Source organism: Hordeum vulgare, chromosome 1H, assembly GCF_904849725.1.
Source record: "Hordeum vulgare subsp. vulgare chromosome 1H, MorexV3_pseudomolecules_assembly, whole genome shotgun sequence".
NCBI lineage: Eukaryota > Viridiplantae > Streptophyta > Magnoliopsida > Poales > Poaceae > Hordeum > Hordeum vulgare.
The window spans coordinates 228,869,290-229,013,468 of NC_058518.1; the positions used below are offsets into that span (position 1 = coordinate 228,869,290).

Genomic DNA, 144,179 nt, shown 5'->3' on the forward strand with positions numbered 1-144,179 from the left:
CCTTGTGATGATGTGTAGATGCAAACATGTGTAGGTGCTAGTTTATGTATGCTTGATGTGTGTGTGATGGTGTGGTGGTGTGCTAAGGAACATGAACATGAGGTCTACCCCTCATGTGCACCAATGGAGTGATGAGAGTGTGCAAGTGCATGTGTAGGTGATGATCTAGTGAGGTACACATGTGATAAGGCACTATTTGCATCTATGTGATTCCATGTAGTTTTCATCTTAGCTTTGTGCCCATTTGTTCTATGCAAATACCTAGGTATTATATATGTTTTTGGGGTACAATCATCCCAGGAATCCAATGGTGGAATCACATTTCCCTTTGGAACACTTTCTGGGAATGTCATTTTATGTTCTGTTCTAAGTTTAGAGCTTGCACTAGTAGAAAACAGGGCTACCTTTCGGCCCTGGCCAGCCCATTAGTCCTGGTTCTTCAAGAACCGGGACCAATGGGGGGTATTAGACCTGGTTCGTAAGCCCAGGGGGCCGGCCGGGGCCTCGTGGGCATTGGTCCCGGTTCGTGTGGAACCATTTGTCCCGGTTCGAGCCACGAACTGGGACCAATGGCCCTCGCTGCTGGCCCACAACCTTTAGTTCCGGTTCATGCCACGAACCGGGACAAATAACTTGCTGACATATATACCCACCGCCGCGGCAGAGCACTCCACAATGCTCTGTTTTTGTCGGGCCGGCGAGGGGAGGGCATTTGGGTGCTCTAGTTTACCTCCTATGCACATGAGGTGTTCGATGAAATGCCCGAGCCACACTAGTTAAGCTTTCTCCTCTTGAAACTCGACCTCCGAGCTCCATTTTCAACAAGACTTGTCTAGATTTAGCGGTCCGTCACGCCCCGTCCCCGCCCCGTCTTCACCGTCGTTGATCGCCCGCGTCGATCTAGTCGCCGGCACCACCGTGGTGAGCCTCTTGTTCTTATCTTCTTTCTGAAAGAAAAAAGTTCTGGCTTCTGATAGATGCTTGTCTAATTTTCCTACTTTTATTATTCCTTGTCATTATATAGTGCGATGGTTTTTGTATCCGCCCCTGTCGGCCCTCGTCCTGTCTATGATTCAGATGTGGTATATATTATCTTTTCATAACTATTTGGTTCATTTATTGTTTATGACAATTATGATGACCAACGTGACATATATTTTTAATCTAGGAGGTATGTGAACCGGAAATTCCAACCCACCTAGAAATGCTTCTCGAGAAGTTAACTTTGGTTGAAAAAGAAAACAAATACTTGAAGGAAAAAATGAAAATAATTGAGGATAAGAATATGGAAATGGAGTTGCATGTTGCCGAGGTCATTGACGATCGCAAGATGAAGATTGATGCGATGCGGTTGAAGATGGATGCAATGGGCTTGAAGATGGATGAAATGCGCTTGAAGATTAGGAATATTAGAAAATATGCTATTGATAAAGAGGCTTGGTATCATTATGTTGTTGGGTCAATTGTTACCTTACTTGCGATTTTGATCGCGTTTGTTGTTGCATTTAAATGTTTTACATAGTTGTATGTTGTTTTATGAGAGAACTTTATGTATTTATTTTTCAATAATAACATTTGATCACTATTGTGCTTTTGTTTTAATGTGATGATGAACTTGTATTAATTTGGTCAGTTCTCTATTCATTTTGTTCTGCAATGGTTTTTTGATATATACTTAATTTCATAATAGAGATGAACCGCTAATGGATGTACGGTGACCGACGCACTTTGGAGTACATTACGAACCGGGACTAATGCCTGAGTCAAAAAGGGTTGTAAATTGATGATGTGGCTTTGAATGGTGCATTTTGAACAAAGAAAAACTATGGAGTTCAAATAAGTTCACAAAAATGAAATCCCTTTGTAACAAATGAGTTTCCGTATGAAACTCTGATACTTCGAAAGAGATTGTCCGTTTTCTACACGAAGTGCATCCAGTTTTTGCCATAACCCTCTCAACTTTCTCGCACATACTATGTGGGTGAAATGATGATACCATGCCAACTTGGAACCTTTTCATAGTTCATTTCAAATGCTTTTCAATTTCATGGTCTTATAGCTCATAATAATCAGTAAATGCATGAAAAATAACAAATGAAATCAGAAAGGGTTGTAAATTGATGATGTGGCTTTGAATGGTGCATTTTTAACACAGAAAAACTATGGAGTTCAAATAAGTTCAAAAAAATGAAATCCCTTTCTAACAGAGGAGTTTCCGTATGAAACCGTGATACTTCGAAAGAGATTGTCCATTTTGTACACGAAGTGCATCCAGTTTTTGCCGTAACCCTCTCAACTTTCTCGCACATGCTATGTGGGTGAAATGATGATACCATGCCAACTTGGAACCTTTTCAGAGTTCATTTGAAATGCTTTTCAATTTCATGATCTTATAGCTCAAAATAATCTGTAAATGCATGAAAAATAACAAATGAAGTCAGAAAGGGTTGTAAATTGATGATGTGGCTTTGAATGGTGCAGTTTGAACACAGAAAAACTATGGAGTTCAAATAAGTTCAAAAAATGAAATCCCTTTGTAACAGACGAGTTTCCGTATGAAACCGTGATGCTTCGAAAGAGATTGTCCGTTTTGTACGAGAAGTTCATCCAGTTTTTGTTGTAACCCTCTCAACTTTCTCGCACATGCTATGTGGGTGAAATGATGATACCATGACAACTTGGAACCTTTTCAGAGTTCATTTCAAATGCTTTTCAATTTCATGGTGTTATAGGTCAAAATAATCAGTAAATGCATGAAAAATAACAAATGAAGTTGGAAAGGGTTGTAAATTGATGATGTGGCTTTGAATGGTGCATTTTGAACACAAAAAAACTATGGAGTTCAAATAAGTTCAAAAAAATGAAATCCCTTTGTAACAGACGAGTTTCCGTATGAAACCCTCATACTTCGAAAGAGATTGTCCGTTTTATACAGGAAGTGCATCCATTTTTTGCCGTAACCCTCTCAACTTTCTCGCACATGCTATGTGGGTGAAATGATGATACCATGCCAACTTGGAACCTTTTTCAGAGTTCATTTCAAATGCTTTCCAATTTCATGGTCTTATAGCTCAAAATAATCATTAAATGCATGAAAAATAACAAATGATGTGAGAAAGGGTTGTAAATTGATGATGTGGCTTTGAATGGTGCATTTTGAACACAGAAAAACTATGGAGTTCAAATAAGTTCAAAAAAATGAAATCCCTTTGTAACAGACGAGTTTCCGACTAAAGATCCAGCGAAACCACGTGGCGTGACGCGCGAACACGTGGCGTGCCGCATATGTTATTAGTCCCGGTTCAGGACAAAAACCGGGACTAAAGATCCAGCAAAACCACGTGGCGTGCCGCGCAAACACGTGGCATGCCGCATATGTTATTAGTTCCGGTTTTAGATACGAACCGGGACCAAAGGATTGTCTATATAAACCCTCCCCCCTCCCACCCCTCTCCTGTGTTTTTGGGCGTTGAGGTGTGAGCATGCATGCCATGCTCTTGCCACTCTAGCTCATGCATATGAGAGAAGAAGAATGCCGGCTATTGTTATGGGGGTCGCTCTTCCTTCTTCTCCTTGTGCTAGATATTTGTTATGAATTAGGGGAAGAAGGAATAGCGGCCATCATCGACGGTCAAAAAATCAGGTGAGGGAGTGTCCACCATATATGAGCGAAACTTTAATAGCAAAAAGAATTATCATACAATAAAATTAATAAGTAATTATAAATAAAATAAAATAAAATAAAATAAATAAGTATTTTGTTGTAAGTAGAAACAAAACAAAATAAGCTAACTAGCACTTTGAATATAAGTAGAAACAAAACAAAATAAACAAAACAAAAAAATAATCAGTAAATGCAACTAAAATTATTAAATTATTTTCTGTTAAAAATCATTAAAAGCAAAAAGAATTTTCATAAAGAACTTTTTTGTTAGAAACTTTAATGTCAAAAAGAATTATCATAAAATAAAATAAATAAGTAATTCAAAACAAAAAAAAATAAAAAAATAAGTATTTTGTTGTAAGGAGGAACAAAACAAAATAAGCTAACTAAAAAAAATAAACAAAACAAAAATAAAGCAAAAAACAAAACAAAAATAATGGAATTTTTTTTACAAATAGATGCGAATTTATAGAGAAAATTCAACCTAAATTCAAAGTATTAGTTAGGGCTAACTAATAATTTGAATTTAGGTTGAATTTTCTCTATAAAGTCGTTCCTCTCCACGTTGCAGCCACGGCAGAGCTTATAAACAGGCTCGGAAGCCCTTCGCTTGGCGAGGTGGGACTAAACATTCAACCGCACCACGGATGTGGCAGGCAACCGGTACCAATGAAAAAAAAGCAAAAACTAAAACTGGGAAAAAAATCCACCAACTGGGCCACCACGGCCTGAATACGACTAGAAACCCATCCATGGGCCAGGATTCAGGCCCGCAGTAGGCCCAGAAGGCCCATCAGGCAAAGCATTAGCAAGTAGGCCCGTAAGCCTGAAGTGGAGAGGAGCTCGAGAGGGGTGCGGCAGTGGGGCTTATAAACCACCGCTCGCCCCTCTCAACTAGCGAGGTGGGACTAAACTTTGGCCGCGACGCGGGCAGCACAGGGGCCTTTGGTACCGGTTCGTGGCACCAACCGGTACCAATGCCCCCCTTTAGTCCCGGTTGGTTCCACCAACTGGGACCAAAGGTCACTTTTCAGCAGCCCACCGGTACCAATGCCCACCCTTTAGTCCCGCTTGGTGCCACCAACCGGGACCAAAGGCCGCCGTTTCCCGCCCTTTGGGCTGCTGAAAAGTGCCCTTTGGTCCCGGTTGGTGGAACCAACCGGGACTAAAGGGGGGCATTGGTACCGGTTGGTGCCACGAACCGGTACCAATGGCTTTGATATATAAGCCCACGCTTCTAAAATTTTCATCAGTTTCTTCGTCACGCTGCCCAAGATCCCGACCACGCCTGTGCCCCCCGACCACGCCACCGTTGCCCCCTCCCCGATCACGTCGTCGTCGCCGCTATCGCCGTGCCTCTGCCCCCCGACCACGCCGACGTCGTCGTCGTCGCCGTGCCTGTGCCCCCCGACCACGCCGTCGTCGTGCTTCTGCTGCGCCCCGACCCGCCACGTCGACGTCGTCGCCGCCCTCAGCCCCGTCGACGCCGTCGTCGCCCTCTGCCCCGTCGACGCCGTCGTCGCCGTCCTCTACACCGACGTCGACGCCGTTCCTCTGCCCCTGCCCCGACCAACCTCTCCCTTCTTGGTCAGGCCGGCGGCGCCGCCCCCCTGTCCTCTCCTCTGTGTTTTTCATTATATGATGTTTTTTCCACATTATGTGTATATGTGTGAGTATAAGTTAGATTTTTCCTCTCCTCTGTGTATATGTTCTTTTCATTATTAGATTTTTTGTTCATATATATGATGATTTGTTTTTTGCATTTTTATAAAAATTGATATATGTATATGTTCTCTCTGCATATATAAGTTAGATTTTTAGTATATTTGGGTACATTTTAGGTTAGTTTTATCTATATTTGTTCACTCATTTAGAACATTTTAGGTTAGTTTTATCTATATATATTTAGGAAGAAGGAAGAAGAAGAAAAAGTTTTATATATGCAAAAGTTACATTTTTCGAAAAGTATTATATATCTAGCTAGGAAGATAAGGAAGAAGAAGAAAATGAATGAGAGGAAAAAGGAAAATAAGAAGAGGAAGAAAGGAGAAGAAGAGGAGAGCAAGAAGAGGAGAAATAAATAAGAAGAGGAAAAAGAAGAAAAAGAAGAGGAGAAGAAGAAAGGAATAGAGGAGAAAGAAGAAAAAAATAGAAAATTTCTATTTTTTTTCTTCTTTCTCCTCTATTCCTTTCTTCTTCTCCTTTTTTATTCTTTTTTTCTTCGATTGCTTCTCTTCTATTCCTTTATTCTTCTCCTCTTTTTATTTCTTGTTTTGTCTTCTTATTTTTTATTGGGTATGTCATTGTCGATATATACCCCCTCCCAAATTTACCAAGTTAAAAGAGCGTTGTCATCGAGGCCACCACAAACCCTTAAAGCGTTGTGTCCAGACCACCCCAAACCCTTGAAGCGTTGTCTAGGCCACCCCAAACCCTAGAGAAGCAGCGTCGAGGCCACTAACATGATTCCTTATTGTGATTAGCTAGCTAGTCGACGTTTGCCACTAATATATATCCATCTGTACCAAGTTTGAATAATAATTGACATGTTGTAAATATTTGCAGAAACTATGGATCACTCCCAAGACGAAGAGGAAGAAGCGATGTTGGGGGAGATAATCGCACAAGGAAGTGATGTCGTTGCGTTGTTTCTCAGAGACACTGATGGTCTGGAAGGACCGGGTGAAGAAGAGGGCTATGTTCATGATGATCTAGAAGGATCGGGTGAAGAAGAGGGTGTTCATGATGATCTGGAAGGACCGGGTGAAGAAGACGGCGTTCATGACGGCTCCGTTGACCGAACCGAGTCCGGCGAGGTATATATATTAGTTAAGCCCGTCCTGACTAGTTAATTGATGCATTCATTGTTTTCATATGTACACATATTAATTAACTCTCGTCTTTTTTCTTTTTTCTCTAGCCCTCCGGATCGACCTCAACTTCGGTAAAGAAACGAGGCCTGAAGAAAAACTTGCGCTCGGATGAAAGGTTTGAGATCACAGCAATCGCGCGCGATGGCAAGCCGATTGAACCCATCCGAACAAGGGATGCATTTCGTGCTTAGTGCGCGGTTCTTGTTAGGGACAAGATCCCGATAGGTATCCAGCAATGGTTAAATCCAAAGAAGGAAGACCCTGAGGTGCCAACGTCTTATGTCTCCGATAAACAGAAAGAAGATCTTTGGACAACGCTTAAGGAAAATTTCACCCTACCGCCAGAGGAGGATCCAGAGAAGTCAGTTAAAGAGGAATTGATCAAGTCTCATGCTCTTAAGAAGATGGCAGAACTATTCAGGAGGTGGAAGAATGAGCTGAAAACGTTTGTCGACAAAGAAGAGACACCAGAATTCACCGACCGGTTTGAGAAGATCATAGATCAATGGTGGAATTCACATACCAGCAGATCGTATGCGAGGAATTCAAGAGGAATTGGCGGCATTCTTTCTTGACCACGTGATCGCTAAAGACAGAGAATACCATGTGAACCCTAATGAGTTGAATTTTAATTAGGAGATTATATTGTAAGAGATAATTATATTGTATATATGTAGCCAGTAGCGTCGGATAGATATACGAGAACTTGTTGTTCGAGCAATCTCTCAGAGAAGGAGAGGTGGTCGATATCACTTCTCTTTGTATGCATATGTTCATGACGATCTTCTGTTTCCTGCATTTTCTTACTAGCTAGCGTGTTTAGTCCTCTCTATACGTATAGTATGCAGCATCGACCAAGCACGGAGATAAGAGAGGACACTTCTCTCTATTCATTAGCTAGCTAACACAATATATGAGACACCTAAATTAACCCCCCAAAACCCCCTAACCCCCCCCCCCTTCAAAAAAACCCATCACCTGAAATGATGACACGTGGATGCCTTTTGGTCCCGGTTGGTGTCACCAACCGAGACTAAAGGCCCCCCTGCCCGGGCTCACCGGACCGGCCACGTGGAGGCCCATCTATCTCGGTTCGGGTAAGAACCGGGACTATAGGCCAAGGGCATTAGTAACGACCTTTTAGTCCCGGTTCTGAAACCGGGACAGAAGGCCCTTACGAACCAGGACAAAAGGCCCTTTTTCTACTAGTGTTGGTTCCATGTGATGTGATGAGCCTAAGAGGATGATTCCTTGTTGTGGCAGTAGAGGGTGAACCCCTCTATAGCATGGTGGTGTTTTTTCATGCTTAGGAGTTCGCATGTGCAAGTTTTGCTTTGTCAAAGTAGGCATGTGGCTGAAATTATCAGCTTAGTGAAAATCTGTGATTTTCACTAAGTCTGAGAACTGCTGATATTTTCTTCCCTTGTAGTTGTGGTTGCAAAAGTTCATGTGTTGGAAATCAGCCCTTGCAATTAACTGGAAAGTTGGAGATTTTGTGTTTGTCTAGCTCTCCCTTAATTTTCATTCCATTTCACTTCCTGTAGATATAGTTTTGGGTGCTGTCAAAATGCTTCAGAGCATAAACAACTAGTGAAATCTGAGAATTTCACAAAGTCCCTAAAATCTGATATTTTTGGCCAAGTTAGCAACTGTAGATCTTTCTGTGTGTAACTCATTTGTATTCTCTTTTTTCTCATGCTTGTAGAGATTTTGAATAGATTTTGCCACATATCTTGTTTGGCACATTTGGGTGGCTGTAGGTGCCTTGTATGTTGCTCTCAAACTGCTATGTTGCTGTTTAGGACAGATTGTATAGTTTGGTTGTTTTGATGCTTGTGAGTGCATAGATGATGGTGTGGTGAGTTTATTTGCACCACCCCATCTATACTTGTTTGTTTGATCATGTCGAAACCTGGGAATACCAGAAGTATGCCATTGGAGAGTGCTTGTGGTAGATTTGATCCGTTGGACTCCCTTTCTTGTTTCGTAGTTTCCGGTTGATCTGTAGCTCCGTTCTCAACGTTCATTATATGTTTTTGCATCGTTTTCTCGTGATGCATCTGTTCATCTCATATTCATGCATGTCAAGATAGCTTAGAGTGAAGTTCTATCCAGAAGTTTGTCTTTTCTTCTCATGCATATGCAAGTGACTAGAATAGAGATGCATGTTCATTCTCATCTCATGCATCATGTGTTTCTTGCATCATGTTGTGCTGTTGTTTATTGGATGCTATTTTTTTGTTGGGTAGCACCGGGATCGGAGAGCAAGTATGTGGACTCGGGAGAGTACTTGGAGGACGAACAAGAGCAGTTCCAAGCTGAAGACATCACATGCAAGATGACCATGACCTTGATACCGTCTCTAGCTTTGTTATGCCTAGATTCACGTTTCCTTCGTCATATGCTCGTTGCCTACCACTGAAATAATTGCCTCCTGATATTGCCATGAAACCCAAACACTTTCCCCTCCTAGCTAATATTGAATGGCTAAGTAGGCTTGCTCAGCTTCTAATGTTAGCGTCGCTAGTTGCAGGTGCAATTGTCTCATGTGATAACATGAGTTTTAATATCATTATGTCAAATCTTTTATTTAATTAATGCACCTATATACTTGGTAAATGACGGAAGGCCTGGCCTCTTGTCGGGTGTTTTGTTCCGTTATTGCCGCCATAGTTTCCGGCTACCGGTGTTTGATTCCATAACTGATCCCTCCTAACACGTTCGGGGTTGTTATGGGGACCCCCTTGATAAATCGTGTAGTGTTAAGACTTGTCCGGCAGGACCCAACATTGGTTTTAATCTGCTAATTAGTTAATAATAATTTGCATAGGGAATAGCTACCCCGAGGAATTAATCAACAACCCGGGCCAGTGCTCCTCATGAGTGTTGGCCCAAACTAGAGTCATGTGCGGGGCCAACCTGGGGCAACTCGGGAGATGTCTATAAGGCCAGTGTACGCTGTGCTCATCCGTCGTGTCCTGAGACTGAGATACGCGGCTCTTATCGGGGTCGTCGACACGACGGGAGGTCCTGCTAGTCTTGTCTTACCTTAGCAATATATCTTGCGTATAGGAATCCCGGTGAAGCTTTGGTTCTCCCCAGAGCTGAGGTTTTCCTCTAAGGAATCCGACGAGATCTCGAGATTCGTGATAGACGATTACTTTGTGGCCCGTGACTGTTTGTGATGGACTAGTTGGAACACCCCTGCAGGGTTTAATCTTTCAGAAAGCCGTGCCCGCGGTTATGTGGCAACTTGGAATATTCGTTAACATCCGGTTCTAGATAACTTGAACTAATTCTAATAAAACTGCCAACGTGTGCGTAACCGTGACTGTCCCCCCTCGAAGACCTCTCTTCGATCGGGAACATGGTGGGGTTATGTTTGATATAGGTAGGTGTTCAGGATCACTTAGTGATCACCTAGTCTTCGACCGCTCGTTTAGACCACCACATATATATCTTGTTCATCGTAAGTTAGCCACCATAAATGCTTAGGATGTTGCAACCTAAACACTGAACCTTCCTCACCTAATAACTTGACTAGTTTCGGTACCGAGGTCATAGATTGTTGAGTCCCGGTGGCTCACAAATTACTTCAACACCCCAACAGGTACAGGTACGCCCAACACAGGTGATCCCGATGGCACGCATCTAGCGTGGCAGTACGATGAGGAGAACGACTGCATGTACGTGAACTATCCAGAAGACTGAGGCTGTGGTCGTGATCGTGGGCAAGCATGCGGGATAGCATAGCCTTTTCTCATGTTATGTAGTCCGTAGTGGAACAAACTTGTCTGAATAAATGTGTGATGTAAACTCTGATACTATCTATGAGATGGCAAACGATTCCCTATTTGTCATTCTTTTATTATGTATGTGATATGTTTATCTTACCTGTGAAACGTTTATATGCGCTTCTTTCAATTTTGGGGCCTCGTTCCCTAAATCGGGAAGGACCGCATCTTAGTCGTTACATGCACTCATCAGGAATTTGCTAGAATACTCTTTGAGATTCGCTTATATCTTTTGAGTTAGGAAATTTAGCTCACATGTGCTTCACTTATATCTTTCGAGCTAGATAACTTTTCTCTAAGTGCTTCACTTAGATCTTTTAGAGCACGGCGGTGTCATATTTTCGAGAAATAAGAACTCTCGATCTTCACTTATATCTTTTTGAGAGTGATCTCTCTGAGTAACTTGGTAGTTGGCTTATGCTATGAAAGTAGTCCCAAAGGTGATAGGTACCCAAAGAGGATACAATAAAACTTCCATCTTCATGTGCATTGATTAGAAAGAGAAGTTTGATTCCTCTCAAATAGATTTGAGACATGGATTTGGTAATATTAAGAGTTATGTTAGTAGGGTGTTGTGAATCTAGAAATACTTGTGTTGAAGTTAGTGATTCACGTAACATGCACGTATGGTGAACCTCTATGTTAGGAAGTCGGAGCATAATTGATTTATTGATTGTCATCCTTTGTGTTGCGGTCGGGATCGCGCGATGGTTAACACCTACCAACCCTTCCCCTAGGACTATGCGTTTAGCACTTTGTTTCGATTACTAATAAAAACTTTCGCAATAAGTATGTGAGTTCTTCATGACTAATGTGAGTCCATGGTACAGATGCACTTTCACCTCCCACCATTGCTAGCCTCTCTAGTGCCGAGCAACTTTCGTCGGTGCACAAACGCACCATATGCCTTCCTCAAAACAGCCACCATACCTACCTACTATGGAATTTTCATAGCCATTCCCAGATATATTGCCATGCAACTCCCACCGTTCCGTCTCATGACTTGTGATGTCACTTACATATTTCCATTGCATGATCGTAAGATAGCTAGCGAGATGTTTTCAACATCATACGCCAAGCTAGATCGTTGCACATCCCGGCACACTGCCGGAGGCATTTTCTGTAGAGTCATCATTGTTCTAAGCATTGAGCTTTGAGTAAATAAAAGTGTGATGATCATCATTATTAGAGCATTGTCCCATGTGAGGAAATAAAAAAAAGAGGCCAAAGATGCCCACCAAAAAAATGAAAAAAAGAAGCCAAAGATCCCAAACAAAAAAAGAGAGAAGGGACAATGCTACTATATTTTCCACACTTGTGCTTCATAATAGCACCATGTTCTTCATGATTCAGAGTCTCTTGTTTTGTCAACACCATATGCTAGTGGGAATCTTCACTATATGACTTGTCTTGTATATTCCAATGATGGGCTTCCTCAAAATTGCCCTAGGTCTTCGTGAGCAAGCAAGTTGGATGCACACCCACTAGTTCTCCTTTTGAGCTTTCACATGCTTATAGCTCTAAGTGCATCCATTGCATGGTAATCCCTACTCTTTCAAATTGATATCTATTGATGGGAATATCCATAGCCCTTTGATATGCCGAGTTGATGTGACCATCTCCTCCTTTTTGTCTCACAGGCTCCACCACACTCTATTCCACCTATAGTGCTATATCCATGGCTCACGCTCATGTATTGCGTGAGAGTTGAAAAAGGTTTGAGAAAGTAAGAGTGCAAAAACAATTACTTGGCCAATACCGGGGTTGTGCATGATTTAAATTAGTTGTGTGGTGATGATGGAGCATAGCGAGACTACATGATTTTATAGGGATAATTTTTTTTGGCCTTGTTATTTCGAAAGTTCATGATTACCTTGCTAGTTTGCTTGAAGTATTATTGTTTTCATGTAAATAGAAAACTATTGTTTTGAATCTTACGGATCTGAACATTCATGTCACATGAAAGAAGTTACAAAGGACAAATATGCTAGGTATCATTCCACATCAAAATTTCAGTCTTTATCACTTCCCTACTCGAGGACGAGCAGGAGTTAAGCTTGGGGATGCTTGATACGTCTCCAACGTATCTATAATTTTTGATGGTTCCATGCTATTATCTTGTCAAACTTTGGATGTTTTGTATGCCTTTTATATCTTTTTTGGGACTAACTTATTAACTCAGTGCCAAGTGCCAGTTCCTGTTTTTTCCGTGTTTTTGACCCTTTTCACAAGAGAATATTAAACGGAGTCCAAACGGAATAAAACCTCCAAAAAGATTTTTTTTTCCGAAACAGAAGATACGCAGAGAGTGTGAGAACCAAGGCACAAGCCACTAGGGGAGGCCACAAGCCCCCTAGGCGCGGCCATGGGGGGCCCGCGCCTAGCAGGCTTGTGGGCCCCCTGTGGCTCATCTGCCCAACTTCTTCCACCTATAAATCCCCGAAAAATCAAAAACCACGGGAGAGATCCATGAAAATACTTTTCCACCGCCACAAGCTTCTGTCTCCGCAAGATCACATCTGGCGCACGTTCTTGTGCCCTGCCGGAGGGGGGATTCGGATACGAAGGGCTTCTTCATCAACACCATTGCCTCTCCAATGATGTGTGAATAGTTCACCATAGACCTTCGGGTCCATAGCTAGTAGCTAGATGGCTTCTTCTCTCTCTTGGATCTTCAATACAAAGTTCTCCATGATCTTCATGGAGATCTATCTGATGTAATCTTCTTTTGCGGTGTGTTTGTCGAGATCCGATGAATTGTGGATTTATGATCAGATTATCTATGAATCTTATTTGAGTTTCTTATGATCTCTTATATGCATGATTTCACATCCTTGTAATTCTCTTCGAGTTGTGGTTTTTTTTGTCCAACTTGATCTATGATTCTTGCAATGGGAGAAGTGCTTGGTTTTGGGTTCATACTGTGCAGTGACCTCACCCAGTGACAGAAGGGGTAGCGAGGCAAGCATCGTGTTGTTGCCATCAAGGGTAAAAAGATGGGGTTTATATCTATTGCATGAATTTATCCCTCTACATCATGTCATCTTGATTAAGGCGTTACTCTGTTCGTCATGAACTCAATACACTAGATGCATGCTGTATAGCGGTCGATGTGTGGAGTAATAGTAGTAGATGCAGACAGTATCGGTCTACTTGTATCGGACGTGATGCCTATATGTATGATCATTGCCTTAGATATCGTCATAACTTTGCGCGGTTCTATCAATTGCTCGACAGTAATTCGTTCACCCACCGTAATATTTGCTATTTTTAGAAAAGCCTCTAGTGAACACTATGGCCCCCGGGTCTACTTCACATCATATTTGCAGCTCCACACTTTTACTTTGTTGCACTTTCCACCTTAAGATCTCATCTTGCAATCAATCGTGAAGGGATTGACAACCCCTTTGTAGCGTTGGGTGCAAGTTTGTTGTTTTTGCACACGTACTTTGGAAACTTGGCTTGATACTCCTACTGGATTGATACCTTGGTTCTCAAAACTGAGGGAAATACTTACTGCTACTGTGCTGCATCACCCTTTCCTCTTCAAGGGAAAAACCAACGCAAGCTCAAGAGGTAGCATGTACCCCAAAGTCCACCCTTTACCTGATGACCATGTCGATGCTATCCAGAAGCACGGATGTGGTACTTCAATGTCAACAGGAACATTGCAAGTGCAATGCTAAGATTGTTCCTCATCAATTATCCAGACACCATGGTATGGTAAAATCATGATTCTTCTTGCCTCTTTATCAAAATGGTTATGTATGGGATGACCTATCATGTATACCATACTCTATATTTCCCTCGGGAATGGTATACTCTAAATCTTGTGTATGTGAACACATTTTCCTTCCCATTGGTTTGTTTGACCTTTCTTGTGGCAATTACTTATCTAAGCAGTGTTAATTCCCTGCTTAGGTAAAATTCTCGGTATACAACTCTATCAGTAAGACCATGTTACTATTGTGGATAACATTTCGGTAGCCGCCGGTGGACGAGAACTTTGCCTATTGGTCTGCCTCGTTGCAACGAGCAGGAAAATGGTTCTAGTCGTCCCCCGCCCTTGGTACCGATATTGTTACCGACATAACTAGCAGATTATCCTCTGACATGTCTTGCTACCAAGACCGTGTAATATGTCACCCCTATCCTACTCTCGGCCCACATGGTGGACCCATAACCCAAAGTTCCACGGGATTGAAACCTGACTCTCTTGTACATCTTTGACTCCAAAGTATCCTTTACACTTGGCTTCGTATGGAATTCCAGAGCCACCGTTCAATGAACCAATCACTCCTCGGTCCAGATATTATACAACATACTAAAAATCAAGTGTGAATTATTCATGCAAATCTGAAGGCTGCTCAGTCTCGTCAAAAGTGTTAGTATGACCGTCATCATCAAGATATGGTCTATCAACCTCGCGAAAAGGCTTATCTTCGTGTCACACCAATGAGAGGTGCACACCGTTTTGGGATCAAGGGAAAGTTAGCTCCTTGCTATATTGGTCCTTTCACTGTTCTCGAATGTCGTGGAAGAGTAACTTGTCAATTGAAACTACCGGCGAACCTTTCTCAGGTTCACGATGTCTTCCATGTGTCTCAGCTCCACCGCTGCTTCAAAGATCATATTCGAGCAATGGATCATGATATGCTTGGGCTGCAGCAAGACCTCTTTTATAAAGAGCATCTGGTCTGCATTCTCGATCAGGTTGAACGTCAGACTCGCCGCAAAGTCACCAAGTTCTTTAAAAGTGCAGTGGTCAAATCATTCTGAAGATGAAGCCACTTGGGAACGCGAGGATCATCTTCGTGATGAATACCCCGAACTCTTTGCTTCTACCTCTTAATTCTCGGGACGGGAATTCTTGTTAGTAGGGGAGAGTTGTGAGATCCTCAACTTTTGCTACAATGAGCATTGTAATTAAGCTACACCGATGACCATGATCAGTGCCTAATCATCTAGACAGGATATAATCAAGATAAAAATTCATATCTCATGTCAAATTCCATTAAAAGAGGCATTGGATTTTATTGTGATAAAATAAAACCTCAAACAACATAAGAAAAATGTTGCACATTTGCTAAAATTCACAAAACAAATATTTTTAAGTAAAACAACATCACCAAACCAATTGTGCGGACCCCATCATCTAAAATAGAGCTAAAAGGCATTTAAACCCCCTTTTTTAATTCCATGGATAATTTGAACAGATTCCAAAAATAACCAAACCTGGTGTGGCCATTGGAAAATATTGCAATATATTAATTGGACCTAGTCACACATTTTTTGCTAAGGGAAAATAATTCAAAAAGAAATAAATCAGAAGAAAAGAAAATGAAACAGAAAAGAAAAGAAAGAAAGGGGGGAATGCCCGTGTGGTGTGCACTTAAGCCTGGTGCTACAGACTGGCCCGGCCCATCCCCACCGTCCTTTCTCCCACCTCTCGATAGAGACAGGGGAGGCCATGGCGCAGAGCCGTCCGCACGGGGATGCGCTCGGTGGCGTGCATCCAGTGGCTCTTCTCGCGGATAAGGCCACCCCCGAGCGTCTCTCTCTCCCTCCCGCAAACCCTAGCTCACCCCCCGTTCCCCCCTCTCTCACCCACTGTCTCTTCCCTCCCTCACCCGAACGCAGCCACCGCCATGGCCATCGGCTAGCCGTGCCCCCGGTGCCTCTCGCGCCTTGCCGTCACGCCAAGGAGCTGCGCCGTGTACACCTCTTCCTCCCCGGCCGCTGGATCGAGCCCCGGAGCCCCTGTATTGCGGGATCTCCATCGTCTTCCTCCTCGGGACGCTAGAGCTTCACCGCCGAATTTTGCCGCCGTCGAGCCTCCCCCTCCCCCCCTACAGGATCGCGGTGAGCCCCGCTCCTTTCCCCTCCCCTCGCTCGCTCGATTCCGTCCCCTGTCACTCGATCCCATCGGAGTCGAGGCTCGGTGCCGCCGGAGCTCATCGTCGGATGTCTCCGGTGACCATTTGGTCCATCCACCACCACCGTTCGCTTCGGTGCGTCGTATAGCCTCGGGTTGTGGCCGTAGTTAGCTCAGGGTCATGCTGTTGCGCTAGTTGCCGTCGCCGCCCGAAACTCCCTCCGCCAAACTCATCGCCCACGACGCTAGGAACCACCGCTGCTCGCCCCGATGGCCGAAACGGAACGGCGGTTGCTCCAGCTGCTCGTAGCTTCTCGCGACGCTCGAAATGGTGGCCCGAGCTGGCTTTCTGTGCCACCTCGCCGTTTCGGGAGCTCGTCGGAGCTTGTCTGGGGGCCGGATGGCGCCGCCGCTGACCTGGACCGACTCGGGCCACCCCCCAGCGACCCTGCCTGTGGGCGTGGGTGCCCGAGTTGACTAGTTGACTTGGTCAACTTGCTGACTAGGCGTTGCAGAGTTACTGACCGGTGGGTCCCAACACCCCTATGTCTACGACATGTGGGCCCCGCCATTTAAAATGATTTTAGATAAATAGAAAATCTGCTAATTAATTAGTCTGTTAATTAAAACACTAAACACTCACTAACGAGTAGGCCACACCATTAATTAATCCTGATTAGTTAAATCTAACTCTGTTTAATACTAATAGAGGCTGACATGTGGGTCCCAGTGACTTCACATGTGAGGTTTGACTCTGGTCAGCCAGAGTTGACTCGCTGACGTCATCCCTACACTGTTTTGGATAATGTTGATTTAAATAATTAGAATAATTCTAGAAAATGCTAAAATCTTTAGAAATTCATATATTTTTATCCGTAACTCAGATAAAAATAATTTATATATGTAAACTATCAGAAAAATATGTAGATTCTGAATATGTAATCAAAATGCTTGACCATCACTCATAGCTAGGTGAACATGTAACTTTTTGCCTGTTTCAGATAAATAAATAGTTCATGACTTTACTAAATAATACTAAATAAATTCCAAATGAGTTAAAACACTTAGATATGCAATATATCCCCCTAGCTCTGCATATTGCCATGTCATGCTTAGTGTTGTACCATTGCAATTATTTATTGTTTCTTCCCTCGTTTCTTACCGGTAGACCCCGAGACTGTCGTTGCTACTGGGTACGTCTACGACCCTACCGACCAGCCCTTTGCCGTAGAGCAACAAGGCAAGCAAACCCCCATGAGCATTCCTATATCGCCTATTCTTTCTCCCTCATGCTTGCATTAGTATTTTTTTTGCTACTTTTGTAGTTAGCTCCTATATCTGATGAATAGGCTAATTTTGATGAACTCCTACTTTCAGTATTGTACCTTTAATCTATTTAGTATAGGTGGAGCAGTCATCCCCTCTTACCACTTAATTCAGTTGCCCCGCTCATTTGTCGAATCTTGATCCCTGATCGACGAGCCAGACCCGGCACAGCACTTACACCCCCTTAGTTGTGCGACACTACACAGATAATATCGAGTACTGAGGGTGACACCTCGCAAAGTACTCCTGATGATCTTTGTGTAGTACAGCTAGTCGGTCGTGATTATCGAGGGTGATTCCTCTTTCACCATTCCCAATGATGCCTCTGTCGTGCAACCCCTCAAGTGTGGGACCCTCGAGGGTGATTCCTCTAGGTCCACCTTGATGGATACATCATTCGGAATCCAACGAGGGTGATACCTCAGATTCCCTTGATGTTTCTACCACACAGCTACTTGACCATGTTACTCGGATCTTTGATGAATCGATGTTAGGCGGGTGGATTCCCGCGTGTTTGAGTCGATGGCCTAATTAAAATGATAATGGATTTGGTTATTTGATATGGGTTGGTCGGAGACCTTTTTCGCACTAACCGGCTACACGTGAAGAATTATGGGTACTCGACGTCGTAGTATCAGCCGAAGCTCTTCAGACATCAGCAATGGAGCGGCGCGCGCCTGAGTGGTCCCGAGATGCATCGCGCTTGTGATTAAGAGGTGCTAGGACTAACCTCGGCCGCCCATGCATCGTGCAGGAGCGCGGAGGGCAAGTGGGCCCACGAACCCTTTGTGCTCAGGAGTTAGACCGGCGGGCTGGCCACTCTACTAAGCTTAGGTGGGGTTGTGACGTGTCAATTTTCCGGGCCGGGCATGACCCAGAAAAGTGTGTCCGGCCAGAGTGTTATCGAGCGTGACGGGAAACTTTGTGCACCCCTGCAGGGATGAAAATTAACTATTCGGATAGCCGTGTCCATGGTTACAGGACGACCTGGAGTTGTGGCATGATCTTATGCAATTACAACTGTTACTTAACTGGAATTAGTTGCCCCGGTATTGCTTCCTCGTAGGGAGTCGAGGGAGGATCTCTCGGCGTGACTGTTGGGGAATGTCGCATGGGAAACAAAAAATTTCCTATGCGCACGAAGACCTATCATGGTGATGTCCATCTACGAGAGGGGATTTCCGATCTACGTACCCTTGTAGATCGCACAACAGAAGCGTTAGTGAACGCGGTTGATGTAGTGGAACGTCCTCACGTCCCTCGATCCGCCCCACGAACCGTCCCACGAACCGTCCCGCGATCCGTCCCACGATCCGCTACGATCTAGTGCCGAACGGACGGCACCTCCGCGTTCAGCACACGTAGAGCTCGACGATGATCTCGGCCTTCTTGATCCAGCAAGAGAGACGGAGAGGTAGATGAGTTCTCCGGCAGCATGACGGTGCTCCGGAGGTTGGTGGTGATCTAATCTCAGCAGGGCTCCGCCCGAGCTCCGCAGAAACGCGATCTAGAGGTAAAACCGTGGAGGTATGTGGTCGGGCTGCCTTGAAAAAGTTGTCTCAAATCAGCCCTAAAACCCCACTATATATAGGAGGAGGAGGGGGGAGCCTTGCCTTGGGGTCCAAGGACTCCCAAGGGGTCGGCCGAACATAAGGGGGAAAGTCTCCCCCTCCCAAACCGAATTCTACTTGGTTTGGAAGGTGGAGTCCTTCTTCCCTTTCCCACATCCTTCTTTTTTTTCTCTTTGATTTTTCTTCCAATGCGCATAGGGCTCTTTTGGGCTGTCCCACCAGCCCACTAAGGGCTGGTGCGGCACCCCCAATGCCTATGGGCTTCCTCGGGGTGGGTGGGGCCCCCCGGTGAACTCCCGGAACCCATTCGTCATTCCCGGTACATTCCCGGTAACTCCGAAAACCTTCCAGTAATCAAATCCGGACCATTCCGGAAACCCTCGTGATGTCCGTGATCTCATCCGGGACTCCGAACAACATTCGGTAACCAACCATATAACTCAAATACGCATAAAACAACGTCGAACCTTAAGTGTGCAGACCCTGCGGGTTCGAGAACTATGTAGACATGACCCAAGAGACTCCTCGGTCAATATCCAATAGCGGGACCTGGATGCCCATATTGGATCCTACATATTCTACGAAGATCTTATCGTTTGAACCTCAGTGCCAAGGATTCATATAATCCCGTATGTCATTCCCTTTGTCCTTCGGTATGTTACTTGGCCGAGATTCGATCGTCGGTATCCGCATACCTATTTCAATCTCGTTTACCGGCAAGTCTCTTTACTCGTTCCGTAATACAAGATCCCGCAACTTACACTAAGTCACATTGCTTGCAAGGCTTGTGTGTGATGTTGTATTACCGAGTGGGCCCCGAGATACCTCTCCGTCATACGGAGTGACAAATCCCAGTCTTGATCCATACTAACTCAACGAACACCTTCGGAGATACCTGTAGAGCATCTTTATAGTCACCCAGTTACGTTGCGACGTTTGATACACACAAAGCATTCCTCCGGTGTCCGTGAGTTATATGATCTCATGGTCATAGGAACAAATACTTGACACACAGAAAACAGTAGCAACAAAATGACACGATCAACATGCTACGTCTATTTGTTTGGGTCTAGTCCATCACATGATTCTCCTAATGATGTGATCCCGTTATCAAGTGACAACACTTGCCTATGGCCAGGAAACCTTGACCATCTTTGATCAACGAGCTAGTCAACTAGAGGCTTACTAGGGACAGTGTTTTGTCTACGTATCCACACAAGTATTGTGTTTCCAATCAATACAATTATAGCATGGATAATAAACGATTATCATGTACTAAGAAATATAATAATAACTAATTTATTATTGCCTCTAGGGCATATTTCCAACAGTCTTCCACTTGCACTAGAGTCAATAATCTAGTTCACATCACCATGTGATTTCAACGAATCCAACACCCATATAGTTCTGGGGTCTGGTCACATCTTGCTCGTGAGAGAGGTTTTAGTCAACGGTTCTGAAACTTTCAGATCCGTGCGTTCTTTACAAATCTTTATGTCATCTTATAGATGCTGCTACTATGTGCTATTCGGAAATGCTCCAAATATCTACTATACGAATCCGTTTCACTACTCATAGTTATTCGGATTAGTGTCAAAGCTTGCATCGACGTAACCCTTTACGACGAACTCTTTAACCACCTCCATAATCGAGAAAAATTCCTTAGTCTATTTAGTTACTAAGGATAACTTTGACCGCTGATCAGTGATTCAAACCTGGATCACTCTGTGTACAGACTTGCTGCAAGGCACACATCAAGTGCGGTACTCAGCATGGCATACTTTGGAGCCTACGGCTAAGGCATAGAAGACGACCTTCGTCTATTCTCTTTATTCTGCCGTGGTCGGGTTTTGAGTCTTACTCAAATTCACACCTTACAACGCAACCAAGAATTCTTTCTTTGTTGATCTATTTTGAAATCCTTCAAAAACTTGTCAAGGCATGCATTTTGTTGAAACTTTCATCAAGCGCTTTCGATCTATCTCCATAGATCTTTGATGCTCAACGTTCAAGTAGCGCAATCCAGGTACTCCTTTGAAAACTCCTTTCAAACAACCTTATATGCTTTACAGAAATTCTACATTACTTCTGATCAACAATATGTCTACCACATATACTTATCAGAAAATCTATAGTGCTCCCACTCACTTCTTTGGAAATACAAGTTTCTCATAAACCTTGTACAGACCCAAAATCTTTGATCATCTCATCAAAGTGTATATTCCAACTTCTTGCACCAGTCCATTGAAGGATCACTGGAGCTTGCATACTTGCTAGTATCTTTAGGGTCGACAAAACCTCCTGGTTGTATCACGTACAATGTTTGCTCAAGGAAACCGTCGAGGAAACAATTTTTTGACATCCTACATGCAATATTTCATAAATAATGCAGCAACTACTAACATAATTCTAACAGACCTTTAGCATCGCTACGAGTGAGAAAGTCTCATCATAGTCAACTATTTGATCTTGTCGAAAACATCTTTGCGACAAGTCGAGCTTTTCTTAATAGTGACTTATCACCATCATCGTCTGTCTTCCTTTAAAGATCCATTTTTACTCAATAGTCCTATGACCATCAAGTAGTTCTACCAAAGTCTACACTTTGTTTTCATACATGGATCCTCTCTCGGATTTCATGGCCTCCAGCCATTTGTCGGAATCCGGGCCCACCATTGCTTTCTCCATAACTCGTAGGTTCACTGTTGCTCTACAACATGACCTCCAAGACAGGGTTACCGTACTACTCTGCAGTAGTACGCGACCTTGTCGACCAACGAGGTTTGTAGTAACTTGATTCGAAGCTCAATGATCACCATCATCAGCTTCCACTTCAATTGGTGTAGGCGCCACAGGAACAACTTCCTGCGCCCTGCTACACACTGGTTGAAGTGATGGTTCAATAACCTCATCAAGGTCTACCACTCTCCCACTCAATTCTTTCGAGAGAAACCTTTCCTCGAGAAAGGATCCGTTTCTAGAAACAAACACTTTGCTTTCGGATCTGAGATAGGAGATGTACCCAACTGTATTGGATATCCTATGAAGATGCATTTATCTGCTTTGGGTTCGAGCTTATCAGACTGAAACTTTTTCACATAAGTGTCGAAGCCCCAAACTTTCAAGAAACGACAGTTTAGATTTCTCTAAACCTCAGTCTATACTGTGTCATCTCAACGGAAATACGCGGTGCCCTATTTAAAGTGAATGCGGTTGTCTCTAATGCATAACCCATAAACGATAGTGGTAATTCGATAAGAGACATCATAGTATGCACCATACCAAATAGTGTGTAGCTATGACTTTCAGACACATCATCACACTATGATGTTCTAGGTGGCATGAACTGCGAAACAATTTTCACATTGTCTTAACTGCGTACCAAAACTCGTAACTCAGATATTCATTTCTATGATCATATCGTAGACAGTATATCCTCTTGTTACGACGAACTTCACTCTGAAACAGAATTGAACTCTTCAATATTTCATACTTTGTGATTCATTAAGTAAATACTCCAGTATCTACTCAAATCGTCAGTGAAGTAGGAACATAATGATATCCACTGCGTGCCTCAGCACCCATTGGACTGCATACATCAAAATGTATCACTTCCAACAAGTTACTATCTTATTTCATCTCAATGAAAACAAGGCCTTGCTCATGTGGTATGATTTGCATGTCACTAGTGATTCGAAATCAGGTGAGTACAAAGATCCATCAGCATGGAGCCTCTTCATGCAATTCATACCAACATGACTCAAGCGGCAGTGCCACAAGTAAGTGGTACTATCATCATTAACTCGTATCTTTTGGCACCAATATCATGAACATGTGTAACACTACGATCGAGATTCAATAAACCATTGAAGGTGATTATTCAAGAAAATAGAGTAACCATTATTCTCTTTAAATGAATAATCGTATTGCAATAATCACGATCTAATCATGTTCATGCTTAACGCAAGCACCAAATAACAATTATTTAGGTTTAACACCAATCCCGATGGTAGAGGGAGCGTGCGACGTTTGATCATATCAACCTTGGAAACACTTCCAACACGTATCGTCACCTCGCCTTTAGCTAGTCTCTGTTTATGCCGTAGCTTTCATTTCGCGTTACTAATCACTTAGCAACCGAACCGGTATCCAATACCCTCGTGCTACTAGGAGTACTAGTAAAGTACACATCAACATCATGTATATCAAATATACTTCTCTCGACTTTTGCCAGCCTTCTTATCTACCAAGTATCTAGAGTTGCTCCGCCTCAGTGACTGTTCCCCTCATTACAGAAGCACTTAGTCTCAGGTTTGGGTTTAATCTTGGGTCTCTTCATTAGTGCAGCAACTGTTTTGCCGTTTCACGAAGTATCCCTTCTAGCCCATGCCTTTCTCGAAACTTAGTGGTTTTACTAACCATCAACTTTTGATGTTCCTTCTTGATTTCTACTTTCGCAGTGTCAAACATCGCGAATCACTCAAAGATCATAGTATCTATCCTTGACATGTTATAGTTCATCACGAAGCTCTCACAGCTTGCTGGCAGTGACTTTGGAGAACCATCACTATCTCATCTGGAAGATTAACTCCCACTTGATTCAGGCGATTGTCGTACTCACATAATCTGAGCACATGCTCAATGATTGAGCTTTTATCCTTTACTTTGTGGATAAAGAATCTTGTCGGAGGTCTCATACCTCTTAACAAGGTCACAAGCATGAAGTCACAATTTCATCTCTTTAGAACATCTCTTATGTTCCGTGACGTTTCAAAACATCTTCGGTGCCTTGCTTCTAAGCCATTAAGTATTTTGTACTGAACTATCGTGTAGTCATCAGAAAAGTGTATGTCGGATGTTCACAACATCTACAGACGACGCTCGAGGTGCAGCACACCGAGTGGTGCATTAAGGACATAAGCCTTCTACGCAGCAACGAGGACAATACTCGGCTTTACAGACTCAGTCTGCAAAGTTTGCTACTATCAACTTTCAACTAAATTTTCTCTAGGAACATATAAAAATAGTAGAGCTATAGCGCAAGCTACATCGTAATTCGCAAAGACCATTAGACTATATTCATGAAAATTAGTTCAATTAATCATATTACTTAAGAACTCCCACTCAAAAAGTACATCTCTCTAGTCATTTGAGTGGTACATGATCCAAATCCACTATCTCTAGTCCGATCATCACGTGAGTCGAGAATAGTTTCAGTGGTAAGCATCTCTATGCTAATCATATCAACTATACGATTCATGCTCGACCTTTCGGTCTCATGTGTTTTGAGGCCATGTCTGCACATGCTAGGCTCGTCAAGCTTAACCCGAGTGTTCCGCGTGTGCAACTGTTTTGCACCCGTTGTATGTGAACGTTGAGTCTATCACACCCGATCATCACGTGGTGTCTCAAAACGAAGAACTGTCGCAACGGTGCACAGTCGGGGAGAACACAATTTCGTCTTGAAATTTTAGTGAGAGATCACCTCATAATGCTACCGTCGTTCTAAGCAAGATAAGGTGCATAAAGGATTAACATCACATGAAATTCATAAGTGACATGATATGGCCATCATCATGTGCTTCTTGATCTCCATCACCAAAGCACCGGCATGATCTTCTTGTCACCGGCGTCACACCATGATCTCCATCATCATGATCTCCATCAACGTGTCGCCATCGGGGTTGTCGTGCTACTCATGCTATTACTACTAAAGCTACGTCCTAGCAATATAGTAAACGCATCTGCAAGCACAAACGTTAGTTTAAAGACAACCCTATGGCTCCTGCCGGTTGCCGTACCATCGACGTGCAAGTCGATATTTCCTATTACAACATGATCATCTCATACATCCAATATATCACATCACATCGTTGGCCATATCACATCACAAGCATACCCTGCAAAAACAAGTTAGACGTCCTCTAGTTTTGTTGTTGCATGTTTTACGTGGTGACCATGGGTATCTAGTAGGATCGCATCTTACTTACGCAAACACCACAACGGAGATATATGAGTTGCTATTTAACCTCATCCAAGGACCTCCTCGGTCAAATCCGATTCAACTAAAGTTGGAGAAACTGACACCCGCCAGTCATCTTTGAGCAACGGAGTTACTCGTAACGATGAAACCAGTCTCTCGTAAGCGTACGAGTAATGTCGGTCCGAGCCGCTTCGATCCAACAATACCGCGGAATCAAGAAAAGACTAAGGAGGGCAGCAAAACGCACATCACCGCCCACAAAAACTTTTGTGTTCTACTCGAGAAGACATCTACGCGTGAACCTAGCTCATGATGCCACTGTTGGGGAATGTCGCATGGGAAACATAAAATTTCCTACTAGCACGAAGACCTATCATGGTGATGTCCATCTACGAGAGGGGATTTCCGATCTACGTACCCTTGTAGATCGCACAGCAGAAGCGTTAGTGAACGCGGTTGATGTAGTGGAACATCCTCACGTCCCTCGATCCGCCCCGCGAACCGTCCCCCGAACCGTCCCGCGATCCGTCCCACGATCCGCTCCGATCTAGGGTCGAACGGACAGCACCTCCGCGTTCAGCACACGTACAGCTCGACGATGATCTCGGCCTTCTTGATCCAGAAAGAGAGACGGAGAGGTAGATGAGTTCTCCGGCAGCGTGACGGCGCTCCGGAGGTTGGTGGTGATCTAATCTCAGTAGGGCTCCGCCCGAGCTCGGCAGAAACGTGATCTAGAGGTAAAACCGTGGAGGTATGTGGTCGGGCTGCCTTGAAAAAGTGGTCTCAAATCAGCCCTAAAACCCCACTATATATAGGAGGAGGAGGGGGGAGCCTTGCCTTGGGTTCCAAGGACTCCCAAGGGGTCGGCCGAACCCAAGGGGGAAGGTCTCCCCCTCCCAAACCGAATTCTACTTGGTTTTGAAGGTGGAGTCCTTCTTCCCTTTCCCACCTCCTTCTTTTTTTTCTCTTTGATTTTTCTTCCAATGCGCATAGGATCTTTTGGGCTGTCCCACCAGCCCACTAAGGGCTGGTGAGGCACCCCCAATGCCTATGGGCTTCCTCGGGGTGGGTGGGCCCCCCCGGTGAACTCCCGGAACCCATTCGTCATTCCCGGTACATTCCCGGTAACTCCGAAAACCTTCCGGTAATCAAATGAGGTCATCCTATATATCAATCTTCGTTTCCGGACCATTCCGGAAACCCTCGTGATGTCCGTGATCTCATCCGGGACTCCGAACAACATTCGGTAACCAACCATATAACTCAAATACGCATAAAACAACGTCGAACCTTAAGTGTGCAGACCCTGCGGGTTCGAGAACTATGTAGACATGACCCGAGAGACTCCTCGGTCAATTTCCAATAGCGGGACCTGGATGCCCATATTGGATCCTACATATTCTACGAAGATCTTATCGTTTGAACCTCAGTGCCAAGGATTCATATAATCCCGTATGTCATTCCCTTTGTCCTTCGGTATGTTACTTGCCTGAGATTCGATCGTCAGTATCCGCATACCTATTTCAATCTCGTTTACCGGCAAGTCTCTTTACTCGTTCCGTAATACAAGATCCCGCAACTTACACTAAGTCACATTGCTTGCAAGGCTTATGTGTGATGTTGTATTACCGAGTGGGCCCCGAGATACCTCTCCGTCATACGGAGTGACAAATCCCAGTCTTGATCCATACTAACTCAATGAACACCTTCGGAGATACCTGTAGAGCATCTTTATAGTCACCCAGTTACGTTGCGATGTTTGATACACACAAAGCATTCCTCTGGTGTCCGTGAGTTATATGATCTCATGGTCATAGGAACAAATACTTGACACGCAGAAAACAGTAGCAACAAAATGACACGATCAACATGCTACGTCTATTTGTTTGGGTCTAGTCCATCACATGATTCTCCTAATGATGTGATCCCGTTATCAAGTGACAACACTTGCCTATGGCCAGGAAACCTTGACCATCTTTGATCAACGAGCTAGTCAACTAGAGGCTTACTAGGCACAGTGTTTTGTCTATGTATCCACACAAGTATTGTGTTTCCAATCAATACAATTATAGCATGGATAATAAACGATTATCATGAACTAAGAAATATAATAATAACTAATTTATTATTGCCTCTAGGGCATATTTCCAACAGTGACCTCATATTAATATTGCTGCAACAATATGACTATAGTATTTGTGTTACATTGCTCTACTCTCGTCTTTTGCTGTAAGACCCTGAAGATGCTAGTCTTCGATAGGACTAGGCCTTCTCTCTCTATTCTTGCATTGTTGTAGTCAGTCCACATATAAACCACTTCTTTGATACTGATGCATGATTAGCATAGTTCTGATATAAGTCTTGCGAGTACTTTGGATGAGTACTCGTCGTTGCTTTACTCCCCCTTTGCCCCCTTGATCCGTTGCTGCGACCAGATGATGGAGCCCAGGAGATGGAGTAATCTGCCGATGCCTGCCATCTCGTTGGTGATATTCTTCATGGAGGCCGCTGAAGACCAGGAGTAGTTAGGAGGTTCCTAGGCAGGAAGCCTTGCCTCGTTCGATCGTGTTTCTTTTGTGCTCGCCTTCTCTAAGGCACCCCATGTTTAATGTCTGTACTCACATATTTGTTGCTTCCGCTGACTCGTGTGTTTATCGAGCTTCCGTACTCTAACCCTCGAGGCCCCTAGCTTGTAATATAAAGCTTGTATGTTATATTTGTCTCTAGAGTTGTGTTGTGATATCCTCCCGTGAGTCCTTGAGTTTGATCATATGCATTTGCGTGTATGATTAGCGTACGATTAAATCGAGGGCGTCACACTTAGATAGTATCATGTACTTGAGACTAGAAAACATGATGATATGGTAGACAATTAAAGAAGAGAGAGAGTGTTAGAGTAACCTAGGTAGATACCGTAACATGTTAAATGCTATGCTTCTATGTGTCATGCATGTCAATAAATGAGATCATCTACGATACTAGTTTATGATACTATGCATTATGGAGGTAGTATTATACAATAGTATCACATGCATGATACTACCATATAATACTCCCCATTATGACCAGCCTTACGACTAGCCTAATTAATTCCTCACAGGACATCACCAAAACAGGTCATTGTCAGCCCCTGCTACCCACGTAGCATAGCCTAGTGAGCGCTCAATGCTTCCCTCTTGGAAAATGTAATTAGTCAATTTAGCATGCCCTTGGTGCATGACCATGTGATTGCCTTCCAACCTACGGGATCTTGGAGCGTTGCACTCCTGGGATGCACCTTGTCGCTGCGTTTGTGGTGCTGCGATGCGCATTCCCACCACGCAGTTGAATAGATTGATTCCTTGACAAGTGTTACAAAGGGTTACAAGAGGTATATATGAGGGGAGAGCCACGTCCTATACAAGTAGCTAGTGTCCACTGTGGTCTTCCCCTGATCCTACTTACATGGAGATAATACAAGTGCACAAGTAATCTAACACCCCCCCCTCGCAGCCGGAACACCGTTTGGAAGGATGTTAAGGCTGTACCGAAAATCTGTGAACACTTGTGATGGTAAACCCTTTGTAAATACATCAGCAAATTGAGAACTCGATGGTACGTGGAGAACACGGACTTCGCCAAGTGCCACACAATCGCGTACGAAGTGTAGATCGATCTCAATGTGCTTGGTTCGTTGATGTTGTACTGGATTTGAAGCAAGGTAGGAGGCACTGATGTTATCACAATACACCACGGTTGCGCGTGTTGGTGGCAGACGAAGCTCATGGAGAAGTTGACGTAGCCAGCACGATTCTGCCACACAATTTTCCATGCCACAATACTCAGCTTCGGCACTGGATCGGGATATGGTTGGCTGGCGTTTGGAGGACCAGGAAATGAGGTTGGAGCCCAAGAAAACATAGAAGCCCGAGGTGGACTTGCGAGTATCTGGACAACCTGCCCAATCGGCGTCCGTATAAGCAATGAGCTCACGAGAGGGCAACCGGTACAGCTGAAGACCATAGTGTGATGTGCCCTAGAGATATCAAAGAATGCGTTTCACGAGTTGGATGTGTGTGTCACGAGGGGCGTGCATGAACAAGCAGACTTGTTGAACAGCATATGCGATATCAGGTCATGTGAGAGTGAGGTACTGTAGGGCGCCGGCCAAGCTTCGGTATTTGGTGGGATTAGAGAGAAGGTGGCCGTCATGGGAAGAGGTCTTGGAGCTAGTGTCGATGGGCGTGAAGACCGGCTTACAGTTGAGAATGTTCGCACGATCAAGGATCTCTAGTGTGTATTGCTGTTGACATAGGAAGAGACCGGATGTATTTGTGGTGACATTCACTCCCAAGAAGTGATGGAGAGAACCAAGATCCGTCATGGAGAACTCGGCTTTGAGGGAGGCGATGACGGAGGAGAGTGTTGCGGAAGAGCTGGCTGTAAGGATGATGTCGTCGACATAGACTAGAAAGTAAGCAACAGAGGTGCCGTGATGCATAATGAAGAGAGAAGAATCGCATTTGGATGCGTGGAATCCCAAGGAGAGGAGGAAGGCTTGGAACCTGAGAAACCATGTGTGTGGAGCTTGCTTGAGACCATATAGCGACTTGCGGAGAAGACATACATGGTCGGGGCGCGCGTGATCAATGAAGACGGAGGGTTGAGAGCAGTAAACCGTCTCCTGGAGATCGCCGTTGAGAAAAGCGTTCTTGACGTCCAGTTGGTGAATTCGCCATGAGTGGGAAGTGGCAATGCTTAGAACCACACGAATGGTAGATGGCTTGACCACCGGACTAAAGGTTTCGCCGTAGTCCACGCCTTCTCTTTGAGTGAAGCCACGAACAACCCATCTTGCCTTGTAGCGCGCCAGGGATCCGTCATTGTTGAACTTGTGATGAAAGATCCATTTCCCCGTGCCGACATTCACACCTGCAGGCTTAGGCACCAAAGACCATGTAAAGTTATCCATTAGGGCATGATATTCATCGAGCATGGCTTGTCGCCAATGGGGTTCTTTGAGAGCGGACTTGTAGGTGGGTGGAATGGGTGAGATGGCAGTGGAAGAAGCAGCCGTGAGAAACAAACGTTTGGGCATGAGATAACCCGCCTTGGCACGTGTGGAAATTCGGTGTGCATTGTGGGGTGGATGTACTGGAATGGCATGTGCCGGTAGATGTGGCGTATGGGGTGTGGCTGGAGCGGAAGGCGAGGCTGATTCTGTGGGGCCCGCTGGTTGTTGGGCGGTAGTGGCTGGCGAATCTGGTGATGACTCCGAGGAAGTAGGAGAGGAGGTGGCAGACAAATCGGGCGCGGCAGGCGAGGTGGATAGGGGAGGCGCGTGATTCGGTGGGGCAGGGCGACCAGGTGGCCCGGGCGGTGGGAATGAGGAGGAGTGGGCGGACGACGCGGTCGAGCCAGCTGGGGAAGGACACGCGACAGGGGAGTGCACGGGCGCCGGTGCGCTGCATGCGGGAGTGTGTGGTAATGATTGGCGGGGCCTGGGTGGATTAGGTGGTGCATTATCCAAGAGATTCGGATGGGGGGGAGCGGCTGCATGAGGATTGTTTGTGGACGTGGAGGGCGGGTGAACTGGTGGGTGTGGCTGGTAGGGAAATACATGCTCATCAAAAATGACATGGCGCGTGACGATAACCCGACGGGATGTGAGGTCGTAGCAGCGATACCCTTTGTGCTCTAAGGGGTAGCCGAGGAAGACACAAGGGGAGGAACGTGGGGAGAGTTTGTTGTCCATAGTAGCATAAAGATTTGGGTAGCAGAGGCAGCCAAAACACGTAGGTGAGTATAATCCGATTGCACGCCATGGAGTAGGTAGTATGGTTTGTATGGGGTGATGGCACGAGAGGGTCGCCGGTTTAGGAGATAAGTGGCAGTGTGGAGTGCCTCAACCCAAAAGGGTGGAGTGAGGTGGGCTTGGAGAAGAAGCGTGCGCAATATGTTATTGGTTGTGCGGATGAGACGTTCTGCTTTGCCGTTTTGTGGTGAAGTGTGGGGGCAAGAGAACCGATATGCTATGCCGTTTGAGGAGAAGAAGGAGCGAAGAGAGTTGTTGATGAATTCACCACCGTTATCACATTGCATTTGATGACGACATGAAATTGTGCGTGGACAAATGTGAAGAAGCGCTGGAGTACAGTGGATCTCTCGTGTTTGTTACGCAAGGGAAACGTCGAGGAGTAGTGTGTGTAGTCGTCAAGGATGACCAAATAGTATTGAAACCCGGAGAAGCTCACAACAGGGGACATCCATAAATCACAGTGAATTAAATCAAAGGCAGCATATGTTTTGCTAGAGGAAGAAGAAAAGGGGAGACGTGTCTGATGCCCAAGTTGGCAAGCACCACAAGGCGAGTGTGGAGCTTTATTACAATCATGAAGAAAATCTCTAGACATAGTAGAAAGGGTAGATGTGCTGGGGTGGCCGAGACGACGGTGCTGGTTTGTTGGGGTGGCCGAGATGTGGTGGCGAGGAGAGCGGACGGCCGAGCTGGTTTGTTGCCGTTGAAAGGGTATAGGTCGCCGGTACTAGCGTAGATCATGAGAACCTGTCGAGTGCGAAGATCCTTCACAAGAAAACCACAAGGAAAGAATTCAATAGAGCATGAGTTATCGGTGGTAAATTTGCGAACGGAAATAAGACTAGTAACGACGGTGGGAGAGACAAACACATCGGTGAGGCGAAAATGGTGTGGGTGGAGTGTGGTGCAGCCAGTGGCTGTGACAGGAATGTGGTGACCATTGCCAACAAGGATGCTCGAGGGAACATGCCGTAACGAATGACTAAACGAGGTCAGGTTACTTTGTGTGCCAGTCACATGTGATGAAGCACCGCTGTCCAAATACCACTCGGGGTGGGGTTGGAGTTGATGCCGGAGTTGCTGAAGGCGGCGTTGAGCATGGCAAGATGTTCCCACGACGGCGGCCCGGCGTTGTACGGTGCAGGTGGTGGTGTTGGGTGGTACATGGGGTAAGCCTGGGCGTGCGCACCAGGGCGGGGACCCAAGACGCCAGCAGCGTTGGGAGGGATCCAGCCGGGGCGTGGTGACGGAAGAGCCATGCCGTAGGGGGCGAAGTACCCAGTGAAGGGTGTAAAGGACGGCTGCGACGGGTGGCCACGTCCAGAGGAGTCCCCGCGGCCACGACCACGTCCGTGGCCACGACCGCGACCGCGATCACCATCGTCGGAGCAGTCACCACGGCCACGACCAGGGGGCGTCTGGATAGGATGCGGGTGGCCCTGGGCGCGATCAGCAGCGGGGCGATCTGGACCAGATGAGCCGCCGCTCTGGCCGCGATCACCGCCAGTGATGGCGAAGGCAGATGCGCTTTCCTCGGCAGCACGCTGTGCGTGGGATTCCTCGGCGAGGACGACCCGAGAGAGCACGGCGTCGAAAGGGAGCTCCTGGTCGCCGAGGATGACACGGATGGTGTCCAGCTGCTTGTCAAGGCCATGGAGAAACTGGGTGGTGAGGTCGCCTTCGGTGACGCCGTGATCGATGTCGGCGAGACCGTCGGTGAGGAGCTTCATGCGGCGGGCGTATTCGGAGACGGAGAGGTCACCTTGCTTGAGGCTGCGGTACTGCCGATTGACCAGCATGAAACGAGCAGCGCGGTTGGCGAGGAAGAAGTCGCGGATCTTCTTCCAGATGGCATAGGAGGTGGTGGCACCGATGACATGATCGATCATGGGATCGGCAAGGGTGGCGTAGAGCCAGAGCGCGACATGAGCGTCGAGCTCAAGGTAGGCCGCGTCGGCGTTGGGTGGTGGCAGGTGCTCGATGAGGTAGAGAACGCCGTAGCGAACAAGGACCATGATGAAGAACGACTTCCACTTGTGATAATTGTGGTCGGCGGGGTTGAGGAAGAACTTGATGTGGTTGGTGATGTGATCCGAAAAAATGGGATGGCGAGGGGTGGTGGGCGACGGCGCAGGAGTCGGCGGTGCGGAGGAGAAGAGGGGGGCGAATTGAGATCGAGAGGCGGCGGTGGAGCCAGAGAAGACGAACGGCGGAGGTGGAGGAGCCGAGGTGGCCGAGGACACGGCGGCGGCGGCAGCAGTGGCCGGAGAGGAAGCGGTGTGCGGCAGAGCGCCGGGACTGAGGGCAGCAGAGGAGTGGGAGGAGGCGTCGGCGTCCGTGGCGGCCTGGTAACTGATACCAAGTTGAATAGATTGATTCCCTGACAAGTGTTACAAAGGGTTACAAGAGGTATATATGAGGGGAGAGCCACGTCCTATACAAGTGGCTAGTGGCCAACGTGGTCTTCCCCTGATCCTACTTACAAGGAGATAATACAAGTGCTCAACTAATCTAACACACGCGGTGTGTCATGTGTATGTTTGCTTGTTTGTGCGCCCATAGGGCTAGTGGTGTGGATCGGGATATCTGTGGTACCGCTCATGGTGTGGCCGATTTGTATTCCCCTCTTACAAAATTAGCGATCAATTGACAACGTGGGCTCGCTAACCGAGACATACTGGGTCATATTCTTAGGCTAATCATAATGGTAATATCATAGGTAGTATCATGCATGCCAACTAGGCAATTTTGATGAGATGACATAGAATTAAATGAAGAAAGAGAGGGTTGACTATCATACTATGATAATGTATCATATTAAATGTTGTGCTATTATGTGTCATGCATAGCAATAAATAACATATCCTATGATACTAACATATGATACTCACTACGGGTATAATATCATACACTAGTATCACATGCATGATACTAGTATATGATACTCTCAGTTACAACCAGCCTTAGGAATGAATGGCAACGCGAGGTGGGCTTAACTAGGCCAAGCTACTAAAAGTGCTAGAAAACTAGGGGCCTTAGAGCATCGCTCGCAGACCCCGTATAATCAACAAAATTGTAAAATTCCAGTGACTATACGGGTTTGATCTATTTTTTGTGCCAGACCAGGTACTACAAACGCGGCCCGACCTGTAAAACTTTTGTGGTGGCCTGTAAACACGATGGCTCGAACGCTATATCTGCGAGTTCGGCCGTTGGATGTGGGTCGAAACCCTATCCCTCCATCGCCGCGAAAAGCCCCCCACCTCACCGCCAGCGCCTCAGATCCCCCATCGCGCGCCTTGTTGGAAATATGCCCTAGAGGCAATAATAAATTAGTTATTATTATATTTCTTTGTTTGTGATAATCGTTTATTATCCATGTTATAATTGTATTGAATGAAAACATAGATACATGTGTGGATACATAGACAAAACAATGTCCCTAGCAAGCCTCTAATTGGCTAGCCAGTTGATCAATGATAGTCAAGGTTTTCTGGCTATATGCAAGTGTTGTCACTTGATAAGTGGATCATGTCATTAGGAGAATCATGTGATGGACTAGACCCAAACTATGAACGTAGCATATTGATCGTGTCATTTTATTGCTATTGTTTTCTGCATGTCAAGTATTTGTTCCTATGACCATGAGATCATATAACTCACTGGCACCGGAGGAATACCTTGTGTGCATCAAACGTCGCAACGTGACTGGGTGACTATAAAGGTGCTCTACAGGTATCTTCGAAGATGTCCGTTGAGTTAGTATGGATCAAGACTCGGATTTGTCACTCCGTGTGACGGAGAGGTATCTCGGAGCCCACTCGGTAATACAAGATCACACACAAGCCTTGCAAGCAATGTCACTAAGTGTAAGTCACGGGATCTTGTATTACAGAACGAGTAAAGACACTTGCCGGTAACGAGATTGAAATAGGTATGCGGATACCGACGATCAAATTTCGGGCAAGTAACATATCGAGTGACAAAGGAAATGACATACGGGATTATATGAATCCTTGACACTGAGGTTCAACCGATAAGATCTTCGGAGAATATGTAGGATCCAATATGGGCATCCAGGTCCCTCTATTGGATATTGACCGAGGAGTACCTCGGGGCATGTCTACATAGTTCTCGAACCCGCAGGGTCTGCACACTTAAGGTTCGATGATGTTTCAGTATAGTTGAGTTATATGTGTGTTTACCAAATGTTGTTCGGAGTCCAGGATGAGATCACGGACGTCACGAAGGTTTCCGGAATGGTCAAGAAACGAAGATTGATATATAGGTTGGCTTTATTTGGTTACCGAAAGGTTTTCGGGCATTACCGGCATTGTGCCGGGAGTGACGAATGGGTTCCGGAAGTTCACCGAGAGGGGGGTAACCCAACCGGAGGGAGCCCAATGGCCTTAGGGGTGGCGCACCAGCCCTTAATGATCTGGTGGGACAGCCCAAGAAGGCCGAGGCGCCAAGAGAAGAAAACCAAAGTGTCGGGGATATACCCCGCAGTGTAACCCGACTTGAAGTATGACCCGCCAAGGACTTGGCTACTCACCGGCGACTTAGGAGTGCCCTGGCGGGCGACTCATACTTGACCCCACAGGCGACTCAGACAAATGACGAAGGCCCAAGGCCCGACGTACACCCTGGCATAAGGCGGCTCATAAAGAAGGCCCAAGAAGAGGAAAGACTCCCACAAGAAGGAAACAAGACCCGGATTAGGATTCAAGAGAGACTAGTCATATTCCTACACCTAGTAAGACTCTACATGTACTTCTACCCCTTCCACCTATATAAGGAGGGGTAAGGCGCCCTAAGAGGCACAAGATTAACAACTTAGGTCTAGACAAAATAAATCAAAAGATAGACAAATTAGACACCCACGAGATTAGAGGTGGCGAGTCTACACACTTGTAATCGAGATCATCATCTTCATCAATGAAACACAAGCAAGACGTAGGCTTTTACCTCCATCGGAGGGGCCGAACCTGGGTAATCCGCGTCTCTCGATTCCGACCAACCCCCCTCAAGCCGTCACATAGCTGCGGTGGCCTCACACCTAAGTTCTCTCACGAGGACATCTGCCGTGACAAAACCACGACAGTTGGCGCCCACTGTGGGGCTGATCGCACGGTGGTATTGTGTTCTTGGAAGGAGCTCTTCACGGACCGAGAAAGCTCGTGATGGATCGAATGAAGAAGAGTTTCTATGAAACAATTGTGCAGGATAATCCGCCATTGGACAACCGCCATGGGCAATCGGGAGAATCGGCAAATTATCGTTTGGTGATCAAAATCAAGATTAACTTGGAAGCTGGTAGATACAAGATTGAGCCAAAAAGTTAGGGTTGCATGCGCTGCCGCACGCGCGTCTCTCGACGATCTGTTGAGTCCGACCGATGATCAAATCCCACTGTTGCGCTATTGGCGAATCAAATTAAAGCTGTGCAGAAGACCGACGTCGAGTTGAAGTTTTATTGATTACCTACAGTCTCGAGGTCCCGAGGCAATCATCCGCAGGTGTTGCCACTTTTTTCTCGCATCGGACCACCGACATAAAGTTAGCTAAGCGGTACAATTAGATGACCAAGAATCAGCCCGCAAGGTCGTACACACAGACATAAATCTGCAGCGGCAGCGACATCGACAGAGAAAACGAAAGGTGTCTTCTTCATTAGCTCGTTGCTAGTTTTAAACGCAAAAGAAAAATGTTGACGCACAAGAGATTAGACCAGATGCAGAACTAGTCTCAGGTGAAAGAATCTCAAAATCAGTTTTTTAATCTCCGTATACTACATAAGGGAGGAAAGAAACAAGGAACTTTAAGACCAACCAGGCGTTTCACGTAAAGATCTTGCCAATAAAAAAGACGGAGGTACAGGCCGTGATCCGGAGGCGGATATGACCGCGGTCTTGATCTGAGTCAGCCCCGCCGCGTTCGTTTCAAGTCGACCCACTTTGAGCCAATTTCGTATATGAGTCGGAAGCCAGAACGCGAATTCGGAATGGAGGATAATCCTACAGTGCTACTTCAACCCCGTCGGCGTCTACCAGAACGGCGACAATGAGGAGGACCCCAAGCGCACCCCTAACAACCTGCTCCCCTTCATCCAACAGATGACCGTCGGCCGCCACCCTAAGTTCAATGTCTATGACCACGATTACCACACCTGCGATGACACCATCGCTGGGGACTACATTCACGTCGTCGACCTTGCCGACGGCCACGCCTCGGTGTTCGGCAACCTCTACGCGCGCCACCCTTGACGTCAACGGTGTTGCATGGACGGGGCGCGGGACAGCGGTACTAGAGATAAAAATCCCGGCGAAAATGTTCCTCACGAAGCTGGGCGATTCGGAGCAGGTACGCGTCCACCGCCAAGGCCGGTAAGGAGTTCGGCTGGAAGGCCAAATACGGGATCAACGAGATGTACACGGACGAGTGGAACTGGGCCAAGAAGAACCCGTATGGCTACTGTGGCGATCATTACTCAAAAAAGAAAAATAAGAGCAAGAAAATTATAAGAATATCATGCAGAGGTCTTACGTACGAATTATTCCAAAGAAGACTACTACACCAGGTGCTACACCAATAAAATAGGAGAATACTACACGTCAAGCATAAACGATGGATTATTAGCACATCCACGGCATGAGGGCAATTTTCCGCGACGACTATCAATATTGATGGTGTTGCGTATTATTGATCTAACCAGTCTACAAAGCCAGCCAATTTGCTAACAAAAACATCAGGTGCTATCTCTCGTATCTATTTTTTCGTATACATTACTTATCCGAGGACAATTACTCCGCAATTCAACGTATTTTATGCAGGATAATTATTCATACAGAAGTGGCGTTGTATTGCATGCACACAGCCCGATCAAACATCAACAACGCCGCAGCCGCCTCTTGTGTCAGCACCGGTTTTCAAATATTGCAGTCGATTATCGTGTCTACATCAACACGCCAATGTCGCGCCTGCTCGCTCGAGCCACCCAACGGATGCGCGGAAGCCACCGCCCCCACGATCCGGATTATATCAACCCGCTGGTGCAGTGCTCGTCTGTATGAGCCGCCCAAAACACGGACGCAAGACGCCACCCTCACGGTCCGGATTATATCAACCCGCTGGTGCAGTACTCGCCCGTACGAGCCGCCCAACAGACGGACGCAAGACGCCACCCTCGCGTTTCGGACAACATGAACACATCGGTGCAGTACTCGCTTATACGAGTCGCCCAACAAACGCGCGTGAGTCGCCGTCCCAATGGACCGTTCTCCATCAACATATCGATGCAGTGCTCGCTTATACGAGCCGCCCAATGGACGCAAGAAAGCCGCCCACGCGGCCCGTCTCTCCCATCAACATTGGAGCAAAGAAAAATGACACTCATGTCCTACACAACGTCATCAAAACACGGATCGGGTCTAACTTGCGTCGGATTGTTGAATGGATCGACGCATTGGACAATATTCTCTACTTTAGCATATCAAAAGTAATAGGAGAGTTTGTCAAGGAAACATCCCTCGTGAAGCTATAATTTGAGCCGGCCATTATTGAATCGGCAATTCAACGCAAGCAGCTAAGGAAAAGGAAAGTGGTCCTGGAGGAACCACCAGAGACGGACGACACGACAATTAAGCACGTGTCAAAAGTCCATCATCAACTGTCAAATCTTATGCCGGTTTATGCCACAATCAAGTATGGAGAATCTCAAGCCGCCTCCTTGAGTCGACTTAAGACTCGGGGGCTACATGGACATGGCTCGGCAAACTCAACTGGGATGAATAATTCAAGAACATCGGGCCATTGCAGGCAAGATAACCCGGACCCGAGTTTCAGAACCGTTGACTAAAACCTCTCTCACGAGCAAGACGTGTTCAGACCCCAGAACTATATGGGTGTTGGATTCGTTAAAATCACATGGTGATGTGAACTAGATTATTGACTCTAGTGCAAGTGGAAGACTGTTGGAAATATTCCCTAGAGGCAATAATAAATTAGTTATTATAATATTTCTTTGTTCGTGATAATCGTTTATTATTCATGCCATAATTGCATTGAATGAAAACATAGATACATGTGTGGATACATAGACAAAACAATGTCCCTAGGAAGCCTCTAATTGGCTAGCCACTTGATCAATGATAGTCAAGGTTTTCTCGCTATATGCAAGTGTTGTCACTTGATAACTGGATCACATCATTAGGAGAATCATGTGATGGACTAGATCCAAACTATGAACGTAGCATATTGATCGTGTCGTTTTATTGCTATTGTTTTCTGTGTGTCAAGTATTTGTTCCTATGACCATGAGATCATATAACTCACTGGCACCGGAGGAATACCTTGTGTGCATCAAACGTCACAACGTAACTGGGTGACTATAAAGGTGATTTACAGGTATCTTCGAAGGTGTCCGTTGAGTTAGTATGGATCAAGACTGGTATTTCTCACTCCGTGTGACGGAGAGGTATCTCGGGGCCCACTCGGTAATACAACATCACACACAAGCCTTGCAAGCAATGTGACTAAGTGTAAGTCACGGGATCTTGTATTACGGAATGAGTAAAGAGACTTGCCGGTAACGAGATTGAAATAGGTATGCATTACCGGCATTGTACCGGGAGTGACGAATGGGTTCCGGAAGTTCACCGGGAGGGGGGCAACCCACCCGGAGGGAGCCCAATGGCCTTAGGTGTGGCGCACCAGCCCTTAGTGGGCTGGTGGGACAGCCCAAGAAGGCCTAGGCGCCAAGAGAAGAAAAACAAAGAGAAAGAAAAAAAAAGGGAGATGGGAAGGAAGAGAAGGACTCCACTTTCCAATCCTAATTGGAGTAGGATTCCTCCTCTCCTTCCTGGCCGGCGCACCCTTGGGGACTTGGTCCTCAAGGCAAGACTCCTCCCCCTCCCTCCTATATGTAGTGGTGATTTAGGGCTGATTTGGGACAACTTTTGCCACGTGCAACTCAGATCTAGACACCATAGTTCTTCCTCTATATCGTATTTCTGTGAAGCTCGGGCGGAGCCCTACAGGAGTTGATCGTCACCACTACCGGAGCGTCGTCACGCTGCGGAGAACTCATCTACATCTCCGTCTTGCTTGCTGGATCAAGAAGGCCGAGATCATCGTCGAGCTGTACGTGTGCTGAACGCGGAGGTGCCGTCCGTTCAACGCTAGATCGGAACGGATCATGGGACGAATCGCGGGACGGTTTGTCGGGCTGATCAAGGGACGTGAAGACGTTCCACTACATCAACCGCGTTTCTTAACGCTTCCTGCTGCGCGATCTACAAGGGTACGTAGATCCAAATCTCCTCTCGTAGATGGACATCACCATGATAGATCTTCGTGTTCGTAGGAAATTTTTTGTTTCCCATGCGACGTGCCCCAACATGCCTCCCTTCCGCCCATTCCACCACCCTTGATGGCCAACTCTGACGGTCGTAGGAACGACGACCCCGAGAGGGCTCGTCGCGTCAGATGTGACGCCGCCTAGAAGCGTGCCGCCCGCCGGTACACACAATGGGGCATGACGCCGCCGTCGTCGCTCCTCCTCGTGAGACAAAGGAGTACGACTACGCGCGTGGCGGCCTCTTCTCCGACAGCTCCTCTGAGGGGTCGATCTCGCGCCCCTCTCCCCCCCCCCCCCCCCGATTAAGAGGGAGTGAGATGAGATCCCGCCGATGAAGATGAAGCCGGAGGCCAAGGCGGTGCCGCAGCGACCTGTCGGGGGCATCATTAGACCGGAGGATTTCTTCCCCTCGGTGGAGGCAGATAGCTTTTTGCCCGCATTGCTGGCGTGAAGTGCGCGTGAGGCGGAAGAGGACCAGCAGCACCGCCAAAGGGAAGAGGAGATCGACACCATGCTCTATGAGCAGGGTATCGCATCGGCACTCGCCTTCGGCCACAAGCAGGATGAGTGGCGCCACGAAGCCACTACGCACGACAGCATCTACGTTGAGCTCTCCTTCGACGAGGACGACGAGGACGACGACTGGGCGATGGAGAGAAACTACTACTGCACGAGCTCGACTCCGATGAGCTCAATTTTGCAGAGTGCGGTAGGATAGTTGCTCCGGTGAGGTTCGGTGAGCTCCAGTTGCATAGCTTACCTCTACTCACCATGTAGTATATATGATCAATGAACTCTGAATGAAGTGTGCTTCCAATTTCGCCCGCGAATGCTTTTTTCAAATTATGCAATTTGATTATACGGGGTCTGTTCTGCAGCGCCATTTCGCCCCGGAAAACTCAACTTCGACGAATTGTAAAACGGTTTTGCAGGTCGGAACTATGCGGGGTCTGCTAGAGATGCTCTTAGAGCATCTCTAGAAGGCCCCGTATAATGCCCCGAGCCACAAAATAACCGCCGAAATGCGGGTTGGCCCGAAAAATGCTGCCGACAAGACCCCGCAAATGCGTCCGACCCATAATTTTTTTTTAGGGGCGCGATAAAATCCCATCCCAACCCGCGAAAACGCAGGTTTGCGCCTCGCCACTATGGTGCCGCGTATCCCAGGAAAGCTGTTGGCAGGAGGGACATTTCAGCCCGCGCCCTTTTCCCACCGCCTTCCACCGCCACCCGCCAATGGTTCATCCGTCTGTCGTCGGCGATTCCGGCCAAATCTGCGGGCGAAATCGCGCCACGGGGGCGCCCCTACCCTCTTCCACCGAGCCACTGCACCAGCTCTCCGGATCCATCGATCCACCGCCAAAGAGTCGCCGTCGGAGAGCAACCGCCCTCGAGTAGCCGTTGAGTTTGTACTTGTGCTTGTGCCCAGCGGTATGCATAGTTGGTTAACGTTACACACGTATTTATGAATTTAGATGGAATTGAGCCCGTGCCAGAAGATTTTTTGCTCGACGATTTGTCCAATTTGGACGACTCGATTGTTGAGACGCTGCTTGTCAACTATCGCCAGCAGGCGTTGGTGATGGCCCTTGTCTTGAAGGAGCACAAAGACGAGAAACGAAAGAGGCGGTGAGGATCAACCGTCAGTCGTCTTTGCATTCCTCGAAATCATCATCTCGGGAACGAGATGTTGATGCAAGACTACTTCGCAGACAATCCAACATATCTGCCACACCTCTTCCAGAGAAGGTACTGAATGCGCCGATCCCTCTCTCTGAAAATTGTTCAAGCTTGCGAGGCCAATAGTTGGTATTTTACTCAAGGAAGAAATGTCGCAGGCTTGAAGAGATTTAGTGCATATTAAAAAATCTCGGCAGCTATGCGGGGTAATTGCATACTGCATTCCGACTGACTATGTCGATGAGTACCTTCGCATTGGTGAAGATACTACAATTGAGTCAGTGTGTAGGTTTGCCAAAGTGATCATCTATGTATTTGGTACTGAATATCTTCAGGCACCCAACGAGGAAAACACAAAATATTTGATGGCATCTAATGATAGAAGAGGTTGGCCTCGCATGCTAGGAAGCATAGATTGTATGCATTGGACTTGGAAAAATTGCCCAAAGGCATGGCAGGGAATGAATTGTGGCATGTCTCGTGATGCAGCAATTGTGTTAGAGGTCGTAGCATCCGAGGATTTATAAATTTGGCATTGTTTTTTTGGTTTGACGGGTACTCTCAATGATATCAATGTTTTGCAACGGTCTCATTTGTTTGCTAGGCTTGCTAGTGGTGATGCTCCTGCTTACAACTACACTATTAATGGGCATGAATACACAAAGGGGTACTATCTTGCAGATGGTATATACCCTCCTTGGTGCACATTTGTTAAGAGCATCAAAGACCCCAAACCAAGAAACATTGTGAATTCGCAAGGCCACAAGAGGCAGCCCGAAAAGACCCCGAAAGAGCATTCTGGGTTTTACAATCTAGGTTTGCCATTGTTCATGGTCCTGGTCGTTTTTGGGACAAGCGATTCTTGAAAAACATCATGACATGCTGTGTTATTCTTCACAATATGATTATCGAAGATGAGAGAGGCATGAACTTGGAGTTCTTCTAGGACAATGTGGGTAGTCGTGTCAAACCACCTAGAGAGCCTAACCGCATTAGAGCTTTTCTTCACACCTACAATGAGATTAAAAATGCAAACACCCACTTTCAGCTTCACGAGGATCTCATTGAGCACCATCGGCAAAGGGTTGGGCAGTAACACATTCTATTTTTTCATTCATTTTCATTTAATTCATGTGTGATTTTGTATTCATTTTCATTTTCAATTTCATTCCATGCTTCCAGTCATTTTCATTTAATTCAAAGTTTTGTATTGAATTATTTAGTTTCCTTCGATAATTTGAATAATTATTGTAATTTGAATGATTGTTAACTACGTTTTATTGTTTCAATTTAAACTCATTTGTCGAAATCGTTGTCAAATTCGCCTATTATGGGTTTTCGGTTTGCGGATCGACGCGGCCGCACCCGAGGAGACCCACGTAGCCGACAAATATCTTTTTTATGGGTCCGTTTCACGAGATCTGACTCTATCCTTGCCCACGCCGGCTGCCCCGCCTACAAAGCCGTTTTTCCGTAAACTATCAACGCGTTTTGCGGGTCGGCGCTATAAGGGTCTAGAGATGTTCTTACAAACCGGGCTCGTGAACGAGCGAACAAGTCGCACGCGCCTGGGCCAGTGCCTGCTTGTGCATATACAAACATTTTAAAAATGAATTGCATCTCATATTTATATCATGCGTGCAATGCACACTCGCAAGACAAAAGGAGAGAGAAAAAAACAGACGCATGCTGAAAAACAAAATCACTCCCTCCGTTCTAAAATAAATGTTGCTCATTTAGTATAAAATTTATACTAATTTAGTTGTAAATTTATACTTATTGTAAAACACAGGAAGTAGTAAATAGTGACATGCACAGAAAGGAAAAAAAGGATGGTATACTAAAAAATATATACTCGGACCACTTGGACGATCAAAACAATGAAAACAAACACTGGACTCTAAAATGGCCTTCGCAATTGCCAGAAAAATGAAAATGAATGTCTCAAGAAAACAAGAGGAATAGTGACCCAAGCTACAACAAGCATCTTCCCGAAAAAAAAAAAAAAAAAAAACAAAAAAACAAGCATCACCAAAGAAATAAATCGACTAGTACCGGGCTAATGCATAACCGACTAACCTAAAACTAATGGGATGAAGTCCATTCCATTGAACAAAATCACTCAAGATTGACGTCAGTCAACTACAGGCCAAACATTTCTCAAAAAAAAAAAAAAAAGAGAAAACAAACTACCGGCACAACATACCCAACGTACGAATCACAAGCTATAGGAACGGATGGTTCCAGATACGCGGAATCAGTGGCCCCCGCCCATGCTGACGGATCGGAAGCTGCTTTTTGACATCTTGGGTAGCATGATTGTTCCGGCCACGGCGGAGGTGAAGGCGAACACAGAGGCCAGGGCAAACGCTGGGATGTTTCCCTTCCCGAACAGCTCGTCCCACGGTCCAGCGCCGATGGCGACGATCATCTGGGGCGTCACGATGGCGATATTCAGGATCCCCGTGCACAGTCCTGCCGCAAAAAAAAAAAAAAATCGTAGTTGGACACTCAGTTCAAAGTTCAGATCAGTTGAGAGCATCTAGCTCACCTTGTCCACCACCTTTGCTGGCGGCAAGTTGTGCCGTCACAGCGAACGGAACACTGCATAGAACCTGGACGCATTGGGCGTGAAACGAGCCATCAGAGACAATTAATGGATCGGAGCTGATTTAAGTTTTAACTGTGACATTAGCAATCGGATGCTGCTTACTGCAAAGGGAAGTCCGAGGAAGACGAAAAGGACGAGGGCTGATGTCTTGAGGCCCTTTTCCGTTGCCGCGACGTCTTGCACGTTGCCGCCGAAGTCGCCGAGCGACCATGCGCCAAGGATGGCGACCAGCGCCATTGCGATGCACACGAGGACCTGACTAGCGACCCACACGGTCCTTGGTCCGAGCTTCCGACACATGGGCTCGATCATGAAGGAGCTTATCCCGAGAAGCACAGAGTTGAGAAGCAAGCCGAAGGCACCCTGCCGGACACCCTCTTGGAAGGCGGCGATCTCCGCGGGGCTCCCGTCCGGCCTGCCGTGGTATATCTCGCGGCCCATCCAATCCGTGTCAAAGAGGATGAAGGGGAACCATGACAACCACGTGAGGCCGGTCACAATGAGCACCTGTGGCATGCCGGTCGGCAGGTTCTTTAAGCCCTTGATTACAGCAAGCGGGCCCGTCGCCTCCCCTTCGCCCTGCTTCGCCAGCTCAGGGTCCAACGGCGTCTCCTTTGCAAAGATCATTGTTACCATCGTAGAAAAACCCAGGAATATCTGTAAATCAAGACGTGCGTCATGCAAACGAGATCGAAATTAATAGGAACACCGAAACAAATAGACATGCAATTCCTTGAGGTTGCACGCTTGATTACTCACCACTGCGACCAAGAAGGCGGCCTTGAGGTTCGCACAGGCTTCACAACATGCTCTTGTTCGGAGCGCGGGAAACCACCTGTGCACGCACCCACGCATCAGGCTGGTTGTAATGGGAGTATCACAAGTAGTATCGTACAGATCAACTAGACATGTTTGATGAGGTGACATAAAATTAAATAAAGAAAAAGAGGATTGAGTATCATATTATGGTACGGTATCATATTAAATGTTGTGCTACTATGTGTCATGCATGACAATAAATAAACTGTTCTATGATACTAGCACATGATACTATGCCTTACAGATATAGTATCATATGTTAATATCGTATGCATGATACTAGTATATGATACTCCCCATTAGAACCAGTCTCAAAATAACTATTAATTCTTCTCTCTTTTTGGTTTAGTTGCGGGCGAACAACCGTCAATTCGCCGCACCACTCCTGGATCAATGTATATGCATCCATACTGATCACGGTGAGATCGATGAGGCACTTACTCGTGCCATTTGTCGGTGGAGCCAGAGGAGTATCCCAGGACGTTTCCTATAGCCATCCAAGAGACGAAGATCGCGTTGGCTGCACTCGGTCCGTGTTTACCTGCATGCTCAAGTACGTAGTTTCAGAATTAAGAGCATTAATGATGTACTGTATTCCTTACGAAGCAACTATAATGATGCTACACCTACGAACATTTACGGGGCCACTACCAGGCATTGGAGAGTTTAACATCAAAGTATCCAAGGACTCCTTGTTACTCTTCCAGGCAGCCACAAGGAGCATAGCACGGATGGGCTAACGATATTGTTTTGGGAGGACCGTTGGTTAAATGGACAGAGGGTACATGAGGTTGCTCCCTTGATGTACAATATGATCCCGGCACGGATTCAAACTACCAGGATGATTGGACAGGCCATGAAGAATGGATCATGGGCACAGGATGTGGGTCCGAACTTAGGACCGGATGCTTTGCATGAATTCCTTCTACGTTGGCATGGGTTATTGCTTGGGAGCCTACGAAGAACATGCAAGACGAAATTTCATGGTCTTGGAAGGCCAATGGACAGTTCACGGTTCGCTCGGCATATGCGGTCAAGTTCTGGGCGAGAGAGGTGGCACCTACGACGGACCTCACTTGCAAATCATGGGCGCCCTGACAACGCAAATTCTTTACGTGGCTTGCTCTGCGGGATAGATGCTGGACGTCGGACCGCCTAGCAAGGCGAGGACTACCACACCAGGACGCGTGCCCCTTTTGCGACCAGGAGAACGAACCAATCAACCACGTATTGCTCACATGTGTCTTTGCCAGGATGATCTGGACCGAGATCTATCAGGCCTTGGGGAAGCCAGATTGGGTGCCGTCACAACATGACATTCTCACACCGTGTATGTGCGGCAAAAGCGGACAGAACAAAGCCAGCACAAAGGATTTGCGCACCATCCTTGGGCTAACCTTGTGGGACCTATGGAAGCAGATGAATGCAATTGTCTTCGACGGAGCACGACCTTCGTGTGAGGCGCTACTTGGTAGAATTATACTAGAGGGTTTAGTGTGGTCGTGGCCAGCCTGCTAAAATGAGATGTAGCACACTTCTTTAGTCGGTTAGCGAGGTGGGATAGGCGTGAGAAGTAAAGTATTATGTAACACTTGTAAATTAGGTGGAGGCATTCTTTAACCCTTGTTCTTTAATATATGATATGCACATTCATGCATATTCGAGAAAAATATATATAGTCCATCAGTGCCTCCGACACCGACGAACCCCATCTACAAACAAGGTCCTAGAGAGCCCTCACTAGGACGTCGCACCGTACTGTATCTCCCGGATCTACTGATTAATAAATTTTTATTTTTATTTTCCTTTTGGTGAATATGTGGCTTGATTATCTTTCCATTATAGAGGGTTTGAAAATACAAAGTTGGGTTGGGAGTTAAGAATTTAAAGATTCAATCATTGACGCTAAGGGTCTGTTGGGAATGGCTCACGAGAATCGAGCCGAACAAGCTGTGGCAGGGGCTACCTGTCACACCATGTGTTTGTACCACTTTGTCATGATATGATTTTTTACAAAATTTGGAGCCACTTAAAACTTTTTATATGCATGTGATGATTGAATTGGTTGCAATATGCGGAAAGTGCCTTTTGGCTCCCAAGCTCATTTGAGCTCGGGTGAACAGTGAAATCGAAAACGTTTGAAAAAAATTCAAAAAATTCAAAAAATTCTGAATTTTTTTAGACCAACGTTGTGAAAAGCTTTTAAGTGCATGCAAAAATTTGGCATGAAATAACATTTCTATAAAACGTGGCAAAATAAACAAAATGGAACTCTGAAATTGTGCATTTTCAGAGTATACATTTTGTTTATTTTTCCACACCTTGTGGAAATGTTATTTCATGCTAAATTTTTGCATGTACTTAGAACTTTTGACAAGGTTGCTCTAAAAATAATTCAGCATTTTCTGAACTTTTTTTAACGTTTTTCAACTTTACTGTTCACCCGAGCTCAAATGAGCTCGGGTGCGAAAACTCCACGTCGGCAATGTGCTTGTCTGCCTATTTGGGTTTCATTCACACAAAAAAATCCCTCCCCAAATAATAATCTTCTTGCTTCAAATCCTTACCCAATGATCATACCATGTGTATAGGACCTAAAATTATTTTTATAAAATATTATTTTGGCCCCTCAAAACCCCCTAAGTTTAGATTTTTTTTTCCAAAGGCATTTATTATTTTGAGCCCTCAAAACCCCTTAAGTTGAGATTTGTACTACAAGTTCAACAATTTAGGAGGAACATTTTGCCCGAAATGTTTTATTTGGAAGCTATTATCAAAAATACTTCCTCAAACCACATAATTATTATTTTAGAAGTTATTTTCCAAATTTATTTAGATACCTCTATCTAAGGCCAGAAATGCTCTATCATAGAGGAAAAATATATTATTGCTTCAAAATATCTCATGAAATTTAGAGAAACTTAGTAGGCATATATTTTCGAAAGATAAGAGTTCAACACATGGTCATGTTCAAAATATTGGACAAAACCCTTTCTGGATATTTCAAGCTTTTGAAATATTTCTATAACAAATATTCCCAATAAACTCTAAGAAAATTCCATCAAGTCACACATGATATATGTGATGCTCTTGCCAAGTTTCATCTCAATCCAATTTGATTTGGTCCTCCAAAATATTCCAAAACCCTCTCTCTCTAGAAACAAATTTGAGCAACTATACATTGCCAAGTTTGTCCAATTATTCTAAAACTTGGATTGAGATGAAACTTGGCAAAGTGGTGCATCAAGGAGAACATATCCCCTTGTCCAAATCCCCTCAAAGCTACTTGTGTTGATTTCTAGAATTTGGAATATTTGCATTGTCAAGTTTCTCCAAATGAGCCCAAACTATTTGGGCATGACCCAATCCTCAAATAATGCCACCACACCAAGTGGTGCATTAGGGGAATTGATTTGCATGGATAGATCTAGGGAATACCATTTCCACCCATTTCTAGGGTTTAAATGGTTTACATTGGAAACTTTCATCACCAAATCCAAAATTTGGTGATAAACCTCATTTTCACCTAACATTTGGTCCTCGTAAACCTCATGGCAAGTGGAGTATTTTTACTTTCCCTAATCAACATCAAACACCTTGTGGTGAATTCTAAAAATCACTGGTTTCACCACCCTTACTATTTTCCTTCCTCTCAAACTTTTCCCACATCTCCACCTAGTTGCCTTATACACCCAGTAAACCTTGCATGGCCAAAGCTCAATCATTTGGGGGGGGGGGGGGTAAACCCGGAATTACCCCCTCTGGACAACAATTTTTCTCTTCCTCTCAGCTTTCCTTCTCAACCAAGGCACCCCAGCACCACCCCATGACATTTCCTTCATTATTAGTCCCTCCTAAGTCTAGTGGATAACTTTAGCAGCGCTCAGATGCAAGTGGTCGTGCCCTGCATGCCAAAGTCGCACCCTGCCATGTAGTTGGCGTGCTCTGGAGCATGCTACAATACGCAACCGTGTTGTAATCGACACTCATCCCAACGTTCCGACCACCTCGCGTCCCTCTCCCTCGCTTGTGGGATGCACTCGATGTTCGCAAGTTGTCAATCGGTTGAGCCCCTCCTCCTTCTCTCTCCGATGACCCCTGCAGCGCGTGCCGATGCTGCTCGAGCCGGCCAATGAGCGGCCCCACACGTGCGACACCCTGGCGTGCCCCTTCTCTCTCTTCCTTTCCTCGAGGCTAAACTGCATGCAGGAATACCCCAGGCGTTCCCCTGTGGTCCCCTTCTCCCTCTCGCAATCGTCACGGCCTCGCGGGGGCACGAGCGCATGGTGGACCACGGGCCGGCTACTTAAAGAGACCCTAGGTCATTCCTTCTATGTGTACTGTCTCTTCCTTCCCAAATCTACCGCCTGGACCACCAAAGCCATCCTCACTCTAGAAAGCCTTAGTTAGCATGGACGTCAGAGGATAACCCCTTTCCAAAAACTATACCTAGCATCTATACTTAGGAGTTTCTGCACTCCTTTCCTCTTCCAAAGCTGTACTAACACCATCCCTTAAACCTTGTAGATGGTCGTCGTACCCGACGACCTCCTAGCATCTGACTTTCCCCTACTTCTCGAGGATAGCCTACAGAAGTGCTAGTTTCGCCGATCACACATTTTCCTCTACCACAAGCACTGGGCCGACGCCACCATAAATGAGAACCACGTTGATGTGGTCGTGAAGGAAAACGACTCCCCGACGAGTTGGTTCTTTGAAAGACCACAAATGGATACACTAACGTTAGCAGTTGTACAGATGCACAGAAGTATCTCGTCCACCTTCGAGACATCATCCCAGAGATGGTTGACGAGTCGGCTACTCGTCACCTTCCTTTCAGGAAGGATGATATTCACTAGAGATGGACATTGGTCCCGTCCAAGGAGGATGGAACACTGCTCGGGTTCTAGGCCTACTTCAGCCTCTCCACCCACACTCCGGCTCATGCCCTTATTAAGAAGTGTGTGAAGCTCTGCAAGGAACTTCACCACACCTGTGAGCTACTTCGACAAGCCAAGACAAATCCGGACAAGATCAAGAAGAATCGAGCCCCTGAGGGATGACCGACTATCGCTTAGAGAGGAGGAGTACCTCGAGCTAGGGATGCACCCACATGTCGTCCTCGCATGAGTGCAAAGGAGTATAGTGCGCTCTTCACCGACCCTCCAACAAACCGTTGTCGGGTTGGACCTCCTCATTCTCCAACCCCCTCGACCGGAGATGATGCTTGTACATATGGTGACCAGGAGGAAGACCCTCGGGAGCATGAGTCGAAACCAAGCACTCCACCACTTGAGTCCAATAACCCCCTAGGGTAGGATAAGTCATGTATCCCTCATGTGAAGTTAAGTCCATGTAATGGTTCATATAAAACGATGCGCGCTTGTTGTTTGTTTTGTTGTTTTTGTCTTGAAACAAGTCACGCTTTTTGCTTAGACAACATGTAAGCGACTACATCGCCTATCATGTAAGGGCTCCAGCAAGCTAAACACTGAGGCATCCAAGATAGATCGCTTCATGGAAGGGCTCCAGCAAGCCCTGCAATATCAGCTTGTTGTTTGTGAGTGTCGGACTTTCTTCGAGTTGGTGAACCAAGCCCTCATGCTCGAAGACAAGCATCGTGCCATGGAAGACACTAGCAAGCGCAAGATGATCACCAAGGGCAGTTCCAGTAACCAGAAGCCTCGCCCGTGGCAACCAGCCCCAGCAAAGCCGACCTATTAGCCTCAGCAAGGCAGGACTCCTGCACCTCGTCCGAGCTACCAGCCTCAATAGCACGCCAATCCAAGACCAGCTTACAACAACCCCAACAACTATGGTGGAAAAAATGACAAATCAGGTCAAGTCGCTTGTTTTAGATGTGGTCAGTCAGGTCACTACTCAAGGCAGTGCCCCAACAAGAAGCCTAATGCATCGCACTCCAATGCATGAAACCAAGGACAAGGCCATGGAGCGCCACCCAGGATCCAAGCTCCGTGCAACCAGCCCAACCATGGATGAGTCATGTGAATCGTCTCCACTAAGGAGGCCCAGGAAGACCCGGATGTCATACTGGGTACATTCCTCGTCAACTCAACCCCAACAACAGTTCTATTTGATTGTGGTGCTTTGCATTTTTTTGTTACCCAAAAGTTTGCACTAGAGAGTGATATGAAGCCTACACCTCTGGGTAGTCATATGGTGGTACAAACCCCGGGTGCCATATTAAGGACCAAGATAGGTTGTAAAGAAGTTAGGATTAACTTCAACGGGGTAGACTTCCTAGCAGATCTTACCATCCTAAAGTCGCAAAGCTTGGATGTAATCCTTGGCATGGATTGGTTGACCAAGCACCAAGGCTTGCTACACTATGCCAAGAGGACTGTTACCATGAGTCCATGACCAATAGCCAAGGAGTTGAAGTCACGTATGTTCCCAACACTACCTCCGCTTAAGCCCCTCAGGTCAATTGTCTCTAGGCAATTGAGTTGGATCAAGTGCCAGTGGTATGTGAATACCTAGATGTTTTCCCTGATGAGCTGCCCGGAATGCCTCCAGACCATGACATTAAGTTCATCATTGAGCTAATGCCCGGAGCAGGACCCATCTATAAGAATCCCTATAGAATGGGATCCGAAGAGTTGGTTGAATTGAAGAAGCAACTAGCAGAGCATCTCAGAAAAGGATTTATTCACCCTAGTGCCTCTCATTGGGAATAACATGTTCTATTTGTGTCAAAGAGGGAAGAAACTATCCAACTCTATGTGGATTACCATTCTCTCAATGAAGTCACAACAAAGAACAAGTACCCGCTCCCCAAGATTGATGACATGTTCGATCACCTCAATGGAGCCAAGGTGTTCTCCAAGATCGACCTGAGGTCTGGGTACTACCCGTTGAAGATCAGGCCCCAAGATATTCCGAAGGCGGCATTAGTAACCAGGTATGGCCTGTATGAATACACGGTCATGTCATTTGGGTTAACCAATGCCCAACCTACTTCATGTACCTCGTGAATAAAGTCTTCATGGGGTATCTGGACAAGTTCATTGTTGTCTTCGTCGATGACATAATCGTCTTCTCCAAGTCTAAATAAGAGCATGAGCAATACTTGAGGATGGTCCTCGACAAGCTTCTGGAGCACCAGCTTTATGCCAAGTTCAACAAGTGTCAATGTTGGCTGCACGAAGTTGGATTCTTGGGTAATGTATTGATGGCAGAAGGATTGTGTGTGGATCCTGCCAAGATTGAAGTCATGAATGAATGGCAATCTCCAAGCAATGTGAAGAAAGTGAGAAACTTCCTCGAACTCATGGGATACTACCACAAGTTCTTTGAAGGATTCTCAAGCATTGCTCGACCTATCACTCAGCTCTTGTAGAAGGACAAGAAGTTCAAATGGACACCAAAATGTGAAGAGAGCTTCGAGGAGCTCAAGAAGAGATTGACAAGAGCCCTAGTTTTTTACACTCCCGATATTCACAAGGAGTTTGCGAGATATTGTGATGCATCAAGAAGTGGGCTTGGTGGTTTTCTGATGCAAGAAAGAAGGGGCATAGCATATATATCCACACAACTACGCCCCCATGCAGAGGACTATGCCACCCACAGTCTTGAGTTGTCAGTTATGGTTCATGCCTTGAAGACATGGCGACATTACCTTCTGGGAAAGCAATGTGAGATATACACAAACCATAAAAGTTTGAAGTATATTTTCACTTAAAAGGAATTGAACATGAGGCAACGAAGATGGTTGGAGTTGATCAAAGAGTATGAACTCACTGTTTAATACCACCCTGGAAAGGCCAATGTGGTAGATCATCTCCTTACGTAACGATATCATGAATTTCAAGCAACTTGATCATGAACACGTTGCACAATCTAGGGAGAGGATGAAGCTTATGATGATAAATTGTCCTGCTCATGGCTTGAGTTTGTGGATGATTACACAAATCTTTTACGCTAGCTTGAATTTCGCTTCTCGCAATATCTTGGACTCCGCCTCAGGTGGAATGTTCATGGAAATCACGTTAGGAGACGCTACAAAACTCCTAGACAATATCATGACCAACTACTCTTAGTGGCACACTGAAAGGTCGTCTGCTAGCAAAAAGGTGCACACTATACAAGAAATTAACTTGCTTAGTGCTAAGATGGATGAGTTGATGAATTTGGTTGCTAGTAGAAACGCTATCGTAGATCCTAATGGCATGCCACTATCTTCTTTGATTGAGAGTAGCAACGCTAGTTTGGACGTGAATTTTGTTGGTAGGAACAATTTTGGCAACAATAATGCTTTTAGAGGAAACTATGTTCCTAGGCCTTTTCCTAGTAACTACTCTAACAATTATGGCAATTCCTACAACAACACTTATGGAAATCACAACAAATTACCCTATGATTTAGAGAGTAATATCAAAGAGTTCATTAACTCTCAAAAGATTTGCAATGCGTCCATAGAGGAAAAACTACTCAAAATAGACGATTTGGCTAAGAGCGTTGATAGGATGTCTTGTGATATTGATGCTTTGAAAGTTAGATGCGCTCCTCCCAAGGTCAACTTGGATGAAACTTTGAAAGCTATGCGTGTCTCCATGAATGAGAGCAAAGAAAGAACCACCAAAATTCGCGCTAGGCATGAATGGTTTAAAAGGGTGTGTTCTAGTGATGCAAATCACGAAGATTTTAAAGTGCTTGGTGAGTCTCCTCTTGAATCTATGTTTTCGCGTGTCAAACCTTTTGATGGAGGGGCTCGATATGAATCCACTTTGGTTGAAAAACGCCCCAATGATTCGGAATCCACCTATCTTGATGATAAAGGTGTGGAGAGTGTAGTAGAAATCAAAATTTTGGGTAGTAATGAACCTCCCACTTTGGATTTCAAGGAATTAAATTATGATAATTGCTCCTTGTTTGAATGCATTTCTTTGATGCAATCCATTGCAAACTCTCAACATGCTCATAGCCAAAGCAAAGCCTTTACCGTGCATATCGTAGATGCTATGATGAAATCTCTTGAAGAGAAGCTCGAACTAGAAGTCTCTATACCTAGAAAACTTCATGATGAGTGGGAACCTACTATCAAAATCAAGATCAAAAACTATGAGTGCAATGCTTTGTGTGATTTGGGTGCTAGTGTTTCCGCGATTCCAAAGTCTTTATGTGATATTCTTGGTTTTCATGAGATTGAAGAGTGTTCTCTTAATTTGCATCTTGTGGATTCTACTGTCAAGAAACCCATGGGACGATGATGTTCTTATTGTTGAAAATAAGAACTATGTACCCGTGGATTTCATTGTACTTGACATAGATTGCAATCCTTCATGTCCCATTATTCTTGGTAGACCTTTCCTAAGGACTATTGGTGCTATCATCGATATGAAGGAAGGGAATATTAGATTTCAATTTCCTTTAAAGAAGGGCATGGAGCACTTTCCTAGAAAGAAAATAAGATTGCCTTATGAATCTATGATGAGGGCTACCTATGGTTTGAGCACCAAAGATGACTATATGTGATTCCATCACTTTTCGCCTAGCTAAGGGCGTTAAACAAAAGCGCTTGTTGGGAGGCAACCCAACGAATCTATCATTTTTCTTTCTGTTTTGTGTTTTCCACACTTTCATAATTCTGTTATGATTGTGTTTTGTGTTTATTTTTGTGTTTGTGCCAAGCAAAACCGTTATGATTAGTCTTGGGGATGATCATTTGGTCATGCTGGAAAAGACAGAAACTTTCTGCTCACGAAATGAATTTTCTTTTTTTCTGTAAGAACTTTTGAGTTGATTCTTTTTGCTGTTGATTACTACGCAAATTCTTCAGACTGTCGTAATGTTTAAGAATATTGGAAGTACCAGAGGTATACGGAATATACAGATTCCTACAGACTGGTCAGCTGTTAACAAATTTTGTTTTTGTTGTGTTGGTTGCTTATTTTGATGAAACTATGGATAGTATCGGGGGGTATTAGCCATGGAAGATTGAAAATACAGTAACCCAACATCAGCACAAGTAGAATTTAAATTTACTACAGTACCTAAGGAAGTGGTGGTTTGCTTTCTCATACTAATGTTATCATGAGTTTCTGTTTAAGTTTCGTGTTGTGAAGTTTTCAAGTTTTGGGTGAAGTTCTTATGGACAAAAAGATAAAGAGTGGCAAGAGCTCAAGCTTGGGGATTCCCAAGGCACCCCAAGAGATTCAAGGATGTCGTAAAAGCCTAAGCTTGGGGATGCCCCTGGAAGGCATCCCCTCTCTCGTCTTCAATCCATCGGTAACGTTACTTGGGGCTATATTTTTATTCACCACATGTTATGTGTTTTTTTGCTTGGAGCGTCTTGTATCGTAGGAGTATTTTATTTTTGTTGTGTCACAATCATCCTTGCTGCACGCCTAGAGAGAGAGACATGCACACACCGTGATTTTGTCGAGCTTCACTTATATCTTTTGGTAGACAATTCAGCTCACATGTGCTTCACTTATATCTTTTGAGGTAGATACTTTTTCTCTATGTGCTTCACTTATATCTTTTAGATTACAGCGGTGCGTGGCTTGGTAGTTGATCTATGCTTTGAAAGTAGTCTCAAAAGGGGTAGTTATCCAAAGGGATACGAAAAATTCCACCTTCATGTGCATTGAATAGTTAGAGAAGTTTGATTCATCTCAATTAGTTTTGAGTTGTGGTTATGGTAATATTGAAGTCATGCTAGTAAGGTGTTGTGGATCTAGAAATACTTGTGTTGAAGTTAGTGATTCTCGTAGCATGCACGTATGGTGAACCGCTATGTGATGAAATCTGAGCATGATTAGTATATTGATTGTCATCCTTTGCGTGGCGGTCGGGATCGCGCGATAGTTTATACCTACCAACCCTTCCCCTAGGAGTATGCGTTGAATGCTTTGTTTTGATTACTAATAAAACTTTTGTAACAAGTATATGAGTTCTTCATGACTAATGTTGAGTCCATGGTTTATATGCACTTTCACCTGCCACCATCACTATCTTCTTAGTGTCGTGCAACTTTCGCCGGTGCACAAAATGCACCATTAGCCTCCCTCAAAACAGCCACCATACCTACCTACTATGGCTTTTACAAAGTCATTCCGAGATATATTGCCATGCAACTACCACCACGACATGTGCCACCACGTCTACATTGCCATTGCATGATCGTAAGATAGCTAGCATGATGTTTCCATTAATGTCTATGCCATGCTAGATCATTGTCACGGTACACTACCGAAGGCATTCCATATAGAGTCATTGTTGCTCTAAGTTTTGAGTTGAAAGTGTGATGATCATCATTAATGGATCATTGTCCCATGTGAGGAAATAAAAGAGGCCAAAGAATCCCAGCCAAAAAAAGAGGCCAAAGAGCCCACCAAAAAAATGAGAGAAAAAGAGAGAAGGGACAATGCTACCACTTTTTCCACACTTGTGCATATTAAGCACCATGATCTTCATGATTGAGAGTCTCTCGTTTTGTCACCACCATATAGCTAGTGGGAAATTTTCATTATATAACTTGGCTTGTATATTCCAATGATAGGCTTCCTCAAAATTGCCTTAGGTCTTCGTGAGCAAGCAAGTTGGATGCACACCCACTAGTTTTCTTTAAGAGATTTCACATACTGTTAGCTCTAGTGCATAATTTGTATGGAAATCCCTACTCATTCACATTGATATCTATTGATGATCATCTCCACAGCTCATTGATATGCCTAGTTAATGCGACTGTCTTCTCCTTTTTGTCTTGCAACATCCACCACATTCCACACCATCTATAGTGCTAAAACCATGGCTCACGCTCATGTATTGTGTGAGAGTTGAAAAGATTTGAGAAAGTAAAGGTGTGAAACAATTACTTGGCCAATACCGGGGTTGTGCATGATTTAAATTCGTTGTGCAATGATGATAGAGCATAGCCAGACTATATGCTTTTGTAGAGATAACTTTCTTTTGGCCATGTTATTTTGAAAGTTCATGATTACCTTGCTAGTTTGCTTGTACTATTATTGTTTCCACGTCAATAGCAAACTATTGTTTTGAATCCAATGGATCTGAACATTCACGTCACATAAGAGGAGTTACAAAGCACATCTATGCTAGGTAGCATGAAAGCATCAAAAATTCATTCTTTATGACTTCCCTACTCGAGGACGAGCAGGAGTTAAGCTTGGGGATGCTTGATACGTCTCAAACGTATCTATAATTTTTTATGGTTTCATGCTGTTATCTTGTCATCTTTGGATGTTTTATGTACCTTTTATATCTTTTTTGGGACTAACTTATTAATTCAATGCCAAGTGCCAGTTCCTGTTTTTTCTGTGTTTTTGGCTCTTTTAAGATCTGATTTTGGAACGGAGTCCAAACGGAATAAAATCCCCGAAAAGATTTTTTTCCGAACGGAAGAAGATCAGGGGGCCTGTGGGCCAAGCCAGGAGGGCCCCCACTTCGCCACCAGGGGGAGGCGGTGGTGGCAGGGTTTGTGGCCTCCCAGGCTGCCCCCTGACTTAGATCTTTGGCCTATATATTCCCTAAAATACAGCAAAAAATCAGGGGAGCCTCGAAAATACTTTTCCGCCGCTGCAAGCTTCCGTTTCCACGAGATCTCATCTGGAGACCCTTCTCGGCGCCCTGTCGGAGGGGACTTTGGAGTTGGAGGGCTTCTTCATCATCATCATTGCCCCTCCAATGACTCGTGAGTAGTTCACTTCAGACCTACGGGTCCGTAGTTAGTAGCTAGATGGCTTCTTCTCTCTCTTGGATCTTCAATACAAAGTTCTCCATGATCTTCATGGAGATCTATCTGATGTAATCTTCTTTGGCGGTGTGTTTGTCGAGATCCGATGAATTGTGGATGTGTGATCAGATTATCTATGATATATATTTGAGTCTTTGCTGATTTCTTATATGCATGATTTGATATCCTTGTAAGTCTCTCCGAGTCTTGGGTTTTGTTTGGCCAACTAGATCTATGATTCTTGCAATGGGAGAAGTGATTGGTTTTGGGTTGTACCATGTGGTGACCTTTCCCAGTGACAGTAGGGGCAGCAAGGCACACATTAAGTAGTTGCCATCAAGGGTAACAAGATGGGCTCTGTCGTTGATACGAGATTGTCCATCTACATCATGTCATCTTGCTTAAGGTGTTACTCTGTTCTTTTGGACTTAATACACTAGATGCATGCTGGATAGCGGTTGACGTGTGGAGTAATAGTAGTAGATGCAGACAGTATCGTCTACTTGTTTTGGACGTGATGCCTAAAGATATAATCATTGCCATAGATATCATCACGACTTTGCGCGGTTCTATCAATTGCTCGACAGTAATTTGTTCACCCACCGTCTACTTGCTTTCATGAGAGAAGCCACTAGTAAACACTACGGGCCCCGGGTCTATTCACATCCATCGGTTACACCTCCGCTTTTAATTTGCTTTGTTACTTTGTTGCTTTTAGTTCTCACTTGGCAAACAATCTATAAGGGATTGACAACCCCTTCATAGCGTTGGGATCAAGCTTTTTGTGTTTGTGCAGGATCTTGTGATACTCCTCCACTGGATTGATACCTTGGTTCTCAAACTGTGGGAAATACTTACCACCGTTGTGCTACATCACCCTTTTCGCTTCGAGGGAACACCAACGCAAGGCTCCGTAGTCGTAGCAGAAGGATTCCTGGTGAGGTCGACACGACTATTCCTGTCGTTGTTGCCGGGGAAGCACAGTTGACATCAGCGCTCATCCCCATCTTCTAACCACCTCGAGCCCCTCCCCCTTGCTTGCTGGATGCCCTTGATGTTCGCAAGTCATCGAGTGGTCGGGCCCCTTCTCCTTCTCTCTCCAACGACCCTCGCAGTGCTTGCCGATGCCGCCCGAGCCGTCTAGTGAGCGGCCTCACAGGCGCGACACCCTGGCATGGTCCCCTTCCTCTCTATTAATTTCCCCGGGGCTAAACCAGATCCAGGAAGACCCCAGACATGCCCAAGTGAGCCTATTCTCCCTCTGGCAACCGCCACGGTATCGCCGGCCCACGAGCGCACGGTGGACTGCGGGTCGGCTAATTAAAGACACCTTGTCTCACTCCTCCCCCCGTGTACTCTCTCTTCCTCCACAACTCTACTGCATGGACCACTAGAGCCACCCGAAGCTGCCCGAGATGGCTAATTAAAGCCACCCCGGCTCACTCCTTCCCCCGTGTACTCTCTCTTCCTCCCCAACTCTACGTGTGGACCACTAGAGCCACCTCGAAGCCGCCCAAGCTCGCGATCAAGCTCGAGCTCCATCGAGAGAACTCGTCGTCGATTCGCTCGGTAGGGCCCTTCCTGTCCCTATTTCCCTTGATTTGTAGCCGCCGCACCCCCATGATCTATTTCCCTCTCTTTCTCGCATGTTTTCTAGTCGGGGTCGATGCCGGCGACCCCCTCCCACAGCTTCCTCTTCCACATTCCTTGTCGTCGGCGAGTAGCTGCTCCTCCCCGTCCATCTCCACCTCCCCCCGACCAGCAAATCGACCCTGAGCTCATCCCTGCAACTCATAGGCCTTGCCATGCCCTTGTCCACCGCCCGTGAGCACGCCTCCTCCCTATCGCGAGGAAGGATATGACAGGTGGGCTCCATCTTTCATCCTGCCCTCTTGCCCGCCCCTATCTCTCTCACTGGCACTATGGGCCCGCCTTTCGCGTTTGAACCCACATAGTCGCGCGTCTGGTTCGCCTGGGCCGGCTGGCTCGCTGGGCCTGGCTCGGCTAGGCTAATTAGGCCTAATGGACATAGAGCCTTTTCCTTTTTTATTTTTCTAGCAATTTTGCAAAAATCCCCCAGGTTGCAAAATAAGCCCAAATTTAATGATTCCAATTTCTAAAAACTTTAAACAATCCACACTAGTTAATAGACGTGCAGAATTTTTACAAAAAGTTATATACACTATTTTATTTAAAAACCTTGTTTGAATTATTTTAACCATGTGCTAAAATGCTTTGTGCTGCTTTTTTGCATTTGGAAACCAAAACCCAATAACTTTTGCAGAACCTATATTCACCATAGTATTTTATAGAAATGGTTTGACATTTGTAGGAGGACTTTATTTTCTCAATTTTTGTCGTGTTCTTATTATTCCCGTTATAATTGCAATGATAGATTGCGTTGTTAACGAAGGAGTTGGACCGGAAGACTTTGAAGACCCGGAGACTTTGTTGAGCCAGGCAAGCAGCCCCTTGACCATGACTTGAAACCTTTTCGTGCATGTCATATAGCATTTTATTTCGTTGCATCTGAATCATGATGGATCGGTGACTACCTTGGTGCGGTGTCTCCGATATTTTCCTCATTGGTACTTGCATTAAGCATGACCCTACCATCCTATGAGGGTTGTGTAGGTGGGAAGTAGATAGGATGCAAAAGTAGTTGCCACACAAACGGGATGGGAAATATGCATGGTGTCGGAAACAAAATGACTTCAAAGACTTCTCTAAAATCCTGTCGGGCACCACTAATGCCCGAGGGAGATGGTGTTGAGTTAGGTAACCACTTGAGAAGAAGTGTTTACCGAGGCAAGATGCGTGGGTGTTTTCGAAAACCAAGAGACTTAAGATGTGCTGACCGTCCCAACCTTACATGTGCGACCACGATAACCCTTATGGGACGGGACTTTGTTGATTACCTTGGTCTATGCTAGCGGAGTGCATGCATTACCGGTGGCGAGAGGACGAGGTAGGGCGACCATGGACAGTTTTTACAGACATCGGGCACACTGTTGTGTCCCCTCAGGGATGGTACGATCCTGAGATGCTCTTATGATGTACATCATGAGGACATGGGACAATGAGTGGACTCTTTGTTTAGTATTGCCAGGGGAAAGGAATTGTTCGGGTGCTTACCTCGGATATGTAATATATCGCGAGTTGTGTATGGCATGGAAGTTCCCCGTGTCTTGTGGGTACAACGCATAATCTCTGTGTGTAGAACTATTCGAATAGTCGTGTCCACAATCAAGGACAGTTGGGTGGACCTGCTTAAACAACGTCCGATGTATTCACAAACTTGGTGTGCATGTGTTTGAGGAAGGAGATACTTGAGCTAAGTGAGATGACTTGACATGGTGAATGAACATGAATTGTTCAAACCCTGCTACATTGATATATGTAACCTCTTCATATGGATATCTGCAACCTCATGATGTATACTCTTACAAGTTGTTTGATCATGACATTGCACTCAAAATTTAGGTTTCTGCAACTTGCCTACTTAGTGCTATATCATGCATTGTTATTACCTTTTTCAATGACATAGGTTGCTTGCGAGTACATTCAAGTACTCATTGGCTTGTCACTTGTTATTTCATTGTGCAGGCATGAAAGAAAAGGAGTATGATGAAGAGTTCGTTGGAGATGAACATGCGAACTAGGATGTTTCCCAGTGAGAATGCATTTAGGGTTAAGGCAGATGGCATGGGTTCACGCTTTGGTTCAAAATTTCCACTGCTAGTTAAGTTTGGTTTGTTGGCCTTCGAGGCCCTATCTATGTAAGACTTGACCTCAATGGTATTTATTTATACCAGCAGGTATGTCTGGATGTAAGACTCTTATTATTCCGCCTGTGTGTGTTCAGTGCACATTGATCTCTGGAATCATTGTACACATGCATTCGGTGTTCACGACTTATGAGTCGGGGTACCCACAGTACGAGTGTTGGATGACGTGAATGTGTAAGTGGTGTTCGATAGTCTTGTCAACATCAACGTAAGGACGGACGACATTGTGTTGTTTTACAGGGATAATGGATTAATGGATTTTCTATGGCTGATAGCGCCCACTGTTGTTTGCTACGATTCAAACAAGTGTCATCAGTAGTGACGGAGCCACCGCCCAGCTACCTTGGGCACTTGCCCAGGCTCAGCTTGCAACCTCTTCCTTAAAATAATGTCAAGGATAAAGAAAATCCAGTTTTTCCATGGGCAACTCACAAAATAGTTGTCGACCATTAGGAGCCTTCATATGTTGCCCAGGCTATCACATTGATCTGGCTTCGCCACTGGTCATCAGCACACGCAGGATGCAACATGCACTTGCCAATGGTAGATCAATGGAGGATTGTCACGCGAATACACCATGCCTCGGGTCAGTATTCAGCCCGTTCGGTGTACATCAGGCTTTCCGTAGGCCTTGTTAGGCCTCACATCGCAGCATGCATATGGAGGAGTTGGACCCCATTTATGTGCAGGATTTTTGCATGGCTGAAGATGTAACATAGGATGTGGACCTCAGATCACTGTATGAGACATGGCTCACAGGATCAACCCTCTGCATGCTATACGTGTCTACATGATGAAGATAGCATCGAGCATATATGCTTGTGAAGTTTGGTACACTATGTCGGACCAACTTTGGCATCGATTTGCAGGGCCACTACCTATGGACACCACCTTGGAATGCTGGTTCAGGCAAAGGAGAAACTATCGAAAGAACGATAGAAGAGGCATTGCCACTTTTATTTTTGTGGTTTCTTGGCCCCTTTGGAAGCAACACAATGCACGTGTATTCAATCGGGTGGATCAACAACGGTAACCTATGGAGCTTTCTAGTCAAGTGTTGAGTGAGTCGCCCACTAGAGGCAAGCGGGCATTTGTGTCGGTGGTTTGCTACCATTTGTAAGAAATTATCTTATGCTTTTAGCTAGGTGTTGGTGTAACGAGTGGGTCGCGTGTCTACCCGAATGTTTGCATTTGTGGTAGACTTATTATAAATATGTTTATATGTTGTATAAAAATATGCTACACCATTGGCATACTCTCAAAAAAATAATACAACAACACAATTCTTGGGCCATGTACACACGAAGGCAAAACCAAGGATGTAGGGAGCAGAACAAGTAGGAGTTGCTTGGGACCTAGCTATTTAGGTTCAGGAAACATGTAAGATCATGTCTAGTCCTTTGGCACCCGCCTTCGCCTAAGCATGTGAGTCAGCATTGATCTGCTGTGTGATGAGAAAGTGAGATGGGCAGGTGCCATAGAAAATGCAAGCATTGTGGTGTTTCCAAATTATACATGCTGAAAATGCATTGAGGGAGCACATGCCCTTGCACAGGCTTGCCGATGACGTGTGGGTGGTAATTGTCCATTAGTCAAAGAAACTAGTTGTGCCATCATGTGGTGCTATGTTGTGGCGGTACCACAAGAATGTATCATGCCAGCTAATGCGAGAGGTGGCTTTTTTTCATCCGGAGAGGAAGTGGTTTATAGTCTCGTCTTCTCGTTCACGAAGCATGCAAGCTAAGATGTGGGCAGGCTAATGTAGTGCCTAAGCCTATCTACCATCCAACATCGGTCTAGGCCCACAAGCTGGAGGAAGAACTTGATGCTCAACGAAGCCCATGGTTCCAGGTTAGTCACCAACGGGGTGTCGTATTGAAACCTTCAAATAAGGGGAGGTAGCACGACTTGGTTGTGTATGTAGCATTCTATGTCCAATTTCCGATTGATGCAATTAGGCAATTCAGAGAGGGTGTATCCTCACAAACAACGCCAATCTCAATGTATTAGATCATTGCGACATGGTCCATGCCATCATTGATGTCTTGAAACCAGGAGACTTGAGGGAGGGCTTCACATATAAAGCTAGCGTTTGCATCGTTGCTTAGTCACAAAGTTCAGTAGATGAGGCGCAACCTCGTTGATGGACTGGTCATCTAACCAATTATTAGTCCAGAAGTGGTAGGTGATGCCGTCCACAAGGGTCCTTGTAGTGGATGCATGAAAACTGTTTCACACCCCAGGCTTGCATGGGGTGCAGGTGGAGCCATGGTCTTGAGGGATATGTAGCTCAAAGACAAAGTCGTGACCCTCGTAGGGAGATGCCAGTACGGTAGAGGCCACAGATGTCTAATCTACCAACCTCGATGGGTTGACACCCTCATGGCCAGCTCACAAGTCAGCTGCGAGAGCAGGCCTTCTTGCACCCATGTCCACGGAAATCTAGGATATCCTGAGTGACTGAGTTGAGGACTAGTGGACTGAGTGTCGTTGATAGGAGGAGGTGGAGTGACATGACATTGAGGACGTGACGAACAAGATAAATATTCTCACTATAGGAGAGGTGGGAATCTCGGCAACCGTTGATATTTTTGTAGATCTTGTTCACCATCGACATGAGGGTGGTGTGGCGCACTTTGATGATAGAAAGTGGGAGTCACAAGTAGGTAATATGGAATGGGGCTACCAAGTAGAAAAGGACTTCGGCCATGGTCGTTGTGACCTCGTTAGTGCACTGGATGAGGATGATGGAACACTTGTGAAGTTAGTGCGTTAGAGGGTGGAATGCGTGAAGACTTAAGATAGATATTGGAAATTCTTGAACTCGACTTGGTCAGGAGGGCATAAGACAACCACACGATCCATGTAAAGGTAGATGCTCATGGAGGTCTGGTGAGTGGTAAGACCCTAGAGAATTCTTTGTCAAACGCATGTTGGAGAAGGTAGTTGAGAATATCTACAAACAAGATGAATGGTCTCTCGGAGAACATATTGCACTAGTGCAATCCGTGTCCATGGGGCTTCAGAGGTCTTGGGTTGTTTTTGATCAATATCCTTGTGGAGGCTGATGTGACGAGGACGGAGATCCATGCACACCATTACACTCAAAAGCTAGGTGTTAGATGGTTTGCAAGAGGAACAACCACGAGACATAATCAAATGCGCACGTGATGTTGAGCTTGAGTAGGGCGCATGAGATTTTTGCTAGTGGAGTAAGTAGGCTATCTTTTGGTCCAACAAAAAAAATTCACGCACACAATGCCCGTCCATGTAGGTGCACTGGTTGGTGGAAGTGATCTCCCCAAGTATTGGTGTAATTCGTAGGGAGAGGACCTTGGCGAATAGCTTGGCGAATAGGTGGATCAAACTAATGGGGTGATACTTGAAGAACAATGACATGTAGAGTTTCTAGGGTAAGAGCATGAGAAAGACCTTGTTGAGATTTTCAAAGCCCTATCTGTTGAGGTTGTATAAATTTCCAAGGGCCTAACAGAAATCATTCTTGATTATATTCCAACAGGATCACATGAATTCCGCACTGAAACCATCGAAACCTGCTGATTTTATGGTGGGTAGTTTCTTGATGATCTCCGAAATGTTAGAATCGAAGAAGGGACAATCAAGGTCGATCGTGAAATATTGAGTTTTAGATGAACCAAATATCTAGGAGTGTGGAAAGGTAGCTTTGGCCATGCCAGATTCGTTGGAGATAATCTCATTTTTCACGTCGAGCCTAGTGATGTGATTTTCTTGTAGTCTATGTGCCATGTGGATTTTGAAGAAAGCGACATTATTCTTGTCTTCTTTTAGCCAACTGAAGTAGGTGTGGTGACGTGTAATGGAGATTTTGGCGTAGCTATGACTCAACGGGCATGAGTAGGCGCGTGTTGGATGGCGTCAAGGCGTGCAGTCAACTCGTGAGCAATCAAGAGACGTGGGATGATGTTGCCCAAGTTGTGAGTGCCCCAACCTTGATTGAACGAGGTGGTCATGATCAGCCTCGCGGATTGATCCGTCTCCATTTTGTTATATGATGATTTTAATTGTTCCATGATGTTATATTATCCTTCTTGGATGTTTTATGATCATTTTATAGCAATTTTATATCATTTTTTTGGGACTAACCTATTGACATAGTGCTTAGTGTGAGTTGTTGTTTTTTGCTATTTTTTCCATCGCGGAAAATCCATATCATATGAAGTCCAATCGCCATTAAACTTTACGGAGATTTTTTTAACCAGAAGGAAACGTGGGAACCAAGAACGAGCAGCAGACGAGGCCCAGGGGGCACTAGACATCAGGGCGTGTCGTAGGCCCCTGGTGCGGCCTGGTGTCTAGTGGGGCCCTCGGGAACCTTCTCCACCTCCTCTGAGCTCTATAAATACCCCAATATTCAGCAAACCCTAGAGAAGTCGACAAAAAATCTTTTCAGCTGCCGCAAGTTCCAGAGCCACAAAATCCAATCCAAAGCCCGTTCCGGAGAGGAACACGACATCGAGGGGTTCACCATCCTCACTGGTGCTCTTCTGATGATGCGTGAGTAGTTTATATTAGACCTATGGGTCCGTAGGAAGTAGCTAGATGGCTTTCTCTCTCGTTTTGTTTCTCAATGCAATGGTCTCTTGGAGATCCATATGATGTAACACTTTCTTTTGCAGTGTGTTTTTTGGGATTCGATGAATTGTGAGTTTATGATCAGATCTATGAAAACATATTCATGCTTGATTATTATAGCCTCGTATTTCTTCTCCGGTGTTTGGTTTTTGTGTGGCCAACTTGATCTTTTATCTTGCAATTGGAAGAGGTGCTTTGTGATGGGTTCGAGCTTGCGATGCTCAATCTGAGTGACAAAAAGAGACATGACATGCATGTATTGTTGCTATCAAGGATAAAATGATGGGGTCTATTACTACATGAATAGATCTAGTCTACATCATGTCATCGCTCTTAAGGCATTACTCCGTTTCTCCATGAACTCAATACACTAAATGCATGCTGGATAGCAGTCGACGTGTGGAGTAATAAAAGTAGATGCACGCAGAAGTCGGTCTACTTATCTTTGACGTGATCCCTATATACATGATCATTGTCTTGAATGTCATCATAATTATTTTCTTTTCTATCAATTGACCAAGAGTAATTTGTCTACCCACCGCTTAATATTTTCTCGAGAGAAGCCACTAGTGAAACTTACGGCCCCGGGGTCTACTTCACATCATCTATTTGCAATCTCTACTTTGCTATTTGTGTTTCTACTTTATTTGCTCTTCTGTTTTAGGATCTATGTTATCCAAAAACCCAAAAAATACATTGTTGCGTTCTATTTGCTATCACTCTTATTTGCATCTATCAATCTATCCTTACTTTACCCACGAGGGATTGACAACCCCTCCATGCATTGGGTTGCGAGGATTTTCTATTTGTGTGCAGGTGCTGCTTACATAGTCTTGTGGATCTTCCTACTGGATTGATGGCTTGGTTTCTTGACTGAGGGAAATACTTATCGTCGATGTACTACATCACCCTTTAAGCTTGGAGGGCAACCAACACAATCAGCGATGAGTCATGTATATGCACCGAAAGGGGTCAGGGTTGGCGAGTATCGAGTTCTAGGCCTTGGAGTCAACCTGGGAGATTCTTTAAAGGTTTGGCCAAAAGCTTCCAAAGTGAAAACAATATGGGGTCTTGGAGCACCGAGAATAGTCGACGAAGACAAGGTAGTTACCGGATACTATGGAGGCAAGACATTGGAGCACGCATTATGGGTAGATCATTCACTAGCCGATAGTACAGAGCACCCCATCATTACACATGAGATTTGGGTTATCCTTCTAACCTTGGTAACTGTAGTGGTGGCAATGAAGATACAAATCTCGAAGCTCCATGTCGGTGACAGAACACGGGAAATGGTGCATCATGCGGCTATTAAGGCGGTTGCTATTTTTTCCTTAGCGCTCGGAATCATTATTAGGCCACCCTCTATAATCGAAGGCCGTACATGGTCATGCGTATATATTGAACATCGAAAACGAACTTGAGCTTGTGAGAGTAATCAAGGGGCCAGTAGACACTGGTCATCCACCAATGTCCATCTCTAGATCATGATGAGAACGAGGAGGTGACCTGATGATCACTGATGGATGTATTAGATACAGAGATAACTATTCTCAACGAGGCTATCAAGATCCCACACAATGTGCCATCGACTAGGAGGAAATGAAAATTATCGAAGGAAGCGCCAAGGGTCTCATGGATGGTGACATGAGAGATCGAAGCAAGTTTCGTTTCCTCAAGACAAACAATACAAAGGAGAACGTGGCAATCACACTTCAGATGGTGGTACATATGGCCTGGTAGTTAAGGATTATATGTTCCCGGGGGAGGAGGCCAGAGGCACGCAAGTCACATTGTGACCAGTTAGGGAGAGCTCTTTTTGCGATGGTCTGATCAACTAGGCTAGCAAGTAGTTTGCTAGGTATTTCCCACCCCGTAGTTATCAGCAAAGGGTGGCACCGCATCGTTTGCCAAAGGTCATCCAATTTTGTTTTGCATACTTATCCACCATAGTCCTGGAGATCGCCTCTTCCTCCTATAATAGACCCAAACATCGCAGGAGCATGCAGTTGGCTTTGATTTCCAAGTTGAAATGCTCGTCAACCTTGGCAATTCTCCCACTACGGCATGGCGACAAATCAAGCGGGATAACATGTTTGCGTCATGGGGCCGTAGTTGAAATAATTGGCTTGACCATAGTTTTTATAGAAGACACGTTGGTTTATGTGTCATGCTGCACACAAGGGTCATGGGTCACAAGCGCGAACATGGGGCGGGGAGCATGTTGCATGGAATTGTTCGTGAAGGCAATACGTGTCGCTTAGGGTTTGTGGGATCCGGGAATGAGACATGCCCATGCAATGGTGTAATCCAACATGGCTGGTCGGCTGGGCCCGGACTGGACGCCTAAGGATCCGTCAATGGGGAGGGGGTCCCCTTAGGGGTGTAGCCCGTGTTCGGTGCATCGAGGTCAACAACTAGGGCATTGGTGCGCTCAAGAGTTAGAGAATCTTCGTGAGGGGCGGTGGCGAATCACTCGAAGTGCGTCCTACCAACGAATGCTCTCGAGAGTTGGTGGTGGCCGATAGGGAGGCAACATAGGATCAATTGCGGCAGCGGGGCCTTGTCCGGTACTTCCTCGATAATGTTACATTAGACACATTACAAAAACTAAATAATCTCAAAACACTTAGGCACGATGCATTATCTAAACACCTTATGTTTGGTTCTTGCCACCAAAAAGGTAAAGGGACAATTGAGATGTGGGAAATGTGTGTTGGAAATATGCCCTAGAGGCAATGATAAATAGTTATTATTATATTTTATGTTTAAAGATAATAGTTTATTATCCATGCTATAATTGTATTGAATGAAAACATAGATACATGTGTCGATACATAGACAAAACAATGTCCCTAGCAAGCCTCTAGTTGGCTAGCCAGTTGATCTATGATAGTCAAGGTTTTCTGACTATGTGCAAGTGTTGTCAGTTGATAACTGGATCACATCATTAGGAGAATCATGTGATGGACTAGACCCAAACTATGAACGTAGCATATTGTTTGTGTCGTTTTATTGCTATTGTTTTCTACGTGTCAAGTATTTGTTCCTATGACCATGAAATCATATAACTCACTGGCACCGGAGGAATACCTTGTGTGCATCAGACGTCACAACTTAACTGGGTGACTATAAAGGTGCTCTACAGGTATCTCCGAAGGTGTCCGTTGAGTTAGTATGGATCAAGACAGGGATTTATCACTCCGTGTGACGGAGACGTATCTCGGGGCCCACTCGGTATACAACATCACACACAAGCCTTGCAAGCAACGTGACTAAGTGTAAGTCACGGGATCTTGTATTACGGAACGAGTAAAGAGACTTGCCGGTAACGAGATTGAAATAAGTATGCGGATACCGACGATCAAATCTCTGGCAGGTAACATACCAAAGGACAAAGGGAATGACATACGAGATTATATGAATCCTTGACACTGAGGTTCAACCGATAAGATCTTCGGAGAATATGTAGGATCCAATATGAGCATCCAGGTCCCTCTATTGGATATTGACCGAGGAGTGCCTTGGGGCATGTCTACATAGTTCTCGAACCCGCAGGGTCTGCACACTTAAGGTTCGATGATGTTTTAGTATAGTTGAGTTATATGTGTGGTTACCGAATGTTGTTTGGAGTCTCGGATGAGATTACGGATGTCACGAGGGTTTCCAGAATGGTCCGGAAACGAAGATTGATATATATGATGGTTTCATTTGGTTACCGGAAGGTTTTCGGGCATTACCGCCATTGTACCGGGAGTGACGAATGGGTTCTGGAAGTTCACCGGGAGGGGGGCAACCCACCGGGGGGAAGCCCAATGGCCTTAGGGGCGGCGCACCAGCCCTTAGTGGGCTGGTGGGACATCCCAAGAGGGCCTTGGCACTATAAGAAGAAAACCAAAGAAAAAGAAAAAAAGGGAAGGTGGGAAGGAAGAGAAGGACTCCACTTTCCAATCCTAATTGGAGTAGGATTCCTCCTCTCCTCCCTGGCCGGTGCACCCTTGAGGGATTGGCCCTCAAGGCAAGCCTCCTCCCCCTCCCTCCTATATGTAGTGGTGATTTAGGGCTGATTTGAGACAACTTTTGCCACGTGCAACTCAGATCTAGACACCATAGTTTTACCTCTAGATCGTATTTCTGCGGAGCTCAGGCGGAGCCCTGCAGGAGTAGATTGTCACCACCACCGGAGCGCCGTCACGCTGCCGAAGAACTCATCTACTTCTCCGTCTTTCTTGCTGGATCAAGAAGGCCGAGATCATCATCGAGCTGTACGTGTGCTGAACGCGGAGGTGCCGTCCGTTTGGCACTAGATCGGAACGGATCGTGGGACGGATCACGGGACGGTTCGGGGGACGGTTCGTGGGGCTGATCGAGGGACGTGAAGATGTTCCACTACATCAACCACGTTTCTTAACGCTTCCTGCTATGCGATCTACAAGGGTACGTAGATCCAAATCTCCTCTCATTGATGGACATCACCATGATAGGTCTTAGTGTGCGTAGGAAATTTTTTGTTTCCCATGCAACGTTCCCCAACGGTAGTATCAGATCTAGGTTCATGCGTATATGTTATCTCGAGTAGAACACAAAGGGTTTTGTGGATGGTGATGTTCGATTTGCTGCCCTCTTTAGTCTTTTCTGGATACGGCAGTATTGTTGGATTGAAGCGTCCCGGACCGACATTATTCATACGCTTATGAAAGACTGGTTTCATCGCTTGACATGCAACCTCGTTGCATAAAGATGACTGGCGGGTGTTGGTTTCTTCAACTTTAGTTGAATTGGTTTTGACCGAGGCGGTCCTTGGAGAGGTGAAATAGCAATTTGCACATCTCCGTTGTGGTTTTTGCGTAAGTAAGATCCGATCATACTAGATACCCATAGCAGCCACGTAAAACATGCAACAACAAATTAGAGGACGTCTAACTTGTTTTTGTAGGTATGCTTGTGATATGATATGATATGGCCAATGATGTGATGTGATATATTGGATGTATGAGATGATCATGTTGTAATAGTTAATATCGACTTGCACGTTGATGGTACGACAACCAGTAGGAGCCATAGGGTTGTCTTTAAACTAACGTTTGTGTTTTCAGATGCGTTTATTATATTGCTAGGACATAGCTTTAGTAGTAATAGCATAAGTAGCACGACAACCCCGATGGCGACACGTTGATGGAGATCATGGTGTGGCTCCGGTGACAAGAAGATCATGTCGGTGCTTTGGTGATGGAGATCAAGAAGCACAAGATGATGGCCATATCATGTCACTTATGAATTGCATGTGATGTTAATCCTTTTATGCACCTTATTTTGCTTAGAACGACGGTAGCATTATAAGGTGATCTCTCACTAAAATTTCAATACGAAATTGTGTTCTCCGCGACTGTGCACCGTTGCTACAGTTCGTCGTTTCGAGACACCACGTGATGATCGGGTGTGATAGACTCAACGTTCACATACAACGGGTGCAAAACAGTTGCACATGCAGAACACTCGGGTTAAGCTTGACGAGCCTAGCATGTGCAGACATGGCCTCGAACACATGAGACCGAAAGGTCGAGCATGAATCGTATAGTTGATATGATTAGCATAGAGATGCTTACCACTGAAACTATTCTCAACTCACGTGATGATCGGACTTGAGTTAGTGAATTTGGATCATGTACCACTCAAATGACTAGAGAGATGTACTTTTTGAGTGGGAGTTTAGCAAGTAATTTGATTAGTTAAACTCTAATTATCTTGAACATAGTCTAAGTCCACTTTGAAAATATTTGTGTTGTAGATCAATGGCTCACGCGACAGTCACCCTGAATTTAATACGTTCCTAGAGAAAGCTAAGTTGAAAGATGATGTAAGCAACTTTGTAGACTGGGCTCGTAATCTTAAGTTGCTCTTGCAAGCTGGGAAGAAGGATTATGTCCTTAATGCTGCGCTAGGAGATGAACCTCCCTCCGCGGCTGACCAAGATGTTAAGAACGCCTGGTTAGCACGCAAGGAGGACTACTCAGTAGTTCAATTTGCAGTCTTGTATGGCTTAGAGCCGGGACTTCAACGTCGCTTTGAGCGTCATGGAGCATTTGAGATGTTCCAGGAGTTGAAGTTTATCTTTCATAAGAACGCCCGGATCGAGAGGTATGAGACCTCTGATAAATTATATGCTTGCAAGATGGAGGAGAATTCTTCTGTCAGTGAACATGTGCTCAAAATGTCTGGGTACTCAAACCGTCTAGCTGAGCTGGGGATTGAACTCCCGCAAGAGGCTATCACTGGAAGAATTCTTCAATCACTACCACCAAGCTGCAAGAGCTTTGTGTTCAACTATAACATGCAGGGGATGAACAAGTCACCCGGCGAGTTATTCGCGATGCTGAAAGTCGCAGAGTCAGAACTCCGTAAAGAGCATCAAGTGTTGATGGTGAATAAGACCACTAGTTTCAAGAGAAACAGCAAAGGAAAGAAGGGTAATTCCAAGAAGAGCGGCAAGATTGTTGCCAATCCGATGAAGAAACCCAAAGCTGGACCTAAGCCTGAAACGGAGTGTTATTATTGCAAGGGTATGGGTCACTGGAAGCGCAACTGCCCCAAGTATCTGGCTGATAAGAAGGCGGCCAAGGAAAAATCAGGTATATTCGATATACATTTTATTGATGTGTACTTAACCAGCTCTCGTAGTAGTGCCTGGGTATTCGATACCGGTTATGTTGCTAATATTTGCAACTCGAAACAGGAACTGCGGAATAAGCGAAGGCTGGCGAAAGATGAAGTGACGATGCGCGTGGGAAATGGTTCCAAGGTTGATGCAATCGCCGTCGGCACCGTTTCACTTCAGTTACCATCAGGATTAGTTACAAACTTAAATAATTGTTATTTAGTGCATGCGTTAAGCATGAACATTATATTTGGATCTTGTTTATTGCCAGACGGTTACTCGTTTAAGTCAGAGAATAATGGTTGTTGTATTTCTATGAGTAATATCTTTTATGGTCATGCACCCAATGTGAGAGGATTGTTCATATTGAATCTTGATAGCGATGATACACATATACATAACATTGAGACCAGAAGAGTTAGAGTTAACAATGATAGCGCCATGTTTTTATGGCACTACCGCTTAGGTCATATTGGTGTAAAGCGCATGAAGAAACTCCATGCCGATGGACTTTTGGAGTCACTTGACTTTGATTCACTTGACACGTGCGAACCATGCCTCATGGGCAAGATGACTAAGACTCCGTTCTCCGAAACAATGGAGCGTGCAAGTGACTTGTTAGAAATCATACATACCGATGTGTGTGGTCCGATGAGTGTGGAGGCGTGCGGAGGATATCGTTATTTTCTCATCTTCACTGACGATCTGAGTAGATATGGTTATGTCTACTTGATGAAGCACAAGTCTGAAACGTTTGAGAATTTCAAGCAATTTCAGAGTGAAGTTCAAAATCATCGTAACAAGAAGATCAAGTTCCTACGGTCTGATCGTGGGGGTGAATATCTGAGTTTCGAGTTTGGTGCTCACTTAAGATAATGTGGAATTGTTTCACAGTTGACACCTCCTGGAACACCACAGCGTAATGGTGTGTCCGAACGTCATAATCGTACTTTATTAGAGATGGTGCGATCTATGATGTCTCTTACCGATTTGCCATTATTGTTTTGGGGTTATGCATTAGAGACAGCTGCATTCACTTTAAATAGGGCACCATCAAAATCCATTGAGACGGCACCATACGAACTGTGGTATGGCAAAAGGCCAAAACTGTCGTTTCTTAAAGTTTGGGGATGTGATGCTTATGTCAAAAAGCTTCGGCCTGAAAAGCTGGAACCCAAAGCGGAAAAGTGCGTCTTCATAGGTTACACAAAAGAGACAGTTGGGTATACCTTCTATCTCAAACCCGAGGGCAAAGTGTTTGTTGCTAAAAACAGAGCTTTTCTTGAGAAGGAGTTTCTCTTGAAAGAATTGAGTGGGAGGAAGATAGAACTTGATGAGGTTGTCGAACCTCTAATCCATCTAGATGATGGCGTAGGGCAAGGGGAAACCCCTGTCATTGCGACGCCGGTTGAGGAGGAAGTTGATGACGATCATGAAACTACAGATCAAGTTCCTATCAGACCTCGCAGGTCGACAAGATCACGTACCGCTCCTGAGTGGTACGGTAATCCTGTCTTATCAATTATGTTGTTGCACAACAATGAACCTGCGAATTATGAATAAGCAATGGTGGGCCCGGATTCCAACAAATGGGTGGAGGCCATGAAGTCTGAGATAGGATCCATGTACGAGAACAAAGTGTGGACTTTGGAAGTACTACCTGAAGGCCACAAGGCTATTCAGAACAAATCGATCTTTAAGAAGAAGATGGACGCAGACGGTAATGTGGCCATTTATAAAGCTCGACTTGTGGCAAAGGGTTTTTCACAAGTTCAAGGAGTTGACTACGATGAGATATTCTCACCGGTAGCGATGCTTAAGTCCGTCCAAATCATGTTAGCAATAGCTGCCTTTTACGGTTATGAAATCTGGCAGATGGATGTCAAAACGGTGTTCCTTAATGGTTTTCTTAAGGAAGAGTTGTATATGATGCAACCCGAAGGTTTTGTCGATCCAAAGAATGCTAACAAAGTGTGCAAGCTCCAGCGATCCATTTATGGACTAGTGCAAGCATGTCGGAGTTGGAATAAGCGATTTGATGAGGTGACCAAAGCATTTGGGTTGATACAAGTGGTTGGAGAATCTTGTATTTACAAGAAAGTGAGTGGGAGCTCTCTGGCGTTTCTAATATTATATGTGGATGACATATTGCTGATTGGAAACAACGTGGAGCTTTTGGAGAGCATAAAGGATTACTTGAATAAAAGTTTCTCTATGAAGGACCTAGGAGAAGCTGCTTACATTCTAGGCATTAAGATCTATAGGGATAGATCGAGACGCATAATAGGACTTTCACAAAGCACATACCTTGATAAAGTTTTGAAGAAGTTAAAAATGGATCAGTCCAAGAAAGGGTTCTTGCCAGTGTTACAAGGTATAAAATTGAGTAAGACTCAGTGCCCAGCAACTGCGAAAGATAGAGAACAAATGAGTTCCGTCCCCCGCGCTTCAGCCGTAGGTTCTATCATGTATGCAATGTTGTGCACTACACGAGACGTCAGCTTGGCCATAAGTATGGCAGGCAAGTTTCAGAGTAATCCAGGAGTGGATGACTGGACGGCGGTCAAGAATATCTGAAGTACCTGAAAAGGACTAAGGAAATGTTTCTCATTTATGGAGGTGACAAAGAGCTCATCGTAAAAGGTTACGTCGACACAAGTTTTGACACCGATCTAGATGACTCTAAGTCACAAGCCGGATACGTATTTATTCTTAATGGGGGTGCAGTAAGCAGGTGCAATTCCAAGCAGAGCGTCGTAGCAGATTCTACATGTGAAGGGGAGTACATGGCTGCCTCGGAGGCAACAAAGGAGGGTGTCTGGATGAAGCAGTTCATGACAGATCTTGGAATTGTGCCGAGCGCACTAGATCCATTAACTTTGTTATGTGACAACACTCGTGCCATTGCCTTAGCAAAGGAACCAAGGTTTCACAAGAAGACGAGACACATCAAACAACGCTTCGACCTCATCCGCAACTACGTCGAAGGAGAGGACGTGAATATTTGCAAAGTGCACACGGATCTGAATGTAGCAGACCCGCTGACTAAACCTCTTCCACGGGCAAAACATGATCAACACCAGAAATGTATGGGTGTTCGATTTATAACAATGTAAATCACATGGCGATGTGAGGACTAGATTATTGACTCTAGTGCAAGTGGGAGACTGTTGGAAATATGCCCTAGAGGCAATGGTAAATAGTTATTATTATATTTCCTGTTTAAAGATAATCGTTTATTATCCATGCTATAATTGTATTGAATGAAAACATAGATACATGTGTGGATACATAGACAAAACAATGTCCCTAGAAAGCCTCTAGTTGGCTAGCCGGTTGATCAATGATAGTCAAGGTTTTCTGACTATGTGCAAGTGTTGTCACTTGATAACCGGATCACATCATTAGGAGAATCATGTGATGGACTAGACCCAAACTATGAACGTAGCATATTGATCGTGTCGTTTTATTGCTATTGTTTTCTACATGTCAAGTATTTGTTCCTATGACCATGAGATCATATAACTCACTAGCACCGGAGGAATACCTTGTGTGCATCAAACGTCACAACGTAACTGGGTAACTATAAAGGTGCTCTACAGGTATCTCCGAAGGTGTCCGTTGAGTTAGTATGGATCAAGACTGGGATTTGTCACTCCGTGTGACGGAGAGGTATCTCGGGGCCCACTCAGTAATACAACATCAGGCACAAGCCTTGCAAACAATGTGACTAAGTGTAAGTCACGAGATCTTGTACTACGGAACGAGTAAAGAGACTTGCCGGTAACGAGATTGAAATAGGTATGCGGATACCGACGATCAAATCTCGGGCAAGTAACATATGGAAGGACAAAGGGAATGACATACGGGACTATATGAATCCTTGACACTGAGGTTCAACCGATAAGATCTTCGGAGAATATGTAAGATCCAATATGGGCATCCAGGTCCCGCTATTGGATATTGACCGAGGAGTGCCTCGGGGCATGTCTACATAGTTTTCGAACCCGCAGGGTCTGCACACTTAAGGTTCCATGATGTTTTAGTATAGTTGAGTTATATGTGTGGTTACCGAATGTTGTTCGGAGTCCCGGATGAGATCACGGACGTCACGAGGGTTTCCGGAATGGTCCGGAAACGAAGATTGATATATAGGATGGTTTCATTTGGTTACCGAAAGGTTTTCGAGCATTACCAACATTGTACCGGGAGTGACGAATGGGTTTCGGAAATTCACCGGGAGGGGAGCAACCCACCCGGGGGAAGCCCAATGGCCTTAGGGGTTGCGCACCAGCCCTTAGTGGGCTGGTGGGACAACCCAAAAGGGCCTTGGCGCCATAAGAAGAAAACCAAAGAAAAAGAAAAAATGGGGAAAGTGGGAAGGAAGAGAAGGACTCCACTTTTCAATCCTAATTGGAGTAGGATTCCTCCTCTCCTCCCTGGCCGGCGCACCCTTGAGGGCTTGGCCCTCAAGGCAAGCCTCCTCCCCCTCCCTCCTATGGCCCCCTTTGTTTGGGCTACAGATTTTTAAGAATCGCTTTGGATGTGGATTTTGGGAATCAGCTGCAGCTACAGATTCATAAGAATCAGAATCCAACTATTTTTTGTCATGATTTTGGATATCTGGAGAAATTTTGAGAGATGTGAAATGCCTATAATGACCGTGGCGCTAGAGATCGCTCTGTCGGGCGGCTGACCTGATGGTGAGGTACTCTGCAATAGGGGCAGAGCAGCTGGAGCTTAGGGCTCGGGAGGAGGATCCTGGGTGGCGGATCTGGTGGCAAGGTAGTCTCCAAAGGGCAGGACAACCGGAGCTCGAGCGTGGGGTTGTGGATCTAGTTGTGACTTAGTCTTCAAAGGCGATGGCATAGATGAAGCTCGGGCGCTGGGCGGAGGATGCTTGCCGGAGGTAGGGGAGGGATCGAGGCACGCGGATCCGTCCTTTGGGCACCAGCAAGAGCAGCGCAGGTGGATCGGCCGGATTCCCCGCTCTGTTCGCTCGGGATGGAGAACAGGAGAAGAGGTCGGGGTGGAGAACAACGAGAGGGACAGTGGTGATGAATTTTAGCGGTGGCAGTTTTGTCGTAATTTTGACTGGAAATAGGGGCAAGTGCTCAAAACGAATCGTTTTCTTTTGTGGGAAGATGTAGAATCTATGGAATCACCAAAATCGCTGCTTCTGGATTTGCTTGCCTGCTAGTTCATTTTTAGAATCAGATTCTAGGAAGCTAGATAAGAATTTGGTGTGTTTGTCTGAGATTCTGATTTTAGAAGGCCTAGAACCTGAGAATCAGACGTTCCACCCCAAACAAAGGCTGCCTATATATAGTCGTGATTTATGGCTGATTTGAGACAACTTTTGCCACGTGCAATTCAGATCGAGACACTATAGTTTTATCTCTAGATCGTATTTCTACGAAGCTCGGGCGGAGCCCTGCAGGAGTAGATCGTCACCACCACCGGAACGCCGTCACGCTGCCGGAGAACTCATCTACTTCTCTGTCTTGCTTGCTGGATCAAGAAGGCCGAGATCATCGTCGAGGTGTACGTGTGCTGAACGCGGAAGTGTCGTTCGTTTGGCACTAGATCAGAACGTATCGTGGGACGGTTCGTGGGACTGATCGAGGGACGTGAAGACATTCACTACATCAACTGCGTTTCTTAACGCTTACTGTTGTGCGATCTACAAGGGTACGTAGATCCAAATCTATTCTCGTAGATGGACATCATCGTAATAGATCTTCGTATACATAGGAAAAAAAAATTGTTTCCCATGCAACGTTTCCTAACAATGTGTGCCTTCAAGATTATCGAATACGACATGCAGCGGTTAGTGCTTTGCATGCAACGAATTAATAAGCTAATAAACATCAACTTTTTTTTCTTCATCTTGATCATTGCACCATCTAAGATGTCTAATGCACCGGTATGAGGTGTAAGTAAGCACATGGGTGCCATCACTAGTTTGACTCATAGTGGCAGAGGTGGTGCAGGGCCACGTCCAGGGATTAGCATAGTCTCGTCATGTGCATCGGAGGGTCGTGTTGTGGGGCCGCAGCTCTAGACAGAGATACAGAGCTAGTACGCTAGAAGGCACGTTTGGTGGAGTTCTAATCACGGTTTGGACCTGGTCAGCTTCCGCGCCTGGCAGGTCCTCCTTGGTCGCTGGAGCCTCAATCAACTGTTCCAATCCAAGGGAGAGGAGAGTGGCTGATGTGGACACGGTCGAGGGGCAATGGGATATGGTCTCAAGATCGGTTACTAGTTGCAGAAAGGCAGGTGGCGGCATCGACCACCATAAATAGTGGAATGTCACCGCCCCGGGGCAGGGAAATCACCGGAGCGTGGCGGTGAGCCTACACGTCGGGGCATGGTGGGGATTCTTGGCTGGGGGCATCATCCAGGGGAGTGAGACGTAGATAGACATCAGGAAGCGCGCTGTGGGCATGGTGAACCTATCAACGTGGTCTAGGGAGGCATCCAGATCCAGGGGCACACCATTGGGTACCTCCGGAAGTAGTTCCGACAAGCAAGTGATGCCATGATGGTTCGCTGGCCATAACGATGGGAGGAAGACCGACATGTTGCGGCCATCGCTTATCCTGCAGAATGGGGCAAGTAGCGTATCGGATGAGGACTGAAACAATGGCCGTGTTTGAATCCACGGGTTAGAGTTAGAGTTGGTTAGATTGGATCAATCTAACCTCAAAACATCCAAACAGGGAGGGTTAGAGTTGGTTAGATGCATCTAACCCACCAAAAAAAACTAACCCACCCAAGAGGTGCTTATTTGGGTTAGAGTTGGGTTGAGCCCACAAAAAGTTACTTTTCTCTCTACCTCCATCACACCAAATTCTTGATAAAGGAGCCAAATGATTGAAAAAGGTGCATTTATTGACAATCTAACCCTTCCATCCAAACACCTCTTTGGTTAGAGTTAGTTTAGGGTTAGTCCAGGGTTAAAATCTAACTCTAACCTCTAACCGAGTTAAAGTATCCAAACAGGGCCTATGCATAGTCTCACAAGCTGGTGGTCTCAATGAGCAAGCGTTTGGGAGCGGTCGGCGCCCAGGGAAGACGGATGCCGAGTCATGTGTCAATGAAGGGTTTTTTTAGCGCGGGTTTATACCTGTTTTGCTGATGTCTCATACTTCCTCTGTCCTAAAATAACTGTCTCAACTTTGTACTAGCTCTAGTACAAAATTGTACTAAGCTCAAGACACTTATTTTGGGACGGAGGGAGTATTAGTTAATTTGAAAAAGAGTAGTGTTGTATCTTAGCTAAGATACAATATTTAACCGCCATCATATATGAAAATAGGTAATAGCCCAATCACATATATTCATAAGCATCAAATTATTAAATTTAATGATAATCTTAAAAGAAATGCATTGGGCTAGTAGTTTCTTAAGTTATTAATATTTTTATGATAACGGGCTAAAAACGATGCATTGGCAAACCAATCAGGAAAGGCTGCATGTGCCCGTAAAAAAAAGGGAAGGCTGCGTGCGGATTGCAGATATGCACTTTGTCAAATCCAAACATGTTCGGTATCGATCGCATAAATTTCTCTTAGACGTCTAGGGAGAACATTAGCTGGACAACTGAACCAAGCAATGAGGCGCTCATTATATACCTGATAAATCGGCCATCAACGCGCGTGCTGGACCCTACACAAAAGAAGACCAATATAAAAAAGGTGTCAAGAAGCATATCTATTATGGAAACAAGACCGAGTTTCAATGGTTCATGCTTTCGTTCAAACTTTACAAATTAGAGAATGCACACCTCAAATTATTGCTGCAATTTGTTTTATATATTTAAGCAATATGTAAAATATTTATGAAATATGAACAGTGTAATTTTTTATATGCATTATTGTACGTATGGTTGATCTTTTATCAGGCATATATATATCATAGCTTATCACATAACTAGTTAAGATTTTGTAAGGTCTCGACAGCATAAAAAATATCAAGAGAAATATGAAATAAATAATGCAACATCACATCAATATTATAAGATGTTCTTACGGTGCAATTGTGAAAATAAGCATTTACGTGTCACCGACAAATAAAACAATCATTTGGGCTCACTACCGCATAAATATATACTATTTTATTAGTATTTTATCCAAGGCACATATAGTCATACTTTTTAGTTGGTATGTTGGATCATCTTATACTATGCGGGGTTTTATTCTAGTAATTTTCTTGATTATTGGGATCTTTTACATTGTTAAAACCTCATAAAACCATAACTATTTATGTGCTAAACCATTATAGAAAATCCTCCTCTTATATAGGTAAAATTATGTATACATATGAGCCAAAGTGAATTTCCATATATAATACTCCCTCCATTCCTAAATATAAGGTGCATTATTTAAAAAAAATGAAACTTCTCTAACTTTGACCAAGTTTACACACAAAAATACCAATATGTAGAATACCAAATCATTATCACTAGATTCACCATGAAATATATTTTAATATTTCATATATTTAGTATTGTAAATATTTATATATTTGATTGTAAAGTTGGTCAAGCATAGATAATGTTTGAGTTTTAAAAAAATTAATGCACCTTATATTTAGGAGCGGAGGTAGTATATATTATTCAATTTATTTGTCAATCCCTCGACCTCACCAATGAAAGAAGTTAAATATTCGGCTAGCACCTGTGTGGCTTATGTGAACCTTCTTAATATAAGTGGGAACAAATATTTTAAATCACATTACTATTTCTTCTTTTGGTAAATAAATTTTCATTCAATCGAGGTGGTTCTTTACCATCCTCCTTGTATAGTTTGCTAATCTCGTCTGATCCGCGGCACAACAACAATGCGAGTAGAACGTCTACCCTTCTGAGTCAATGCTTGAGCTACCTTATTCTATCACCTTCGCGCATGCAATAAAAATCGCATTACTATTTGCACCATGTATTTCTTCAAGGATTCAATGTTTTGTGGTCCTTTATTTATGCATGTTATTTCAAGTTTGGGCGTGTAAAAGATTTGTCTTAGGAGTGCCATGTAGTGTAAATGATGAGCTGGAAGAGAGTGATCCATATGAAAAACTTGTCTTCTCTTAGTTAAAGGATGATCTCTTAGCACAATTTCCCTCACCACATATTTAGATAGTACAAAAAGATCATTCACTATACATAACTTTGTATTGTATTTTCAAGATTATGTAGCGGGCTTAAGATCAAACTGTCCAATCAATCATTGTACATGATCTAACACAACTTTAGCCAAAGGAGGGGTATTTTCACAAGTGGAAAATTTCATGACTTGCGTATCTCAACTATTAAAGCAGATTTACATGTTATATATATGCCTCCACCCGTGGCCCTCCCCATTTTTTTCTCATGTATGCCATCCCTCTTCATGTCTTGCATTGACTCAAGAAAAGAAAAGAAAATCTTGAGTCAAAACCTCAACTAAATCATATTTCCCTTTGCGTTCCCCTACACGTACTTAAATTAAATCAAATATTACCAAAATCTCGACCAAATAAAAACATTCCATGCATTTCCCTCCGATACTAAAATCAAATCATGTATTACCAAAACCAAATTAAATCTAAACTTTCATGCCTTCACCTATACATACCAAATAAAGTCAAATCTTACAAAAACCATTCCATTGCTCATACTGAAGTCAAAAAAAATCTTACAAAAAGAAAAAATATTGGGTGTAAGGTATTTTTTGGACACGATTAGTATTGAATCACTCGAATATATATGGCTCCATTGAAATGCACGGGTAATTAGTTACTTAGTATGTATATGAATATTTTCCCCTAGTTTGGTATTGCAATGATCTAAGCATGCAGAGGTTACTTTTGCCTGTGTAGTATTTCATGCAATGCTCTTTATCACAAAGTTAATGTGCAAATTGTGTATGCTATTGTTTTCACATGCTTATTTTGCATTCCTTTTACCTAGCTTCTTGAAATCTTGTTATATCTAAAAGACAATGCCATGTTATTTTTATAAAACACAATAAAGGACTCCTTTCAACCGTTGTCTTTACTTCATTTGATTACATAAGTTGGGGATTCTAGTGGTGGCTTGATTTGAGATCAAATATCGTAGAGGCTTTTTCTGATGAACCCAACAATTTTAGCTGGTCCGGGATGCGAAATGGGTAACCCTCGTAAAACTACTCGCTTAGTGTACTTAGATTTTGTGTCTTATGCAATATTTCACCGTGACGCTCTTGTGTAGTTTTCGAGCTCTTTATGACTAGAGCGAGTTTGAAGCCTTTGCATTATGTTCACCTTTTATTGCTAACCTCTTTGGTACCACGCACTTCCACTCTAACATTGATATTTGGCGCATACTTTTCTGGTACAGCTGAACTCATTGGAGGACTTTCTCTTGTTATTCTACACATAAGCCCAACATCCCCTCAAAACATACACCATACCTAGACATAGTGGCATTTTCATAGTCATTCTGAGTATATCGCCTTGCATTACTGTCATATTACATTACATGAATAGAGACATATTATTTATTGTTATTTTCCTTGCATGACTGTAGTATGGCTAGAATGATATTTTATGACTCCTTTTTTATGTCAATGCTATGTTGGATGATTGCACATCCTGGTACACTACGTTTTGTCATTCATATAGAGTTTTCCTCATGGTTTATATTGAATTATGATCATATTCAGGTGAAGTGTGTTAGTAGAGAAGTGTATTTATCATCATTGTAAGATGCACCATGGAGATGTCACAAAAAAGGTGTGAGGCACACAGAAGGAGTTGCACCATTTCCCATTTTAGTATACACTTGTGCTTCGAAGTAGCACCACTTCATGCATTGTAGAGCAGAAAGTTTCATAAGCTACATGTTTTATACTAGTGGGAACCTACATTTATAGAACTTGTCTTGTATACTTTGATGACAAGCTTCCTCAAATGCTCCGCATCTTCATGAAAAAGATAGTTGGATGCACTCCCACTTAGTCCATATGAGAGCTTTCATACATTCATAGCTCTCGGCGACCTAGTTACATGGTGATCCCTATTTCATGAATCAACATTGATCATAAGGCCTTCTCTAATGCCTAGTGGTCAATTGCTTTGATGCGAGACTTTCTACGTTTTTGACTTCTTAAAACCCCAATCATTCTCTATTTTCCTTTCTGTGTGAGGCATAGGCTTGTCATCATCTTTGCATAGGTAGTTTATCGTTTGACTAATGCAGATATACGGTCTTTTCATTGTACCTCGTATGCCTTCGGTTGGTGTTTCCGAAGTGATTGTTAACACATAGTTTTTTTTGTCCATGACACACATTGCTTCATTCCTAACATAATTTGACCTTCTCCCTAAACTTTTGGCAATGAGAACTTGGACTCCATAGAAACATTCCCTCTTTCTCGATGTATCACTGCAATGCAACTAAGGAGATAGCAGATATCACTCTTTGCTAGTTAACTTTTCATGCTCGCAAGATGAACATGGATTCACTCTTGGGGTTTGGTTTTAGTGTAAGCTTTAGTACTGGCAAAGCTTAGGTAGTCAACTGCCTTACTCGAGGACGAGCAAGGTATATGTCTGGGGAGGTTGATGGCTCTATATTTTACATTTTTAGAGATCATTTGTTGCATGTTACATACATATATCAAGTCCCATTGAATAAAATATATGTCCATTTTGCATGATTGCCGATTTTCTCTCCTTTCATTGTGAGCATTGCATAGAATATGTTTTCATTTAGGTTATATAGTTTCTTTTGTTTTATTGTGTCTACAAGTGTTTTAGAGCCACATAGGACCAGCACAATGAAAAGGACGAATATTGGTTCCATATGGAGGATTACGAGAACCTTAGGCATTTCACTAGGTCAAATATCGGCTCCCAATTAAGATCTAATAGCTTAGGTGCATCATTGTCATTCTTCCAACGAGCATAAGAATGTCAAAACAGATTTTGGATGCGAACATTATTTGAGGAGATAGATCATTCAATGGCCTTTGGTATGACCAAACTGAGTCATGCCGTTGCTCGTACCATTCCCAGGCAACTTTGATAGATGCCTCTCTAGACGGGATTGTTCACCGATTTTATCCATGTTTGTTACTATGTGATCATTTGGTGAAAATAATGGTTTGGGAGAGGATTAGGCTCATCTAGATTACTTAAACAAAGTACAAAAGCTACATCTACATGGGATGCTTTGGGAAAGCCCTTATAAATACCTCCCCAACCCTACCCACCACCATCATCTGTCATTTATCTAAGATCAATCTCCATCACCTCTATTGTTGCTCTGACGCCACATCCATAGAAGAAGGGGCAAGATAAAGAGAAGGAATTGGAGGCCCTGCCACCGCGTGCACCAGCCAAAGCCGAAATTAAGCTTCCTCAAAGAGCATAATAACATTAAACTTAGTAGTCTTTCTACGTACTGCATAGTGATTCTTTATTGGAGCAAACCTTGTAGAAAGAAATATTATTTAGAACTGTAAGAGTTGGTTTGGTCAATTTGCTATTGAACTACTCGTAGACTTGCTTAAAAATCCTAGATCTTCTTATAAAATACATAACTTTGGTGAAATATTTGGACCAATGATAGCATTTTCTATAAAGAAATGCAGCTCAAAGGGGACAACATAATGACCGAGTTCGTGTTCGGCGAGTGCCATGTCTAGTTAATTTGTGCAGAGTACCATACCACGATACTCAATGAAAAGAAAGGTACCATCTCCGTCGCGCTGCATCCACCTGCACCTCCTTCATTACCACCACCACTGGCGCCATCATCTTCACCATAAGCATCGGCGCCATGTTCACCAACACCTCCAGGCCTCCTCCCTTCATTGGCTCTATGCTAATTTGTAACTTAACCCTCTCTTTGATGTGTTATATATACATGTTTGAGTAGTCGTACTTGTTCTCGGAGATATGAATAAACTCTTTTCAATAAGAATTAAATTCCTTGAAGTGATCCAATATCTTTTGTTTATCTTCGAGTTAGTGGCATTCACAAATTATGAGAGGAGACATGTCTCTCATTACCGTTGTGATTGACAGTGAAGCATATTACATCATTGTTTTAGGTTTGGATGATGAGGTAATTTTTGGAAATAGTAAAAACCTCTTTCTTCTCATTCTGCAATTGGCATGGAGTACCAACGAAACCCATTTGGTTGCGCCCACGAGGAAGCCCTTAGTTAACCATAGTGATAACTCGTGTTAACTCGATACAAAGAGGAAAGGTTGCATTCAACTCATAGATCACCATGAATTATAATCATTTCCTATACGTATATGTTTTTGGCATGATGATTGAGTATTGATTCGTACTTTGTAATAGGCTAATGGATTTAGAAATTACTTTTGGTAGTAGCATTTGTCGTTGTGCTGATATAGTTTATATGTGGGAAGAAACATGTTTTCTGTTGGCCATCATTTTCGTATTGCACCCTAAAGGCCTGAACGCAAATAATCTGTCGTGTTATCTCAGTAATGAGATGCGAGTTGACTACAGTTGAAAGAAATGTACAAAGAATAATCAGATACTTAGTATGGTGTGTACAAATTTTAGAAATTGTTATTTCATGGTTCGTGGTAGATACCAATATGTCACAAAAAACATTATTTATACTTCGTATAATTGGAAAAAAATTATAATCAACACATAGGATGGCACACAGTCAAACGAGAAATATAAACTTGTGTGGTTGTTTTCTAATTTGCTGCTAATATATATTTCTACTTGTGTGGCTGTTTTGTTAGGTTTGAAGTTTATTGGTCATGAATGAAAGTCTATTGGGATCCTAGGCATCATATTGGCTCATTGTGATAACAACATTCACAAGTGTGGTAGGTTGTCCATCTCATCTCCAATTTTGAAAGCATATAAATATTACTTCTTAATCAAAGAAAATGAGCATACATGTGATGTTTATTGGACTTGATTTTTTTATCTTCAGTTGGACAATAAGATGTTTTTTAACTACTGTTGGGCAATAAGATATTGATCGTAAGTCCCGCCTGTTAATTCATAATGAGGTATGTGAAATTCTGTTTTGTCAATTGATAGGCGATGTACAATGCTCTCTGGTATGAGATTGCATGTCGGCAAGTAAGCAGGAAGTTTGCTATAATTTCTTTGCATTAGTCTCATCTCACTGATGTTCGTATTTTTTCTATTATGCAGATTTTGTCTTTATTTTCTCCATTCCTTCATTGTTGAACCAAATAGTCTAAACATATTGTTGAACATGCTTTGGCTGAAACATCAAACAAGACTATTCATTACAAAGTTGCAGATGGCTCGATTGATATGGAGACTCAGATGAGAACACCTCGCCGTATAAAAATTGGAAGTAAGAACAAAAATCGGGTTAAGGCAACAATGATCCGCACAACTAATTTTCAACTATGCATTTCCTTATTTTGCTCATAGTTTTTCTACTCAAGGTTTGATGAGCATGATGACTTCTAGGATTTTCCTTTTAGGTGTTGCAAGGTATTGATGATGTTTCACTGTCATCATTGCAAACGCATGTCTCCTTTAAGACCGATTTTCCATGGTAATCTATAAAACCATGTGTTGGTTGGTAGCTTATCTTTATGGGTTATTTGCCTTGAGAAAAACTTGATCCACTATATGAACCGGTGATCAGTTGTCACTTTGTTCCTAATAATTTGTAGCCTTCATCATATACTTTATGTTGCTATATTAGTTATGTTGTCTTGACTGAGATTTTATTTTTGGATCTTACTTATTTTACAACTAATTATAAAGCTTGTCAGCATTCATCCCATGAATGTCATGCATTCCACAATAAATGGGCAGATGCACTGCGTGTAGAATTCTTTGTTTCTGGATGTGGTGGCCCTTTGTGAGATGCTTGTGAAGGTTTCATTATTCCACCATGTATATAATCTAATGCTTATCATATGTCTTGGCAATACTAATTAGTTTTATTTACTATGTATGTTGTTGTACCAAGGTAATTTGTATACTTTTATGGTTTTGTAGAGTATATATGAGATTTATTTTAGTTTCTCACTAATGTAATGTTATGTTTATGGAAATTTAATATGTATCATGTTATTATATATTTATGAAATTTCTGATCATTTCATTGTACAAATTTACGGGCGTGACAACGTGCGCCATGAGTGATCTAGTGTCTGATTACAAGTGGGCATGTTTAAATTATTCTCTTATCATTAACATCATGTGGAATATTTTCAGGTACTCAGCCACCTAGTGCGCATGGATGTGGTTACTTCGGAGTGTTAGGTGGCATCTTCCTCTTTGTAGTATCTTGGACCACCCAACTTGTGGTCATGAATCTAATTTGTTTTCTAGACCATTTGGTGCTTCAAGTGTAGTAGAAATCTTGTGCTCATGGATGTAACTTAAGTGTTTTGTACCATTTAGTGTTTAAACTCCTTTAGAACAACGAATAGTGGTCCTTTTATGTGACTTTGAGTTGTCTGGATGGTAGTCAAGATGGATAAACTTTCCTTTGTCAAGGTTGTCCTGTTTTGAACTTGTGATCAATATATATGTTTGTGAACATATTATCTATGCTTGTGTAGTGTGTGTTCATCTTGATCTTGTTTGTGGGTAACATTTGAGCATTGCATACTATTTGAATTGGAGCAGTGTCCAATTTGTTGTTTTGGCTGTACACAATCTTAGCAACAATTTATCTGTTGGAAAAAACATCCCAACTAAGAAAGTGACACCAAATGTACACCTCTAGCCATGTATAGTAAGTGTCGGCAATGGTGAATACTTTGCTAGACAGGGAAAGTGTTGGCAATGGTGAAGACCTTGCTAGACAAGGTAAGTGTCAGCATAGGTGGGGTGTACGTTGACTGATCATATGTCGACATAGGTAGGGTGTGCATAGAAAGACCCACTGTCGGCGTATGTAGTGTGTACATTGAGAGGTTTTCTATCAGCATAGGTAGGGTGTATGCCGACTGAAAATGTGTCGAGAAGTAAATAAATGTCGGCATTACTTTTGCTCTGAGCTAGTCCTCCGATCGTTCCATCTTCTGTCTGCATCGGTGTTAGCTACAACTTATGTGTCGGCAAAAGTACCCTATGCCGACACGTTGGTGTGTCACGTAAGCTCTACCATGGTATAGTGATCTACACGCACCTCCTTCATAACCACCACCGCTGGCGCCATCACCTTCACCATAAGCATCGGCGCCGTCTTCACCAACACCTCCAGGCCTCCTCCCTTCATCCGCTCAATGCTATCTTGTAACTTGACCCTCTCTTTGATGTGTTCTATATACATGTTTGTAGTTGTACTTGTTCTCGGGGATATGAATAAACTCTTTTCAATAAGAATTAAATTCCTTTAAGTGATCCAATATCTTTTGTTAATGTTCAAGTTAGTGGTGTTCACAAATTATGAGAGGAGACATGTCTCTCATTACCGTTGTGATTTACAGTGAAGCATATTACATCTTTGTTTTAGGTTTGGATGTTGAGGTAATTTTTGAAAACAGTAAAAACTCTTTCTTCTCGTTCGGCAATTGGCACGAGAGTAACAGGGAAACCCATTTTGCTGCGCCCACAAGGAAGCCCTTAGTTAACCATAGTGATAACTCGTGTGGGGGGACTATGGTTGTGGTGTATGTCATATGGAATCTACTTCCAGTAGAACATATTTGTACGAGGAACTGCCCCTTTGATACATATAGAGTGTCTTAGGAATATGATAGAGAGCTATGCTCCACACTTCTGCATGGATAATATTAGTAGTGATGCCTCTAGACCCTCGAGAACACATTAGTTTTTAATTTCCCATTTGTAGTTCATATAAACTCCTTTTTTCGTTTCCTTAACAACATATAGATAGGATATTTCCAAATTCCAGTTTAGGTGCGTACGGAGCTACATCGGTGATAACATAATTATGGGGTTAGGAGTGCCTTCCATTTTTCTCCCTATGGGTTCCACTCTCCCTTTTTTTACAGAAGTGCTACAACACCTTTGCTCTTGCAGGACATTGTAAAGCGAGTCATAAATCAATGTCCATCAAAAGGAGCCACGCGACTGTGTCTAGAGGAGAAGACAACAAGATTTTATGTCCTACAAGCCTCCACTCATAAGACAACTGTGGCTCGTACTACCTGCCACCAAGTGATGCATGACAACTTCAGGAAAGAGGCTCTAGACTAATTCACATTGGATGCACTTCAAAAACCTATTCTGCATGTATACACTACGAATGAGAGGAAACCCTTCACCGAGTGAGAGACACCAATAAGTTTACTAACCATTCATAAGATCTACCAACTCAGTACCATCTACATCAGCCACTACCATTACCATAACTACCTCCACCACCATAGCCTTTATCTCGACTAGTAATTTTACTTGTAATCGAGTGCACAACACGATTACTGCCATTGTATGACCTATACTCATTGATCCCCAATTATAAATATTTATAATGTCTATTGCGCGTGATTTATTTGTGATGTGAGTAATCCTAATGGTGTAAGGGCGGAGTCATAGCCTCATAGCATCGTTTACACGCATTAAGGTATTGATGGTTACTTTTACTTAACATTATTCCCATGTGTTGCACTGTAGTTTTCTATATTCCTTAATGTATGGCTTGTAGATACCCAAGATATTGGATATTTCACAAGGATAGGCTAAGGGTAAAGAAGAGTACAAGGCTATGTCAAATTTTGGTGACAATAAGATTAACACGATAGTTGAAAGCTAGTCTCTAAAGGTAGATAAGGTGCAATCATTAAATGACAAATGTGTTGTTCTCATCATTCCTTAATAACTAAGATAGCCCTGTGTGTTGGATGGGACTTTGTTGGATAACAGAACCACAATTTGAAGTTACGTAGTCACGGGTTAGTTGGACGCATCTCCCATAACGGTCTTTACCAATGCCATGCTTATTATGTAGATAGGATCTCGAGCGCAAGTTCATGGCTACCGGTGAAAACTTTAGACCTCGCCTATTTGTTTATTTTTATTTTCTTTTAATCGACTCTGCATTTTGATCTTGGGCCTTTTACCTGTCTAACAACCTTACATGTATTCCTGTCGTGTCTTCTTACTTGGTGCATGGTCTCGTACTTGATGGTTACCGGATCCTCAAATAGTCCCGCCCTCAATGGGCAAGATAATGGACATGTTGGAATAATACCCCCCCCCAAACACACACAAACACATTTACCATAAAAATGATGAACATTTCCCCAAGAAGCTCTTCTCCACTACAACACCTACCACACATAAGGGGGTACACAAAGTTACAATGGGTCTTGAGGATGTGTTTGTCTCGCTAGTGGACTTGGACAACTTGCATGATAATTATGCTCATGTTTTTATGGCACGTCCTATTTTCCCCTTTGCATACTTTACTTTTACACCTTTCTATGATGAGTAAGATGATCAATATGTGATGTGGAGTAGTTCTGGTAGCATTCTACATAATTATGTCAATCCATATGTCATACCATGCTTGATAGTCCCATGACTTTGTCGTGTGCTATGCATAAAGTTTTTGAAATCACATCTTCGACATCTGTCCTTAGCACCTATGCATATGAATCAAATTCAATTTGATTTGTGCAACGACCTAGATGAAATGTTTTTAGCTTGTGGTATTTGTATATGTTGAGATGATATTACCTTGTTACATTTGCATAATTCTTGCAATAAAATTCATATGCCTTGCCATCACCACCTTTTGCATGGTAAATGTTCTTGATAATACCCCTTGTGTTGTAACAAACATGATGAATACTTCTCTCTCTAGGTTGGATTTCAAGCATAATAGTGCTATATGTATATCTTGAGACAAACATTTTTTCATCCATAATAATAAGAATGTTTTGCTTGGCGCATCAAGTGTGTTGACCAATTGTTCTTCCATGTGACTTGATTACATTTTCACATGTTGTTCCATATTTGTTTTGTCAAAAGTCCCCTTTGTTGCTTCCAATATGTAGAACACTTTATATTTCCATTGTTTGGAGAGTGACAATGTTTAAACTATTTTATATGAGAATGCCCCCATAACATTCTCCCATATGATTGGAGATTTTGGTTTACACCATGTGCAACATGTTGCTTTTTTACTTCCTTGAACAATATGCCTAGTGCCATGGATATAAACATGGACGCACATATTATTCATGCACTTTAAGTTCAACGGTGATGTACAAATGAACAAACACATCATGATGGATGATTTATTTATCTACAATGCACAAACATACCTTTGTTCGTGTTTTGCATGTGTAGGATATCACAAATACTTATCAACATATACTTAATTAGCCTAACATTAGAAAATGAGCTCTTGAGAGAAAACAAGGGGTAGGTATCCATGCGGGTATTGGTCCTCCCTACCTCGTCGTGACACAAATTCACAAATTTATTCTACGTGACACTCAAAAGGTTCTTGGGTATTTTCTACTAAATATATTGTGCCGATATTACCATATTCATTTTGCATGCTTTAATCATTTCTATTCCGATGGCATGCCTTTGTGACCCATGCTTTGCATTATAAACGACCCATCGTTATATTACTTGTATCTGTATTACAAGCTGGGTGTATTAATTACTTTCTTTCATCATGTTTGATCTTTTACCCATACCTTTCATGATGCTTGTTGTGTTGGGAGAGGCGTGATGACACATTTTTATTTATGTATGTGCTCTTGCTGACACGATGAAACTTTGACCATGGTTTGTTTTGGATATCTCTTGTGTGCTGCATCACTCATGATGAATAATTTCTCTTTCCATAAGGTTGATGGCAACCATTCCATTCTTTGCATATGCTTCGTTTTGATTGTGGCAAATAATTCTCATTGTTATATGTGTTGAGTGTGGCATTGCATTTATTCTTGCATGATAATCCCCCCACAACTTTCCCATATATACTTTGATATTTTGGTATGTTAAGTATGAAGCATGCTTGTTTTCCTTATTTAAACATGCATCAACCATATTTTTTATAATGGTATGTGAAGGAGAAGAGATGGGTATTAATGGATGATGCATTTGTTTACCATGAACACAAATTTGTGATGTGTAGGCCATTAGTACATTTGTGATCGACGTGTTCCACTTTTGCGGTGACCCTCGTCTATTATTTCCGTATGTTATGTTGTTTTAAGTACAGGAAGACTTTTCTTGAAGGGTGTGGGAGATGAGATGATAAGTTTCATCCTACGATCATCACCACAACTTTATGTCGATCACCAAGGGACACATGCATCACATCTACTAAGGTGAATTCTATGTTGTATGTGTGTGTACTTGGTTCTCTTAGTAATGCTATATTGCTTTCCATTTCACATCCCTATTATGCCAACCACTTACCCTCGTGTAACCCCCTAGGTATCATGCCACCTACCTCCACTGTGTGGCCAACACTCGCTCAACTGGCTGGTTGTACTAGCTAGGACAACCCATTATAACTTGGCAACTGCATGCATGGAGCTTTTAGGCGACTGTCCTATGTACCTTTTACTTCCTCATTTACCCCTTCATGGGTGAACCTATATCTAGGCAACAACAAAACATTAGAGCTCATATCAAGTACCTCCCCTTGTGGGGTTTCTCCTTGTGAGGATAACTACTCGTACAGTAGAAGGCTACCCTTTCTAGTGAAGACCCCTTTGGAGTTTGATACCTCCACTTGTGCATAAATTTTGTTCCATATAATTCAAGTCATCCATGTTTTAGGACTTCGGAAAGAATCTTCCACCTTTTTATTGCTTGTCCAATGAATTTGTAAGAAATAATATGAACCGTGTGGTGCAGATATATTGTTACAAGAGGGTCTTGCCTTGGCATCACTAGTAATTCATATATTTCCCCTTGATTTCCTTGTGTTTTCTCATGATTTCCTCCATTTTATGTGTTCTTTATAAAATCCACCTACAATTCATGAATATAGGGCCACCCTTGTGGCTTGCCCCATATCATCCATGCTCTTGTCCATCCCTTTGATTCCGACATCGATCCGAGGCTCAACCGGTGTATGGTGGAGGCCACCCTAGGAGTTTGTCGTCAGTGTCGGCATGATAATGCAGTTCGTTGGCCCATGATAGACATTTCACCCTGCCATGTGTGGTGCTTGGGGTTCCATACTCCATAAGGAACACAATAACTATCTTCGTGTTTCCATGGGTCATTTTGTGAAAAGTTAGGGACTTGTTCATAAATTGCTAAAAAATGAGTAGTTTGTTGTAATAAGTTCCTTGATCCATTCTATAAAATAACTATGGAAAACATATATGCAGTTAGCTAATCTCATACCACGGAGCCGAGAGCACAAGGGAAAAACGATGTAAAAAAACTTGCATATCGCTTCAATGTGTGATGGGTTCGTTTTGTTCGAGAAGTCCACATCCTCACATGCGAAAAATTTCCGTAGATCACTTTTTCACACTAAAAAGTTCAGTTTGAGTTAGGTGAACTGCACTTGGCCGACTTGTACAAGCCACCTTAGTTTGGTTACCTATTCGATGCATTTCACTTTTCAATTTGGGCTCTACTCAAGAAAATGACATCATCTAATTTTCAATTTCTGCAACTTCTCTTAAATTGTAAGGAACTAGAAAAACAGTTTTACATATTTCTTACCTCTCCAATAATATATTATCTACATAATTATCATAAGTGTTCAATATATCGACTAAATAATTCCTGCAATTGTTTAAAAATGTCAAAAAATACTATCGATGTCACTCGATGGAAACAACACCGTTTTAAAAAGCAACGTCAAGTTTACAAGTTTCACTATTACAATTTTACGGTCTCCCTGTTGGAGTTCAAAGTGCTTGTTGAATAAGTGCTTGTCAAAATACGTGCAACGTTAGTGTACCCATGGAGATGCAATGCAACTGTCCACCCCACGTGATGATCTGGACAACTAAAATAGCAAAAAACCATGGAGAGACAAATAGGCACCTCAATGAAAGCTATGCATCCATACGACCCACCTCTCTCCCATATCGACATTAAATCGACCTACACTTTGTGTGACCTCCTACACAAAGTTTCCACTATCCTCCCCAAATATCGCTGCTCTCCTTTCCGGCTAACCTCACTTCTCCTCTTGCCCCTACTAACCAGCTCACACCACCACTCCCTAAAGGAGATGACAACACCACCTCTCCCCTCACCTCCACCTCACCACTTCCTGACAAGAGACATGCTCCTCCGAGAAAGATCATGGGTGAATGAAGAAGGGGTGCATGAGCCCATAGAGAGGAGGAGGTCGGCGTTCTCCTTCTATAATCATAAAAGGATCCTCATCATGGGTGACGAGGAAGACTCGTTGACACCAGATCTAGTCAGTAACCATCAGAATTTGTAGAGCTCACTATGGCCATCATTATCGTGGTTGATCACCATCCTCTAGATGGACAGAACAACTAAAACATATCCCCCTACCCTCCTCACTGTATTGAATAATAGACAACAACGACCTCCGTCTTTAGTGGGATCTAGACTGAGCCTCTGGCCTGGGCACCCCACCCATATTCAAATGTCGAGTAGGAGCCTGCTACTCCCTCGAAAGACCTGCTAACCAATCCTTAATTTGTTTGTGCGCTTGATGCAACGAGATGCATGTCGCTGTCGCTTGTGACCTAGCCATGCGTGCCTTGCCTTCTCTCCACTAGATTTAACTCGTGAGCTCAAGTTGGCCAATGCCGAGGACACCATCCGTCCACCACTGGCACGAGATGGGGCTTTGAATATAGAAATTTATGTGGTCCCCTCCTGTGCCATGTTCATCTAGTAGCACAAATGACATAAGGAAGATGGTGGTTCTCAATGTTATGCGCATCTTACCCTCCTTTGTCTTTCCTCCTTTTGATTTAGGCTCATTGCTTATTATTATATTAGAATTTTTACTACACATTATGATGTATTTTCTCCTATTCTAACTTAATGGTTGATCCATTGCAACTTATCGATTGATCTAGTAGAACTTGACAACATATCGTATGTGTAGAATGCCTTGTGTGAAATGGCAAGCACTTTGTAATATTTGGCACTTTATGTTAATTGTTAGGCGCTTTGTACATGTGTAGCACTTCATTACAATTTGACACTTGGTTGTAAATGGCACCTTGTACATCTGTGGCACTTGTGCAACACCTTGTATGTGTTCTTCATTTCCTGAAATAGCACTCTTTGATATGTAACACATTTGTAAATAGCACCTTGTATCTGTGCGACACTTCTGCATGTGCGGCAATTATGTACATTGCATATGTGTCATAGTTCATATTGGCTTAGCACTTTAGCTTTGTTGATGTTTTCCCATAGGTAAGTTATCATGATTATTGACCATAGGTTAATTGAAAATATCTAATTACTATCAAAAATGTCAAATTAGAACCCTTCGTGTGGGGCACACGCATGAAGATGGTTGGATGCATGACATGATATGTGTACAAACAAGGGATGATGTGATTTGATTGAGTGTTTTGGAAATGCAAAAAATTGAAAGTGTTGGAATTTCTACACGTATCTCAGGAGTGCATAGATGGCTTACATAGAACTTCCCTCGCTATTGCTTGACCAAATTGTTTTTCTCTCTATATAAATAATGTATATTTTCTCTCAAGATTATTTTGTCCGATGGATTTAGTCATAACTATATTCTTAGTACAATTTTTAATGTGAAATTAATAAGTTTCTCTTGTCTAGACTACCAAAAAAAGACATGATATAGGTCGGTATGCTCTTGAGAAAGCATGCGCACACTCACTTGAACTGTGTTATTGGAGAAGTCGAGTAGCCAAAATCCCAAAATGAAAGCGGCGGCCGCACGGTACCGAGGCCCAGTGTAATCTCTGTACAAATCTCTTGTCAACTTGGCGTTACATTATAGTAAGATTCTTTATTTCTCTACTAAACACCTGAAATTAAATATTTAGCTTACTTGCAATCTTCCTTTGTGTCGCCGAGTGCGTACCCAATGTCCGAAGAGAACCCAACAATTACAACCTATGGGTTCAAACATAAGAGTGTAGCAACATATCAATGATGGTTTATGACAGGTTGATAGTGTACGTAATCACAAGAGGTATGATTGCATGGTACTCACCGATATGGAGATGACGATGCATCCTGAAAGGATAAACGGTCTCCGCCTCCCTAGGGGTGAAGCACACTTGTCACTAGAGAGACCCACACATGGTTGCACCTTCATAAACATACGATGCATGTGTTAATTTGAAATGTATGATTCACAAAAAAATTGCAGGATATATGCCAGCTCCTAAATGAATCGGAAAATCATGTGTTTGGTTCCAATGATGAATACAGGAGATTGGAATTGTATGCTCCTTCTTATTCTTTTAGTAAAGATTCATGAGGGTGCATGAAGAATTTATTAATTTTATAGACCAAGGTTTAAAGTATAATAAGAAAGAAGCAGTAGGTATGCATGTTTTCCACTCTTAAGTTCTTAGATAGTTGACTCTTGGAGATCAAAAAGGTACTTCTAGTTCTTTAGATTCCATTATCATAGTTAACTTACAATTAATCCAGCAATAGGTCCACAAAGCCACATAACTGAAGTAAGAGCGTGAGGTATTCCCAATGTCTGTTGAAGCAAAGGTAAACATACAAAACCATGTTAGTGAATCCAAGTGTGTACATGCTATGATGGTAATATATAAATTTACGTAGTTTCTTAGCATAACTTCAAAACTAAAAAAGTTTGAGTTGTATGCAATCAAAATTATACCACATATCACATGCATGAGAGAGTTATAGCATGTTCGGTATCTCATCACCTCCACAAAATATTCAAATTTGACACATTCCTCTTAGATTTGGCTCCATATTATAAATATTGGAATGAGGAACTTGTGACCTCACATCTCTAGCTCACTAAATCCACTTGAGTGGCGCTTGTGCGTATCAAAGCTTATTAGTGTATCACATTTTGTTGGTCCAATGGAAAATGTAAGACAAGCCAATTTTGCCATGTAATAGACTCCATTTAAACCCACATGATTATATACATTTTCTAACAAAGATTGATCGGTGTCGCTCATGCACCACCGTCCAAAGCATAAGTACAAACACTCCATAAAAAGAACAACATTTCAATTTGCATGTCAGAGTCCCATCACAACTCACTCTCATCATCCACGATTGTCCATTGTTGCCTTCGAAGCACGGTTGATGGGAATAAGAACATATGTCTATCAGATCTTGTAATGGTGTGTCCATGGGAGGATCCACTACCAACCACATCCCCATGAGCATGTATTCCTCGTCAACGGTCTCAATCCAGTGACATATCTCACCTAAACGCTCATCTCTTGGGTGAGAGAGGCACACTAGTTCATGGGTGGCTTCGATGCCAAGAGCCTTGTCCTACGTGGCCACATTGACGGAAAATCATCTCAAGCTCCACAAGAACTATATGAGCAAGGCCATGGGGGAGGACTCAAACAATTGTGATTCGAAGGAGGTATATTTATTAACCATATCGTGGTTGCGAAAAAGGAACACTTGTGATGGCTTTCCAATGTACTATGTCCATCGCAATAAGAGAACCTACTAAAGTGGTTGGAGGTGAGGGTAGTGATGGGTACGACTGGAGGGGGAAAGGGCATCGTCATGGCCCGAGGGAGGTGATAATAGCTAGCATGCAAGCTCATGGATGTGATATATGACCACAAAGGATGACTTTTGTAGATCATGTTAAGAATAAGCCATAGATGCAATCATTTTATGATTGTATTCCTCTATGTTTGTTATCTATTATCTAGTCACCCGTGAATATTGTCTTGACTTCCTTCAATAAATATGTGATCTGTGTCAGGGCTTTGAGTTGTATGACAATATCCTAATATACCTATTTATGGTAGGTGTGTGGAGGGGGAATATATCCATAGACTTGTATGTCTATTAATAGATGTCTACACTAAAATGCAATTTACATGTAGATGTCAATCTCATGGGTGTAGCTTGAGTTTGGAGAACATACCTAAAATTTACATTTTCAAGATGTATCGAGCTACTTATCATTTATTAGTCTCATGTTTAATGTATATGATATGTCCTTAGAGTAAAGGTTACTTCATGATCCTTTGGATGAGGATCGACCAGATTAGGGGTTGCCAAGTGCTACTCCTTTACTAGGTGTTTTGAAAGTGTCTTCTAGGCATGTTGTGAAGCACGTGGGAAGGCATGGTTGACCAATACATGATCTCTCCCTTTCGACTAGGAGAGATGTATCTGGGCCTTTTTTGACATATCAAATCAAGGAATGCATTTCCATATGGATGAGGTTAAGAGTTAATCTTACCTTGTATTAGTTCATAGGTTTAAAAGAGAGGTTGTAGCCACAAATAAAGATGAGAAGTTATTAAATTGGGTTCAACATATATATTACGACTCAAGAAGATTTTGTATATGGCATATTGAGAGGTTCGTTGGAACGACTTCAGGGAAATTGGGAATTAGGACGTATTGCTCTAGTTCGGAACCAGTTATTGGATGAGTTCTACTTGGCTAGGTACTCGTTTATGAACTCGGCGCCGACGTAGAAGTTGATTCATGTAAGTAAGGAGTGACTAAACTACTAGGTTGAGTATGAGTTACTAGGGTCACTACCACGTCTAGGTCCCTATGAACCCGCGAGGTCACACACTTAAGGATTCATAATGCCCTTGGATAAGATCAAGTAGATTACTGCCATTGTAGTCTGCATGGTTACAAGTGGTGATACCTAGTAGAGGAAGTGATACAAGGAGTGCATCAATTTAGGTCACAAATGAAATAACCAGTTTAGGGGATCCACCAAATGTTAGAAGGAACTCTCCAATCATCAAAACGGTATCCTTACTTGTCTTGCGACATAGAAACTACTACTTCATCTTTGAGTCATTCATTTATAGGTGGGCACACCTCGGAGGCATAACACCCATGATGCTCAAACAAGAATTAATCAACTATTGAAGGGGAGGAGACGTATGGCTACAACTGCATCGACGATCATTGTCTACTATACTTCCGTTACAAGTCAACTATCGAGGGGTAATCATGAGAGACCGTACGTACATCATGATCTTACGTCGTGTAGGGTGGATTTTTTTCCACTAGAGTATCCTACCTCGTACCCACATAGTGGTGTCATAGCAATGATGGTTCATTCTAGACTCAGGTTATGGCACAAACGTTATATGTGGCAACGTTTAGATGGGGAGCCTATCACTAAACAGATGGCAGGTCTTTGAGATTGTATGTTTTGATATCTAATTCATTAGATGAGTTGGCTCAATGCGATTTTCATGAGATAATTGCATGGTCGATGCATAGATCGAATCCATGGTTGAGTTATGGATGAGATCTATTTCTAAGACATGGATAAAATCTTCCAAAGAGGACTTGATGAATTGAATTCACCCTTTCCTAGTTTGCAAGAAACCCCTTGGAATATGATTCTACACCTAGGTTGCTTTTTCAGTGTATTAGTGAACATTATTGTTGATGGAAAGTGGTTTATCAACACATATTGGATTGTGCACAACCCGTGGTGATGCATGTTGAGTCTTACGTGAGAGTAGTAGAGTGCCCACTGCCAAACGACAAACTTAGCAAGACGTGGAACACCATATCTTCCGGAGTAGGAACCCGTATCCAAAATGGCATGCTAGTATTACATAGATAAGTATAAAATATACACATCTAGGAACGACATTTACTATTCTACCATTATAGAGGGATCTACAAAATATGTACAAAAGATGTACAATGAGAGATCTACTAGTCCGACATAATACATCACCATGAGAGATCTACAAAAGATGTAGTTTTGACATGATCGTTGTATCGTTCTAGACATCTTGTCTAGATCGTCCACCATATTCTTAGCGAGTTTACAATGGACTCACTGAGACCATCATTATAATCCTCCTTGTTTCTTGTCTCATTAAGATATTACGTGGAGCATCCCAGGGTTAGCACCATGGTAAATTCTCCATTGCCAATGAACACATGCATCAAATATACAAAGGTCAATTGTGTTGCGTAAATCTATTGTTATAAGAGGGTGTTTCCTTGGCATCACTAGATATCCAAAAAAACTTCTTATGTGTCCTTGTGATTCATCATGATTTCACAAATGTTCTTCATACATTTTTCCCAAATCCACCTCCATTTCATGTAGATTGGGCAATCGGAAATAGACTCACCTGAATATTTTCTTGATTTGAAATTTCTAGTCAATTATGATTTGTTTCATTACACATATTTATTTCTACACTAATTGATCTAACTTTCTATCATGTATTTTAGACAATAGTTTCTCTACCCCCTCCTAGCATGGAACTAACTTCGGGTATTTTAACCGCTGGAATACCAAGATGTCTGTCTCTTCTAGACATTTGGGGAAGATTGTCCTCCCAATGCCTCTTTTCCCTTAAGGATCTCGGGACAAAAAACCTTTTTAATTTGCTTCTCTTTGTTGTTCTTAAATCTATCTATTACTCGTGACTGAACTTATGATTGAGGTGTATCCTGGAGTGAAGTTGTCTTGACTGATTTCCTCTAGTGTTTCCTTTGTTTGCCCTCATGATCTTTGAGCACATCCATCAATCCACCTAAAATCATGAAGATTGTACCACCCTATAACTTCTCACTTATCATTGGTGTTCTAAGCAAGGATGCGACAATTTGGAAACGCTCATATCTCTATCCATGTTATTATTCCCAATTTCCAAAATCTGCACAAAAATAGTCTCGCCCAATTTCTTGCCATTCGTTGGATTTTGTGAGATTACGTTCGTTTAGTTCCATTTATTCGATTTGTTACTAGTATATCAAGCCTTCCTTTGCATTGATTTAGCCTCATTTCATCAATTTTCCACAAAACATTTCTTTCTCCTCTCTATTATGAGTGCCAACTTTACATGGACGAGTGTGTTTGACCCTCCTGGACTGTCCAGCCGAAATTCACCCGACCTATTTGGTCAATAAACTATGAGGGCCTCTTTGATTCACGGGATTCTGAAAACGCATGAATAGAAAAAGTAGAGGATTGGACTGGCATGTCCATTTTAATCCTATAGGATTAACAATGTCTCATGCGAGAGGAAATCAAAGGAATTGTAAAAAGTGGTTGGAGTGTATGTTAGATTTCATATTAAATGTAGTAAAAAAATTCCATAGGAAAAATACCTACGGGATCCAATCCTATGAATCAAAGGACCAATGTAAGAAAATATCCTAAGGATTCCAATCCTCCAAAAATACTGTAGAATTCCTTTGAATCAAAGGAGCCCTGAGCCTGGCTGGCTCTCTTGTCATGCATCTTCACCAACCGGTCACTACATTATTTCCTCATCCGAGCATTGACATGAGCACTACCTTGGGTTCTTCTACACAAAATCCATTGTCACTACGACAATGACCATTCCATCCTTTTAATACATTTTCAATAGAAACAAGGTTAGGTCAACCCTTGCCAAGTAAGTTGAGGTATAACATGAAAAACACATGCTTGTCCACAAATTAATCGCCGCTGAACTATTATTTGTTCACCAGACCATGTGTGTATACTTGACGTATGCCCAAATGTTATATGCCACTAGTTGACCCATGACCCTAATTCTATTCCCCTTACAATCGTAGGCACCGTTCACTTTGTTTGCCATGTGGCTTCTACTAGTTTGATAAACCTTGGTTCTCTAACAAAGGGAAATACTTACTACTAGGTTAGATCACCCTTACACTTGGGGGATCACAACCACCCTTACGGGAGATAAAAATCACTATATATGCACCAAGTGGCATTACAACAATGTACTCCGTCTGTCCCCAAATAAGTGACTCAAAAACGACTCCGTTTTGTACTAACTTTAGTACAAAATAGAATCACTTTTGAGTCACTTATTTTGGGACGGAAGGAGTATTAAGGAAGGATGCCCAATTCTTTTGCGACAACGACTACGTGTATGCACTTTTTGTTTAAGCGAGAATCAATGGGAGATCCATCAAGGTCATCATAGATGGTGGTTTTTGCCATAATTTGGCAAATGAATAAATATTCTCCAAACTTCACCTCAAATACAAGTGCCACCCTAGGCCACACATGAGGCCATAGATAAGTAACACCGATAAAATAAAGGTTAAACACTAAGTTGAAGTAACTTTCAAGTTGGTGCTTCTGGAGACACCATTGAATGCGATGTGGTTCCCACAACTGCATGTCATCTCTTGTTGTCACACAAATGTAAATTTTATCATAGTATCATTTATAATGGGTGCAACAACCACTATAGCTTCAAGTGGAAGGGATATGAGTATGTGTTTCATTCTATGACTCCCAGTCAATCTATCATTGAAAATACTCAAGCATGGTAAGACCTTCGCAACACGTATTCACTCTATGCGACGACTAACTTGGTAATTTGTAGAAGTAGGAAAAAGAGTTTCCTAAAAAATTACATTAGTTAACTTCATGACTTTCATAAGTTTGTTGTTTTTTTGGAGTAATAAGTAATCAATATTTAGCTCATCCATTTTCTCCATTTAGAAAACACTAATGACTCTAGTAATTAACCTTGGTGACTATAGTTATTCACATCGTCAAGTGGACTAGACTAAACAAAATGGAACTTAACTTTGCAAACCTACAATCTAGAAGTTAGCTTCTCATCGCCAAAAAATTAGCAAATTCAGTCAGAGGTCAATTAGCATGTTCCATTTCTGATTCGCCGAGAAAAAATGAATGAACTATTGAAAGCATTTAGCTTCCTCATCACTAGGCAGTTGACTATTTCACATGAGCAGTTATGGAGTTCGTGTAGCAATTTGAGCATAGTTTTTTAGGTTATACCATATATTTCCAACAATATATCACACACATCTTTCCATCAAATGGTTTGAAAGTTTCTTCAAACATATATCCAAATTTTCTTTTTGTTCATTTGGAACTATGAATTTTGTATAATACCGTGTTGATATTGGAAAAATTGAAAACATGAAATAGTTATGCATCGGTAATCGCTAACCAATGGTATACGATTTTTGTTACTTTGATAAATTGTTCGTAAGTTGCTTGAAACAATTATGTGAAAAAATGATGGAGAAAAAGTCTGGTTGACAATTATTTAATATAGGCAGACCATTTCCTTGCATAATGGCTATAATGTATACACACACAGTCATCTCTTCTACAAGCATTTGAATAATGTTATTCTGCAAGAACTTCGAAACCTCTAGGTGGGAGCAAGAGAACTAGAATAAGACTAAACAAGTCCACTTGATTTGTTTGGGACCGTTTAAAAAAGGTTTGTCAATAATGATGTGTTGGTTTACTATTGGAAAGTGATGGATTAGGCAAAGATTTTGTATATAGAAAACTTCTCGAGATTTAAGAGGAGTTTCAAAGAGCAAGGTGTACGTGTCGATGCAACAAATTGTGTTTTTATGAAAAATTTAAACCATTCTCAGATTGATGCAAATGATACACCTTCATAAAATATATAGACAAGGCACAAAAACAATTCAAGGAAAATTTTGAAATTACCAAGAAGCGGATGTTCTTTCCTACCAAGTCTCAAAATAAAAACGTGAATTGCATGAAAGAGGCAACTAAACCACAATCTATCAAGTGGAACTTCACACATTTTAATATTGTTTTTGAGGAAATTTCAAGCTATGTGTTGGTACAGGGCACATGATATATCTTTGGATATTAAGGATTAGGCGAAAGCTTTTCCTATAGAACCATTTTTGTGATTATTTATGGTTTAAGAGCAGTTCTGAAAATGGCGTGTTCCCTACGGAGTGCCATTGAGTGCATTTACACAAAAAAAAACTAGATTGATAGTCTAAAAGATGCGAAGGAGAGACCATTCAAATAATATTTGACGAGTTAAAACCTTTTAACATAGAACACTATTCATAACTATTTGCGATTTAAATGTAGTTTACAAAAGGTAAATCTCAGGTTGTTTCATCAAACACATGTGAACTGCTCCTAAGAGTAACCGAACTATGTGAAATGAAGGAGTGAACCGGACCAGTCGGGTGCATTTCACATAAGGGGAATTAACCAGAGGAATGAATTGAAGTGAACTGCAATTTAATTATTTCAGGTTTCCAATAACTTTCTATTGACACATCTAGCCTGTGGGAAACAAGGCGAGTGAACTACACAATTATTTTAAATGATGTGACAACTTTCTACAAGAATGAAGTGAAATCCTGACTACCCTGCGATTTTTTCAATTATTACTTTGCATGTTTGTTGGATCAACACGCGATTTGATTTCAAACTCTACAAAAAGAGAGTAGTGAACATATTGGTCTTTACAACATTGTATTTTCTCGGTGAACTACCTAGATTTTGACAAAATAATTGTATTCTTCATTCAGTTTTTGCAGACAACTCCATGCAATTTTCGACATCTCCCCACTAACATGAAACATGAAAAGCAATGTGGTGGCCTATGTGATCGTTAGAGAGCCCAACTCTGCGGCAACGTAATCTCCAGAATAATATTGTTGTTAGGAAAGCGAAGTATAGTCGGAAGGGGAGGGGAGGGGAGGATTGACTAGTGATGTTTGTATATGGACTTGTAGGAGAGGATGGAAATCGGGGGTGGTTGGAAAAAGGAGGAGGGTGGTGGGGGAAGGGAAAGTTCATGGGTATGAGGGCGACTCGTATTGGGGAAAACACTTCTATGACCTTGGGCATATGCTCTACAACCCTTGACCGTGTAATAGTTTGGAAACGTGAAAAAATAGATCTCTCAGCAGCGGCAAGGCCTTCCCTGGGTGCGACTCCCCTTCCTACCCGGCGAGGACACATCTCTTCTCTGGCAACGTTCCTGGTGGCATGGTGCCATGAGTTTTCGTTGATGGTGTTTCTCGGTAGCGGGTGGGGTGGCGCTAACTCCGCCTAGTGGTGCAGCCTCGGCTGAAGTGGTCACTCGGGTTTGTTGATCTGCATGATCTGGATTTGGGTGAAATGGTGGAGTTTTATTGTGGCCGAGACTTGGGGGCTGTTAGGTGCCATGGTGGTGTAGGTGGCTGCGATCTGCTCGTCATGTTGGTTGTGCTGGTGGGGGCGTTGTTGATGTTTCAATAGCATGATGCTGTGGTGGCAACAAAGTGAACCAACACTGTGGTGTTGCCCTTTTTTGTGGGTGGGGAGTAGGTATGCACTAATTTGGAAGAAACTCCCGCACATCTTTGGCCCATGTTAGCGGCCATGTGGGTGTCGTTCCCCTGCGTGGAGGTGTCCTGGTCGAGTGTAGACACCTTGCTCCCTCCCACTTGGTTTGATGCCTTCATGCGAAAGCCTAGGTTCGGATCCAGATCGGTGATGGCATTTCAACGTCATATCTTTGTTGGGAGTATTGTTTTGAAGACACGTGTAAGATTTTTTACGTTGCGTTCATTTGGCTCTCTCCACTTCCCTAGATTGTGCTTCAAGGGCTCTTATGACATCATGAGTGATTCCAAGTCATTAGCTTTCTCGGGGCCGCTGAGTCCCGCAATCCACCTACCACCTCTTGTAGTCAATCAAGTGTGCTTGGTGCATCAGCAAGGAGGGTTGTTTAGGGGTGCTGCTCTTTAGAGGTGATATGTGATGGTTGAGATGCCGCTTTGTTGGTTAGTTTAGGGTATGTCCATTTGTGTTGGATTTTTATTGTGTGTGTCCAACTTGGTGTGGTGTTTGCTTCTCACTGGTTTGTGGTGGGAGCTTGACAAATTAGTGTACTTTACCCTCTACCTTATATAAAACTATGGTATGCAATTTAAGTGCTCTCAAAAAAGCACGTCTTCCACCTTTGGCCTCTCAATATTGAGTCTTCTCTCCGTTTCCTCCCATGGAGCAGCACATCTCAAGTGTCATGAGTAGCTAGAGCATGATGAACCATCAACACCAGCCCCAAAAAGTTCTACTGCCTCGTCGCCTCCCTCCACTCTGGTGTCTTTCCCCTCGTCGTATCCCTATGCCTCAGGATCTCCTCCCTCACCACCGATGAACATGGTCATTTCCAGCGGGGATCGGTCACGACAAGCAAGGGAATTGCAGATTCATTGAGGAGCAGCACATGGGGAGCTGCTAGTGCGTTCTCGCAAGCTAGGTTGCAAATAAAAGCCGTCGTTGCAGACGGGGATAGAGCACACCGAGCGGGGTGGTGCGCTTGGCGTCAAGACCACACCGCCAATGATGTGGTGGCATGCCCGACTTTAAGGATCATATTGGTGGCTAGCATGTGAGAGTTAGAACATTGACCATGCTACATGACTTGAGATCCTAATGGCACTCTGCCCCTGACTTTTTTATGGCAATTCCAGTCACACAAGGATGGCAATTTCCAGTCACACATGGCAAGTTCCTATCAAAACTAAAGTGAAGCACGAAAACTACCATCCTTGTAGAACTAAACTTGCCATAAATAATGTTTGTAATTGCCATGTGCTCGTACATAATGTTCCATACTTATCAACGTCCATCAAGATTCGAAGTGGGGAACTAGATGTTTTTTTCCTTCATATTTTTTCGCCATGTGTCACACACGGGTGGGCCTTTAGTTTTCGTGTGTACAACACATTCGTTTATAAATTTTTCCTCATGCAAGGTATTGCTATTTTTTGTTGTGACTGGTGCGTTGAGATGGGTGGGTCACTTTGGTGGCTTTTTAAGTGCTAATGATGTAAATAATAACACTAATGATTTATAGAATATGGTACTAAGATGACCAATGCATGTGATGTTTTTCATGACCTCCAGGTCATCACATGAAAACCATCCTATATAAGGATCTATGTGTCGACATGTGATGCCTCTCCTTTTGTAAATTCGTTACTTTTTGGCGTAAGTAGATGGATATGAGTTCATGGTAACAGAGATCCTCGTGAAGCCAAGCCATAATATTTCGCAATTTGTATGATTATCTGTGATGTTAATCTATTGTTGTTTACTCATATGGATGTTAAGTTCTATGAGCAAAATCCTAAAAAATAGTGCCTAGTTAGGATATATCCCCAAATTATGCACAATCACATCTTGGCAAATTTGGCACTGGGCCTATGACATTAGATTCTACCATTTTTCCTTGGCTATATATGGGTCTGTGTCGGACAATGAATTTTCTTAACTCGACAGATCTTTCAAATTGGTTTTTTGATTTCTTCCTCTAGTGGCGTAGTGGTAATGAGATGTCAACTTGACAATAGTAGTCATATAAGATACATATAGCAAGGGTTACTTAACGAAAATTGTTGATGCCTAGTAGTGATGCTGGATTAAAGGGATGTTAGATTTAGTGGTTGTATTTATATTATAAAGTTGATATGAATTATACATCATGAATGCATGTGCTTCGAGAGTTTAGGTTGTAGGTGGCACCTTCCAACACATTGTTTTCTAGTGTTACACTACCTAGAAGCCTGTAGAAAGATTAACTTAAGGAAAACTCTCCTTTTCTAATGATTCGTTTCTCGCTCCTTGAAGTCGCCTTCATCTTGTGCCACATATTCCAACGGGACGACCACACTTTCTCGGCCTCGCTCCTCATGCTCGATCCCATCCGTGAGATCTCCCTTTCTCTTTGTTCTTTATCCCCAAGCGTCTCTCCATTGACTAGTTGGTGCTCCCCGTGGCCCGTCCAACCACCACTCGTTGCTGGCAGATCATACTGCATGGAATCCGTAGGCTATGTAAATTGTTCCCACCAGTGATTTTTACAGGAGCCGCCGATTTTTGGAAGTCTAGAGATGACCTTGGTGCTGTTTGAGGGGAACAGATTGACAGCAAGGTGCATGTAGGTTTGTGGCAAGCCAACCATTGTTGTTGGTTCTCCAAAGAAACCAGCCAGCCGTGGTTCATGCTAGAGCGATCGTGGTGTCGTGAAGGATGAGGCGCTTCAGTGTAGTGGGGGCAATGATGGCCGGTGATGCACAGAATCGCCGACACACGGAGGGGGAGCATCTGGCGTGTTGCGTTGCAACTTCTAACACGCTACAAGTCTACAACCCAGTCGCCAGTGGTGCATGCCGGATGTGGCGCGATGATGTTAGGTCATTGATGTTGCGATGAAGCCGTCGTCGCCGGTCGCTAGTGCTGTAATGAAGGCACTGATGCTGCAATGAAGCCCGCGTTCCCACGTAGTGCTAACAAGGAGCTATGTCGGGTGTCCATTAGTGTTGCATTGGATCTTTGTCGTGCCGCACGGTACTGCCGTGGAGCTTCAATGGAGCTTCGTCGGATCTCGTTGGTGTTGCTTTGGATCTTTGCCATGCTCGATGCTACTATGGAGTAGCAACGGCAGTTCCCAGTGCTGCGGGCGATGACAACCAACTCCCGGATCTGTGATGCAACGTTGGGTGTTGTATTGGAACACTCTTTGGCAAAGCTGGAGCTGCGATGCAGCACTCGGTGTGTGTATTGGCGTGCTCGGTGGCGAAGCCAGTGCTGTGAGGTCATTGGAGCAAGTGCCACGATGGGTTTTGCATCATCATTGTTGTCTGAATAGAGAGTCGCGGTGTGAATTGATGGCCGTGGAGGATGCAAGACAAAGAGGAGAACGGCGATGGGCGTCGCATTCCTCGGGGAAGTGTGCACATGCTCCGGCTGCCATAGATTGGACGACCACGCTGACTTGCATCGAATGGTCGCCAAGGCGGTTTAGAAATCATGTTCATCATCCAACTTACGTGTAGCAGCGGCCTTAACATAATGACACATACTTTGTGACTTGGTTTCACAATCTGAGGACTATTCTCAAGCATGAAAATAAGGATATGTCCAAGAAACCCCACTTTCATAAGAAACATATGATGATGCAATTGATGTCGGTAAGAATGCTTATCGAGATCATGTGGTGAATCTACATAGATCAGACCTGTGATGCTTTGCTATATGGAACCCGATTCACCACCGAATGTCAAGACTTCTAATATGACCAAGACTCTCAAGAAAATTGTCTAGGAACAAGCTAGGACTGAGAGGTATACTATTCCAACAACTCTTTTAGAACGCAAGCTAAGGGAATGTGAGCCACTAGGACCGCATATAGTAGGCCATTAATTAATTTGGAATGCAGTTAATTATGCGTGTTATAAATTAAATTGGCAAACGGTTATTCAAGTCGAATGAATTTGAAAGCGCTCGCGGGTGAGTATGGCCAGTAGACTCTCGTTGATCCTAGCGATGGATAATAGGCCTTGAACGACATGGTTGAACAGCACTTGTCAACATGGACAACCGTCACCATGCGCTTGCGACATGGGCGACCAAACATTCGTCAAGATGGATGACAATCATGCTCTAGAGGACGTCCACATGTTGACGGTTTCATAAACATTCGTGGACGAGGACATGAGGCGGTCAAGGACGAGGTCGATAGTCGCGCGCGTGAGTACAACCAAGCCCTAACGGTCGAGTGCTCCTACCGTTCCTTTGAGGACGATGGTGACAACCAATGAAAATCACTTGGATGCCATCACATTTCAAATATTGTTTCATCTCGTAGCAACGCATTGGGTATTTAGCTAGTTAGGAATTGGAATACACTATTTTAGGGCACTCCTAAGATAACCTGTTTTGAGAATTCACTCCGAGTTTGAAGAAACCCTGCGGTTATCGTTATCCCCTTTCTACGCTTGAAATAAGGAACCTACTAGTTAGTAGTTGATTCATTCATTTTTGAGTCGATAGTCCCATGTGTGAGTACAACCATGCGCCGACGGTCGAGTGCTCCTACGGTTCCTTTGAGGAGTACGGTGACAACCAAGGACAATCAGTTGGATGCCATCACATTTCAAATGTTGTTTCATCCCATAACAATGCATTGAGTATTTAGCTAGTTAGGAATTGGAATACATTATTTTAGGGCACTCCTAAGATAACCCATTTTGAGAATTCACTCCGAGTTTGAAAAAACCCTACGATTATCGTTAGCTCCTTCCTACGCTTGAAATAAGGAACCTAGTAGTTAGTCGTTGTTGAGTCATTCATTTTTGTATGCCTCGACACACATCGGGTCGTTGCACTTGTGAGACTAGGACAAACGAAACGAGGATGAAAGGTGAATGAAGAGGAGGTGCAGCAAATGAAAATAACTGTATTGATAGGGCATCATCTACTTTACATCCGCTATGGGTCGACGTGTTAAGTAGTGATCGTGTGATCTCCTACGACAACATGTCGTGTGCGGTGCGGGTCCGAAAATCTTGATTTTTGTATTTTGCACAAGGATAGCCTACCATCTATACTAGTTAAAGAAGAACCCCGAGAGCAATCGAGAACGAGTAAAAAAGATGGCTCACTTGGTGGTGGCAAAACTGTGTTCAAATTACCCAGCTGCTTGAATATGTGGATTTTTTAATTATGTCTCATAATTTTTCGTAAGGATGATGCAAGTCCTAGATTTGATCTCTTCAAAGTTAACCCATTTGGGTCTGCTGCACACTTTGAGTTTGTGCATGTCAGAGTCGGAGTGTTTCGGAACACACCCTTAAACTCTCAATTACTTGTAGGTTTCCCATTAGGAGCAGGCCAAAAGCTCATAGCTCACGAGTTTAAGGACCGTTCAAAGTTTGGCTCCTTCATCTTATAACTATCTTTTTAATGCACATAGTCAACAACTGATTTTGACTCGTTAAGCTTAAGAAGCTTAATGGATGAGCTAACAATTTTCATGAGCAACTTGTTAGTACAACACAATATAAAACTTTATATAGGTGGCAATATTTTTCTGGCACCTTAATTCATCTATTCAATCTAACTCACCAAACCTAGCCCATAGGAGGCAACAAACTAGCCCACCTCCTCTTGTAGTCACAATCCTCCTTCGTAAAACCACACCCCTACACTTTTATCCCATCGTTTGTCATACACCGTAATCTGTTAATAAGCACCTGCAAGTGCTCATGATCTTCACAAGATATAAATGAGAAGAGCCAACCTAGGATTTTACAAAATGCAATCCGTGTACTCTAGTTGATCCCATTTTCGAGCATATGCGCGTCATCGACATCAGGGTATGTATGCCCTCCACATCCTATTTTCCACCACATGAAGACCCTTCATATGATTAAACACATGCAAGTCCTCCAATTATCTCTCCTTATATTCTATTTTTTTAGCAACAAATCATTCCACTGAAGCATCCTACTAGGCCCCCTACGATTCATATATGGTAAAAATGTGAAGAGGTATTATCTAGGATAACAGAATAGGTGATCGCACTAACATATTTCTCTCAACATGCACACCCCCTCCCCTCCACCAACAGGCGACAGTGCATGAGAAAAGTTCCACCCGACATGCAACTATGCGTGAAATAATGCTTAGTTTTCTTCATTTTAATTATGTGGGTTATATTCGATAATAAATATTGCGGACTATGCATATTAAAAGATAATTACAATTCCACTAAACATATTATTAGGGATTCTCCAACGGGAGGCACAAACAGGGGAAGTCGGGCATCAATTTCCTCTTCGATTGGTAGTTAGGTCGGCGAATCCTCGTGTCAACCACGACATCGACGCAACAACACGAGCCGGTTGCTTGCCTCTTTTTCTATCGAGATCGGATAAATATTGTGTACCTACCTGCGGGTTTAAGCGCTCGTAATTAGCGTCCGTTTAGTGTATCACATAGCATGGTTATGTTTTTTTTTTTACCTTTTAAGCATCAACTTAAGCGTCTGCCCTTAATCAGGAACTTTTGTTTCACACAACAAAATATTATTAAAAATATTTTACAATCGATTCATGCAACCACGTCAAGTATCACCTAGTTTCCTCTCCGGGTTTCTCCCAAAAATGAATAAGCAAACTCAATGAACGAGAAAAAAAAGCAAACTCAACACTCTCAAATAATATGCAATGCCTATCATAGAAGCCCTGGTACAAAATACTTACGTTTGAAAGATTGCTTATTTTTAGAACAGCAGTACGTACTCTTCAAGAAAACCACACCCCCAGATTCCTAAAAAAAAAACACCCGCGTACAAACACGTTTACATACCTGGACGTAGGGAGTGAGGAGGGAGAGCTGCAGCGCCCAGCCGTACTGCACACCGCCAGCGACCATGCACGCCAAGAACAGTCCCACAAGGCTGATTTGCGGCCTAGGCGGGGGCCTGCCACCGCCGCCGCTCTCCACAGAGAGCTCCATGTGGTCGGCCATACCAATGATCTCTAACTAGCTAGCCAAAAGAGAGAGGGGCCTACAAATATTCTAGATTTAAAGGAGACGCGGACGTAAGAAGGGATGGTCGAGCTTTGTGGATGCATGAAAACGGGAAAGGAGATAGGAGCCTACGGAGGCACTTAAACGGCGGGCCATATAGCGGGGGGTGCGGCCGTTGACGACGGGGGTAAATGGAGTTAAGCTGCTGCGAGGTCGCATGGGAAATCATATGTTTTTGTCAGCGCGACCTATTTATAGGAGGGATATGTGTACTATTTCCAAATATAGGTGCCTTTTACTAGCTGATTTTCCAGGCCTCTGGTGAAGCCATGTCATCCCCAAATGGTGCCGTTGCTGCCCCTAGGGTTCTCCTCCCGTCACGCTAATCCCATATGTTGCCTCTATTTTTTAGCAGTATCTTGGAAATCTTTACACCTAAGAGCAACTCCAACGAGGCGACCTATTTCGTTATTCGATATTCGTTTGGGTCCGTGCGGATAAAAAATTGGCAAATGCGCCGATCCAAGCGAACGGGCGTTCGCTTTTTGTCCGCCTGCTGACCCATTTCCGGTCTTATTTTAAGCCTGATTTGAGTCGGTACGGACATGAAGCGGACGCGTCCAGCACGCGCCTACTCCCCTCCCTGTCCAGCAAGTCGGCCGCAATGCTGCCACTTTTTCCCTCCTTTCTTCCAAACCCTCCCGCTCGCTCCTGCGCCCACTCCCACTGCCATGTACGACGACCTCGAGGCCGCCACCGCCATCGCCTCCCTGGCCTCGTCTGGCGCCACCGCCGAAGCGAGAGGAAAGGCCCGCACCCCCCGCAAGGCCGTCGCGTCGCCCATGAAGAAGAAGTAGGAGTTGAAGTCAAAGGAGCGGGTCGTGGAGTCGGCCAAGAGGAAGGGTCGGAGGCACGCACAAGATGCAAGGGGCGAGGCAGCTGACGCCACCGCCATCGCCGCCGCCGCACAGCAGGAAGACACCAATGCCCAGGTGAAGGCGGCAATGAGGGAGGCCTTGTTGTACCTAGGGGTAAACCCTAGCCAGCACGGGCTTGTGAACGCCGCCGTTGCCGCTGGCGCGGCCAGCACGGGCTCGTCAGCATATCCTCGGATGATGCTGCCGGAGTCACCGCGCGCGTCTTCCACGCAACCGATTCCCGGCTTCCAGGTCTACCCGCAAGGCACCCGCTTCTCCGGAGAATGCTCGCCGGATGTGAGCATTGTGGCCCCTTCCACGCCCGCGTGGGTGACCATCGACCTCAACGCCATGCCGCTGGCACGCGGATCATCGTTCGGAGGCATGAGGAAATGTCAGCGCGAGATGCCAGCCGACATGCTCACTGGGTCCCGCAATCTGTTTGACAGAATGCCGACATATGCTTGCTTGGTTTGAATTGTAGGTGTTCCAAGCTTTGGAGGCATTCAAGGTTCGGCACGATGGCAAAGCCTTACATCTCGCCCATTGTTGGACTATCATCAACGGGGAGGAGAAGTTCAAGATGCAATATGTCGCCCTCTCGGCGCGTAGGCCGGGGGGGGGGGGATAGAAGCTGTGGAGGACCATGGTGACGGTGAGAAGGCCCGGCCGCAAGGAAAGACCAACTCGAAGAAGGAGGACAAGCGAGACGCGGCATCGATAGCCTTGCTTGAAAAGGTGAAGGGAATGATAAGAAAGAAGGACTTGAGCGAGGAGAAGCGCCGGCAAGAAAAGGAAGAGCAAATCCATGCCTTCGTGAAAATCCAAAGGAGGAGGCTCGAGATGGACGCGAAAAGGCAAGCCAAGATGCTTGAGTTGGAGGAGGCGAAACAAGCCAAGATGCTCGAGATTGAGGCCACGAATGGCAAGACCAAGATGAAAGAAGTGGCCCTCGCAAGCATGAAGATGGGTGTGGAGATCATGAAGGTTAGTTTAACCGGCGGGGGCGGCTGGGGCGTCGTGAAAAGGTAACCTATTTTTATTTTGTTTTTCCTTTTTTTATTTATGTTAAATTAGTTAGGTTAGTTTTTTAGTTTATTAGGAAAAACATGATACCAAGGGACTGCTACTTGTGGAAGATTTTATTAGGTTAGTTTGTTTTTTAGTTAGGTTTGTTTTCAACTAGCTTATATGTTAGGTTAGTTAGGGCATGACCAACGGGCCACGCTGGACCGGTGCCCCATGCGCCACATCACCTTGCCAAATGCCACCTTTGATGAACGTGTTGCTTGCAAAGGGAAACGGACTCCTGCAGAAGAGATCGCCTCCTCCCTGACAAAAGCTACGAGGCAGCCCGTGAGGCGATGTAGTGTGAGCTTCAGATCTATGCTCTGTCTAGGACCACACCGTGGTGATGCACTGTTTGGCATGCAGTGGAGGTTGCATGCGTTGTGTGGTGAGTGAGAGAAAAAAATATGATGATGACATCAAGAAACTAGCCTCCGTTGAGTGATTCTGGCACACACTATAGCTTCATTTAAATTTATCTTGGTGGAAGAGGTGAGGCAGTACGAAGGTGATGCCTCCATTGTACATGCCCTTAGATAGCTTGGTTTATTAGGTTAGTTGGGAGATTTCGAAGCAATGTCCAGGGTTGCTACTTGTGGAAGCAATGTTGCTCTTAGTTGGTGTAGATGGGACTGCATTGCTAACCGAGGCATCGAACCATGGAGATGCATTCTTTTTACCCCGACATTTCCTATGAGAAGAAGCAATTAGAACAGGTTCACGTAAAACAACTATGGTGTTAGAACTAGACAGAAGCAAGTAATTTGTTTTTACCTTTTCTTTGTTCCATTTGTAGGACAATCAACTTCTCTATGTCCTAGCTCTCCACATTTTTTTGCATTTGTTCAAAGTCCCCTTCCTTGATCCACCTTCCCACCATTGCTTGAACAATTGGTGTATGAAAAATGGCAGAATTTTCCCATAAAATCATTCTCCAATCATTCTTCTCTTTCTAAATAGGTCCATAATCATCTCTCATATCTTGTCAGCTAGCTGAACAATAGGCAAGTCCTTGATATCCCACACCCAAGCATTAAAGCAGTCGACAAGATTGTTGTTTATATAGTCACACTTGATGTCCGGGTTGAACATGCACCTCATCCAGAGAAGATTGTGGCAATCCCTAAGGTAAGGAAACACCTTATCAGATGCTGCAAACACCTTAGCCATGTGATGGTTATATTCATCCGACCCATATGCCCTAGCAGCAGGCCACAACCGTCCAAATACGTCACCACGAAAATATTTCTGAAAATTGTGCCACATATGCCTAAAGTACTCACACTGCTCAGCTTGAGGAAATACCTTTTAACAACATTTTCAAGACCCTTGCAAGCATCAGTACAAACAACCAATACCGGTGGGTCCCCTATTGCCTTCTTCACTTGATTCATGAACCAAGCCCAGTTGTCCCCATTTTCACACTCAATAAAGCCATACGCCACCGGAAACATCCAATTATGGCCGTCCAAAGCGGTGACTACAGCTAGCTGACCATTCCACTTGCCTGTTAAGTGAGTTGAATCTATGCTAATATATAGCCTACATCCATTCACAAAACCATCTATGCAAGGCTTGAAAGCAATAAATAGCTTGCTGAAATGTACTTGACCTTCAATTTTGGTGGTATCAATCTCAACAATACTCCCGGGAGACCGCAATTCTATCTCAGCCTTGTAGTTGTGCAACATCCGAAAACTTTCTTCCTAACTCCCATATAAGCTAGTTGCTTCCCTTTGCTTGCCTTTCCACACCGTGTGATAGTCAAGTGTGACATGATGTTCCTCTTGCAAGTATTTCAGCATCTTCACAACACCAATGGTTGGATCTTTCTTCAACATAGCCACTGCCCTATCAGCCACCCAAGATCGAGTTGTCATACTTGTCACTTTTCCACTTGTTGAACTACAAATGTGCTCGGTTTGATGCTTCACAACCTGCAGCAAAAAAGGCACAAAATCTGAAGTTTATTATCATGACAGACAATATGAAGGAATAAGAGTACAAATCACAAAAAATTTATTACCATCACACAATTTTCGTCCCTCTTCCAACTAGCACTTAAGGACCATATGCAAGGGTCACCTTTTATGGATTCGCCTTTGCAAAAAGCCCGAAACCTTTCGGGCTCATTTTTTAGATCATATATTTGTGTTAGGTCGTATATTTTTTGATTTTATTAACGAACAAAATATTTGTGTTGATCGGGTGGATTTACGTGACAGTTGCCTCGTCGCTGTGAGGTCTGCTGTGCGAAGACCTCCGTTCTACGAGCTCCGCCCTGCATTCGTGGGTGAGTACAAATGTCATCTCCTCTTCGCCCCTTCATTTGCTGTGGGTCGGTCTTCGGATGAAACTTGCTAGATATAGGTAATTAAATTAATTTATCAGTATGCGTGGGTGGGCATTCGGCCCATGAGACTCCGGTCCAGGAGCCTCGGGTGGACGGGCATTCGGCCCATGAGACTCCGGTCCAGGATCAGCCTCGGCCCGAGGTGAGTTCGGCCCACGAGACTCCGGTTCCTGAGGCCACGTACCAGGAGACTCCTACCACACAGGCTTCGACCGGTGTGGAGACGTCTAGATGGGGTGCCTGGCCGGATCAGACCGAGGTGCCGTATTGGACCGAGGGTTCGGGTGGATGTTATGCTGATGTCGGGGATGAGTCTACGGATAGTGAGGGCGACGTGCAGGTGGACTAGGCCATTGTGTACAAGCATGGTAGTACACCTCTCCCGGTCGTGTCGTCTACCCGCGAGTAGAGGCCGTTGATTAAGCATGAGGGGGATAGGTAAGTACATTTACTCTTTTTTTAGCTTCTGCCTTCAAGTTTCTTCAAATATCTAATGCGTTGAACTTATCATACTGCAGAGGATGGACACAACCTCGTGGAGTCCGCAAACCGAATAGCGTCCTTTGTGTTCTTTGCCGGACAAATTTCCCGGGGTTTGTCACGTTGCCAAGTGAGGGTCAGGTTCTTACACTAGGATTTACCTGGGAGCACTACCAGGCTACGCAGGCCCCGTCGGAGGAGATTATAGATGGTGTCTTGTGCCACACGAGGGCCGAGATGGTGATCAACAACTTTTGGGTAAATTATCCTTTTACACAATCTAAAATTAACAATTTAGCTAATTATTGACTAATCTGTGTTGTCTCGTTTGATTGCAGACCTTCTATAGGTGTGAGGAGGGATATGAGGAGGTGGCGGCCAAGGTTATCGAGGCCGAGTGTAGCCGGTTATTACAGAACTTACACCACGAGGCTAGGTCGCACGCTATTCGAGACTACTTGTACTGCCCCAAGTGTAACATTGCCATATTAGGAACCTTGCCATTTATGGGTCCATTATGTCATTGCTATGTGAGCTATATTCCATGTGTTATTTCATGTGGTCATGCCATGCCATCTCTTTTGCATCCTTGTGTCCTTTGTATGTTTGTTGTGGTGATCCATGATGAGTGTGGTCATGTGGTGATGTGGTTCCTTTGGGTGTGATCCATCATGTGTGAAGTGGTAGTTTCAACTTGCTTGTTTTCAAAACTAGATTTCCAAAATAGCTCCTTCTACTTTTATTTGGAAAAGACCCATATTGAACTTGTTGGAAAACCTGTTTTAAAATGTTGACCTTTTAGTGCCTTTATTGTGAGTGTGGATATGTGAAAGAGGGATTTTACAACTTTGTTTTGATGTGTCTTACCTTCAAAACCAGATTTAAATAAATCTGATTTCTAATTATTTTAGTTGTCCCAAAAATCCTCTTTTCATTTTATTTTATTGGGTCATAATTCCCTTATGACCACGGGCATTTTTGTTTTATTTCAGGGTCAACAGTTTTTGCCTATGTGCATTTATTTGTATTTGTTTTATTTAAATAGGAAAAACCTAGGATTCCTTTTCTGCTTATTTGGCGCCAACCGAGTGGGCCTCCTCCCCTCGCCGGCCCAACCTCTTCTTTCCTTCACGAGAGCAGCCCACCAACGCGTCCTTATTCCTCCTCGCTGTCGTCACCCTTGTACGGCGTCGATCCACTGCGCCGATCTGCTCCTTCTCCATATCCTGCGGCCTGAGCTCGCCTCCCGAGGCATTATAAAGCCACAATGCCTTCCCCTCGAAGCCCTAACCCTTCCTTCTTCCTCCTCCCTCTCCCTGGCGCCGTCAGGAGGCGGCCCGAGATCCTCATGCGCTATGGCCGGCCCCTGTTGATGTCGCCGCCGTCGAAGCCGTTCCCCTTCTTCCTCTCCAAGCGTTCCAGAAGCAAGCGGAGATCCAAGGGAGTCCATTCCCACAGCAAGGAGACGCCGATCGCCTCTGCTTCCACGACATCGACGATGACCCCCTTCCTCCTCTGCTCAGATGACTTCTTCTGCAGCGGCTTCTTCCTCTTCGACGCCTTGTTCCTCTCCGCCAGCCCGTCGTCCTCGACGCATGGGTGAGCAGCCGATCTCCTCCCCGTTCCCCTGCTAGTAGGATCTCTCCCATAGCCGTAGTTGCGCGCCGTAGTTCCTCTCTATCGCCGGCGCCACCGTGCTCGTGGAGTCGTAGCTGCAGTACACCTCTCGTCGTGTTTAGTGGTGAAATGGGTTCGCCTTGAGCCCCACTTCCTCCCCGCGAGTGCTCGTAGCCCAATTTGTAGCATAGTGCCGGCGGTGACCCTCCCCTGTTTCGGTCGCTGTCGCGTGGTAGGAGAAGCACGGGGTATTCCTAAGAGAGTTACCTCCCCCTGTGTAGTAGCAATCGATCGAATAGCATAGTGTGATTTTGCTTCGCGCAGGTCATGGGTTCGAGCCCCCGCAAGCGCACCTTTTTTTGTTTTTCTGGTACAGTAGTGAACACGGAAGCTTACCCTGGTAGCTCCCTCTGTTCTGTCGAGTCTAGTGCTGTAGCGTAGTGGTGTGGCTGCCTATCGATCCAGGGGTGATCCTGGGTTCGATCCCAGGGATGCCCCTTCTATTTTTTTGCATGTTGTTGCTTGTGTTGAACATTGGCTTGCTTGGACAGCAAGATTTCTTGTGCCTAAGGACAAACCAGTAGGTTTTCCTTTTATTTTAGCTTGTATATGCATATGTGTGTGTAGTCAAACCCTTGTTGTTGTTGTGTTTGCTCTAGCATGAGAAGGAGTAGTGTGTATATGTGTAGGTTGTGCATGTGTGTGAGTGTAGTAAGGTGCATGTGTGTGTATGACACACACATGACGAAGGCATGGTTTTTTCCTTAGTGAGCATGGGGAGTTCCTTTGAACCCCTAGCATGTGTGAGTGTGTGTTAGTGGTAGCTTGGGAGTGTATGCAATTGTGTGTGGTTATGCATGTGTCTATGTGGTCAAGCATGTGTATGTCTTTGGTGATGTGCTAAGGATCATGTGCATGAGGCTAACCCCTCATGTCACTATTGGAGTTGTGGGTGTGAGCTTGTGCATGTGTGGATGATGAAATAGTGAGTACCACATGTGAAATGGCACTATTTGAGACTATATGATTCTATGTTGTTTTTCCTTTCAACTTTGTGTCCTCATGTGGTATGAAAGTACCTAGATATTATATATGGATTTGGGGTAGAATCATCCCAGGAATCCGCTGGTGGAATCAGATTTCACTTTGGAGCAACTTCATAAACTGTCATTTTTCTGTCTTGATGCTATGTTTAGAGCTTGGTGCCATGTGGCGTGCTGGACCCATGAGGATGAATCCTTGATGTGGCAATAGTGGGTGAACCCCTCTACAACATGGTAGTTTTGTTTTATGCTTATGAGTTTGTATGTGCAAGTTGTGCCTTGTCAAAGTTGACATGTGGCTGAAATTGTCAGCTTGGTGAAAATCTGTGATTTTCACTAAGTCTGAGAAACTTCTGTTATTTTCTTCCCTTATTGTTGTGGCTGCAAAAGCTCATGCGTTGGGAATCAGCCCTTGCAATCAACTAGAGATTTGGAGATTTTGTGTTTGTCTAGCTCTCTGTTCTTCTTAAGTTAGCCACCATAAATGCTTAGGATGCTGCAACCTAAACACTGAACCTTCCTCGCCTAATAACTTGACTAGTTTCGGTACCAAGGTCATCGATTGCTGAGACCCCATGGCTCACCATTTACTACAACCCCCAACAGGTACAGGTACGCCCGACGCAGGTGATCCAGATGGCACGCAGCTGGCGTGGCAGTACGATGAGGAGAGCGACCGCATGTACGTGAACTATCCAGAAGACTGAGGCCGTGGTCATGATCGTGGGCAAGCATGCGGGATAGCATAGTATTTTCCTTGTGTTATGTAGTCCGTAGCGGAACTACCTTGTCTGGAGAAATGTGTGGTTGTAAACTCTGATATTTTCTATCTGAGATGGCAAATGAATGCCCTATTTGTCAATCTTTAATTATGTATGTGCTATGTTTATCTCGCTTGTGAAACACTTAGATGCGCTTCTTTCCCTTTTGGGGCATCGCCCCCTAAATGGGAAAGGACCGCATCTTAGTCGTTACAAGTTGGTAATCATAGCCTTACGATCATAGGAGCCTTTGTGTGATCGTACTTGGCCGAGTCGAGTCTAGTAAAAATGTTTTGAGTCTTAGTTGTATCGGAGTAGGTTTCTTTTTTCTCCTCTTCCATGCTCTGGTGAGGTTCTCGTATTAGGAAATCTTAATTCTACTCCTCTTCTCGCTCAAAAAAAAATTAGGATCACGCGGGTATTTTTAAATCTATATGATATCGATATGACGGAGTTCTGTCTTGGTGCCTCCTGTCTGCCTTGATTTCTTCCGGGGAGTTGAGCTATAGGGGATTGTTGTAAACATCTCCATCATTCAGATTTCTGAGTATCTCAGAACGAATGATGTTCGTAATTGCTTCAATACTAGTAGTGGCGAGATAACCCCGATGTCCCTAGTACTGGTGCAAATTGTTCGGGAGTACTGCCATACCTTGTATCGTTGTGATCACGAGGGTCTATAGTAGATGAAGGTCCGAGATTCTGGTTATGTGTTTACAAATGTGATACATTGGACGGGTTAGTATAGGAGTTGTGTGAAATATTAGTCCTTGTATCCGAGTACCAGATTGCATGACCAGATATTTCGAGAATTCATAGGTGGGATATCAAGTAGTGACTTATAGGACAATCTTCCTACAGATGCATGATGTGAGGTTGGGATTCGACATTCAGTGGGTACGTTTGTTCATGGTCGTCTTACAGCGGTTCTCATTGTGTCTTAAAGAGTCCTTGTAGCTTGCTACGACTCGGGGATGCTTCGTAAGTCATGTGCACTACCTTGCATAGGATGGCTACTATAAATTGGAGCCCGTGTGATTTTATCCATGAAGATATCAGATGAAATGTCGATCATACGTTTGTTCCAAGCAGTTCTAGCTCATACTTGGTTTGCAAGTGGTCTTAATGAGAATTTTGTCGACAATCACTTTGGGAAGCTTTCTTACTATTTTGTTCGAGTGCAATTGTTGTATTCCTATTCAGATATTCCTGCCTTTTGATTCAGCTTTACCTTCAATTTTATTCTGTGGGCTAATGTGTTGTCCATCTTCAGGATGGCTCCACCAACTCATCAGAATCCAGGTCGTGAGGGTGCTGAGATGCCGCCACCACCCCCTCCACCACCTCCTCCGCCGCCGCCTCCTCCTGCAGAGGCTTGGCAAGCGGTGATGGCTGCTACAAATGCAAACACTCAGATGTTGATCCAGCTGTTGCAGGAGAGGACTAATCAGCAGCAAGGCAACTTCAACTATGGTGGTAATCAGTTTGCTACTCTGAGTCAATTCCTGGCAAATCAGCCGAAGACCTTCACGCGGTGTGATCAGCCGTTTGACGTTGAGGATTGGATTCGCAACATGAACAAGCACTTTGAGTGCAGCAATGTCCGTCCAGAGGATTTCGTCAAGTTTGCTACATTCCAGCTGAAGTGGCAAGCATCGATCTGGTGGCAGTAGTTGAAGGATTCCAGGGGTGCCAGAGTGATCACTTGGGATGAGTTCTGCAAAGACTTCAGGTCCCACTATATCCCGTCTAGCTTTGTGGAGGAGATGCATGAGAAGTTCAGGCGCTTGAAGCAAGGTGGTAACTCCGTGTAGAAGTACAACGTCGACTTCCACGAGCTAGCCCGATATGCCTTGCACGACATTCCAGATCAGAAGAGCAAGATCTATCTGTCCAGAGTTGGTGTGAAAGAGGATTTGCAGCTAGCCCTCGCTTTGAACGATCCTAAGGAGTTCGATAAGTTCTACAACTTGGATCTCAGGGCTGAGGCAGCTTTGCTTAGGGTGCAGAATTCGAAGAAGCGTTTCAGAGATTCCAGCTCGTCTTCCTGAACTGAGGTGGTTCAGAAGCAACAGAAATATTGGGTGTCTCCTCCTCCTCCTCAGCACACACAACAGTTCAAGCAATCAGGTGGCCGTGGTTTTTCCCACCCACCCAACCCAGCTTTCCATCAGAGGTTTCAGCAGCAGAAGCAAGGGACTCCTCAGACACAGTACCGTCAGCCGGCAGATGTTACTTGTCACAAGTGTGGGCAGAAGGGTCACTATGCCAACAAGTGAACCTCTCAGCTGCGTCTTCCGCCTCCTCCTCCAGGCAAACCTCCAAGCAATGCTATAGTGAAGTTCAACCCTAGGTCTGCTAGAGTCAATATGGTGAATGCAGCTGAAGCAGACAACTGCTGAGACGTGATTATGGGTAATCTTTCAGTCAATGATTTTCCTGCTAAAGTCTTGTTTGATTCTGGTGCTTCGCATTGCTTTATGTCAAAGTCATTTTTCATCAAGCATGATTTCCCCTCGACAATTTTGGATAGACCTTTGGGTGTTGTTTTTCCGGGTGCGCAGATGAGGTCAAATTTTGTAGTTCCTGATGTCTGTGTCAAGATGGGCGATTACGCTTTTCTGGCTTCGCCATATGTCTTAGGCAACTTCGACATTGATTTGATCCTTGGTATGGACTGGTTGGCTATGAACAAGGCATCTATTGATTGTGAAGCTAAAGAAGTGAAGCTAACTCACTCTTCGGAGGACGTGATTATCTTCGTAGCGCGCGATGACACAATTCGTCTATTTTCCTTGAATAAGAAGGGTGAGATTTCTCCAATTTCGCAAGTCCCAGTGGTCTGCAAATATGAAGACATTTTTTTGGAAGAACTGCGAGGAATGCCCCCACACCGAGAAGTTGAGTTCGTAATTGAGCTTGATCCGGGTACTGAGCCTGTGTGCAAACGGCTGTACAAATTGGGTCCAGAAGAGCTGAAAGAGCTTAAGAGGCAACTCGATGAGCAGGAGCGTCTGAGTCTGATCAGACCAAGTTCATCTCCTTGGGGCTGTGGAGTGCTGTTTGTCAAGAAGAAGGATGGCACAGACCGGTTGTGTGTCAATTACCGTCCATTGAACAAGAAGACAATCAGAAACAAGTATCCTCTTCCTAACATCAATGAGTTGTTCGAGCAATTGAAAGGGGCTAAGGTCTTCTCCAAGCTCGATCGAAAGACTGCTTTCAGGACAAGCTTTGGCTCGTATGAGTATACAGTGATGTCTTTTGGTCTTGCAAATGCTCCACTGACCTTCTGTCGAATGATGAGTTATATCTTCTCCCCATTCAAGAATTAATTCGTCTTGCTGTATCTCAATGATATTCTGGTATTTTCGGAAACCGAGGAAGAGCATGAAGAACATCTCAGGCTGGTCCTTGATAAGCTGAGAGAGCATAAGTTCTATGCTAAGTTTTCCAAATGTGAGTTCTGGTTGAAAGAAGTTGTCTACCTTGGGCACATCATCTCTGCTCAGGGCATCAAAGTTGATCCGTCGAAGGTGCAGGCCATTGTTGAGTGGGAGCCTTCGCAAAATGTGAAGCAGCTTCGAAGCTTTCTCGGGCTTGCAAGCTATTGTAGAAGATTCGTTGAGAACTTCTCCAAGATTGCTAAGCCTCTCTCAAGTCTTCTTCAGAAGGGTGTGAAGTATGTCTGGTCTCCAGAGTGTGAGTTGGCTTTCAACACACTCAAAGAGAAGCTCACCTATACTCCAGTCTTGGTTCCTCCTGATGACTCCAAACCTTACCAAGTGTTTTGCGACGCCTCTCTTCTAGGTCTTGCTGTTGTGTTGATGCAAGACAAGAAAGTGGTAGCTTATACCTCGAGACAGTTGAAGCCAAGTGAGAAGAATTACCCCACTCATGATCTTGAGTTGGCGGTAGTGGTACATCCTCTGATGACTTGGAGACACCTCTTGTTGGAACGAAAGGTTGAAGTGGTCACTGCTACTTCTCAAACAACAGCGCGAGAAATTGACACGTTGACGGAGATTGGGCTTGCATTGGTTTTTCCCTTGAAGAGGAAAGGGTGATGCAGCACAGGAGCAGTAAGTATTTCCCTCAGTTTGAGAACCAAGGTATCGATCCAGAAGGAGGGTATCGTCAAGTCCAGAGTACCTGCACAAACACAAACAAGCTTGCACCCAACGCTTCAAAAGGGTTGTGAATCCCTTCAAGATTGTTTGAAAAGTGAGATCTGAAGGCAGAAAGTGCAACGAAGTAAAAAGTGTAAGCCTGAAAATATGGTGTGGAGTAGACCCTGGGGGCCATAGTGTTCACTAGAGGCTTCTCTCAAAATAGCAAGTATTACGGTGGGTGAACAAATTACTGTCGAGCAATTGATAGAACCGCACAAAGTCATGACGATATCTAAGGCAATGATCTAGCATATAGGCATCACGTCCGAGACAAGTAGACCAATACTTTTTGCATCTACTACTATTACTCCACACATCAACCCGGTATCCAACATGCATCTAGTGTATTGAGTTCATGACGAACAGAGTAACTCTTTAAGCAAGATGACATGATGTAGAGGGAAAATCGCAAACCAATGATGAAAACCCCATCTTTTTACCCTTGATGGCAACAACACGATACGTGCCTCGCTACCCCTTCTGTCACTGGGTGAGGTCACCGCACGGTATGAACCCAAAACCAAGCACTTCTCCCATCGCAAGAATCACAGATCTAGTTGGCCAAACAGAACCCACAACTCGAAGAGAATAACAAGGATATGAAATCATGCATAAGAGAAATCATAAGAAACTCAAATAATATTCATAGATAATCTGATCATAAATCCACAATTCATCGGATCTCGACAAACACACCGCAAAAGAATAGATCTCCATGAAGATCATGGAGAGCTTTGTATTGAAGATCCAAGAGAGAGAAGAAGCCATCTAGTTACTAGCTATGGACCCGTAGGTCTATGGTGAACTACTCACGCATCATCGGAGAGGTCATGGTGTTGATGGAGAAGCCTTTCGTGTCCGAATCCCCCCTCCGACAGGGCACCAGGATGTGCCCCAGATGGGATCTTGCGGAGACAGAAGCTTGCGGCAGCGGAAAAGTGATTACGATGCTCCCCTCATTTTTTTGGGAATATTTGGGAATATATAGGCGCAAGATCTAGGTCAGGGGACCTCAAGGAGGCCCACAAGCCTGCATGGCGCGACCCCCCTGGCCGCGGGGTGGGGGCTTGTGGGGCCCCTGGGGCTCTTCTGGCTTGGCTCCCAAGTCCCCCGATCTTCTTCCGTTCCAGAAAAAATCGTTTCAGGGATTTTTTTTCTGTTTGGACTCCGTTTCAAAATCTCCTCTGAAAGGGGTCAAAAACATGGAAAAAACAGGAACTGGCACTTGGCACTGAATTAATAAGCTAGTCCCAGAAAATAAATAAAAGGCATGCAAAACATCCAAAGTTTGACAAGATAATAGCATGAAACCATAAAAAATTATAGATACGTTGGAGACATATCAAGCATCCCCAAGCTTAACTCCTGCTCGTCCTCTAGTAGGGAAGTGATAAAGAATGATTTTTTGATGTGGAATGCTACCTAGCATAGTTTTCCTTTGCAACTTCTTTCACGTGGCATGAACGTTCAGATCCGTACGATTCAAAACAATAGTTTGCTATTGATATGAAAACAATAATACTCTAAGCAAACTAGCAAGGTAATCATGAACTTTCAAAATAACAAGGCCAAAGAAAGTTATCCCTACAAAATCATATAGTCTGGCTATGCTCCATCATCCTCACACAACTAATGTAAATCATGCACAACCCCGGAATTGGCCAAGTAATTGTTTTCGCACTCTTACTTTCTAAAACTTTTTATAACTATCACGCAATACATGAGCGCGAGCCATGGAAATAACACTATAGGTGGAACAGAGTGTGGTGGTGGTTGTGAGACAAAAAGGAGGAGATGGTCACACTGACTCGGCGTATCAATAGGCTATGGAGATGCCCATTAATAGACATCAATGTGAATGAGTAGGGATTGCCATACAAGAGATGCACTAGAGCTATAAGTATGTGAAATCTCAAAAGGAAAACTAGTGGGTGTGCATCCAACTTGCTTGCTCACGAAGACCTAGGGCAATTTTGAGGAAGCCCATCATTGGAATATACAAGCCAAGTTGTAAAACGAAGATTCCCACTAGCATATGGTAGTGACAAAGCAAGAAGCTCTCAATCATGAAGAACACGGTGCTAACATGAAGCACAAGTGTGGAAAAAGATAGTAGCATTGTCCCTTCTCTCTTTTTCTCTCATTTCCTTTTTTTTATTCGGGCTCTTAGGCCTCTTTTTTTCTCTTTTTTTGTTTTGGGCTCTTTGGCCTCTTTTTTTTTCTATTTCCTCACATGGGACAATGCTCTAATAATGGTGATCATCACACTTTTTAGTTACTCAGAGCTCAAATATCAATGATGATGACTCCATAGGAAATGCCTCCGGTAGTGTACCAGGATGTGCAACGATCTAGTATGATCATGCAATGGCAATATGAGAGTGATGACACAAGTCATGAGACGGAACGGTGGGAGTTGCATGGCAATATATCTCGGAATGGCTATGAAAATGCCATAGTAGGTAGGTATGGTGGCTTTTTTGAAGAAGGAATTTGGTGGGTTTGTGCACCGGCGAGAATTGCGCGGCGCTAGAGAGGCTAGCAATGGTGGAAGGTGAAAGTGCATCTATACCATGGACTCAACATTAGTCATAAAGAACTCACATACTTGTTGCAAAAGTTTTTATTAGTAATCGAAACAAAGTGCTAAACGCATACTCCGAGGGGAAGGGTTGGTAGGTGTAAACCATCGAGCGATCCCGACCTCAACACAAAGGATGACAATCAATAGATCAATTATGCTCCAACTTCCTAACATAGTGGTTCACCATACGTGCATGCTACGGGAATCACTAACTTCAACACAAGTATTTCTAGATTCACAACACCCTACTAACATAGCTTTTAATATTACCGAATGCATATCTCAAAACTAATTGGGAGGAATTGAAACTTTTCTTTCTACTCAATGCACATGAAGATGGAGGTTTTTGCATCCTCTTTGGGTACCTAGCACATGGGACTACTTTTCATAGCATAAGCCAACTACCAAATCACGAACCGCCATGCTCTAAAGATATAAGTGAAGCACAAGAGCAAAAGTATCTAGCTCAAAAGATATAAGTGAAGCACTAGAGCAAAAGTATCTAGCTCAAAAGATATAAGTGAAGCACTATGAGCATTCTAGCAAAATCACGATGAGTGCATGTCTCTCTCTCTCTCTCAAAAAGGTGTGCTGCAAGGATTATTGTGACAAAACAAAAATAAAAGACTCCTAACATACAAGACGCTCCAAGCAAAACACATATCATGTGGTGAATAAAAGTATAGCTCCAAGTAATGTTACTGATGGATTGAAGACGAAAGAGGGGATGCCTTCCCGGGGCATCCCCAAGCTTAGGCTTTCTGGTGTCCTTGAATTTGGCTTGGGGGGCCTTGGGAATCCCCAAGCTTGAGCTCTTTCCACTCCTTATCTCTTTGTCCATGAGAATGTCACCCAAAACTTGAAAACTTCACAACACAAAACTTAAACATAAACTTGTGATAACATTAGTACAAGAAAACAAACTACCACTTCTTTTGGTACTGTAGCAAACTTGGATTCCATCTATATTGGTGTTGGGCTACTGTATTCTCACTTTTCCATGGCTAGTACCCCCCCGATACTAACCATAGTTTCATTAAAACAAGCAACCAACTCAACAGAAAAACAGAATCTGTCAAAAACAGACTAGTGTGTAGCAATCTGTATACTTCGTATACTTCTGGTACCTCCAAAATTCTGAACAATTACGACGGTCTGGGGAAAAAGCATATCAATCAGCAGAAAAATGAATCAACTCAAAACCTCGTTCTGAATAAAAATGAAAAATCATCTCGTGAGCGAAAATTTTCTGTGTTTTTCCAGCAGGATCAAACAACCATTACCAAGACTAGTAATAAAGGTTTTGCTTGGCTCAAACACAAAAAGAAACACAAAAAACACAATCGCAACAGAATTATGAAAGTGTGGACGCAACAAAACAGAAAGAAAAATATAAATTCATTGGGTTGCCTCCCAACAAGCGCTATTGTTTAACGCCCTTAGCTAGGCATAGTAGCGATAGAATCACGTATCGTCGTCTTTGGTGCTCAAACCATAAGTAGTCCTCATCATGGATTCATAAGGCAATCTAATTTTCTTTCTAGGAAAGTGTTCCATGCCCTTCCTTAAAGTAAATTGAAATCTAATATTCCCTTCCTTCATATCGATGATAGCACCGATAGTCCTTAGGAAAGGTCTACCAAGAATAATAGGGCATGTAGGATTGCAATCAATGTCAAGCACAATGAAATCCACGGGTACATAGTTCCTATTTGCAATAATAAGAACATCATTGATCCTTCCCATGGGTTTCTTGATAGTAGAATCAGCAAGATGCAAATTAAGAGAACACTCTTCAATCTCATTAAAACCCAGAAGATCACATAAAGACTTTGGAATCGCACAAACACTAGCACCCAAATCACACAAAGCATTGCACTCACAGTTTTTGATTTTGATTTTGAAGGTAGGTTCCCACTCATCATGAAGCTTTCTAGGGATAGAGACTTCCAATTCAAGTTTCTCTTCAAGAGCTTTTATCATAGCTTCGACGATATGATCGGTAAAGGCTTAGTTTTGGCTATAAGCGTGTGGAGAGTTCAACATGGATTGCATCAAAGAAATGCATTCAATCAAGGAGCAACTATCATAATTGAATTCCTTGAAATCCACGGTAGTAATTTCATTACTACTCAAAGTTTTAACGTCTTCTACTCCACTTTTAATGCTTTTAGCATCAAGATAGATGGACTCCGAATTATTGGGGCACTTTTCAATGAAAGTGGATTCATATCCAGCCCCATAATCATTAGGTTTGACACAAGAAAACAAAGGTTCAATGGGAGTCACACCAAGCACTTTAAGATCTTCGTGATTCTCATCACGAGAACACGCCTTTTTAAGCCATTCATGTCTAGCACGAATTTGGGCGGTTCTTTCTTGGCTCTCAATCATGGAAACACGCATAGCTTTCAAAGTTTCATCTATGTTTATTTTGGGAGGAGCACATCTAACTTTTAAAGCATCAACATCACAAGAAATCCTATCAATGCTCTTAGCCAAATCGTCAATTTTGAGTAGTTTTTCCTCTATGGACGCATTGAAAATCTTTTGAGAGTTGATGAACTCTTTGATATTACTCTCTAGATCAGAGGGTAATCTATTGTAATTTCCATGGGTATTGTTGTAGGAGTTGCCAAAGTTATTAGAGGAGTTACTAGGAAAAGGCCTAGGAACATAGTTTCCTCTAAAAGCGTTGTTGTTGCCAAAGTTATTCCTACCAACAAAATTAACGTCCAAGCTAGCGTTGCTACTCTCAATCAAAGAAGAGAAAGGCAAATCATTAGGATCCAAAGGAGCACTTCTACTAGCAACCAAATTCATTAACTCATCCATCTTAGCACTCAACGAGTTAATTTCTTCTATAGCGTGTACCTTCTTACTAGTAGGTGACCTTTCAGTGTGCCACTGAGAGTAGTTCGTCATGATGTTGTCTAAGAGCTTTGTGGCTTCTCCTAACGTGATTTCCATGAACGTTCCACCTGAGGCGGAGTCCAAGATATTTCTAGAAGAGAAATTCAAGCCAGCGTAAAAGATTTGAATAATCATCCAAAGGCTCAAGCCATGAGCGGGACAATTTCTAATCATTAATTTCATTCTCTCCCAAGCTTGTGCAACATGTTCATGATCAAGTTGCTTGAAATTCATGATATCATTACAGAGAGAGATGATCTTAGCCGGCGGAAAATACTTGGATATATAAGCATCTTTGCACTTATCCCAAGAATCGATACTATTTTTGGGCAAAGAAGAAAACGAAGTTTTTGCACGATCTCGCAACGAGAAAGGAAAAGGCTTCAATTTAATCACGTCATTATCCACATCTCTTTTCTTTTGCATATCGCAAAGCTCAATGAAGGTATTGAGATGGGATGCGGCATCTTCACTAGGAAGGCCAGAGAATTGCTCATTCATAACAAGATTCAGCAAAGCGGCATTGATTTCGTATGACTCCGCACTAGTGGCAGGATTAATCGGAGTACTAATAAAATCTTTATTATTAGTATTCGAGAAGGCACAAAGCTTGGTGTTTTCGTTCATGTTGACTTCAGCAAGCAAGCAAGCACACGAGCAAACAAAAAGCGGGCGAGAAAAAGGCGAACGAAAAGGCGAATGAAAAAGGAAAATTGGTGAAGTGGGGGAGAGGAAAAAGAGAGGCAACTGGCAAACAAAGTAAATGCAAGAGATGAGTTTGCGACACCTACTTGGATGAGTTCTTGACTTGATCTTCCTCCCCGGCAACGGCGCGAGAAATCCTTCTCCTACTTCTCAAACAACAGCGCTAGAAATTGACACGTTGACGGAGATTGGGCTTGCGTTGGTTTTTCCCTTGAAGAGGAAAGGGTGATGCAGCACAGGAGCAGTAAGTATTTCCCTCAGTTTGAGAACCAAGGTATCGATCCAGAAGGAGGGTCGTCAAGTCTAGAGTACCTGCGCAAACACAAACAAGCTTGCACCCAACGCTTCAAAGAGGTTGTCAATCCCTTCAAGATTGTTTGCAAAGTGAGATCTGAAGGCGGAAAGTGCAACGCAGTAAAAAGTGTAAGGCTGAAAATATGGTGTGGAGTAGACCCTGGGGGCCATAGTGTTCACTAGAGGCTTCTCCAAAATAGCAAGTATTACAGTGGGTGAACAAATTACTGTCGAGCAATTGATAGAACCGCGCAAAGTCATGACGATATCTAAGGCAATGATCTAGCATATAGGCATCACGTCTGAGACAAGTAGACCGATACTGCATCTACTACTATTACTCCACACATTTACCGCTGTCCAGCATGCATCTAGTGTATTGAGTTCATGAGGAACAGAGTAATTCTTTAAGCAAGATGACATGATGTAGAGGGATAATCTCAAACCAATGATGAAAACCCCATCTTTTTACCCTTGATGGCAACAACACGATACATGCTTCGCTACCCCTTCTGTCACTCGGTGAGGTCACCGCACGGTATGAACCCAAAACCAAGCACTTCTCCCATGGCAAGAATCATAGATCTAGTTGGCCAAACAAAACCCACAACTCGAAGAAAATTACAAGGATATGAAATCATGCATAAGAGAGATCAGAAGAAACTCAAATAATATTCATAGATAATCTGATCATAAATCAACAATTCATCGGATCTCGACAAACACACCGCAAAAGAAGATTACATCGGATAGATCTCCATGAAGATCATGGCGAGCTTTGTATTGAAGATCCAAGAGAGAGAAGAAGCCATCTAGTTACTAGCTATGGACCCGTAGGTCTATGGTGAACTACTCACGCATCATCGGAGAGGTCATGGTGTTGATGGAGAAGCCTTCCGTGTCCGAATCCCACCTCCGGCAGGGCACTAGGATGTGCCCCAGATGGGATCTTGCGGAGACAGAAGCTTGCGGCAGCGGAAAAGTGATTACGATGCTCCCCTGATTTTTTGGGAATATTTGGGAATATATAGGTGCAAGATCTAGGTCAGGCACTACTGGAATCTGCTAGTTTGCCGACAGCTTTAAGCTTTGCCGTCAGCAATTTCACGGGGCTGAGGGCAAAGAGACTTTGCCCTCAGCCAAAATAAAAGCTGACGGCATAGGAGGGGTTGACGGCAAATAAAATATCTGCCGTCCGCTTTATCTAAGCTGGTAGCCAGCTGACGGCAAAGGACAAAAAAAGCTGTCGGCATAGAAAGGCTGACGGCATAGGGGCTAACACAGTCGCCGCCTCGACCAGAAAAAAAAAATGGGGGCTCTCTTTTCCGACAGCGAGCTGAGAGCAAAGACTAACGGCTGTCTTTGCCGACAGCTCGCTGAGGGCAAAGAAAAAAAAACCGCCTTATCCCCCGTGCCTACCTCTTCTCTCTCTCTCACCGTTCTCTTTCTCACCCTCCCACACGCATACAGCTTCTCTCCCCCGCACTGCGCCGCGCCTGCCCCCGCCGCCGCCCCGGCCCCCGCCGCCGGAGTCCCCTCCTCCTCCTCCGGCTCGGGCCCCCGCCGCCCCGGCCCCCGCCGCCCCCCCCGCCGCCGGAGTCCCCTCCTCCTCCTCCGGCTCAGGCCCCCGCCGCCCCGGCCCCTGCCGCCCCGGCCCCCGCTGCCGGAGTCCCCATCCTCCTCCTCCGGCTCGGGCCCCCGCCGCCCCCCCCGCCGCCAGCCGCCGGACGACGAGGCGCCGCCCGCCCCGGCCCCCGCCGCCCCCCCGCCCGACGCCGCCGGAGTCGCCTCCTCCTCCTCCGGCTCGGGCCCCCGCCGCCCCCCCCCCGCCGGCAGCCGACGGACGAATTAATCGGGTCAGGCCCCTACTCGTTCGCCCTTGTCTCTGCCCCTGCATGGAAGAAAAAGCATCCCGGGTCACAAGAGGAGAGAAAAATCAACTAGTTTACCACTGTTAAGATTACCTTATCTTTGCTACTTAGGGTGCGTTTGGACGCTAAGTATTTTTAAGGTTTTCTAGGAATACTGTGGTTTATGAAAAAACTTCAGTATTAAATACTTTAAGGTGTTTGAATTAAAAAAATACTGCAGCCTAACAAACCATAGTATCTCTAAAACTATGGTATTATTGTAGTATTTGAAAAAGAGGTCGGGACCTCTTTTTTTAAAACTGAGAAATGCTGGCTCATTGGTCTCTCTAAATCCATCAACTTATGACCAATAGTTGCTAGACGATAGATCTATCTGGCCAGTCAGGCAAGATCGAGGTGTGCATACTGCATAGATGTACGTATGACTTAGCACCGGCCGGAAACAAGTGCACGCGGAGGCGATTCTTACAGGGGTGTGTTGCTTCTGATCACTTCTAGACGCACGAGTTGCACCTTCAGTGCCTGTCACAATGCTCGCCTTTGATGCATCACAAGAGATAACTCGACTATGTATTCTAGCACTACAGAGAGAACCTGCTCATGCCCAACATGCATACGGTGCCTGTTAGCACGAGTTGATCCGGCCGTGAGTACAACTGAGTTAGGTTTGGCTATAGTTATCGTCAAGATTATCCATGCAACGACAGAACAATCTTTCAAAATTAGAGAAACTTACTAAAAATTGCCATTTGCCAAACGCCTCCACAGTTTTACCAAAACTGAGAAAAAACTACGCTTTTTAGAAACCAAAAGTATTTATTGCCCACACACGAAAATACTGAGGTTTTGTAATACTATTGTTTTGAAAAAACCGCGTTACCAAACTAGGCCTTAGTTTTTTTAATTTACTTACTCGTAGTTTTTTTAATTTACCACTGTTCAGCAAAAATACACTCACAAAATAATCAAGATATTTTCCAATTCACTGATTTATCAGCCAATGTATTGCTTATCAGTGGGTGATCATGCTAAGATTACCTTATCTTTGCTACTTATCATTTGGGTCAATTTATTGTTGTGACAAGTGATTAATCGGGTCAGGCCCCTCTGATTCATTTTCGAAAAACAACAGTACTTCACCATGACCCAGTGAAAAGATCATCAGTAATTGGCCCCTGAAAATTAAATAAATAAGAATAACGTATGAGCAAGATTTTGCCATCTCTAGTTGGGATCATTCTAGATTTTTAAACTACATGAGCAAGATTATACCATCAACAACTGAGTGAAGCTAAGGTTGGTCTTGTAACCTTCAGGCTCCTTGGCATTATCCCTATAAACTCTATCATTTGCAACTTCTGCACCACCACCACCTGCCACTCCCCCCGTCTCTTGTTTGTATACCTTTTCCTAACCTCAAAGCCTTTCTGCCCACCGTAGCTAAGCCAACATGACCAAGCCTCGTCTGAGCTTCTAAATTCCATGCCAACATAAGGTACCAAACTAGGCAATACAACTCTGCAAAGTAGAACGTGGTGCAGTTGTAAAAAACTTGGACTATATGTTAAGAGAGAGAGAGATACGTTAGAGATATTATTTTTCGAGATAGAGATACGTGAGGGATGCGTAACTGACAAAAACGGATATGTGAGAGATTGAAACGGAAATATCTGGTATTTCCATAGTATAAAAATAACATAATATATATTGCAAACTTCATATTATATAGAGTAATCTACACCGTAAAGATATGGACATTCAGAGTTTTAGAAAAATGCATTTAAATGATAGATGTTAGTATTAGTTAGCTTAATTACCGCGAGTGCGTATTTGTGTTGATTGAGTGCATTTAAATGTGCAGTAGCTTCTCCGCGAGGGATTGGTTTTCGACGACCTCCCTTGCATTCGAAAGTGAGCACATTTGTTAACTCCTCCTCCACCCCCTTTATTTTGCTCTGTTCCGGCCTTCGTGCTGATGACACTATCTAGCTAGGTATTTTTAGTATTAAAATGCAAAGGTGTTGCGTAACCAATATGCGTCTCTCGTTCGAAAGGGCTCCTGTCATAAATATGCATGCATTTGCATATTTATAACGGTGATTCTTTCGAATTGTCCAACGTTATCCATGGACAGCCCGAGTATGTGTAGATTGGGTCGTTTCCCACGCTTTGCTCCGGATCCCATGCAGAGTTTCGACAGCTCGTCCTTGTTGTTCTCCGGGTACACATCCTCTCGGTTAGTTGCCGAGACGTGTATCAGGAGAACAGCGGGGAGGTGCTGCCGAAATTTTGCGTTGGGTCGGGAGCAGAGCAGTGGGAAATGACCCAATCTACACATACTCGGGTGGGATTAGGACCCATCTTTACCTAGTAGCTGGTAGGTGTGCATGTCGTGCATCCCAATGTATTAACCATGATTAAAAAATGGCCATAATTAATTTAACATACTTGATGAATTGATATTTTATATTGTTTTATATGTGGATACTATGTAGCTAGCTTGCCAGAATGACTGATCGTGAATGGATGTACACCGGTCACCATAGTCAGAGAGATATGACCGATGAATGGTTGAGCAAAACCTATGAATTCGTGGAAACGGCGTTTTCTAAAGGCCAGCCAAAAACATGGTGCCCCTGCACTAAGTGCAAGAATTATTCGCGACAGACAAAGGATGTAATGGGTAAACACCTGCAGATGCGTGGTTTTACTCCCGGCTATACCTTGTGGACATTTCATGGTGAGTCGGCCCAATGTAACAGAGACGAGGTGTTGCGTCGGCGCACCGATGATCATGGTACAGGGATTGAAGACATGGTGAATGACTTTGATGATGCTCGGAACAAGGACGAAGAGATGGAGGAATCCGCGAAAGCCTTCTATGCCATGTTGGAGTCTTCAAAACGTCCTCTTCACGAGCACACTAAGATTTCTCAGCTAGATGCCATCGCACAAGTAATGGCTCTGAAAGCCCAGTTCAACATTGGAAGAGATCTGTTTGACTCAGTGATGACCCTATTTGGGCGCTTTTTACCAGAAGGTCATATTATGCCTTCAAACCTATATGAGTCAGACAAAATCCTTAGTGCACTCAAGATGCCGTATGAGCAGATACATGCTTGTGAGAAGGGATGTGCCTTATTTAGGAAAGAGTATGCGGAGGAAACATATTGTCCATTTTGCAAGTCCTCCAGATATGTTGAGGTAGAAAACAGTGAAGGTGAGAAGAAGCAGAGCAAAATCCCCGTGAGTGTCCTACGGTATCTGCCGATCCTACCAAGACTTCAACGACTTTACATGCTCGAAGAAACAGCAAAACAGATGACATGGCACAAACATGGAATTAGGAAAGAATTAGATGAACACGGAGTTCCGATGTTGGTACACCCTTCAGATGGTGACGCATGGAAGGCATTCGATAGTATACATAAGGAAAAAGCTAAAGAACCAAGGAATTGTCGAATCGCCATCAGCCTCGATGGGTTCAATCCTTTTGGTATGACGGCTACCCAATATAGTTGCTGGCCTGTATTTGTCATTCCCCTCAATCTTCCACCATCATCCATTATGCAAAGAAAGCACATATTTCTGACGTTGATAGTTCCAGGGCCAAAATACCCGGGGAAGAATATGTGTGTGTACATGCAACCGCTGATGGATGACTTGAAAGAAGCTTGGGTGAATGGGGTCAACACATACGACGCAGCTAAGAAAGAGAACTTTCAAATGTATGTTTGGTACCAATACTCGTTGCATGATCTGCCAGCATTTGCGCTTTTCGTTGCCTGGTGTGTGCATGGAAGGTTCCCATGCCCACAATGCAAGGCAGCTCTTAAGTTTCATTGGTTGCCGGCGGGTGGGAAATATTCCTGCTTTGACTTGCATAGACAGTTCTTGCCTATGGACCATCCATTCAGAAAAGACAAGAAGAATTTCATGAAAGGTAAATTTGTCAAACACTCTCCACCACCTGAGTTGACGGGGGCACAAATTAACGAACAGTTAAAATCTATGGAGCCTGATCCAAACCGTCCAGGGTATTTCTTGGGTTATAATGAGGAACACGCCTGGACCCACAAGCCATGCATCTGGGATCTCCCCTACTTCGAAGACCTCTTACTTCCACACAACATTGACATGATGCACACTGAAAAGAATATCGCCGAGGCCCTTCTTGGCACATTTTTTGGCACTGATAAGGGCAAAGATAATACAAAGGCTAGAGTTGACCAGGAGACTCTGTGTGATAGGCCATCACTAAACATGTGAGAACCGAAAGGAAGAAAAAATTGGTCCTAACCACCTGCCTGGTACAATCTTGAGAAGGGAGCAATAAGGGAAATCCTCTTGTGGGTGCAAAAAAAGTTGTTGTTCCCCGATGGGTATGCTGCGAATCTAGCGAGGGGAGCGAGCATTGAAAAAATGAAATTTTTTGGGCTCAAGAGTCATGATTGGCACATATGGCTTGAGCGGATAATGCCTGTGATGTTGCGTGGCTATATCCCCGAGGCTGAATGGCTAGTATTGGCCGAGTTGAGCTATTTCTTCCGTGTTCTTTGTGCTAAAGAGTTGTCGCGTGCCTTGATAGATGACATGGAAGAGTTGGCGCCTGAGTTGCTCTGCAAGTTAGAGAAGATTTTTCCACCGGGCTTCTTTAATCCGATGCAACACATGATTTTGCATCTCCCAACCGAGGCAAGATTGGGTGGCCCTGTGCAAAATCGTTGGTGCTACGCAACTGAAAGAATGCAGAAGACACTTCAAGGAAAATGTAAAAATAAACGTAGAATTGAAGCATCGATGGCCGAGGCGTTCATTACCGAGGAGGCGGCAAATTTTGTAACAGCACACTATGATGCCACTATGCACAGCTTGCATAATCCAAAGCCTCAGTACAATCTGGGCGACCCCAAACGACGTGAATCCAATCTCAGCCTTTTCAAAGGGAAGCTCGCACCTTCTGGTGTGGGAAAACCAAAGTTGCTGCGCGTCGAGGAGTGGCGCACACTAACGATGTATATATTGAACAATTTAACAGAAGTTCGGCCATACATCGAGTAAGTGCTCTGTACATTGTTTCACAACTTTTAACAAGTTTTGTGTCTAACAACTATTATTAATTGATACAGTCAATACGTCGAACAATTCTCGAATGGTGTTGCAATCGAGAAAGAATCCATTCTCGAGTATGAACTTCTTGAAAAGACAGGAGGCGGCTATCCCGGTTTCATCTCTTGGTTCAAAAAACGGCTAATTTAGATGAGCAAGTCGACGATGAATTGAGACAAATAGCTAATGGTTTTGACTTTAAGGTCCGTACATTTCAGAAGTACGACATCAACGGGTATCGCTTTCGTACTGCTAGCAAAGAGCTTTCAATGCCCGGTCGAAAAACAAACAATTCCGGTGTCTCTGCTATAGGCGAGGGAGGTGTCGAGTATTATGGAAGACTTGAAGAAGTCTACGAACTTCATTATTATGGTGAAAATCCTCCGAACGTTGTTGTGTTCAAATGTCATTGGTTCGATCCTACTAAGACAAGCCGGACTCATGAACATCTTGGGATTGTCGAAATTCGACAGGACAGGTAGTTAAGCGGTGCCGATGTCTATATTGTTGCTCAACAGGCCACCCAAGTTTTCTATCTGCCATACTGTTGTCAAAGTGTTAAGAACCTAGAAGGTTGGTATGTCGTGTTCGATGTGCCGCCACATCTTAGACCACCTCCCCCAAATGAAGACGATTATGAACCTCAAATTGACCCAATAACATATGATGGAGAATTTTTCCAAGAATCACGTGGTGTCAGACGTCGTACCCGAAACTGCTCTACGTCCACCCTGAACACGGAGGAACAAGACTCACGTGATGATGAGGAAGAAGTGGAAGTAGAAGAAGTTACCAATGCCGATGAGCTATCAATGCTTGATCGGTTACAAAAAGGCCTTCCACATGATGTCCTTGAACCCGATGACGATATCAGTCATGACGACACGTGTGATACTGATGATGATTTTGCTTCAATTGACCATGGAGAAGAGACAGATGATCCAGACTATTAGTACTTAGTATGCATCCAAACATTGTTGTTTAATTATTCAATTATTAGTTGAATTATTCATGTATTTATTATTGTTCACTTAATTATTGTCCTTGAATTTGTACTAATTATTTAACTATTTATCGTTACAGGTGGTGAGACATGGCAGGCGGGGATAAGTTGAGGATAGCACCTGGGCAGCTACAGAGAACTTTGTTGCAGAGCTTTGCCGAGGAGCCCCGTGGGAGAGGCGTAGGAAAGAAGAGAGGCAGAGGACGTGGTCGTGGGAGAGGGAGGCTGCATGATAGGAGCCAGTCGCCACCACCCTCGGCCACTTCATCCTTGCAGACGAGGGTGTCGCCGGTGCGGGATCCTACCGTCCAGGAGGAGACACCGATGCAGGGGGCTGAGGCGGAGGCTGAGGCGGAGGGGGAGGGTGCTGAGGCGGAGGCTAAGGCAGAGGGTGCTGAGGCGGAGGGTGCTGAGGCGGAGGGTGCTGAGGCGTTGGCTGAGGCGGAGGGTGCTGAGGCGGAGGCTGAGGGGCTGCCAGCAAGTCGGTCTACCAACGTGGTATGACACGAGTTCCAAACCGATTGGACTTGCAGCACAGGCCATTAATTAAGCCAGAAGGCGAGAAGTAAGTTGAAATATATTGTGTACCTTATATCATTATATTTCACCAAGTAGCTAATGTCTTTGCCTTATCATTATGTAGGGGGTGGGATTACCCGCAGAATACCCGGAATCCAAACTGCCTCCTTGGTGCTTTACTTAGGGAGCACTTCCCCGGGATAGTGCAGTTGCCCGGTGAGGGTATGGTTCCCGAGCCAGGACTCAACTGGGAGCACTACCAAGCCGCTCTGCTCCCGGAAAACACACATGTCAATGGTGTTGTTTGCGTGAGCGTGGCCGACAAGGTGTTGGCTGATTTTTGGGTAAGTATACAATGTTATATATTGTTATTTCCTTCCAAATCATTTCACTATTCATATGTGCATCTATTTGGCATAATTGCAGAGTCACTTTAGGGTCGAGGAGGGGACGGAGGAGGCGGCCAAGAAGAACCTCGTGAAAGAGTGCAAGAGTTTATTGAATAACACGAGGCACGAAATGCGTGTTCAGGCTGTTCGAGATTGGTACGCCAAGCAAGGGGAGCCGAAGACAAAGACTGAATGTCGAAAGATTTTCCTTGATAAGACCGAGTACATGGAGGTATGTACATTCCAAAGATCAATTCTTAGGGCTAGTTAGGTCTATTTAGTTATAATACTTAGTTTCATTCTTCATTAACTTACATTCATAGGTGCCCCCGAGATGGTTGGCCGATAAGATGGATTGTTGGGAGATGATAGCGGACAGGTGGTGCACAGAGGCTTGGTTGAGCACCCACACTATGGCCAAGGACCGTCGTGCCCAACTGGTTGGTGTGCCACACCACCAAGGCAATGCCAACATCAAGCAATACGCCAAAAAATGGGTATGTGTGCCTTGTTTTGTTTCATCTATAATTCGTTCGTTCATGATTTTTGTTGTACTAATTCTGTCTTTTCGTGTAGGCCAAACACAATAACCAGCCCGAGCCTGAGGGATACGCCGTGTTTAGCATGGCCCATAAGGGCTCGTACAAGACGGCGAAGGCATATTCTGAGGGGGACGGGCCGTCGGCGTACACAAGCCTGTCCGCCTACAGCAAGATGACGTCTTATTCTGAGGTGGTCAAACAGCTGCGCGGGCCTGACTTTGACCCGAGCCAGAATCCTATCGATCCAGAGGCGTTAATGATCTCTGGTGGCGGTAAGAGTCATGGCACGCTGGCCATGTGTGATGGCTTCGTCCCTATCACTGAGACTCTATCTCAGATCAAGTCGAGGCAAACGAGCTCGGCTCCTGCAATACGGCAACGCGCGAGGCCAGTTGATCTTGCCATCGAGGTTAGTTTTCTTCATTAGTTCTTTCGTTCTTTTGTCCCTGGATGGATGATGAAAATTCCTTTTGAGGAGTGGTTGCAGGCCGCACTTATGAAGGAGAGGGAGGCCACCAGGCTCTTGTTGGAGGAGAGGGACCGGAATACGCAGAGGTTGCTTGACGAGGAGAGGGCACGCAATAATGCCCATGCGAAGGCCATGCACGACTTCGTTGCGGTAAGTCAGTTGTGTGAGAAGCAAGGCCATGTGTGAGACGCAACAAGGCTATTTCTTTGACTCCTCGAAAACTAATTTGTAGGCTATGTGTGAGAAGCAAGGTTTGCCGCCCCCTCCGCCGATGCCTTCTCCGGTGGGAACGGTGAGTTCCCTTTCAATGACCGACCTTGCACGGTCTTATACCATTGTCTGTTGCCGTGCTAACCACATATTTTAACTCTTGCCTTGTTGCAGCATCATTCAAGAGTTGAATCCCACGATCCCTTTGCTTCTCCTGGTGAGAGCCCTAGCAATCCAGCGACCAACGGAGATGCAGCTTCTCCTTCGTTTCCTGGTATTTGGTAAGTTATTCCTCTCCTTCTTATTCTTCTTATTGTTTAGATCAACTTAGATTATGCCAGGCTTTAATTAGCTTAGTAAATTCTAGTTGATATTAGCCATGGTTTAGTTAGCTTAGTAAATTCTAGTTGATATTAGAGCTCAAAAATGACATAATTAGTTTAGAAAGTTTTAAAAGAAACCAGAAGAGAAGAACAAACAAGAGATGAAGAAATAAGAGAAGAAGAAAGAGGAGAAAAAGATAACTTCTCTTCTTTCTTTTTCTCTATCTTCTTCTTCTTCTTCTTTGACTTATTCCACTTCTTCTTCTTGTTCTTCTTCTTCTTCTTCCCCTTCTTCTTCTAATTGCTTAGCTTAATTTAGGTAACTTCTTTCTTATTGTATTCTTCTTCTAAATTATTTCTCATTATGCAGATTTTGATAAAGCAGCATGGCATATGGATGGATGCTCGAGACTTTTTAATGCACTTGTGTAGTCCTAGATGAACTTTGTAATACAACTGTATTTGTGGATGCACTTGTGATGCTTTGTAATACTTTGTGATCTTGTTTGCACTTTAATGACATATATTCGTGTTGTTTGCACTTGTGTTGTGCTGTCCGTACTTTGTGATGCACTTGTGGTGCTGTTTAGGGGCAGATTCAATATATATATGTTGCTGTTTGTATCTATGTTTTGCAAATGCAGGGAATTAACAGAAAACAAATATGGAAAAAAAGCAAAGAGGGTCTTTGCCGACAGCTCACTGACGGCAACACCTTTGCCATCGGTGGGCTGTCGGCAAAGAGGACACGTGGCGGCAGCCTGTGCATTCTGGCAACTCTGGGCATCACAATTTTTCGGCTTTGCCGTCAGCTGGGACAAAGCTGTCGGCAAAGAGGCGGCCAAGGGGACTCAGGGGTAGGCTTTGCCGTCAGCTGGGACAAAGCTGTCGGAAAAGAGGCGGCCAAGGGGACTCAGTAGTAGGCTTTGCCGTCAGCTGGGCTCTAGCTGTCGGCAAAGAGGCGGCCAAGGGGACCCAGGTGTTTGGGCTTTGCCGTAAGCTCTGCGACGGCTGTGGGCAAAGAGGGGAGGCTTTGCCGTCAGCTTTGCTACGGCTGTGGGCAAAGCCTACCGTTAATCTTCTAACGGAGCTCGGCCTGCGCCGTTGCCGCCACTTCTCTTTGCCGTCAGCCCGTGCCACAAGGCTGATGGCAAAGTCTTTGCCGTCGGTGGAGCTCTGGCTGTCGGCAAAGAAGGTGATTGCCGATAAAATCTTGGCCGACACCTTTGCCGACAGCTCACTGACGGCAAAGCCTTTGCCATCAGTTAAACTGTCCTTTGCCGTCAGCTCTGGCTGTCGGCAAACCAGCAGATTCCAGTAGTGAGGGGACCTCCAGGGGGCCCACAAGCCTGCATGGCGCGCCCCCTGGCTGCGGGGTGGGGGCTTGTGGGGCCCGTGGGGCTCTTCTGGCTTGGCTCCCAAGTCCCCCGATCTTCTTCCGTTCCAGAAAAAATCTTTTCGGGGATTTTTTTCCTTTGGACTCTGTTTCAAAATCTGCTCTGAAATGGG

General features: G+C 44.0%; 1 protein-coding gene across 1 annotated transcript; it reads right to left on the reverse strand.

The window, feature by feature from the left end:
• Positions 1-43,618: 43,618 nt before the first annotated feature.
• On the reverse strand, positions 43,619-113,373 carry LOC123429304 (sucrose transport protein SUT3-like). Its single transcript, XM_045113364.1, has 11 exons — positions 113,164-113,373; positions 97,684-97,749; positions 97,249-97,347; positions 97,084-97,148; positions 96,910-96,994; positions 80,764-80,797; positions 45,793-45,892; positions 45,292-45,367; positions 44,635-45,189; positions 44,473-44,536; positions 43,619-44,396 (listed from the first exon to the last, which is right to left on the reverse strand). Exons 1-11 carry the CDS (start codon positions 113,323-113,325, stop codon positions 44,179-44,181), a joined length of 1,524 nt encoding a protein of 507 aa, XP_044969299.1. The 5' UTR covers positions 113,326-113,373; the 3' UTR covers positions 43,619-44,178.
• Positions 113,374-144,179: the final 30,806 nt, after the last annotated feature.

Coding starts and splice junctions, on each gene's coding strand:
- LOC123429304 (XM_045113364.1), bottom strand. CDS start 113,325: ATGGCCGACCACATGGAGCTCTCTGTGGAGAGCGGCGGCGGTGGCAGG. Junction 96,995..97,083: donor GACACAAAGGAAGATTGCAA/GTAAGCTAAATA, acceptor AGATTTGTACAG/AGATTACACTGGGCCTCGGT. Junction 45,893..80,763: donor GTTGATGGCCGATTTATCAG/GTATATAATGAG, acceptor TTGAGCATGCAG/GTAAACACGGACCGAGTGCA.